The 101,031-nt window shown below is 35.8% G+C and overlaps 11 protein-coding genes and 3 long non-coding RNA genes across 22 annotated transcripts; 8 read left to right on the top strand and 6 right to left on the bottom strand.

Moving 5' to 3' along the window:
- Nucleotides 1-454: 454 nt before the first annotated feature.
- LOC138187204 (dopaminechrome tautomerase) lies at nucleotides 455-4,879 on the bottom strand. The gene has a single exon (XM_069127738.1). It carries the CDS (start codon nucleotides 4,506-4,508, stop codon nucleotides 3,219-3,221), a length of 1,290 nt encoding a protein of 429 aa, XP_068983839.1. The 5' UTR covers nucleotides 4,509-4,879; the 3' UTR covers nucleotides 455-3,218.
- Nucleotides 4,880-5,114: 235 nt separating this feature from the next.
- On the top strand, nucleotides 5,115-8,356 carry LOC138187213 (uncharacterized). Of its 4 annotated transcripts, none has more exons than XR_011175126.1 (4): nucleotides 5,115-5,240; nucleotides 5,688-7,572; nucleotides 7,698-7,823; nucleotides 7,967-8,356. It is a non-coding gene; the product is annotated as an uncharacterized LOC138187213 (long non-coding RNA). The 4 variants fall into 4 exon arrangements; XR_011175128.1 differs by having other exon boundaries at nucleotides 5,115-5,937; nucleotides 6,052-7,572; XR_011175127.1 differs by having other exon boundaries at nucleotides 5,115-6,650; nucleotides 6,813-7,572.
- A 28-nt stretch (nucleotides 8,357-8,384) lies between these two features.
- Nucleotides 8,385-11,121, top strand: LOC138187214 (uncharacterized). The gene is made up of 3 exons (XR_011175129.1): nucleotides 8,385-8,822; nucleotides 9,453-10,849; nucleotides 10,999-11,121. It is a non-coding gene; the product is annotated as an uncharacterized LOC138187214 (long non-coding RNA).
- Nucleotides 11,122-16,214: 5,093 nt separating this feature from the next.
- Nucleotides 16,215-17,678, top strand: LOC138187210 (thioredoxin, mitochondrial). 3 transcript variants are annotated; one of them, XM_069127750.1, is made up of 4 exons: nucleotides 16,215-16,233; nucleotides 16,967-17,099; nucleotides 17,172-17,295; nucleotides 17,368-17,678. In XM_069127750.1, exons 1-4 carry the CDS (start codon nucleotides 16,230-16,232, stop codon nucleotides 17,479-17,481), a joined length of 375 nt encoding a protein of 124 aa, XP_068983851.1. In that variant the 5' UTR covers nucleotides 16,215-16,229; the 3' UTR covers nucleotides 17,482-17,678. The 3 variants fall into 3 exon arrangements, with proteins under 3 accessions (XP_068983851.1, XP_068983850.1, XP_068983849.1); XM_069127749.1 differs by lacking the exon at nucleotides 16,215-16,233 and adding an exon at nucleotides 16,701-16,826 and having other exon boundaries at nucleotides 16,900-17,099; XM_069127748.1 differs by lacking the exon at nucleotides 16,215-16,233 and having other exon boundaries at nucleotides 16,781-17,099.
- On the bottom strand, nucleotides 17,569-19,135 carry LOC138187207 (cholesin). 2 transcript variants are annotated; one of them, XM_069127743.1, is made up of 4 exons: nucleotides 18,813-19,135; nucleotides 18,452-18,701; nucleotides 18,201-18,369; nucleotides 17,569-18,115 (listed from the first exon to the last, which is right to left on the bottom strand). In XM_069127743.1, the coding sequence occupies exons 1-4, from the start codon at nucleotides 18,892-18,894 to the stop codon at nucleotides 17,843-17,845; spliced, it is 774 nt and encodes a 257-aa protein (XP_068983844.1). In that variant the 5' UTR covers nucleotides 18,895-19,135; the 3' UTR covers nucleotides 17,569-17,842. The 2 variants fall into 2 exon arrangements, with proteins under 2 accessions (XP_068983844.1, XP_068983845.1); XM_069127744.1 differs by having other exon boundaries at nucleotides 18,452-18,692; nucleotides 18,813-19,132.
- An 87-nt stretch (nucleotides 19,136-19,222) lies between these two features.
- LOC138187211 (uncharacterized) lies at nucleotides 19,223-19,920 on the top strand. Its single transcript, XM_069127751.1, has 2 exons — nucleotides 19,223-19,365; nucleotides 19,488-19,920. Exons 1-2 carry the CDS (start codon nucleotides 19,298-19,300, stop codon nucleotides 19,804-19,806), a joined length of 387 nt encoding a protein of 128 aa, XP_068983852.1. The 5' UTR covers nucleotides 19,223-19,297; the 3' UTR covers nucleotides 19,807-19,920.
- On the bottom strand, nucleotides 19,832-22,041 carry PIG-Q (phosphatidylinositol glycan anchor biosynthesis class Q). Of its 2 annotated transcripts, XM_069127728.1 has the most exons (6): nucleotides 21,511-22,041; nucleotides 21,005-21,438; nucleotides 20,653-20,933; nucleotides 20,377-20,569; nucleotides 20,196-20,310; nucleotides 19,832-20,105 (listed from the first exon to the last, which is right to left on the bottom strand). In XM_069127728.1, the coding sequence occupies exons 1-6, from the start codon at nucleotides 21,797-21,799 to the stop codon at nucleotides 19,915-19,917; spliced, it is 1,503 nt and encodes a 500-aa protein (XP_068983829.1). In that variant the 5' UTR covers nucleotides 21,800-22,041; the 3' UTR covers nucleotides 19,832-19,914. The 2 variants fall into 2 exon arrangements, with proteins under 2 accessions (XP_068983829.1, XP_068983828.1); XM_069127727.1 differs by having other exon boundaries at nucleotides 21,005-22,041.
- A 272-nt stretch (nucleotides 22,042-22,313) lies between these two features.
- LOC138187197 (thioredoxin domain-containing protein 11) lies at nucleotides 22,314-26,189 on the top strand. Its single transcript, XM_069127722.1, has 10 exons — nucleotides 22,314-22,525; nucleotides 22,768-22,978; nucleotides 23,055-23,285; nucleotides 23,373-23,579; nucleotides 23,696-23,893; nucleotides 23,963-24,402; nucleotides 24,472-24,769; nucleotides 24,832-25,062; nucleotides 25,148-25,341; nucleotides 25,390-26,189. Exons 1-10 carry the CDS (start codon nucleotides 22,314-22,316, stop codon nucleotides 25,901-25,903), a joined length of 2,736 nt encoding a protein of 911 aa, XP_068983823.1. The 3' UTR covers nucleotides 25,904-26,189.
- Nucleotides 26,190-26,652: 463 nt separating this feature from the next.
- LOC138187212 (uncharacterized) lies at nucleotides 26,653-27,645 on the bottom strand. Its single transcript, XR_011175124.1, has 3 exons — nucleotides 27,350-27,645; nucleotides 26,909-27,055; nucleotides 26,653-26,804 (listed from the first exon to the last, which is right to left on the bottom strand). It is a non-coding gene; the product is annotated as an uncharacterized LOC138187212 (long non-coding RNA).
- A 424-nt stretch (nucleotides 27,646-28,069) lies between these two features.
- On the top strand, nucleotides 28,070-36,426 carry LOC138187199 (uncharacterized). Its single transcript, XM_069127726.1, has 8 exons — nucleotides 28,070-28,207; nucleotides 29,121-29,276; nucleotides 29,954-30,408; nucleotides 30,822-31,068; nucleotides 31,976-32,161; nucleotides 32,234-32,483; nucleotides 32,574-32,773; nucleotides 32,856-36,426. Exons 1-8 carry the CDS (start codon nucleotides 28,070-28,072, stop codon nucleotides 32,988-32,990), a joined length of 1,767 nt encoding a protein of 588 aa, XP_068983827.1. The 3' UTR covers nucleotides 32,991-36,426.
- Nucleotides 36,427-40,784: 4,358 nt separating this feature from the next.
- Nucleotides 40,785-45,023, top strand: SC35 (SR family splicing factor SC35). 2 transcript variants are annotated; one of them, XR_011174964.1, is made up of 5 exons: nucleotides 40,785-41,097; nucleotides 41,310-41,453; nucleotides 42,022-42,219; nucleotides 42,352-42,441; nucleotides 44,022-45,023. XR_011174964.1 is itself a non-coding variant. In XM_069126802.1 (4 exons), exons 1-4 carry the CDS (start codon nucleotides 40,916-40,918, stop codon nucleotides 42,356-42,358), a joined length of 531 nt encoding a protein of 176 aa, XP_068982903.1. In that variant the 5' UTR covers nucleotides 40,785-40,915; the 3' UTR covers nucleotides 42,359-43,224. The 2 variants fall into 2 exon arrangements, 1 of the variants encoding a protein (XP_068982903.1); XM_069126802.1 differs by lacking the exon at nucleotides 44,022-45,023 and having other exon boundaries at nucleotides 42,352-43,224.
- A 214-nt stretch (nucleotides 45,024-45,237) lies between these two features.
- On the bottom strand, nucleotides 45,238-47,922 carry frj (membrane bound O-acyltransferase domain containing farjavit). Its single transcript, XM_069126801.1, has 6 exons — nucleotides 47,462-47,922; nucleotides 46,638-46,909; nucleotides 46,409-46,560; nucleotides 46,127-46,335; nucleotides 45,735-46,056; nucleotides 45,238-45,662 (listed from the first exon to the last, which is right to left on the bottom strand). The coding sequence occupies exons 1-6, from the start codon at nucleotides 47,668-47,670 to the stop codon at nucleotides 45,444-45,446; spliced, it is 1,383 nt and encodes a 460-aa protein (XP_068982902.1). The 5' UTR covers nucleotides 47,671-47,922; the 3' UTR covers nucleotides 45,238-45,443.
- Nucleotides 47,923-48,181: 259 nt separating this feature from the next.
- Nucleotides 48,182-49,782, bottom strand: LOC138186844 (28 kDa heat- and acid-stable phosphoprotein). Its single transcript, XM_069127090.1, has 5 exons — nucleotides 49,626-49,782; nucleotides 49,376-49,473; nucleotides 48,882-49,010; nucleotides 48,665-48,795; nucleotides 48,182-48,590 (listed from the first exon to the last, which is right to left on the bottom strand). Exons 1-5 carry the CDS (start codon nucleotides 49,633-49,635, stop codon nucleotides 48,374-48,376), a joined length of 585 nt encoding a protein of 194 aa, XP_068983191.1. The 5' UTR covers nucleotides 49,636-49,782; the 3' UTR covers nucleotides 48,182-48,373.
- A 1,882-nt stretch (nucleotides 49,783-51,664) lies between these two features.
- On the top strand, nucleotides 51,665-100,773 carry Arl4 (ADP ribosylation factor-like 4). Its single transcript, XM_069127747.1, has 4 exons — nucleotides 51,665-52,008; nucleotides 93,999-94,883; nucleotides 96,450-96,665; nucleotides 98,614-100,773. Exons 2-4 carry the CDS (start codon nucleotides 94,673-94,675, stop codon nucleotides 98,808-98,810), a joined length of 624 nt encoding a protein of 207 aa, XP_068983848.1. The 5' UTR covers nucleotides 51,665-52,008; nucleotides 93,999-94,672; the 3' UTR covers nucleotides 98,811-100,773.
- The last annotated feature ends 258 nt before the right edge of the window (nucleotides 100,774-101,031 follow it).

Raw genomic sequence — 101,031 nt, 5'->3', positions numbered from 1 at the left:
TGCCGCAAAACTGGGACGCTGCGTGCTGAAAGAAGAAACAATTGTGGGAAGAGAGGTTGAAAGTGAGATTACCGCGATGCTCCTTTGCTGAACGTCTTCGACTTTCTTTTTTTCGAAAGACCATGTTGGTCTTTAAATCGATGATACTCACCGATAGATGGATATTCTCTTTTTCTCTTTTTCATTAATAAATGCACGTGAAAACGTAGATCTCAAACGCGTAATATGCCGTATGAACGATTCATTTCACACTGGCTCTGTATCTGTTTAATAGTCGGCCTCTAACTCTAGCTACTGAGCAGAAGTTCGAGGCCATCATTTGATAGATAGTGTAATTTTGCAAAATTCAGCCTTATAATATTAAAATATATACAAATTCAGCCTTTGTAAAAATTCTTCTTGAAACATTTTATAGAATGCACAAAAGCTTAAAAATATTGAATATAGACAGACATTTTCTATAGTGTCGTTTATTTTATTGTGTGTTTAAAATGTGATAATGAAGGAGATGGTCCGAGACTTGTGATCAGTAGTATATGTATACGATTCGACGGACTATTCTATTTATTCATTAACTTATAGTACACAGGTTCACGCGCTGAAGATACTCGTGCAAACGAGGAATCAATCTGAATTTTCAACAAAATACTGGAATCTATACGGCGTGAAAAGAAGCAATAATTGTAAGCAATATATGCCGTGAAATGGTGGAAAGTTGCATTCATCAGCGATTACAGACAAATGAGTCATAACGTCACATTTTCCAACGGAACGTAGTATACAGTTTCAATTCATCGTCGCAAATAAGGCCATATGTATTAAAGCTACTCGTACATGTTACATGTGTAATGTACACACTAATTATACATACATACATACATTTATATATAGTATACGTATTCACAGTTCGATTCATAAGGCGATGAGACTAAAGTACTATAATAAATTCATTGATCTTCAGCATTCTCCCATTTCCGTGATCGACTAATGAAAAAAAAAAAGAAGAAAATGATCAAAAAAATAGACATCTCTATTACATAAGATCATACGAGGATTCATCATACATAATTTTGTCGCAACTAAAACGATTATATCACGGATATAAATAACAGATATACAATTAGTAGCAGTTATCGTCGTGTTACTAACACAAGGTAATATGGTAACGGGCTGATAATCAATGGTTGTTTTCTTGAAATGAATCCTCTGTGTTCATATATATCTAAATAGGATTAATACTTTTGTATTCACAAACTGATTAAAGTAATTAGAGGATCGACAAATATTTGACTAAATATTTGACTTTCTGTATGGTCGAATGCCCTTTTTAACGATTGTACGCATTGACGATGCTCTAATTAAATCAAGCAGTATGGACTGTCAAGATGTTTAGCCTGAAAATCAAAATATGCTTCACAATTGTTTCAGCAACAATTTAGTTAAAAAAAATAGAAACTATAAATGTAATACACATCGTATTAGATCACAATTCGCTTTGAGACTTACAATCAAAACCCAAGGCGTGGAATGTTGTCGGTATCGCGTTACAGAGGATCGATTTCTCGAACTAGAAAAGATCATTCATTATCGCTGCCCTACTGTTCGTTCCCGAGTTGTCATTTCTATCTCGCTGAGCTATGATCCCATTAAACTCATGCTCGTTGATATTTCGTTCTTTTTCAAGGGACGAGTCCTCGATGGCCGGAACTTTCATCGATAATGGCTTTCATCATGGTCTTGACAAATGCCTCATCTTCCTTTCAACACTGTACACGACACCCTACAAGCGCAACGTGGCTAACTTCTTCCAATTTCCCTTTGAAGTCATGCAATCGGACTGGAAGCGTCTTAATTTCACTGGCAGATTTAATAGTCTCCATTGATGATGTTAATTCGAGGTCAATTATGTGTGAATGCGATGGTGTCGCGGCGAAAGTTTCGCTCCATATAAAAATGTAATTCTTTTTGTTCGGCTATAGCGGCCCGAGTTAACGATCAGCAATTCAATTAAATGGCCCGATTAACTACTGAATTAATGAAGGATAGAAAACGAATAATGATGAAATCATTAATATATCACGTTTGTATGTAGTGAAAGTTCTGCTACTTTGAAGTTAGAGTTTTTCATTTAATATCTTCCTTTTCTTGCAGGAGAAACATGAGTGAGTTATCCTCGTTTTGAAAAATTTAGGAAAACATTTTCTCTCTTCCTCTTTTTTTATCATTGAGTGGACTGATATAACATATTGTATAAAAGAGTAAGAATATTAAGTCGTTGCCGACGTTGGAAAAAAAATAGATTTGTTACTCTTCTTCGCAACAGAGGCCACAATACAAAATTGGTAATTGAATTGCAGGAGATCAATTTTGCTCGATGAAAATTTCAAAAATAACAATTGTAATCAAAAGTGATATTGATTTTCTCTATGGTCTTGAAAAGTATTTGCACGTAGCCTTATTTTCCAACGAGATGTTTTTTTTTATTCAATTTCGCATTTGATCTTTATAGTATCATATTATATGTAAATAAATAAATATTTTAGTAATCATATAAAAATCCTACTAAATGATGTATAATTTAATGTATTTGTATCTTAACTGATTAAAATGTACACTCTATACCAAATGGCATGTCAATACTTTCGATAGCCACTACAAAAAGGTTTTACAAGATTTTTATGCAAATAGGCAGTTTGATCCTATGATCCAATTATTCGTTGGTTAGAAGGATTCTTAAGCTTCGTTTCGACAACACCGATTTACAAGTCCCATCGCGAATAATACATAGTTGTGAATTAAAACTTTTGTTTCATCCAAAATTAATTGATCATTTAAGGCCATTTCCTTCACCATAGGTATTGTATCCATAAAAATTTAACGATCTTCTGGAATAATAACTTTTCCAGATATATTTAAAAAGAGAGATACTTCAAATACAAGTATCTATGGAATTAAAATATGAAGGTAATAAGAAAAACAAGAAAAATAAGGAAGTACTTATGGCAATCGCGAATGGTCAAGTAATCTTAGGTCTCTGTCCTTTTTATCATGACTCCAAACCACCTACGATTATTACTCTAAATGTTCAAGGTCACCAAAAACACTGGACGGGGTATCTGTGCATTACTTAACTGAAAGGATAAAACGAATGTCTTTGGTATACCCGACTGTGTTCGAAGAAAAAAGAACGAGGGAACAAGTAAGGGAGAAATATGTTACTACACTACGACGAAAGCAAGCAGAATGGTTGATACGGTAGCAACGGCGAGACTAATCCTGTTTGCAACTGAAGTGGGTATCTCCGGCTGCTCCGGTGCGGTTCCGTCCTCCAAATACTGATAACTCTTGACCGCAGTTTTCGCTCTGACTATTCGATAGTTCGGCACGCTGGTGTTTACTCGATTGGTCAGTATATTTTGCAAGGAATTGGTGACACAGTAAAAGTTACCATTCTCATCGAACGCAAATGTATCCGGCCACTGCATCCTTTCATGATCTCTAGAGATCACCCTTTGGCCAGTAGTGAACGACTGTTTAGTGTCCCACATAGCTACAGCATCGTCAGCCAGCAGTCCAAAGTACAACGCTCCCTTGGCTGACATCATCATTCCATCGGTTTGAGAAATTTTCTTTCCCAATTCCTTAACGTGTTCATCTACGTTGCTTAGGTTGCTCTTCAACACCGATGTTGGTATAGAGTACAAATGGAAGGAAGACAGTGGTGAATAGTATACCTGTCTGTCTTCAACACTTGCCGGAGACAGAGCAATCCCATCGACAGATATAGGCATATTAATGAGATTCTTAGAGACCATGAATCTTACTGCTTCGGGTTTAGCTTTCATAGAATCATGCCTGACCTTCCACGAAGTATTGTTACTGAGGGAGTAGACGATTATGCCTGGATCTTCGCGATCACTGTCTGTGATATACGCCATGCCACCATCCTCGTGATCCAAGACAATGTCATTTAGGTGGGCTGTGCCGTGACGGGCCACTTGTGGAGGGAACTCGTAGGTTCGTAAAATCTCACCGTTGTTCTCGAGATCCAGGATCACCAGCCTTGGTGGGCAGGTGATCTTCACTTCTACAGAGAGAGGTGACATCTTCCCAGAATCAAGTACCCACATACGTCCTTTTGGATCGATCTCCATACTTTGGACCAACTGGAAGGCGTTGCAGTCACCAACTTCCTGCATATCCCAGTTAGGGAAAGCTTCCAGCTTAGGGGCGGTATTGCCATTCACCACGGTTGCAGAAGTGACTCCGAGCGTCACTGGTACCCCGTTTTTCCACCTTGGTACCGTCAGATACATTTTACCCTTCCAAAATTTGATACCAGCTATGAAATTGTTAGCTGGAATGTAATCACCGTGTTCAGTCGCATAGTTTTGTTTCTCTTCTGACGGCCATATCACGTCGATCGTGTTCCATTGGAAGACCACTTGGAATGGTTCGTGACACGTGGTCATGGTAACAAGGAGCAGCAAGAATGCTGAGCTCTTCATTTTTTTTACACTTTATTCGCCCACTTTACGTTCTACAATCTATCACAGTATGCTCTCACTTTTTTTTAGTCCAATCACGTAGTAGAAAGAGACAAAGACCAGTGGACGAACCAGTTGAAAACTGATACCCGGAACAAGAGTGTTCGTGGTCCGGCAAGTGTCGCCAGAGATCCGGAAGAGCGTCTATTCTCGTCGACGGAACGGTGTGAAGAATATTCCGTGCGTACCAACTGTGTTGGCTGGCCTGCTTTTGTCAACTAACTGATTCAACACTGTCCACCGACCATTGCTACCTATTCTACTAAGCGTTCTGAACTATGGCCCATCACGCGGAGACGATCGCGGTTTGACTGACGAAGACGCGGAGCGTCGCTTAGAGAGGCGTCGTCTCCCCACCCGACGTCGTTGTATTTACACACTAAGATCATCTGTGCACGTGTACACACTACACGTGTGATCGTACGTGGATAGGGATGCATGTGGATATTGTATGTGCAACAGGAACACCCAGCAAGGTATCCCCACCATAATTTCCACGCAAAACGTAGCTCGGCTACTTAACCGTGCCGAGGATGCATTGTTAACATTCCTGGTTTGAATCAGTATTCGTCATTGCGAACGTCGTTCGTATTGTACCTTAAGTTAATTTTTTTATTGATCGAAACAATTAATTGCGTCGCACGTTTACAATGATTCACCAAAATGCTGATGACAATATTAATTTTTTGCTCAGTATCTATCTGGTTACGAGTAATAAAATCAATTTCATGTACATCATTTCTGATATAACACAAAATTATGCTTCATATTTGCAGAATCATTATTCTAATTGACCTTTGAAGCTCTATTATCTTTAAAATAGCTGAATCCAATCTACATTTGTTTACGTTATTTATCTTCATCTTGACACTGAAAACAGATCACGTGCTTTTTATACTACACTCGATGTCAATATCCAATAGAAAATATTATAAACGATTCTACTTTGAATATATCGAAAAAAATATTTCACAATTAGTTTAGGGAAAGAAAGAGAACCATTAGTCTGTTCTTAGAATCTTGTTGAAAATATTATTTCGTCTAATTTATTATTTTCTTCTTTATTTATTCATTCACAATTTATTGGCCGGTGATTTTCAATCAATTTCCAGCTGGTAATTAAGTTAATACTCTTCTTAGTATCCTACGATAGTTACTGCGTACGTTCATTGTTACGCTAAACGAAAGACGGTTGAGAATAAAATGATACTCGGCTCAGAGTTGTAAGGCCGGATCCGCTTGAAAAGGAAACGCTGAAAAGGGTGAGCTTAGAAAAGGCTGTTATGCTCTGCTTTATCTTGCCCAGGATGATCCCAAAAAATCGATTCAACGGTTATTTCTTCGAATCGCACCCTTGTACAACTGCGTTGCTCGGAATCCCGTTGGACTTGTTTTTTTTCTTGGTAAAGGTAGGTCATTTTATCAAAGGGGAACGTGATAAAAAAGAGAGGAGTTGGATAGAATTTACAATTCATCGTAAGTAAATGAAGATCAATAATAAAAGAAATTTATACTCCTGTTACAGTGTACTTCACGATCAGTGTTATCTATCTCAAACCAGACGTCAACCGGAAATATTGATCATAGTGTTAATATTTCATCGATAGTGTTGCCCAAGTAACCGCATGCAGATCAATTTCCTTGGTGCATGATCCATTGATCTCGATCAAGTGGAATATATTAATGAATGCATCGGATAACGGTTACGATCAATAACTATCCTACGGTCTAAGACACTTTATCGTCAAATCTTCCAGAGTTCCGAAAATTCCTCCGCAGTTCTTTAGGAAACAGAATCCATCAAGTTAATTATTTCAAATTGATTGAGTTTAATCTACTTCCTAATATTCCACATAAATCCAAAATTTTCTATTCAATGGTGTATTCAATGGAAAACATAATGTATTGGACATTTATATATGGTTAGATACTAATTACATTTTCTCTAATACGCTTGAGCAAGCACCATGATTAGAGCTAAAAGAAAATATTCAATCACTGGTGGCTTGATGAAATTGTTAAAAATAGTTGCCATCGGTTACTGGTGTTTGATGGACGGTTTTACGAGTCCATGAATGGGTGATGCGTATCGTATTTTTGAAGGTAAAACGGCACGTGAAAGGAGTAGAATAATAGTTTGGCAATCGTTCAAGTATTTATAAGAATTCATCAAGAACATAGAATTTGTGAACACGTGTACGGCTCGCGACAAGAATCGTCTATCACGAAGCCAATATCTTTCCAACTTATGTTTTATGTTACAAGTATGACGAAGCGGAGAATGATCGGGGAAAGAGAAACGATCGGTTAAACGTTACATCGAGCTAAAATTGTGAATTAAAGTTGCGAAGGAATTAGATTCCTGTAACTTCGGGGAAGGAAGACTCTAATCCGTAAGAGAGCAAATACATATTAGAAGAATTTCGAAGGTCATCTGTAACAATGATCCATAGAGAAGAGTTTTATTGAGCACTAGAACGATGACGAGCGAGGCATAACTGTCGACGAATGATCATGTAATGTGTATAACGTAATGTTATAACAGTAATAAAGTGCGTGTGCACTGGTAGTATATCTGTAATAGGTGTTGGCCATTTCAACATCATGGCCATCCAGATACTTCCAGACGTCCGTAGGATTATTCTTATTCATTGTTTTCATCCGTTATAGACTTGAGATGCTTACCATGTTTCTGCAATTATATAATATACTATATAATTCGTTCCTTATAATTCATTAATGCGAGTCATCACAGGAATGCTATTGATCAGACGTCAGCTGGTACCGAGGAAAGTTTCACAATCACAGAATTAAATTATTCTAAGACACTGTTTGACATAAAACGCTTCTAAGTATTTTTAATATTCCAAATCTTCCGTATAGCATATCTGATTCACGTAAACATCGTTGGAATAGGTCATCTTGGACTATTACTGTGAAATATATCACGATCTTATTTGCATTACATTCCAACATATTTTGATACCATTCACTGTACAGTTTATTTTCTAGGCAACTATCCAAGGTAAACGAAATAATCTTTCACGAGCCACCAGCGAACTAGATATTATTGGCGTGCTCGTTATTTCAACGACGTCAACATGCCCAGTGATCAGTAATTTTTTTCGTTTCATCGTCCATTGATTCCAGGTCGAAACGAGACTAATAGTACATAGCCGCTTTGACGAATATTGTAAAAGACTATTTTTACTTTGATCCTTGAAAATTTCTTCGAAATACTAGTTTAAAAATCAAAGACTAAGAACAATTTCCAAAGTATGTATTATTTACTTGTTACGTTCGCTTTCTGTTTTACGTTTCGAATTTGCATAGCTCGACTTGCTTATTAGTGCCTTAGCGATAACATTATTCTCACTCCACTAAGTATTCTAATGTACAAATATTTGCGAATATTACAGGTATAACCGAACGCAGTTTTCCGTGATACTCATTTCTCAATTGCAATATTGGAACGTTAATCAAAGGGAGAAATAATGATTGGGAAGAATCAAATGTGTCTCAGGTAACCGGACGTTACATTGGCATGCAGACAACTAGACTAAGAAGAGGGTCAGAATTACAGATTTATGCTAATTGGTAACTTATTAATATTGCTGATATCATTTACTCGTAGTTGACCAGCGGGTACTGCGCCATTTTCAGCGCTTAGAAGCATTTAACGGACGTGCAAGAATGTTATTTTAATTAACGCTCATCCCTTCCCAAGTATTACGTATAATCGAGTTCCTATTTATTAGTTAGCCATTATAATGGCACGTTCGCTGTTTACTTATCAGTTAACGGTTTCTTCGATGAGTAGAATTGTCGTTATGAATATTTAATACAGTGAGAAATTCATATCTTTTTTCAGATCGAAATTTTTCCGTTTTCCTGTTTGTGTCAATGATTAGCACATTGCGAAACGATAATTCTTCTTCAAGACATCCGAGGAATCTAAATAACAAGTGAAGACGCGCTAAGAATCGTCGTGTTATTTTCCTTCCGACGTGTTTCACAACGTCTGTCTTCATCTTAGAGTAAATATTGCATCTCTGTAACCTTCGAAAAATGCAAACCACAAAACTTTCGTAGGTCCTTCTCTCGAGATCTGTGGCCGTAGTACTTAGATCTTAATCGATGCGTCCGTGAATTTAACGCATGAACCTTTCACCAAAACGTCACGATCTCGTGACCCTTTTGCATCCGTGGTATCCACAGTTACATCAGTTTTCTTTCTTCGTGTACCGGTTCGTGCGAACGTTATAACTCGTTGAGGTAAGTAAAATCGATGTTATCATATATCGACTGGTACCAGTCATTACAGAAATATATAAAGTGAATCACTATGAGTCACTTTGTGATGCAACTTTTTCCAACGTTTTTATCGTGTCTCTGGAAGTTGTAAATTAACGTCTCGAGAATATCGATGAGCGTGTAGTTAACTTGATGATTTTTTATGTAGTGGATACGTGACGAACGTATAGTATTTTACACTGGTATACCAAGTAATAAGAACTTTCTGGAAAATTACCAGATATGATATGTTAATACGTATATCTCGATCGTTGAACAACACCGCAAATTGACTACGCTAATTATCTAGAACCGTGAAGAGATATGCTCAATAGTAAATGTCCGTGGGCTTGAAAATAATATAATCAACGTCCTTGTCGTTCTTTTATGCCGACGCAGTTTTACATCCTCTGTGAAACGTTGGTCGCGTTCGCGGTTGAAAATTCTGTGTCACGGCCCACTTTATTCCTTCATTTTTATTATCATTAACTGGCTACACTCGCTTTGTTTTTCCATTGAATCGTAGTGACACGGTGCATCCCACAATTCGTTAATTCCTCTTACTCATTGCACGTTTCATTTCCTCTTTACTCATCTCTTTGCTAATTCCAGGCACGAAATATTCACGGTCACAATCAACTGCAGCCTTCGTCGGGACGAGCTTTCACTTCAAGTTGCATCAATGAAACGATAAGTTTTTTTTGCGAGGATCATAAGAAGGAAATAATAATCACAAGAAGGGAACGTAATAAAAATTCGAACTTGATCTAGTGCATCGACAAACGGTCTTATGCAACGCGCTAGAAATAAAGTTACATGAAAGGTTCGACGCTGTAAATCGTAAACAGCGCAGATGGCTAATGTAGCGCCATGCATGCGAACAGAAGATAAATTGCTCGAGCACAATAAAGATAAATTTTGCTATACGTGATATCGACAAGAAATTATTCGAATCTGTCCATTGGTAACTTGCTGTTAGAATCGACAACCTATCATTTATTTGGACATTTCTTTTCCACCGACGCCTCCTCCTTTCGTTCATCGCAAATCGACCGATTCTTTTCCAACTCAACTTGTGACTCTTCCACTGTGTCAAAACTAAAAGTTCGATGAGCTCGAAACAGGACAATTCACCCTCGTTGAGCATCAGATTGCAGTCGTAAATCGTAGGGAAGTCTCCCTGTTAAAATCCGCTGACAGAATACCTTTTCCTGTCTATGAAATTTTTATTTCACAATCCTCTTACGCTCTTTCCATAACAATCGTTTTTAACTTGAAATGGAGGACGTTCATGATGAAACCATCATAGTCCTATCTTGTCAAGGATCGCTTTAATACTTCTCAGATCAATATCGGTTCCTCAGTCAACCTTCCTGTGCTAACTTTCCGCTGGACGAAGGCACTACTGCGCCTTATTCCATATTAGAAACACAGGAATCAGATTCCAAGGACGATGAATAATATTCCACAAGCTGTCCAGGTATTGGACCTGATTCTGCCACAGTTAGTATGCAAGCCCATAAACGGGAGAAATGAGAAGTGGCACTGGAAATAAATCAGTCCTGATTTAACGATCATAAATGTGCGAACTAGTATATCGGCAAAGGCCGCGCCCTGCGCATCCGTTTCCCAGTGGCCTACCAAACCAACGTTCTCCTTCTCTCTCTCTTTCTCTCTCTCATTCTCTTCATGTCTGTACGTCGTGGATGAAAATAACACTATCAAAGCAGGAAGGCAAGCTAGCTGATTTACGGATTAGAAACGTGAAGAGGGAGGTGAGTCGAAGGAATGATAGCGCTCCTATCAATAAGTCAGGCCAAGGGAAAGAAATATATTCGATTGAAATCGATTGAACTTTGGATGATCAGCTTTTTATCTTTACCTAATAGATATTGTGCGAGCTGTAGGCATCGCGTGCCTAGCAGTAGAAGAATTATACACGTCACGATCGTTTCCAACTCACCAATTTTAATGAAAGAATTGACTTTAATTTATAATCAGTATATATTGTAATTTTTCCTCTTTATGAAACTCAATATTAAATTTTTCACGTTAGAAGATTGAAAACGACGAAGTTAATGTACCTCATAATCATGCTATACATATAATTATCTAATCGAGTTAAAAGTTCCCTCTTTGACACAAACTTTGCTTTCAGGCTTGCACCGGATTACCTTTGATTTTAAGCAGTCAAAACCGTGAAATCGTTGGTCAGTGATTTTCACTAGGGCAACGATTCGTACTGAACTGAAAGTAATACGCTGGAATTGTGCTTCCGGAGTTTTCAAGCTGCTGAGCTTTTCAAATGTCTTCCAAGTATCGACCGGAGGCTGGCAGACCTGTTCGAGTTCACGTCGATTTTATTCTGTATCGTAGATGGGTAATTTCATTAGTTTAAAAGAGATGAAGGGACGAGGCAACAACCGCGGGTATGACTTCCGTCGCAAACATTATAGAATTTACAGCGATGAAAATATGTCAACGTGTAGCGATTCCTCAATCACGCGAGGCATATCATCAATGAAAGCTACATCTCTTATATTCTTATAATGGTTTTATAATTTATAATTACAACCTATGTCTATAATATCTTAAGATAATAAAAATATGAACATTATAGACTTTATTAGAAGAATACTTGGACTTTTCGACTAAATTGATATATATTACCACTGTTAAAGTTTTGATTCTACGGCCAGGAGAAGAGCGCTGAACATATCTCCCACATTCCCAGTGGATGCTAATTTAGGTCGTGGTGTCACACATCCCGAAAAGTGAAGCGAAGGTTTCGCAGTAATGCTGTTAGCGCGAGCGTTACGAAAAATTAGCACAATGACGATGCAGGGAACATGTGATAAAGAGTTTCATGACATTCGATTCGCAATTGTTATTCCCATGGATCGTGAAGGGTACGTCTAAACGAGATTAGAAAAGAAGAAAACAAAACTAGGACGTTGGATGCCTTCGGGTAGCATCGTTTTCACTTACAATTCAACTCATTTTGCACTCAATTAGCGATCACGAGTATTAACTCTCTGTATGGAAGTTCTTCACAGATGGTTATGTTCTAAATCATCTTTAATTTACTGTGAACAGATCAGAAGATCTCTCGGGTTTTTTCTCAGTGTCTTATAAAACTTAAAGTTATATGTAGCTTTATACAGTATTATTATTTTATCCTTGAAGGAAGTTGATTATCGAAACGTTCGTTTCTCCGTCATGTAACAAAAATACTAGTCGAGAATTACCAACCAGTTAGCCGGTGATAATACGATAAACGAGCACGTTTGCAAACATTGGACGTGTTAACTCTCCGATTGGATCATTACCGCTTCGAAGCCCAAAGCGGGAGAAATGTTTCGACGCTTCCAGAGATTTTTACGCTCCATCGGGGAACGCAGACCGTTTAATTAAATTGAGCGACGTTTCGTGGGAGACTACGTAATCCACGGGAAATATTCAATGAACTCCAATGTTGGGACAGCTCGGTGGCCCTGATTAACAGCAAACGAATAAAGAAATCTTAGTAGTTAATTTCATTTCTTCAGAATCGAATGGTGTTCCAATTTAAAATTCATCCCAGGAGAACGTATTTTGATAAACGAAATTTTCAACGAAATGAAATAAAATCTTAGTGACTGTAATAGAATATTTATCATTTGGACGACGTACATAATGAAACTTAATTGCTATTCCCTGAAATGTATTTCTATCGGACATTGTATTAACTTAAAGTTGACAGAAGGTTCAACGAAGTTGAAATCAACGTACCTATTAATCAAGATAACTTAATGAAAGAGTAGGAAATTGAAATACTTGGTACATAAGGGAGTCTACATAGTACCCAAAACATATTTTCTGGGGAGTAGTGGGTCACCTATTCTAGTCAGCATGCTGTCGGTCAGATGAAATCGTAAATCGACGGTTACCATAACGACCAACGGTTCTCCCTTTATTTTCCTACCCCAATGTCATAGTATTCTGACTAGATCCCCTGGCCCCTCTGTTCTCTGCGATTACAAACTCAGCTCCTCCATTCAAAACCCCCGGCGTTCTATTTCTTTTTTCAGAGTTTTCTATCCTGCCTACTGCTCCTGGCAATTCAGCAATAGATTTAATTTCGACCGAGTGACGAGGAAAACGTACCAACGTCGAATGAACTGGTAATAATATTTCAATCCATATTCGTAACTGATTTCATCCCCAAAAACCCATTTTCAACCCTCGATTACAGGAACAAGATGAAAGGTATGGTAGTTTATTTGAAATAATGAACTTTCAAAGAGAATCATTGACGGCTGTAATAAGTGCAGTAATTTCTTTTCTATTTATTTCAGAAGCATTGTTTTTAAACTTTCTATATATAAAAGAAATAATTGCTGAATGTATTAAAAGCCTCAGATATTTAACTTAAGATAATACTATTATTATACGTCCATATTGTCCTATTTTATAAACAGAGAATCACTCACAAAATTATGGTACTCTTCCAGGAATATCACCCGAAAGTCACCGACACAAAATTACGCATGAATATCGAGAATTCTAGATATCAAACAAAATAGAAACAAGAACGCAGAAAAATCCTCTCATAGCCTTGCTTTGCGTGAGTGCATTTTAAAGGAGGTCGCTCTACCATGATATAGTGTATTTTCGCTGCAGCAGTCGTTGCGGCGTCGTTGCTGTATAAGGGAACAGCTTGGTGCTTTTACGCAATAAGTAGACACACAAACGTGTTGTTTCTTGGCGAGATAATACGTGTGTTGTTGGTTGTAGGAAAAAATTTCTACGATTAAAAACATCAACATGGTCACGTAGAAAAATGGTCCGGTAACCAAGGTAGCCAAGACCTTGAAGACTAAAGCTGACTAGTTTGCTTCAAAGAAACCATCTGTCTTGAATGTAATGGTTCACGTCATATCTCAACGATGCTCTATCTTGCGCAACATCCTTCATTTTAAACCTACAAAGTTACATCGAGTAAATTCTAACATCTCCTCCTCCTCATTTCATTTTCATCGCTGACTTATTTGGAAATCGTATCAACAGGTTTTTATAAGGATCCAGAATTTATTAACCGTATGAAAAATCCAGTGATTTCATGCGAGAAACTTTCATTTTTATTATCATACACATCGTTGCGCTATAAAGATGTGGCTGATGAAACATCGTGTTTATTGAAATTAATAACGAGGCAATTGAAAGTGTGTCGCGACTTTGTTTCGACGTGAAAGGAGGGAACGATTGTCTGCTTCTTGTCGTGTCGTGCTGATCCATGAATAGAGGCTTTCCCATGGAGAAAATCTATTATTTTCATAAGTACGCCCTCTCAGAACGCGCGAAGAAACGGATTACGTAATGTATTTTCATTTTACGTAACGACCATTACAAAACTGTAAGCAATGAGTCATCTTCCAGTCAAAGTCAGAGATCAGTCTGATCTAGTTTCTCCTGTCGGGTATGTATCGCAAAGGAGCAAAGTACGATCTCTTGTAAATCTAAACTCTAGTAATTTTCATCAGTACTTAAGTAAAATGTCTTATAATTTAATTTACAGGTTTATGTCCTTGTTTTGTCTTTTCTATTGTTTCAAACGGCCCTTTCTATGAATCCTTATTGTTGAAATCCTTTCTTTGGTATCTCTGTACTCCTTTATCATTCCTGCAACTCCTTTTCAAGTATTCTTACTATTTCTTTATTACTGGAATTCCTGTTTTTATATCTTGCATTTTTGTATTGCTGAAACTCCTTTTCCTTGATCGTTAATATTTTATTTCTTATTCGCATTACTTATTATGATATTCCACTGGTATTTCATTATTATTCCATACTGCTTTTTTTGTTACTACAATTTCTCATTTCCTGCAACGGTTCTCTTGTTACTAAAAAATCCTCCTAGGAATTTCTCCCATCGAAGTCTTCTACGATTCTTTCCTCTTTAGCTCATTATGCAAATTTTAAGTTTCAATTTCGTCGTGGTGGAATACATATATATCACGAAGGCATCGCCAAACACTGTACTCGGAAAGAGTTAAAGAGTTCTAATCAGAACAGAGCTTCCAGAAATGTCCACAGTCCTCAAATGATCGTCATTTATAAATATTGAGAAAGCAACTCCTATTGATCACAACAAAGAAGCTCCATTTCTTTACATGGTACGCTATTTTTTTATTCTTAATAGAATAGCAAATGTTCAGACAATTTTAATGATCTTCAGTACAGAGTAATTCAAAGTGTACAATAAGGAACCGAAATCTCAATTAGAACTGTATAAAGTGTAACTTAGCCTTGATTCAATCGCTATTCAAAAACATTGAAGAATATGTTGCGAATCGACCCTGAGTGTCATGATATCAATCGGTGCCGCCACATAATGCTTTAATTTAGGACCATGCTATACAGTAGAAGCTTTTGCACCTAGCATTCATGCTCATTACATCACTCTAGGCGCGAAATTCAATAATTAAGTCAATGCTTCTTTCATCAGGTGAAAACACAGGATATCTCCTACTTTATTCGTATTGTATCATTAGTCGGGAATACAATAGTAATGAATAGAAACCATTTAATGTTATTGGGCAAGGTGAATGGTCATCAATATTGCAAACTAATTACTTTGACAATTATCATGTGTGAAAATAAGCTGGAAAAATGGATTCCTCTGATATTCGTAGAAGAATCGTAGCATTCGGGAAAGGAAACTTCGGAGGATATATTACTATTCAAATTCTATTCATAATATAAACTTCTAGGAAGTCTTCAGCGAAGGCTGTAATGATAGTCATCAGCAGTATTTTTTCAATAGATGTATTAAAATGAATTTTTAAATTCATAAACATAAAATCTAAAAAATTGTAAATAATCAGTAAAGAAGTCATGGCTGTCGACTCTGTCGATAATAGACAATACAGTAGAGTAAACTCTTCCAATTGAATAATTTTAGTCCACTTCATAGAAGGAATTTAGTCATTAGATGTTTCAGTGTCATAACGTATGCTTAAAGGATTAGGACATGACCGAGGTCCAAACGTTCGAGGCCGCAAAACGAGAGTAGGTCATTGGCAAAATGACTCGCCAGTTCAAGATACCAAGATCAACGAATTAAATGGTCAGCGGTTAAATAAAGGATCTAATAGCATGGACAATTTCTTTAGGAAAGTATTAATGAATAAAATAAAATGAAATAATATATTGACGATGGCAAAATTTATGACAAATTGATTCATTATTTATCTCGTGGCTATATCTTCTACATATTCAAAGGTGAAGAAACAATATTAGACGAAATGAAAACTCTCTCAATAAATGATTTCTAAGATAGGGTTTCCAAAGCTTTATCCTCGATCAAAGTCATAGCTACAACACAAGTATTTTACATCGCTTTTCCACATGGGTAGGTGTTTATAAAACAAATTGATCTTAATCCTTGAAAAGTTGTGATATAAAAAGCTTGAAAATTATAATTTGATTACTCCATCAAGTTCAATTATAAATAATCAGATAGAATTTAAACAATTTATACAGAGTGTTTTAACTGTATGAAAACGCTTGTTAGAACAATCTTACACTGTTTTGAAAAATGCATGTAATAAAAAGATCATCGGTATTTGTTTAAATAGGATTCTCTATTCTTTTTATACACCAATCAATTCGTTTTTTCTATTTTTTATTTTCTTTAGTGATTCTTTATAAGGATAAACATATATAAATATTATTTTCAATCGTTTAATTATGTTTGTATTTAAAAGTTATATGATTTGTATCATTATTAAATATACACAGTACTATGAAATAACAAACATGTACAGCGGAAATCTGTATTTATTGTTTACCGAATGAAAAATTCTCATAGCTGATTCGACGAAAATGAAATCTATACAAACGATACCGCGTGGAGAATTTATTTTTACGTTGTTGGTTATTTTATACCTAACCTCATTCAATCCCAATCAACAGTACGGTACAGTCTTTCGAACAAGAGTTTAGGTTAAAACTGGTCAAATCGTTATTACGTTTTAGAATTTATTCGTAGTTGCTACACATCTACTACACGTCGTAGGTTATTCTATATCAACGAAACATTAAAATGTTCCGAACTGGATTGAGAACTGTACGTATTGCTCTAGGAACAAGAGCCTTTGCAAATGCACCGGCTCAAGAACAAACGATTTCAACTGCTTTCAAAGTTCAAGATCCAAAAGATTTCAACGATCGCGTTAAAAACTCCAAAGTGCCTGTGATCGTTGATTTTTTCGCAACGTATGTAAAAATTGGACTGTCATAATGATTTTAATGATGAATTTATCATAGTAAATTTAATTTGATTTATAGATGGTGCAATCCATGTCGTATGCTCACTCCTCGTATAGAATCGGTAATCGCAGAGAAACAAGGAAAAGTTTTACTGGCAAAGGTTGATATCGATGAGAATAGCGATCTTGCCTTAGATTACGAGGTTATTTCTTATTTTTATAAATTTGTTACCTATCTTGAAATAATGAAAATAATAGAAATTTTATATATGTAGGTTGGCTCTGTTCCAGTCCTGATCGCAATGAAGGATGGAAAAGTTTTAGACAGAATTGTTGGTCTCCAGGATGTAGATAAACTTAAACAATTTGTAGATAAGTATTCAGAATAATGTAATCTAGTTTAACTGTAATTTTGTTGGAGTAACCTTATGGTTACTAAAGTACTTGTATAATATTGTATGGTAATAAGTGTATAATACAGTATAACTTTTTATTTATATATATCTGCAGAATAAACCCATTGTAAGCTTCTCATATATATATGTGAAATAAGTTGTTTTTAATATAATAAACAGATAAAATTTAATTGTTTAATTATTTACAAAAATTTGATATATCTATCTCGTGAATAAAGAAACAAATAGTTGGGATAATATATAAAAAAAAATGTAAAATAAATTTCAAAATGTAAAATAAATTTTACTAAAAGCGTGAACTAGTTGATAGGTTTTAAGTATAACTTCAGATTATTTAGGTTTCAGTAGGTAAAGCTTGTAGAAGTTTTCTTGCCCTTTGATAAGCAATAGATTCTACCTCGTCTTTATTTTCTTCATTTTCTACTTTCCTTACAACATCCAAGCCTTTCCTTAAAAGTAGTTCTCGAGCCATTCCTTTACATCCTTCAAAATATTCTAAAACTATTGGAAAAATGTCATCTGGAATATAAGTTTCATCTAGCAAATTGTCAATTAACCAAATTTGCCTTATCTTTTCAAACTTCCATTCACTTCGTGCATATTTCCACTATAAATGAAGTTATTATAGGTAGAATTAAAAATTGTTTCATTTTGAATATTACCATTTTAAAAAATAACATCATAAAAGAAACCTTTGAAACATAACTAAGTCCTTTCGTCATTGCTTCAATTCTACTGGCCATCCTTCTTTCATTCTTTCTTTGCTCAGCTTTTTGTTTTTTTAATTGTCTTTTAGAAGGCTTTCTTGGATGCTTTTTATAAATTACTTCTGTATCATTTAAACCATTTGTTGTATCTATACTATTGACAAAACAATTTTCATATATATAATTTAATATAAAAAATAATTAAAATCTAAATATGAATATATAGTAATTTTTACTGTGCTTTCTTTTTTGGTGATGATTCTTCATCGCTCTTCGTGTCTTCTACATCCTGATTCTCTTGTACCTCAGTATAAACATTCTCCTCTTTGTCATCTTTAATTATATTTTTATCAATGTTATCATTAATGTTGTTTCTTCTTTTTTCATTTTGTCTTTTACGTTTCATGTCCTGCTTATTCACGTTTTCCACTTGATTAGTATCACATGCAGAGGTATCAACATTGTTATCTATTTTATCTGTAATTTCTGTAAATGATAAATTCAAAATCTATAAACTCGCATTATACAGAATCTTGAATAAAATTCATGTCACAATTATGTATATAGGAACATAAATAAAATTTATTAAATACCCACCTCCCGATTTATAGTTTTTTTTCATTCGTTTTCCCGATTTTGAACTTATAACCTTAAATTTTGACGTACTTTCCAATCCCATCGTATAAATCACTTCAGTGTTCTATGCATGAATATAATTCTTAATCTATAAAGTTGCAACATTTAAAGTACTGATAATATTTTTGTAGCTGATACTAAATAAAAATTAAGCAACAAATATAAGAAACTAACTGTTTCTACAGTTAGTTATCGTTGAACATGTGTATGGACTGTGGACACGTCTGTTCGTAACATTAAACAATATTGAACGATAAAAGGATATCGAAAGTACAAATGTCTATAGATATCTAACTAATATTTATTATTTATGAAATAAAACGTAAAGAAAGAGAAATAATATCAAATATAATATATATGTGTATATATATACATATATATATAGTATTTGGTAAAATTAATACGTGAATTTCCAAATTAGACGTTAAGCAATTCTTATTTGTAAAATGATGCATTTAAAATTAATAAAAAATGTTTTACATCTTAAAAGTAGCAAATCATTCTTAGAGAAGAGGTAAATTTGAATACATGATACTCCCTTTTCTTGTATTAAATCTTTAAATTATTCGTATTAAAAAAGAGGTTAGGTTCTTTAAGTATTTTGAAACTATGATAAAAAGTGACATATTGTTTTAGGCAATCTTTTCTTCAAATGTGTTCCACCTTACAATATAGTATCAATTCAAAGAAAAAGGACGAAGATGACGATGATTATGACAAGCCTTATGTATACTCAACATCTAAAGCAGCAACATATCCTGCTAGACATACAATTGACGGTAGAAATCGACCAACTTTTGAAGGTCTAATTATAGGCTTAAGCATAGCTGTCTTTTTCATATACTTTGGTGTCTTGAGGGAAGAAAATGATATTGATGAAGCTATGATCAAAAATATCAACCCAGCAGTTGTTGAACAAATATATGGAAAACAAAAGGGAAACTATAAAACATGAAGTTGAATAATCTAATGGAATCTAATTTAGTTAACAATGTTTATTTTAGAATTAAATAAGGTATATACACATGTATGTTCTTTGTTAAATAAAGTTATAAATAGGAATCTATAATGGATAGAGTAATTCACCCCATATTATATTGTTTATTATCTTATTCCATTCTATGGGTGGATGACGATTAATTGTGTCTGGTATACATTTGTCCCATGTATAATGCCATGATGCTACTACCATTGTCATTATTAATATTATTGGACCTTCTGTTCTATTTGAATATACTTTAATATTAACAATACCTAGAACATACAAATCGTGTAATTTGTAAGTAATCCAATAAATTGACAGCATTTGCAATTAATTAAATTGATTAAAAGTATTTCACTTACTGCACGTGCTATAAGAATGAAATAACCACTTAAAAAATGTATATACAGGCATAACTTGAAGATAAAACTTCATTCTTGTCAATAAACCTCCAAAGCTGATTAGTGCTAATCTGAGCTGTAAAATGAACTTATGAATTTTTCAAGCATAATCATAATCACAGTTTAATTATTTATAAGGTACCATGGTAAAAACTACATAATAAACCCAAGTTGTTGGCATGAGAAACAGTAGAATAGTAAACAATAGAGTTCCTACAAACAGTTGATCAGGTTGATATTGGCAAGAATCAATTCTTTCTCTCAATGGATTCTTCTTTTTGCCCAAAAATAGTCGAAACAAAGCAGTAATGCCCTTTAATTGAATATTGAAAAGCCTGATAAAAAATTGAATTATTATTCAGTTTGCATTTTTGCAGTTTCTATAACTTATATATTTAATAACTTATATATTTAGTACCTTGCAGCATATACATAGATACAATAAGCATGAAAACTGACAAGTGCTAGAAGATCAGCTGCTATTGCTATTTGAAATGTAATACCAAGCTTTCCAAATAATACCAGTACTTCGAATGTAAAATCCATTACAGGTTTCATAAATATTAAGAATGTCCACCACATATGTATGTGGTACAGAAAAAATTTCCCAAGCATATTGTTTAAGGCATGATTTAATTTTAAACCAGCTGGTACACCCATTAGCCAGTTAATTAAGTCCTTCAAAAATGTGACAGCCTTCTGTAAAATATTTATACGTTAAAATGTTGCCATTAATTTAATATTATTTTCAATGTATATTTTAAAATTACCTCTGCATTATCCAGAAGTATCTGAGATGGAGATATGTACTCAAAGTAATACAATAATAACTGTAATATTGAAATTCCCAATAACATATCTATTATTAATGCAAAAACATAGTTACCAGTTTTCAAATTAAATTTTTTGTTCTTTATTACAGTGATTAACATCCATTTGACATTCTCCAACCATCCATTAACATGCAAACCAAGAAAAGAATATTTTAAAACTGGTAATAACTTGTTGGTTATTTTAGCAAGAAAAAGGACTGGATAAAAGTATAAGAACATATGATACACAAGCAGTGTTTCTTTTACATAAGTACATTTTCCTTTCTTCTGTATTTCTCTCTCAATTTGCTTGTTTTGTATGATTTTCATTAACTCATAAAAGTGGTCCCCAGATACTGCTTTTTGAGCAAATAATTCTGTTTCTCTAAATGCTGATTGATCATATACTATAATGGCTGTATGACAGTGTAAAGTAGAAATTTTTTTATTGTTCACAATAATACCTTTCAGACTGTAGTCATAAATATCACACTTAGAGTAAAATGTAGAATTCAAGCATATATTAATCCAGTCTAAATATTTTTTATCTACATATCCTCTTTTGTGTTCGCTGCCAGAATAATATCCAATTATACTGGCACATTTCATTGTTTCTAAATTATCTACCTTACATACACCAATGACATAAAATTTTTTTACTCCTGTATTATCATCATACACTATTTTACCAAACATGTATCCAGGTTTTTCCTTGTAAAGCCTGTTTGGTAAAAAAATTAATAAACTTTTCATTGTAATTTTTCCTGTAATTTTTCATTAGTATAAAATACAATCACATAATGAAAACATTGTATTTATATATTGCTCCTTATCTGGACATAAATTCTCGTACAAAGCATTAAACATCATAGAACACTTCTAATTTTTCAAAGCTCTATTTTCACTTTTCAAATATATTTATTTATAATATATACATATATTTAATATCAGTTAATCTTCCATAATACTTATTGCTTTCGATAGATACGAGAGAATATCGCAAACAACCCCTTCAATTTTAGTTGAAACAAACTATATGAATATTAAATCTTGTTCGTGCATTGACGATATGTTGACAAGCGCTCAGCTGTTTCCGGTTTGCAAAAATACAGATGGCTCGATAGAAATCCGTGAAAACCCCGGCTAATTAGTTTTAATTAAATAAGCGATAGTTGGACTGATAGTACTGGAGTAAACAACGAGTGTGTGATGAGGCTTTAGCGCACGATATTCTCCTCCCTTTAATTTCCTTTTGGTTTAACGGATAATGTTGAAAGAAGAAGTTGAAACAAGCACGCCGAGAAATGGTGATAACTCGCACACGACTATACCGGATTCAAAAAGTAACGACGTGGCCAAAGAGTCGCATCAGAAGGTCGTGATAAAAGAAAGACTAACCAACAAGATGTTCTCATACGCTAGAAAAATTATTCATTTTTTCCTTGCAATTATCTTGACCTTAGCTGCACTCCATAGTTCGTAAGTTTTAGGTTATAACGATTTTCTAGTTAAAAATTCATTAACTTTAGTATGATACTGTTATCTCACTTTAAACATGGTTTTATATTTTGGTACTGTGCAATAGATATTTTGTAACTTGAAAGTATGGTATCAATACTGTACGAATACAGTAGCAACAAGTCATGCTTGTTTTTATCTGATAGTATTATATGTGTTATTATTGTATATGTTGTATTATGTGGCAATTATTTTCATTGCAGTGCTCCCAAGGTATCAAAGCCTCCATTAGCTAAACCATTTTTTAATCAAAGTTCAATTGTCTTAGATTTTTATAAAGGACATTTAAGCGCTATGATAGAGAGGGTGACAGAAGCAGATTTTAGTTTTGTTATGTATTATGCTCCATGGGATGCAGAAAGCCAAGCTGTGCGTCAAGAATTTGAAATAGTTGCTCAATATTATCATTCACAGGTATCAAATATGTGTATATAATTAATTATTTTATAATCATACAATAATAAGACTAAGATATTTTTGTGATCCCCAGATATTTTTTGCTGCTATTAATTGCTGGCATCCAAGCTCGGAATGTAGAGCTCAGTATAACAAAGTACAAAGCTACCCAGTACTGATGCTTTATCCTTCAAGGGATTCTGGTATAGAATACAGAGGTATACGTACATGGTCATATATGATAAAATTTCTTAATACAGTCATGAATCCAATTGTTAGGATAACACATAAAGAACAATTAACAGATTTACGTGTGAATTATGATGTAAGTATAAATAAATAATTTACATGTTGGATCTTAGTGTACATATTTATTTATAAAACAGTAAGTTATTTGTTACTGTAATTGCAGGCTGTGGTAGTAGGTTATTTTAATTTTACTCGGTTAGATAAAACTCCTGGCTACAAAGAATTTTATAAAGCTGCTATAAGAACATTGGAAGAGGACTCTAATAGAGAATTGGCTTTTGCTGTTGTGACTAGTGCGTTATCTAGTGAAACGGAGTATAATATCTACAAATTTCCATCTGCAAATTTATTTATGTGGAGCAGGTCTCTAGTAAGTACATGAAAAAAGTTTTTATATTTGGGCAGTGATAAATACATTGGATACATAAAGTAGAAACATTTGCATATATAACACGTTTAAATAAGTTTGAGAATTCAAATGTATAGAGGTATCCAGAAGACTCTGAATGGACTTCCGAAAACATATTAAATTGGATTAGCAGTTCTATTCATCAACCAGTTCTATGGCTGCAACCTCCTGGAGTAAAAGCATTAACATTAGCACCATATTTAAAGAAAGGGCCTGTACTTTTTCTTTTCACACCTCGTAATCCTTTGCATCCTGAAAATTACAATTTCAATCTAGTACGTAGCATTGTAAACCTAATCGCGGTATTCAAAGGATATCTAATAAGAATTACATTGATCTTTTAGATCAGAGAGATTGGACTCCAGTACTATAATTGTGCAGATAATGTCTTACCTAAGGAGATAATTCAGCGTCTCAGTTTCAAGCGTCGCAATGCTATTGCGAGACATTCGGAGCGAAATACATTTTGTGCAAAACTTTTGAAGGAAACCAAAAATCAAACAAACGATTTCACTACCAGCATCTCGATTCAAAAATGGATTAACGATAGTTGCTGTGTCAATGTTGTAATGAACAAATGTTCTTTATGTAAAAAGAACATATTAAATAATGCAAAAAGAGAAATGCCTGTCTGTAAACTTCATACTAATAAATTTTATCCCGTCTGTAAAGGTGCAGATATTTTCAAAGTTTCAGCTGTACATAATCCACAGCAGACATATGAAATCTGTTGTAACGAAGATCCTACTACAATAAAATACGAAGACGACTTTAAATCCAGGAGGTATGAAAGGAATTGTTTCTGTACTTCCTTTATTAGTTAATATTTTTACTTTGTTATTAAAAAATACAGAACATCGGCGTCTTCTGCAAATGAAGAGGATGTACGATCTGCAGACGTAGTAAAACAAGCATATTTAAAATCTGAATGTAAAAGATGGATAACAGGAAACAGATATCATCAACCTGTATTTCCACGAGATAATCTTGAACATCCGAATATAAATTTAACAAAGTCAGTGTGTAAAATTAACAAAACCTTGACATTAATAGCGATCGATAGTTTACATTATTTTTACTTCGCGGAAGGTCTGGGCATAGACCTTTTAAGTAGGAAGGATAAGACCGCTGTTGTGATATTAGATGTTGCTGTAAGTATTTGAGTGTATTTTTATATTTTCACATATATTTAATTCGTAACTTTCTTTTTTAGCATGAGAGTCAATATGTCATGCAGGAGGATTTTAGTCGATATACACTTATAAAATTTATAAATAATTATACCCAAGGCTTTTTACAACGCACATTACGTTCTAATAATTCAAGACGTTTTGTGCAAAAATTTAAGACTAAAGTTAGTTGTAAAACAAAGGACGTAAAAAGTGTGTGCATACCAGAATTGACAACTGAAACTTTCTTAGATACTATTTTAGATCCAACAAAGGTAAATTGAGAAGAGTAATGAACATATTATAATGTTATAAGATAATACCATAAAGAAAATATTAAATTTAATGATCTTTTTTTAGGATGTGGTCGTGATGTACCACTCTCCTTATTGTGCATTTTGTAGCGCAATATTTTATGTGTACTTAACAGTAGCTCATTATTTACGCGAAATGGATCATCTTTTATTCGTAAAAGTAGATGGTGATAATAATGATTTACCATGGGAATATAATATGAATCGATTCCCATCTATTCTTTTTTTTCCTGCCGAAAGGTAATTATAATGGATCATTCGTGATTGTATTCTATAACAGTTCTCTAGTCTTCTTCGTTACAGAAAAGAGGATAGCACGGTGTATCCGTTTTCTCTGTCAGTTACAATACCGAATCTTGTGAATTTTATCTTAGCGAATTTGGATGGGGATTCGCATGTTGAAGCGCTTGTAAATATTTGTCAGTCTGGAGCCGGTATAGTTCCAGATGTGTGCATCGCTCGAACTCGTTGGCTGTGTCTAGATATTATTCAACAATTGCTTCGAGATTATCGAAAATTAATAAGACATATTACTCTACTAGGGAGATTAAGTGCTAAAAATAAAAGAAAAGTCATTTTACTGAAGTTGGCACACATTAAAGATATACACTTAATATTAGGTTCCACTATCGATCTCAGAGAAGATCAACACAAAGTAAAGCTTATCAGACAAAAATATAGGAGATATTATAAAAATATTAGGTCACTTGAGTTAGATAGCAAAGTAAATAGTACTCAAGTGGAAGAGTTACATCAAGAACAAAATGTTCTTGAAAGGAGAATGATTAAAAGCGAATTGTGATATCGATTTACAGATAGATATATTGCAATGAATGTTATTTTACTTAAGTCCTTTTATGAATTTGTACTAAATGTACAGTACATACCTCACAAATCATTTTATGTTATGAATGTAAAATATGTCCAACTGAATTATATATGTCGCGCGCAAATGAGTATCACAACTTATTTAAATATCTTTGCATTGTTTTTATGGATATGTTTTAGAAAAGTATTTCTTTATTACTTTGAAACAAAACATTCCCTACTGAATGTTGCAAAAAATTGTGTATACAATTTTTTTCATACACTTGTAAAAAATGTATATTCATAATTTTTTATTTAAACTTTTATAACAATTTTGCAAGAAAAGATATTTGTAACTGTCGTCCAAATGAAGATAGTAAGACATTGATAAGACTATTTTTTCCAGTACATTATAATTCTATACAGGGAGTGTACGTACATTAGAATTAGTCACCTTTGATTAATATTCATGACGTTTAATGTTAGAACAGAGAAATAAAACATACTACTGCGGGTGTGCAATAGTAAGAAAATGACATATGCAGTAAACTATAACTTTCAAAATTTGTGTTTAAAAATGTAATATGTTTAGGCAAAATTAAGTAAGCTCTAGCTCTCTAATGTGGGATATCAATTTAATTCTTCATCTGGTATTGTGTGATTTGTGCATACATTTCCTAAAAATGTGTGTAACTTGTACATTTGTGTAAATATTGTTATACATTATAAGAATAAATACTATATGTTGGTATATATAATGATATTACGATAAATTAATATATTATTTATTTATAAATAGATAAAACAAAGAGTAGGCAAATTAATTATAATTACATAATGATTACAACGAGTGATTAAAATATTAATTCATGTCGTCTTGCAAATATCGTGATCGTCTGAAAAGGTAAACAAATTTTTGTATATTTTAATCGTACAAAATTTATCAATAACACGATGAATTTATACAAAAACTAAAAATTTATGTTTATCGTATCACAACCTTATATGTACGAAGATCGGATTAAAAATGTGATAAAATAGCGTGGGCCGAAAGTGGTCGATGGGTCGCGTAATCTTGCGTTAGTCATTCTCCCCGTTTGCCTGATTTATTTATGGGTTGGGCTACTTATTCGATGTAATGAAATTCCTAGTAAAATGACGCGTGATAAGAAACTCGTTTCTTCTATCGATTTAATTGCTGATCTCTGATCAGTATATGGCATTGAGTTAAAGAATCGTTATTTTGATCATTTCCACGATCTTACGAGAATAAAATAATCTTAATAATCTTATTGTATTTAAGCATTTATACAATTCTATTAGTAATAACGTATACATTTTGTATAAGATATAAATTTTCCAATCCTTCATGTATAGGTACATAGGATAGATCGACATTTCATTTAATGAATGTATTTAAATCATTTCGCTGAATACGTACCATAGATACGCATCTGTCTTGATTTTCCGTATCCTAAATTCATAATTCACGATATGAAAGTACAGTTATGTTTTACAAGGTGCATAGACACGCGAAAGAAGTACCTGTTACGCGAATAAGATAAACGTCGTAACCTAAAAATTAGAACATGCATCTCTTTCTCAGTTGCCAAGACGAAAAGGCTTGAAAAATTTACAAAGGAGTGACAAGACTATCGAATCGTATAATTCAAATAACAAACTTTTGAACTCGAATTATACATTCGGAAGTATTAACTATGTTTCTTACTATTCGTAAGATCTATTAATTACTTAATAAACGATACATAAAAAAGATGACGCGATGGAGAAAGACCGAAGAAGCCTGAAGATGGCGTAGCATTTGATAGGTCGAGTCCGATGATTCCAGTGAAACTCAGTAACTTCAAAGATGGAAGTAATCGTCAGCGCCTCCCAGCGAGCAGGATCATAAAAAGGAAGTCGGAGAAACATTCTGTTTCTTCGTGGTCTCCTCTCTATGTGGTAGCATAACTGTATGACCGTGTGTACTGTGCCGCTGACAATGAGCCGCGGCGGTGACTGTGATAAGTGATCGTGTACCCTTCCTCGTCGCTAAACGCGTAGTGGCAGTGGAGAAAGATAGTACGTCGGCCAAGGAAAGAGTCTACCTCTTGATGACTCGCGCTTTACGCAAGGCGCAACGTAGCCGGAGCTCACAATTATGTTCGATGTACCGCCCAAGTTCTACGAGCTGTGTCGCCTTTGTTTATCGTCGGACGGTGTCAAATTGTCCATATTCGAAGAGGAAGGTGCCCAGCGGAACTTCGCCGATAAGATACTGACGTGCCTCTCGATTACGGTGAGTTTCATCAAGAGTTTTCACCGGGTCCTCGTGCCGAGACGAAGATAAATCAGACGCGACCATCTGTGGTTCTCGCACTCGTCATCGTGTCTCCCTCTCTCTTACGCGCGCTCCTATCGCTCTTACCTCGTCTCGATCACGCCTGCTCTCTCTCCACCGTCGTCTTCTATCTCTATTCACCTTACTATCTCAAGGGTGCGTGTGTGTGTGTGCGCGTGCCACGGGAGAAAGTTTGGCAAGAGATGTGTCCGCGAGATAAGCCGACTCACGGGGGATTTAAAATGGCAGTGATAAGCTCTGTGCTCCTCGCTTCTGCGGACCTCACGGAGAGGGGAGCAGCTCCTTATTTAGACGGCCTGTTATCAGGTTTCACACGCGGATTCCACGAGTCGCTGTCACATTTCACTCTATTCTATATTTCTCCTTTATCTTCGTTATTCGTGATTCGCACTCGTATATATGAACACTCTCTTCTTCTGGAGAAAAGCTCTGCTTTCGTTCAACCTACTTAGAAGAAAATCGCTCGTTTTTATATTTATATTCCTCTTTGACATTTATCTTAAATTTTTGCCTGAAATTAGGACACATTCTGCGATTCTGTATTTTCGATTCTGTATTTTCGATTCTGTATTTTCGATTTTGTATTTTACGCATTTGTATTAAACAAAATTACTTCCATTGTTTTTATATTGAAAGTTGTGTTTATATGATTAAGATTAAGGAGATTTGATTTAAGATGTAGTAATTATTAGCATTGCATTCCATACTGGCTTTAATGTGTAACTGTTACTTGATCTTCTATAGGAAATATTATAGAAATGAATTAGTTATTCTAATAAGATTATTATCACAAGTACTGAGTATGTATTGGTTGATCAGAAAAGCAATGATGTAATTGCATTTTATTCAGGTAAAAGATGGAGATTCTTTGCCACCAATCATTTGTCACCGGTGCGTGTACAAGTTGGATGTACTGCACAACTTCCGTGAAGTGTCACACAAATCTGATGTCATACTCAAACAGTACCTGGATTATGCCAAGCAGTTATCATCACACGATGATCAGGTAGTCAACAAATATTTTTTTTAAATGCCATGGATAGAGGAATATTAGTACATAGGGACATGGGTCATTAAATGATATGAATCATATTATTTTCTGGTTAGAAGAGTAAGACTTAATTTAACACAGTAGCATCAGTGAGCAGTCATTCCATTCTAAGTAATGATGCAACTGGAAATGTGCAATATGTGATTGTAGATAAGGATGTGCTTTAGCACATGTATGTTCCATATATTGTAAACACACATTTAACACATACAACCTGCTGTTTATTTGCTTCTCTGCCCTGATATATCAGTAATTATGTAAGACACTTCAAGGTTTCCTTTAATGCAGTCTACTTTAACCTTATCAATTTGATAATAATTGCAGAACAGAAAAATATATGTGCGTAACTAATTATTTTCTTATAAATGTATTGTAATTAAGTATAATTAAGTACAAAGTGCAAATGTTAAAATAGTATTTCTAATTTGTTCTGATAGATGAGAATTTATGCAGAAATCAATAAAATATTTGCTTACTAGAATTTTAATAAAAGTGATGCATTGAATGAAATAAATGTGATAATTTAAGATTAAATTGTTATTTTTCTGTCCTCTTTTATATGTGGTTTTAAGTATTTCATATGTTTTAGTTAAATAAACCTGTAGTGTAAATAGTAATTTGCTTTTTTTCAGAAAAAATCTTTCTCCACTGCCAAAGTAGCAGGCTTAAGTCCTCTACAGTCATTTCTCCAATTGAACAAAACATTGTTCAATGAGGAGCCTAACTCTCCGGCCAGCATTAATCAAAACATTATACCTCAGACTCAAACACATCATTTGGAGTTGTGCACCAATGACATGCCTGAGCATGATAACATTAAGTGTGAACCAGAAGATGATACGTGTTCAAATAGTTCTGATCCAGACAGACTAGAAATAGAAGATCGAGATGAGCAGGATACTGAGGGGGAAGAAAATGGTTATGATATGACCATTAACAAAAGAATGAAAATAGAAACAAATTACGAAGAATCAAAAACGAGTACCCCTAATCGCAGTCCAGTAAATAGAATGGATACACCAGAAAGTAATTGTTCAGATACAAATATTGATCAAGAAACAACAAAGTTGTGGCAAGCATTAGCAAAGTAAGTACAGAATTTAAAATTTGGTAGCAGGGTTGTTTATGTCATACAGTATTGATAAGACCATAAAGCTAAATTGTAGTGTATAAATGTAGTTTCTGTTTATATGTTCTTGTTTATTTAATAAAACTATATGTATACAGTTTCAAAGTTCAAACATAGATTTTTATTGACAGATTATATTATCTTTTGTTAAGACTATCCAAATATAATCTTGTGTGCTTAATACATATTTACCTTAGGATTATCAATGTAACTACTGTTTGTAACAGGTTGTTCCTCTAGAGATAAGAGTTCCTTTAAAGATAAAACTTAATTAATTACAGATTTCATATTGCACCTGAATTCTTATTATTACATTATTAGACTTTTTTAGAATTGGAAGAATATATTCTTTGTTTTTACTTTTCATATAGCAACAGGAGTTTAGAGATTACTAGGACGAATGGTGACAAATTAAATAATGGATTTACTGGTGAAGCAACTAATTTACTGCGTTCCTTGATCAACAACAGACAAATCGGTATTACTGCTGTTGATTCGGACAGAATATCTCCGCAAATAAGGTTTTACAGAGACACCCAGGGGACAACGATCGAACGTACTGTACCCGACTGTTCTGTACTCGGCAATCGTACTAACGTTTCGTGTATAGAAAACAAGGTTTGTACACTTTAAGATATGATATTTTAATTCAATAATATAAATCTTTGTTTATTACTGTATTTGAATCGTGGGTATTTTAAAGTGTCATTAGGAATTTTTCTCAATTTACCTTTAGGATTTTCTAAATATATGTATTTACGAACTATAAATTGCGATCGGGTATTAGTAAAATATACGATGTTATTATAGAAGCAGTAAAAGATAACTGTTTTTCTAAAATTATACCTTAAAGAAATGAAAATTATACCTTAAGAAAATCCAGAGATTTATGGAAACACGGAAAATCTTTATTTTCTTTTATGTTCATACTTTTTTGACCCTGATCTTCGTGCAAATAAAGGTTCTTCCATGTGAAGTCCTTGCAGTTTGTTCAATGCAAATATCAGAAAAGAACTGCAGGTATAGAAAAGAGGACAGGTCAGGTGACCCTTGGGTGTCAAGGGGGATCCCTTTAGGATTATTCAGGTCCCATCTGCTCGCAGGTAAGAAACGTGGTAGGCCTTGTAGATAATAGATAACTGAGAAGCCCTTTGTGATAGGCCATAAGCGCTAAGTCCACCATGTCAACTCACTGTTAACAGATGTTCAGATAAGTTGGGTTTCCATAGATTTTTAAACGCGTTTTGTTCCGCATGAGAAATTCTTCAATTTATTCTATAATAAGAAACAGGATTGTAATACTATTTTCCGTTCTATTGCCTTTTTATCTTGATAACGGGTACCTGCAAGAAATTACTTTTAGCCTTCGGGAGGTTACGTATATTCAGGAAATTTCGAATTATAAATTTTCTCTGCGTTTCGATTTATCACGATTATGAACTAATGTTTCAATAATTACCGAATGGTTTTAAATGTAACAATAATAAATATCCAATGGTTTTCTAAAATATCTGTTAATCTGTAGGGTACATCCGTGGACAGTAATCCGTCGAGCCCTGCCAGTATCGGTCGGAAGGAGACCAAGTGTCGTAGAAAACAAAGTTATCCTAGTAAAGCTCCAATGAGTCCAGACGTCGTTAATTATCAACACGAATCTAATGAAGAGCAAGCACAAGACTTTACAGCGTGGTCAAATAAAATAAAGGGAAAGGTACGACAGGAATGATGACGAAATATATTATGGTAGAACGAAATGTTACATTCGTTTTTCTTTTTTCTTTAGGTGGAGGACCAAAAACAACAATTTGATCAACACAGTGGTAACATGGCGAAAAAGGTAGATATGTCCTGTACAAATTGCGGCACCATGACCACAACCATTTGGAGAAGGAATATGAAGGGGGAAATGGTTTGTAACGCTTGTGGACTCTATTACAAACTGCATGGAGTAAATCGTCCAGTTACCATGAGAAGGGACACGATACATACACGTAGACGCAGACCCAAAGGCGAGAAACCGACAAGGCATAGAAGTAGGCATTAGATACACTTGATAATTTAATAGGTTTTGCCAATATTATGTTCCTTTTTATATATATATATTTTCTTTTTTTTTTATTCAGAAAAAGGTGACTCAATTTTGGCACCACAATCAGAGCAAATGGATGCAGAAAGTGCGGACATGTTGGCAGCTCTTCGGCGACAAATTCAACCCCATTTGATGATGGCTGCATTAACGCCACCACGTATACCTGGTGCCCATCCACCAGCCCCTACCGCTCAACTTAATTACTCTCTTCCCTTACCTAGTTATATGATGCATGTAAGTATCATAAAACAATTCGATGATCGTTAATTTATGGGCTAATAGGTTTAAACTTTTTAATATCTATATATCATAATAGCATGTAAAGGCAGAAGGGCGAGAACAATGTCATTTATCCACGGAGGCAGAGGAAACTGAAGTAGGAGATGAAGAGAATGTCTCGGACGTACCATTGAATTTGGTTGCGACGTCGTTATCCGAAGAAGCACACTGAAAACACTTCGACCAGCTTCAGAACGACTTCGCTATAGGTATACATATACATACATATATATACATATATATAAATATATATACATACATATATATGTATATTATATATATATATACATACATATATATATATATAACAAAGAATCTCTAGACAGAATAGTCTGTCCGGTGATACACAGGGTGTAAAAGACGAGATTGTTCTCCTTCTCCTTTCTGTCACTGATTCTCGTCCATGATTCTCTTTTTTGGACTCTCCTTTTCTCTCTTTTCCTCTTTTCCTCTTTTCCACGGTCTCGAGAAATTTGAAGTGGTAGAATATTGGGATGTGTATTTATCCCTTGAGCTACCAAGCCCGTGGTGCAGAGCGCACGAAGGAACGATGATATTAAATACGCAGTATTAATTACGTGGTTATTCAAAATATGTACATATATATACACGATATATACGAATACGAAGAATATTTTTATACAAAATTTTCTACGCTTGCAGCTATAGAGAGCGACGGGCGATCGTTGTACATACACGCGCAAATTGTTCTTTCGGTGTCGCACGTATTTTACGCGTTAAAAAGGAATGGTGGTCGTTGTCTGTTTTCTTAGTGACGTAAGAAATTCAGTCACCAGTGAAAGTTTTAGAACGGTGCTAGATTACTGTTCGAGAAGACTTAGAAATAAAGAAGAAGAAGCAAAAAAATGAAGATTTGTCACTAAAAGATTAGTGAACAAAATTTAACCGTTTTGTTCCACGGGCTTTTAGCTGTCAGTGATGTTACAATCATAATTGTCTCGTTGTTTTGCGTAATATTCAAGCTAAAAAACGAACGTCCCTCAACTAAACTCAACTAGTAAACAAAATCTATTTTTAATTGGATTTAATAACGAGTGAAGTCTTATTAATCCAAACTGAAGAAATGGAAGGAAATCAATGGAACAGAAAAACGGTTGCAATGTGGCAAATATTTACAAAAGAAACAAATATTCGATACATATTTTGTAACTTGAGCTTTGCCACATTACAGTTTTGCCAGTATCATTTTTAAAGATTATATTCTAGTGGCCTTTCAACGATTCATCTCTTTTCTCTTCCCCTTTTTAGCTCTTATTGCAGTAAATGCAGATAATTTAATTACAGATACGATCTTAATTTAGATGATGTAGATACTTTTTTACATGAGCACGAGACTGCCGGTGTAAACACATTTAAATACTCTTTCTACCATTTACGTATTTTTCCCCCTCCCTTCTTCTCTACGTATTGAAAAAGCTTGTCGACTGTTCATGCAGTCGCCGATGATTTGTACTTAATAGACAAGGCAGCACACCACCATATAAGCTAAGACTCCGAAAGCAATAAAAACGCGATGGTACGTAGAATAGATTGTCGTCATACAATACTCGTTTGCGTGCTCTCTCGACGGCATACATAAATTTCAGGAACTAATACTTAGATAACATTCATTTATATGCCAGACGTTAAAAATAACAAATTTTATTGCTCCACAATTGCTGTAAGTATGTTTTACATATTCCACAGTCTCCTTTTAAATTTCTTCCTTAACTCTGTTTAATTTTATTTTCATATTGTAAAAAAGTCAAGAAAACAATGGATATCTTGATGTAGATAAACAAAATTGTTCGTTTTTCTAAGGGTTATCACTGATCTATATTTTCCAGAATGTACAGATCACACATTAATAAACAGGTATTAAGCAACCCTAAATACCACTTAATACGATGGCCAGTGCATCTACTCATGTATCGTTATATCTAACATTGTATACCTAAACAACTTTGCCAAAAATAGATTTAGTCTATGTAACATAGAGTATAGTTAAGGGCATATGATAAAAATTAACGTTTTATCTTTCTCTTTTACAACCTCATACACAGCATTTACATATTTCTCCTTTATTTTTCTCCCTCTTCTTACAGCTCTTCTTATCAGTGATACCTCTTGGCATACACTGCTTTACAGAGCTTTTAAATTCACTTACAGTGATTAGTGGAGCAACTTAGTTTTAGTCGTTATCAAAGGAGCCTTATGGATACAGTCGTATAAATATATATATACAGACACAAATGATACATGCATATTACACAACACTCATACAAGTATTACATACATAGATACAGTGTTCTATGTTATTATACGAGTATGAATGATACCACAAATCAGTGCTATTGCTTTCCTTTTTTAAACTTTTAAGTCTTTAAGCTTTTAACTTATACTAAGATTATGAAAATAAATAATACATTCGTATTTTATTTCATATTTTCTAGAATTTTCAATCAAATCTCCGAACGATTACGGTTTAATGCATAACAAAAGCTAATTTATATACTTTATATTTTTAATATATATAATATTCTTTTATACATATTTTTTAAATATGAATGGCATTGAAGATGTGGTATCTTTACATTGATAACACAAGTATTGGAGGAAGAGGCATAAACTATGATGAGGTTTCACAATAGTTGCGATCCAAATAACAGATTGCTAAACTTTTCTCTCGTACGTCGAAATGATCCTTCCATTTAGTACGTATTCGATACACTTCCTGTTTTATAAGCAGGTTGAGAGGTAACATATCTTTTAAATAAGTCTTAACAAGTGTATATTCTACATATTTTATTTACTTTTATTGTAAAACGAATTTGTAAATATCTTTCAAAATTTCAGTGTCTTTTTTACAGACATCAGTTGTATGAACTGTGAATTTCGTATAGGTAAAAAACTTTTCTATTTTTAAGCGGTATATACTACTTATTTAAAAGATACGTGATACACATTTAGGCTTAAACATCTTACTAAGGGACGAAAGTAATCAGTTACTAAAGTACGTAGGGCCTTGACTTCTCTTGGTCAAGCTATAGATCGCCAGTTTTTTTTTTAAATTCTGTTGATAGAACATTTTAGAATACCATTTTTTTAAGTGTACCATACGTGAAGAGAATGAACTTATTTATGAAATAACATTGATAGAAAGAAGTGAAAGCAATGGACAGTTATTTTGTTAGGCATTTTTTTTCTCTCAGTTATGAATATTTGGCTCGACGTAGCTTGTTAAATAACAAAAAAAGCATAACTATTATTATCCTTATATTTTTTTTAATTACTATTATTATTATTATTATTATTATTATTATTATTATTATTATTATTATTATTATTATTATTACCATTGTAGATGCGTAAGTAGAATTAGATTTGAGCTCTCTACTAATTCTGAAACTAGAGGATATTTTTTATAATTATTAGAATCGAGAAATCGAGTATTACTATTATATATATATATATATATAAATATATTAATATTATTGATATATCGATTTCATTAAACGTTAAGGACATTACGATCCTTTTTAAATAAGGTTTAGTTGCAAGACCGCCACTCGTCACGGCTCGTTTCTTTTCTTTTTTTTTTTTCTTTTTTTTTTAACAATAATGAACGAAATGAAAAAATAGCTGAGGCTTCTTATAGAATTTTTTTTATGTATCAGTATTCTACGCGTTTGACTTTAGCTGTTAAGAGTTTTAACCAACACTACTTAAAGGAATCCCCGATGGCGAGATTTGTCTTACTTAATTATTAAATTATTTAGTTATTTTCCCTCTTGAGTCCTTCCCGTGTCCTTCTACTCCTATTTTTCCCCCATCCTTTTCCTTCGTCCTTGTTTTGTACGTCTATTTTTACATAAGTGACCCTCCCCTGAATAATTATTTAAACTATAATTTATTGTATTCACCGTTTTTTGCACCGACGTTAACGTAAGACATTTTCTTTTTTTTTTTTTTTTTTTTTTTTTTTTTGGCAATGACTGGCTTAATTTATTGTTTCTACATTGTACTTTATACGAGTTTCGCTCTCTCTTTTTTCTTCTTCCTTCCTTTCTTTCTTTCTCTTTTCTTTCCTTTGCATTCTTTCTTTTATCTTTTGTAAAATGAGAAACAGAACAATTACATGCGTTAGCTAGTAATGATCAGGCATTGCGCGTGTGGTCATTCCCACCTTTTCTGCGAGACACACTCGGTTTTATGCGGTACGAGATGCGGACGGTCAATGCTTTAGGTGCCTTCACCTGGAGATTTCGTTGAATACAGATGCTCACGTGCACGTTACTAACGCGTCAAAAACGCCACTTATTGTAATGATTTCTACTCTCGATCCATCCGCTTCTCTTCTCACCCTCGCGAAACACGTGTGCCTCTACGAACTATTAATATTTCTTCAAATTCGAGTCGCTTATTAACGGGTACGAGAAAAAAGAAAAAAAAAACGAAAAAAGGAAGAAAGGAAGAGAAAAATAGTCAATGACTGTCTGATTATATACGGTATGTGTATGTAATTAATTACCGAAATGGTGAGCTGGAGTGAGATCAAAGCGATGGATCGAGAGTAGGCGAGATCACTCCGAGGTGCTTCGTCACCACGTGCACATCTTTGTTGTTAATCTTCGATGATCATAGGAGGCCGTTTTTTTAGAAAGAAAATCGCGGCTACGGAGCATCTCGTGTCCACGATGAACAAATGTATACGAAAGTCTCGAGGATAAGAAACAAAAATGATATGAGACAAAGAAATGCATAATTGTACATGACAAATAGAGAGAGAGAGAGAGTGAGAGAGTGAAAGAGAGAGAGAGAGAGAGAAAGAGAAAGAGAAGGGGTTTTCGCGGAAAGATGGAAAATGTAAAATAAATAAGGGGTGAATCGTCGATACCTCTCTGCGGCTTGCGTTGAAAAATAATTAATTATTAACTCGCAGCACTGTTCCGTCCGTCTGCGCGACCGTGAATCTTTTGATTTCACCGAGATTTCCTTGGTCGAAGTCCTAAGTCACACATAAATACACGTATTACACACACACGTACACACACGTATATATATATATATATATATATATACACGTTACACGCGTAGAGGCGCGCATTAAACATACACAATTTACATTAATGCATAAGAGAAACTTACGTACACACGATAAGTATATACACGGTGAAGAGAAGAAGCGATAATAGAGGCGTAAATCGTAAAACATTGTGAAAAAGGTTTAAAAAAAAAAAAAAGAATAAAAATACACACTGTAAGAAACTGGAAGCGCTAAGACCCCTTCCCCAGTTCTTACACCGAGTATTAAATCTGTACTAATCGACTGAGTATTATTTTTATATCGAGCGTAATAATATTAATAAACGGATATAAATTAAAACGTGAGACAGAGAATGATGGATTAAATCGTACGTGAAGCCGAGAGAGAACTATTGTAAAGGCAGCGGATGAGAGATGCGTTCTCTTTTTCTTCTTTCCTTTTCCGAATTTCGATTTAGAGTTGAAAGTGTATGACATCTGAACGCGGCAAGCGAAGGAACGAAATTAAGAAAGCGAAGGAAAAGAGGAAAAGGAGAAGGCATGCGACTGATGATTGTGAATGCCCTGATTACAATATTTTGTATACAACCACAATGCGAACTGAGCGGAGAAAGAAACAATTACGAACGAGAGAAATGACAAAGAAATGGAGGGAGAGAGATAATTAATTAACGACGGAAGATTGTAAAGCAAGATCTGATGAACCAGCGTCTTTTTTTTTTCGTAAGAGCGTTGCGGAGCTTTGATCGGCCAGAAACTAACTTATAACAAAAAGAGAAAAGGAAAACTCGATATGTAATATCGTATTGTACGTTTATTACATATGCGACGTAGCAATAGATAAATGACGATAAAGAGAAATATGAACAGAGAAAATGAATTACTTTTGTATTCACGGTTATCTATGATAATAAGTTAGTTCGGGCTAAGGCCAGCAGCTGTTGAGATTATTCATGGTTGTGTGTATCATTATAAGTATTTTGAATTGTTGAATAGTAATTAGTGTAAGCGGTGGCTTGAACGGGGCGACGTCCCACGCCCACGGAATGCACGAAGAGACGTCGCGTCGTCCAAGTTCGGTCTCAAGTATTTCAACAATTGTCAGATATACATTTTTTCCCTCCGTCATCCAAGATATTTGAAAGTTTCGCCCCGTACAGATCGATTTTACTGACATTACTTCGCCTGTGTTTTATATAATATACATATACATATATGTTATATATATATATTTTTTAATAATCTTAATTGTAACAAGTCGTGTATCCCACGTATGGAATCGTTGGACCCTTTTTTAATTTATAATTATCGCGAAGCACATCTATTACATATGACGAGTGATAACATAATAATCTTCGATTAACTTACGGGTCTAATTTTTCAACCCTCATCTCTTTCATTATACGCTCTCTATGTAATGTCTCTGTCTGATTTCAAAATCATCTCATTTCCATTTCTCTTGCAAATCAGAATCTCTTCTTCGAATCTCCTTTTTTTCTTTCTCTCTTTTTTCCTCGTTTGTATTTTGTAATAATAAGATACCTGTTAAACATTTCTAAGCTATTTATTGAATCGAATATCGCTATGTGGTTTGTTAGAAATTCTTTCGACGACCTTTATCCTGCACGTATTACTTCCTTTTATTTCGAGACCACGCTTCGCATACATACTCGTGGCTCTGCCAATGGTTCACGAATCTTCAGAGAAAAAGGAAGATAGAAAAGTAAAAAAAGAATAGAGCGAGAATTACGATCACTCGACGTCTCTTATTTTTGCGCCTACCGCCTAGCTAAGTCAAAGAAGTATTGTGAGTACTGTGTTTGTTGTTAACACGTTTGCCCTTCGGTTCTTTTTTTCAAATTCTCTTTTCACTCGATCTTTTTTAAAATATGTTAAAAATTAACGTTTTGTTTTCTGCCTATATTTCCTTAATCAAACGAAAGATCGTCTCGTAACATGCAAACATGTCGATGCAACAGACACAGGAGATCGGCGGGTAAAGGACCAAAATGTACAACAATTGCGTTTGCCCTTTCTTACGGTTGGTATGATTCGTTTTCGTAAACGTGCAAAATGGAGATCGAAGCTGTAATTGTATCGGTGGATTTTTAAGCGATGTTGACAGATTATTTTGTGGGGCATCTTATTGCAAGGGCATTGTTGTGATACCACAGATGCAGCTTCATTGAAACTTAAATAAAAAATAATGCGTTAACGATTTGTTGCGATCAATGTTTACCATCATTGACCGCGTGTGTCTGATATTGTACGTGGAATTTAATTTTTTTATATAAAAACCTGTTTAGAAATGAAACATAAAAGACGAGTCGATATTTCCTTCACCGAAGTTATCTATGTCATTCTACGTTAGTTCCCATGATATTTTCTTATGTAGAGCAACGTTGTTCCATTAAAACCTTTGTGTACTTTCTTTTGCTTTCGATAAAACAAGAGCAAATTCAAACGTTTTCATTTATTTTTCGGTAAAAATTGCTGCCCGTTTAAATTTGAAATTGGCCGGAAGTGAGCAACGTAAGTCATTTCACTCCTATGTAGTATTAAAAAGAATATGAAAATACATTTTACATTTTCATAAATTATATGCAGGAATTAAAGAAAATTATTTGTGTACTTAATTTATATGAAATATTGGAGCATATTTAATAAATGGGATAGTTCTTATATATAATTTTCACTTCCATCGAAAACAATTGTTTGTGCTTTCTTTCTAATTTTTACTGCAACTCATTTCAATAAAGAAATCATAATTTTTTTGCCAAAATATCCTTGTTTTATCAGTACATTAATAAAATCAATTTATTTTACGAATGAAAGAAAAATATGTGTATTTCGTACAAAAAAGAATTTGACGCACGTAGTACGATATTTTATTTACGTCATTTCCGACCATATTGCGCGTAGAATTCATTCTTCCGCTACTCGCCATCTTGTGTTGAACGTACATGCACCTGTGGTGCTTGTTCCGAAACTGATTTCGTCGACTGTAGTATTGTTTTTATTCAATTCGAAGTCCTCCAGGAATTGAAAAACATGAGTTACGGTAGGCCACCACCTCGAATTGATGGGATGGTGTCCTTAAAAGTGGACAATCTTACGTACAGAACGACGCCGGAAGATCTGAGACGCGTGTTCGAAAGATGTGGCGAGGTCGGCGACATTTACATACCCAGGGACCGATTTACTCGAGAAAGTCGCGGATTTGCGTTTGTTAGGTATATAAAGATCTATTTTTCTTAGTGGTTATCGATTTTTGTGCACATTCTGTTGATTACGATTTATCAATGTGACGTCATTGTAGTATTCAGATAACGAAGCTTATATATAGCAACAAATATTATGGCCAAATAATTTGTATTGTCTAATAATATATATATATTATATATGTCTAAAATAACATTTTTATTATCGTGAGTCATTGTTTTAGATTCTATGATAAGCGTGATGCGGAAGATGCATTAGATGCTATGGATGGAAGACTGTTAGATGGTAGGGAACTTAGAGTTCAAATGGCCCGATATGGACGACCAACTTCACCACACCGAAGTCGTGGTAGCCGACGACGAGGAAGGTAATTGTTATTAAAACATTTTTATTGTATAGAAAATGTGTATACTTTTATGTTGGGATATTTATACCATAGTCCAACACTTATATGTATACTCACTGTGTGATTTGAATTTAGTCTACATATTGTTAAAATTTTTTTCTCATTGTGAAGATCACCAATAATAATATTGTGGCTTACGAAAGTATTTGAATGTTTATTATAAAAAGTTGCTATATCCATATTGTATATATCGTATAAAACATTTTGAAATTGTACATATTTATTACAAACATATACTTTGTACAAATTGTCAAAGTATTCATGAAAAATGTCTATACGTGCTTGAATGCTTTTTTGTACCCCATTGTATATACTAGTAATAATAATATATAGTATATAATAATATAATTTTGTTCCCTAAATTAAAGTACAGCCAATGAAAAGGATGCGAACAATTTGTATCTTTTTTATATAAAATTAAAACTTTTCAAAAATAATTGAAGCAATTAATTGAGCGACATAAAGGTTAGGTAAAATACTTAACATGTAATACTATGTAGCTTTGTATCAATAGCCTGTTTGTTTGTAGATCACGTAGTAGAAGCAGGGATCGAAGACGCTCGCGTTCTAGATCTCGCAGTAGATCAAGGAGCCGAGATAGAGATCGCAGGCGTTCATATAGTCGAAGCCGCAGCCGCTCACGTTCTGATAGTAAGAGCTCGCGTGGAAAGTCCCGTTCTCGCAGCAAGTCTCCAGATAGGCAAAAAGACAGTCGCTCCAAATCAAGGTAAGTTTTATGATAATAGATGAAACTTAATTTATTCTTATCACTATACATTCGCTCTACAAAAATCAGTTATAATGTTAAGTGCATCATTGATAATATATATTCATATAACATGATCTTTTTTCCATGCAGGGACTGAAGTAATTGAACCATATACGAGTACAACTGTGAACTGATGCACGTGCTGCGAGTGCAGAATAATCGTTTCTTGAGAACAAAAAGGTATTCTATTACCCTCTATATCTAGAGCAACACTGTCGCACGTTCACATTTCTTCTGTCACTTACATATTAATTATGACGACGCACTACTTGGGTTACCAAAAGAAAAGAAAAATGAACCCAATACTAATTTTAATGTAATGTATTTAGATTGTGAGTTTAATAGACTCGCGACGATTTTCATTTGCAAGTTTTCATAATAATTCTTACTCTGTTAAGTGATATATTGTCTCAATGCTTATTTCTGATCAGAAGAAAGTAAATGTGTTATTCTGGTTTCGCGTGTATGGACATTGTTGTAGCGAAACAGCTTGTTTTGATCAGTAAATTAACATTCATTATTATCCTATTAAGAGCTTCGAAATAACGTGCTGTAGCATCTACATGAATGATCTTTTATTCTGTTCTGGAATAATGGCAGGAATTTCACATCTTGACGATGGAGCGGATAATATTCAAGTTTACACTCTATAAATAATTAAATAAAAGAAATTGTTATTAGTTCGATCACAAAATGTTTTCATCTTATGTTAAAATGTAGTGTGCACAATTCTCAGTACATCTCGATATAAGTGAGTTATAAATGATGATTACAGTTTATTCTTTTTCTTTCGTTTCTGAGTCATTATGAATATTTTAATCTCTATATAATACATATAAGTAATAAGAAGAAATCAACTGTTTCGATAAAATTGTGAAATTGTTTTTCAATATTAAAAATTATTTGAACCAAGCAAGGTGGATTAAATATTCCTGGAAATACATGAGGGTGTTAATATGGTAATTAGCAGGTAATGTAAACTGTATGTGGTCGACTTGAGTCCAATTTTTGTACAAAGTTTAAGCTAATTTCCTAAGTCGTAATAACTTGGAATAATTTTTCATTGTTTGTGATTACAATTCGATCGACAAAATATGATTACGACTCGATTAGTCAGAAAAAGTAAAGAAATAAATAAGAAAAATTAAAAGTCGTAATCTATATAGATTATAGACATAAGTTCTGCGTTTCTGTAACAATATACAGGTTTATTTATGTAAGATTGCCATTTATAATAAAGTGTAATAAAATGCAGAAGACGGAACTATTCACATAGTTTTAGACAGTGTTTAAAAACTACATATATAGATGTAGGTAATGCTGTCAGAAAAATAAGTTACTCGAAAATTTTATATCATTTATATTCGTCTACGAAAAAATTTCGATATCGTAATTATGGATTTTCTTGTATCGAGTACAATGAGACTAAAACAAAATGTCCCAATTAAGATCATAAGCTTAAGAAATTAACAGTGGTACAATCTTTCATATTTACTTATTACTTACATACTGCCGTTCACTTCTGAATGTTATTAACTTCCTCGAATCTTGTATAAAACAACGCTGTCATTAATCTTAGATAGATCAAATTCTAGAATTTAAGATAATTTAACATTTAACCATTGGTCTTATCTTTAATATTATAATTGATCGATCGTTAAACATCTTTCAACAAAAGAAAAAAAAAAGATAAAATTCCTCACACACGGATGTAACACGTTTATTCCTTATAACTAAGTTGTAATTTTATGGTGCCACAGGCGGTGGAAAGGAGTGGCGTGGCGAGTGTAGCTGATGATGGGGTAGCTGAGAGTAAGCAGTAAGCCGAGTAGCAGGGCTGTAAGCAGTTTGCAGTAGCGAGCGGTTGGTGGTCTGGTGAAAGCAGGTTCGCGCTAGTCGATCAGGGCGAGAAAAAGAGAGAAAGTGTGTGAGCGAAAGCTGTTTCTCTCTCTGTGGGGGGTCGGCGTGCAGAAATCGCAGAGGGTACGGTCTCGAGAGTGCAGAGAAATATGCAGAGAGCACGACGAAAAGCCACACGCGGTTGCTGGTCTCGACCATCGTCCGGTTTGCAGGTAGCACGTGAGCATCACCAGACCTCGCAAGCAGCAACTCGACATTTCAACTATTATATCTACCAATTGCTTTGCGTGTTTCTTGAAACAAATCATTTCTCCAGCAATGGTCCGTTCGAAATCAACTATGTACTATCTTATTTCCAGCTGTGTAGGTTTGATTCGTAAGTTGAACGAGTTTAAATGTCGATTTTCTAAGTACGAATATCCTTTTCACAAATTTCTTAACGTCGGCGTATCAAGATGTATTTCATTTCGCTTCAATGGTTCATTTTATACAATTTTCAAATTAGTTTCTTCCAAGGTACTAATCTACGCCCAATTTTAAAAACAGATCTTTCAATTTTGACTTTCACTTTTTTTTAAATAGTTAATGAAATTGAAAACGTATCTACCGTTAATATCGTTTTCGATATAACCTATAACGATTCCAATTTTTATATGATCATCGCTTGAAACACTTGCCGCCACATTACAAATAATTGGGAAAGTTTCGGGGGTGGGCAGTGGGATCCTTTCGTTTTTCCTGTGTTCTTTTTTCAGGTGTCACCGAACGTCGATAGAGTAGTAAGTATTTTAGAGGTAAGGCAATGTTGCAGTAAATAAAAGATTTTTTAAGGGGAAGAATATAAATCTTTGTAGAGATGTGAAGGGTTTGATCAATAAAGAATTCTTGTCGAAGAAATAGAACTTTTTATTCCTCACTTGTATCAATGGAAAATTTAAAACCTTCTAATTATCCAAAGATAATTTTTCGTTCTTTTTTTCTAAATAGTGTAAATCTAAAATCTTCGTTATCCTACAAGTCGCATAATTTAACAACAGTAACAAAAAATATATTACATTTTTTTGATAAGCATTTCAATTGTAATCATACATGATCATTCTTAATTATGATCATCAATAAATTTTTCTATCATTTACATTAAAGGGAAAAGATGTAATATTCTAAAAAATATTTTAATATTACACTATGCTAATGATCTTTAAATGGCTTGATGCGTATAGTTATGCGAAGCGTATTATAATACACGTGTCATTTAGATATTTCTATACCAACTCGAGCATGAAAGACACGAAAATTTATATATAATGCAAAAGATTTACAGACTATTTATCTTTATCCTTATCTCCTGTAGGCTTGAAAATATACAATTTGCAGTAAAGAGCTGCAATGTATAACGTAAGTGCTATGATATGACCAGAGAAATATACAAGTTTGTAGTAAACTAGGGTTTCTTTGAAATCTAATACTAAGAATGATATTCCCAAATACGCCATGCAAGTTGTTTTCTCATACCATCCTAGCAAATACCACAATTTTCTGGCCTAAAAAACGGAAGTTACATAAATTAAAATTTCAATTAATAGTTATGAATAGATATCGAAAATAGAACTTACGATACTGTTTTCAGCGGCTTGCTGATAAAATTTGTAAAATATGTCCTCTGATAACAGAAAAAGAGGAATCTGACAGAAGCAAACAGCATAGCCAGCTGACCAACCATGCCAAATAGCAGAAAGTAATAGGGTTAAGAGAGCTCGCATATTTTTCATTGGCAGTCGTTTATAGATATAAACACCAAACCAATATTGAACACAATTGTTCCATGTTTTCATAGCTGTTCTTGTTGAATTGCATTTTTCTAATTTCCAAACATTCATATTATATACAGTTTCAAAATCCAATTCCTCGTTCTCCAGTTTCTCAGGTGTTTTAGCTCTGTAACGTTTAGTTGCTATATTTTTGTTCCAAATAATGAATATTATTACGGGGGAAAGGATGCTCTTACAATGTTTCTGTTGTTTTATAATCTTTGGGACCTAGTCCTTGTATAGGCTTACATCTAGTAGGATATGCTCCTAGTCCAGCCATTTGACATCCACATTCTGCTAAACCCATTCCAATGTACATTCTTACTCGAAAAAGGATAAATGTAGGATACATATAAAAGTGTCTATAAAGGAAAGATCTTTCTGCATATTCTTCTGTTAAAATATACTGAAATACAAAGTGAAACTTAATCATTTATAATTCTGCCTATATTTGTTGGTAAAATGAAAACTGATATTACTCTGACAGGATAGCAGTAATTCATTATGAAGAATAGCACAACAAAGAATGTAGTTTGTTTCAGTTTGTATAGCGTGACAGGCCATGGATCTACTACTTTAGAGAATGGCCTATATAGATGGTCCCAATATGTTCTATATCGATAGTATGGTCCTGTAGAGAGAAATATTAAATTTAATATAATATCAAAATTAGATTAATCATAGTTACTTAAAGTATCATAGAATTACCAGTCAAAAGTCCCATATAGCCAAAACCATAATGAAAAACATCTAAAAATCCAACATTTTTTATTGCTTCATTATCTACTCCTTCTGGATCATCAGCTGGAGGATTAATAGCTGCATTTAGTTCAAACGCTAGTCCAGATAATTTTAGTGTTAATATCATCAGTATGAGATTTGTATGAGTTGATGGTACTGGTAAACCAATATAATCCCCTAATCGAGATATAACAAGTAGAAAGAAGAATGAAAAAATAAAGCTGACAATATGAGATTTCCTGCAAATAACAACAAATTGGGAAATGACATTAAATAGTTTTATAAAAGAATGGAATATGAATAGAAAATGTATAAGGAGCGTTTATTATTAAAATAATTTCTATGTTTTATGTTACATAATATTATGTAGAAAGTAATAATAAATTTTTGCATCTTACATAAAATAAAATGATAAACACCAGTTCAAAGAACGGGGATTTTCATTATATTAATATTCCCATTCGGCAATCAAGTTACAATTGGTGGTAATTTGATACTTAACAAGTGCTAATTATGTCTTTTAAGAATAGTGCATTATTGAGATATATATATCTAAAAATGACACAGTTAATTTGATCTGTACATTTATAATTTTAGATAAGATCAAAATATAAGAAAATCATATTGTACAAAGTAAGTAGATACAATGACATTATCAAAAATAATCTTAAAAATATTTCATTTAAAATTGAGTTAATAATTTTGACACATTATGACACACAATTGATAAGCTAAAACGCTCCTTGCTTAAATCGACAAATAAATATAATTAACGAATTAATATATCATACTTTGGTGAGATGTTGGTTATAATAATAGCGTTAATCAGAGAAAAAACCAAAGGGAAAAGTATATAACTTCCTGAGACAACTCCTGTTAATAGGATGCCAATAAACGTGCCGGTCCATTTCTTCACCTCTGGATCTTCTATTTTTCGATAATAAAACCCGACGAATACACAAAACAACAACAGTGTGACGTAAACTACATCCGTCCACATTGTATCAGCTCAGTTGTAGAAACTTTACTGTGTCTTCTTTCTATCTTATCCCATTTCCTCCGTCCCACCGACTGCAGTTAAATTGTACGTAATCAAATCGGTGAACTTTGTACGTTAATAAATCGGATATTATTACTATACAATTACTAGAAAATTTTGGTGATTTACATTTATTCACAAGCTTCTTTTTTTATTTAAATTTCGATAATTTGTAATTTAAATGGTAGAAACATTCGACTGTATATTTTTGCTTCTCTTGTAAATTACAGACAAATGCAATATGTATATCATTGATTTTTTGCTGAGTCAATAATTTAGTAGAGCGAAGTTATATTTACCAAAGTAATGTAAATAATAATTATACATAATTTAAAATCTAAATATTAGGAACATCTTTCTTTGCAAATTGCAAGTAAACATAATATTTTATTGATTATTTTGTTGAATTGCCAACTTAGTAAAATAAGATTATATGTCAGGTAGGAGATATTGAATAATAATACAGGTATAGTTTAGTTATTATAATAATTATATTTATGTATAATTAAACAAGGATATTTCCATCAAACGCATTCTGTAAATGCGCGAATTGATTCATTCAATTAGTATCAATATGAAAGTAGATTTTTTAACTGTTCATCATTGTTAATGTAATAATAGCTGTGACATCAAATATCTTTTAATTGACTCAAGTTAAAACGTTCTAGGATTTTTTGCCAAGAGCTTTTTGCCTAAGTTCCGTTTTCCTCTGAAGAGCGAGTTCTTTTTGTTTCTTTTCAGCTTCTCGTTTTTTAGCCGCTTCCTCCCGTTGTTGTTTAACTATAGCTAATCGTGCTAGATCCGCACGTGCTTCTTCCGTTTTACCTGCCGCGTGTAATTTCTGATAGTTTGCATATGCTCTCTGTCTTTCTAGTTGTTCCCTAAAAAAGAAGAGAAAAGTGAGTTCTCCAATCTTTACATGTTACGAATTTCTGTATATTTTATTGATTTTTACCGTTCTCTACGAGATAAATCTGGTTTCGCTGTGTCTAAAGATTGATTTAATTGAGATAATTTTTTTGCTTTCTTTTGTACCCTATTTGGATTTTCAACTTGAATTAAATTTTCTACACCCTTTGTCTTTCCCTGCAAATTAAAAGAAGAAAGGAAAATTATCATTTATCGATTATTATTATATAATAAAATTTATAAATCTCTATCAATTAATTTACCTCAGTTTCCGATTCTGATTCTGAGTCGCTGTTGGTATCTGTCCCCGAGGAACTATTATTTTTTACTGAATCACCGTGTGCTTTGGGTTCATCTTCCTCATCACTTGAACTATCCTTTCCTTTGTTCTTCTAAAAAAAACAATATCATTATAACTTTTAAATATGAAGGGTTTCGTTTACATTAATGAATTTTTATTTACCAGCCCCCTAAGTAAAATTTATGTAACATTTTTCGAAAGAACAAATGCAAGTGGAAAGAACAGATGAAACAAATCATCTAAGGATCTATCCATCGCTTTTGAGTCTTAAGAATTTTCTGAAGGTTTGTGCCCGGTTCTCTCAAACGGTTGCACCAACATGGAGTATCGTGCTCCATGAAAAATCACAGTAATGGTGCGCACAATCACGCTCAACCGTCAAAGGATAATTCGACCTTACGTACTTAATAATAATATCTAAGCCGTCGTGCTGTTGGTTAACTTAAAAATACTGACTCTCCACTGGAGCTTTTTTTCCTCCTGGCGTCGTTGCTCCTCCAGTTCCTCGGGGTTAGTGAAGTGACGACTCCGGCCTTTGTAACTGACATATTTACCTAAAGGAAAACCGTCTTTTTAGATCCAAATTCGTTCGTCGAGGTCATAACATACGAAATTGCGTTTTTCTCGCCAAGAAATGTGGTGGGGAAGAAATGATGATAACTGTGTGTGTCGAGTGTGAAATAAATAATAATTTGTCCGTGCTTACCGCGTGGCATTTTTTCGAACCAATTGATCACGTCAATTTAATGATTATTGTACGGAAATTTGAAGGAAAATACCTCTTCTCCGCTGTGAGAGAGAGGAATTACGTTTAATGTCAGATTAATACTGCACTGCTGCTTATTTGGTCGTCAACCACGAGCTCTAGCGGCATGAACCATTGCATAGAATATTTGCCTGCATGGTTGGTAACGTTCGTAGGTTTATTGAAACAATTCAAGGGCAGAAATAAAAAATTTTTATTTTACAATTTGCGTGTTACAAATATGCTGATAAGTTGATCTTTATATCGTAGCAACACGCAAACTCGATTAAATATTTAATGACTTGGTTAGAATTGAATGCTCGTCTCTACGTACGAATGTAAGTTTCATAGTTATTTATTCATTTACTATAAATATTAATATTTATATTTCAATGTTATTCCGATTACAATTTTCAATTTAAAATATGTAAATTTGATTATATAATCTTTGCGAAACAATAATTAACGTGTTGAAAACTTGAGCTCTGTCGTGTTTTCCGCTCTTGAACAACGTAGTTCATGCTTTAATGGCTGATATATGTATGTAACATGTTAACGTATCAATTGCCAGATAACTTGAGCAAACTAAATTTATTTTCTCAAAAATCTTATAAAATTATTGAGTTTATCTCGTTTTTCATGCTCCAGCTAATTTCATTTTTTTGTAACAGTTATAGATAGTAAAGTTATCGCGAGAGATACATTTTTCAAACTAATCTCATTTCGCGGTATAAAATAACATGTGTTCATAGGATATTTATGAATTTTTTAGTTTGTCTACAAACACGAAATCGTGAAGTAATTGGATGCATCTGACACGGTTGTATTGGGTGCCAATTGGCTACTAATCGGTCAGTATTGAGTAGCAAGTGCAAGTCACTCCGTGCATGAAATTTCTCATCAAAACACCTAACGCAGAATTTATCATGCATCTGTCTGCAATTCCAACTTACAGGTAGTGAAATTTTTTATTTTCAATTTAACCGTTTCAATTCCTTATTGAAAAAATGTTATAGTTATAATTATAGTTAATTATTTAGTATCAGATCGTTATTGAAGTTTGAACCGAAACGTTTGTTGGATTTTTACCATTGAATTTAAATTGTAAAATTCTGACTATTATTATTTTGAATTATGGGGTATGCATTTCTTTTTTGCATGTTTTCTTTAAATTGGAAAACAAAATATGATTATTGAGTAAAAAATGTTGAGAATATCAGGGCTTAAGTCTCACTACTTCGACAAGAATAGTCTCGTAGAAGCGTAAGAATTTATTTAACGACTGGTACTGGTGATTCACACTGTTCTTTTTTCTCTCGTTTATCATGTTATGCGTAAGTGGCGGTTGCTTGTTCGTGCTTGGTCACTATTGGCCACGTTCTTTTAGTCTTCAATTTATATTATTTAAGAACAATTGACTTGGTCGGTTGGTTGCTTTTTAGGGGGACCAATCTGAGTTCCGACCGTCCATAATATTAAAAGAGTCATATATATAATACTTTATGTAACTTGCAATAAATTTCTGTCCCAGTATAAATTGTTCATTCTATCCATAGTTATTCATAGAATGCTAGTTTAGTCCTAGAATATAATATTGGTATCGCATAATTTTAGAGATTCGAATTGTTACAAATATCAGTTATTTTGTATTAAATTTTCCTTATTATTTTTAAAAGATTGTTATTTTGTTGATTAGAAAATTTATGGGTTGTTGGATAACATTATAAGATAAAAGCCATTTTTTAAATAAATATTAATCAATGAAGCAACAATCTTCATGAAATAACAATGAAAATCTTATTAAAATTCCTTTTGCGATGTTTATAAAGTTTCCAATAATATTTCAAGATTAAATCAACTTTTTAAATAAATATTAATTGCTTTGTTTTGATCCAAATAGCGTTCGAACGAAAGCGCTTTTATTGACGGTTCAATATGGCGGGCTTTTGTATCCTACTGCCACCTAACGGCGCTTTCCAAAAGTAGATTACGATTCGAAAAGGAAGCAGCCAGTCTGTTTCGGGTATTTGGACTGGTTGGATGTATACGGATCGTGCTCTTAAATGTTAGCCGGTGACTGACTGTTTTGATGTGCTCTAATGTCATTCACTTGAACAAGTCGTGAAATCGAACTCTATTTGTTCGCGAGTGCTCGCTGTTCTGTAATCGTGTAATACATCATTCGAACTTCTGTCGCTTTCGAAACCGATAATTCGATTGCTCTTTCGAGATTCGCGAGAAGTGTGTCAAAGTCGATGTAACGTGTTTCTGTGCGTCCATAGTCAACCGTAGCTGTAAGTGTCCCCGGGCTTCGGATACGGTTCCCATATTTCAATAAAAAATGGTAAGTCACCGAAAGTATCATTTCATAATATTGACGTTACAAATTATGTAATCGCGAGGAAAGTAACTTGATAGAGGAAATCATTGTGATTGTCGTTCTGATTATATCTTCATCAGCGCTGTCAAAATATTTGGGTGTCGATAAAATCTCGATTAACCGCTTGCCTTGTGGTATGGAATCAGTAAAGCATTTTTGAGATATTTAAGGCTTCAAAAATCTACAGAATGCATATAACATGCAAAAATATATGTTTAAAATATTCAAAGTAGATCAATTATTATGATGTTTAGTAGATAAGACAAATGTTTATTCAGATTCCATTTTTTTTAATTAAAAAATCAAAGAAATATAATATCGTATTCATTATGTTATTCGTTATGTGGAATGAAGTTAAATATAATAGATTCAATTTTAATTCTGATTTTAATTCAATATTACAAGATTATCGAATGGATTATCGAATACGAATTACGTAAATACAATATTTCAATGTTTCGTCTTAGACGATATATGGATGGACCAATCACACGATATATTGTTTAAAAAGGACCAATTACAACGATTCTACTTGACATATGTAGGTATTAAAGTAATATTTCAGTTCAACAAGGACCAATCACGAGATATATTGTTTGAGAAGAACCAATCACATTGTTCGAAGGATATTTTACTGGTATTAAAAAATATAATTTTGATTTTAACTTCACTTCAAAATTAAAAGATTATAAATAAGTTAACTAGTTACTTATAGTTTATCCTTTACCTTCAGTTTACGAATCATTGATATAAATTGAGTATAACATATATGTAAATGTTTCACATTAGATCGAAGAAGTAAATAGCTAACGTTGACGTATATGGTTAGGGAAAAATTGATATGGCAAGAGGTTAATTCGATCGAATCGTCGCAGAGCTCGTATCGCGTGTGAATGAATCTTGGACGGAGCTGTGCATCGATGATGACAGCTTCGTAGAGCAGTCAAGGTTATTTCATTTCTCTCACTGTGCCTCATGAATGGATACCTGTTCTCTTTGCCCTTTAATCACCGTAAAAAATCCTAGAAATACCATCAGATGGTATACTCGATGGAAAATCTCACTTGTACACACTTTTATACTAATCTAAACGTTATTTTATGGGCATCTCTATAAATGAAGCAGCCTCGTAGATGGAATATTCCATAATTGAGAACTTAAAATGAATATAAGAAACGAACGAAGACTGATTTTTTAAATTGAAGAGGGTATAAACTTTATGACGGATAGAGACTCAAGTGTCAGAACATTTTATCTTATTTAATCTTATATCTTTCCATTTACAAAATTGTACTTTAGGTGAATTATTGCTTTTACCAATATTATATTTAAGATTAAATGTTCCATTGTGACTACAGAAAGTATCGCACGTAACCTTATTTAAGCACTTTTTTTATCACCTCCTTTCCTTGTATCATTTTCATAGTATTACATTTTTGTAGTTATATGCAAGTACTACTAAATGATATGAAACTTGATATACCAAGGTATACATATAATATAACAAGGTATATTATAATAATACAACGGTGTAAAAGTACCCTTTTCAGCCACTATATTTCTCAATTTTATCGAACACGCTTTTAAACCTATAATACATACGTCATATACTCAAAGACTATGTTTTTTCCAAGTATTCTACGCAAGATCTCGTCGAAAATACAAATTCTTAAAAACGAATAACTCTGTACAACGACAGTTCAGTTTGTAAGCAGTAAGAGCATCCCCTGGCGTATTTACGGGAGAGATGCACTTACGTGGATACTTTTAACATTCGGTTGGAGTCATTGCCACGCTTTATAAATATTCAACCGTTCTATAAACGCGTCGGCTAAGCGTCGTATCACGTGCACCGCTTCTCGTCGCGTTTTCTTACCACCGACACATATGATGCATTCTCGTCGTCGATACGGCGTTTCCTCTCGCGCCGGTGCGTGTCTCGCCACTGCTACGATGTTTTGATCGTTGCGTTGCATCTGCATACGCGTCGCACTAATTGCTTCACGTTCCTGCCTGCCCTTAATTGTTCTCATAAATGTAACGAGCGCATCGTCTTCGTGTTACGGTGACGAATGGTCAGTATCACGATACACTGAATATCTTATGAGCACCGGTATCGCACATTGGTCTTATTTTATTGCTTATGAAATTATACAGGGTGGTTGGTAACTGGTGGTACAAGCGGAAAGGGGGTGATTCTACGCGAAAAAAGAAGTCGAAAATATAGAATAAAAATTCTTTTTTTTTTTTTAAATTTTTCCATCGAGACAACGATCTACAGTGAGATCCGTTATAACGAGACGTGATAAAGTGCACGCGTACCGGGCGAAAATTCAAAGTCGATTTTCTCGGAAACAAAGCCTCAAACGAAAAATTTTTATTCCATATTTTCGACTTCTTTTTTCGCGTAGAATCACCCCCTTTCCGCTTGTACCACCAGTTACCAACCACCCTGTATATACTATGCTCGAGAATGTTTAACATTACAAGAGACGCAAATGGCGTCACGCTTGTATTTTTTGCATTTTAAATTAGAATATTAAAATATCGCTGCGTAGATTAGAATATCCTTAAAATTTGCTGCCTTGTTAATTTTTTATGTTTCAGGTCAGAGTTTCTTTAGCAGTTTAGGAAATTCGTATACGAACACGATTATTTATGCAGCGTTAAATCCACGAGTTTTCAAAATGTACAGTTTATTTATCGTAAAATCATAGAACGGTAATTTCAGTAGTTTATCTTGCAGGCATTTGATTTGGCGAAAGGCTTGCCACCAAATCATCGTAGAAATGCGATCAATTTTGCAGCAGGGGTTCACCATTGTAGTGGAAGATCATACGTCTCTGGGAAAATTGGTATCATCCGTAAGCAATTCTCCCTTTCTTCTTCCTGAAACGTGCTGGCTCTCGAATCCTCACAATTTCTTACGTGTGTTCGCTTCTTGAAAATTCCAGGTTCCCAATTCTTCGTTTTCCAGCGATCGCTTTCATGAAATTCCTCAAGGTTTATTTCACAAGAAGAGATTCAAGTCTCTAATGACAAAGCGGTTAATGGAAAGACACGATTGTGTTAAGAATTTCATCGTGACGAAACACGCAGTGATCTCGTCGAAAATAAATATATTATATACTCGTCGGTTCGGCATTATCGGCTAAGGCAAGACACGGGCACGAGGGCTCGTGCAAGTCTTTTCATTCAGAAGTAATAAATTTCCAATAATTTACGCTCACAACTAAAACCACCAGTCAAAGAGTATCGCATACATGCACGAGCACAGGGTTAAGAGTCGGGTAGCTCGGACATTTTTTCTTTTTTCCACCTTGACGATATTGAAGGCCCGTAGATTGACAGATGACGCGTTAAACGTTAACTTTGATCCCTTTATCGTCCAAGGGCTTTTGCTTTATTCCTCGTATCCTTAATTTATGCTCAGTTTATGCTCGATTCTCTGTCGTATCTTTAATACCTCAGAATTAGAATTTTCCATTCAACTTTGAAGCGTAAGAGAAAGAAAAAGTTATTCGCGTTATCGGCTAAGTAGCTTCTTAACGTCAGTTTGGTTGCTCTTACGGAACAGACTTGTAGAAGATTTTATACTTATTTAGAATTCCCTCCACTGTTTGTATTTTATTGTAAAAATTGTATTTATGGTGTTGTATGTTTAGTAATTGTAACATAGCGTTGAAGTTATTCTCTTCACAAGTTCCTCCTCTGTTATGTACTAAATCATACTACATCGATTATTCTCGTAATGTTAGCGTAATGTTAAATTTATATAGAGTCGTATGTAACGTTATATTTGCAATGTGCGTTGAAAATGATATTCATGGTGTTAGATCCGTTCTACCTACGATTGGAATTTTTCCAAAACGGAGATAAGTACAGGAAACAATGTGTAAAATCTGCATTTATCTGGAGAATACGTTTGTCAATTTATGCAAGAATTTACGAGTACGTACAACAATATTTGAAAGTAGAGATTTTTCTACTAAAATTGAACTATACATTCAGTTTCCTTAAATTACAAACTTTGCCACTTGGTCATTAATCTCTGCGAAGCTTCTCCGACTCGTTAATCATAATAACCGTTCTATACCAAAAATTCATCCCATACCAAAGAATCATTTTTCTTTGTTTCTTTGTTTGAATTAATTTTTCTCTCTCGAATTCGTACGAAACAATCATTTCTTCCCATCTTGAATTCGCAGTCCAAAGATTTTGCCACTTTCCCGCTAAACTTTCCGAAGCTCCTCCGATTTTCATTCATCGTAACCGTTTAATACAAAAAATTCGTTCCTCCTCTTCCTGATTTTATCCCAAGCGATCGTGCTCCTTCTTGCTTCCAACGTACGTCGAACACTCGTTCCTCTCTCTCGATTCTGTACCAGAGAATCGTTCTTCGTCTAGATCTTCCACGAAATATCCGTTACTTGTCAAACGTATGAAAAACCTTGCAACGAAAAAAGGTGGAAGAAGAAACGAACGAATGGCAAAAACACGGAGGAACGTAACGGGCTCGGAAGATCGCGCGTGAAATCACTTTCGTTGTGAAAATCGGTACGCTGGCGCATCGATGGCGCGATTATAATCGGCACGTGCAGCTAGTAACGGCATTCCTGGTTGCCGTTCCCTCGCGAAAGCGGCTTGTTTCGACGCTCTGTCCCGAGAACTAGGCGAATCCGACTCGTGTTCAACACGAGTCGCTCGATTTCATCTGGAAAATAGACGACGACCGAATGCAGAAGGCGGTGTTTTCACAGCTGCGACGATGCGTTCTGTGTTTCGCCGCTTTATGATCGTTTGTTTCTGTTGAACAATCTCGACACGACGACGTTAGCACGTGACGAGGAACTCGCAAACGCCACCGGTGTTTCATTTCCGTCTCTACTTTCGAGAAATATTCCGCGTATCGTTGATATTAATGAAAATAAAGTGTTACGTTTTGTTGATCAGATTTACCTTGTAATTATACAAAATGAAATAATTATTTAGTTAAGTAGTAATGAGATGATTATAAATGACTCGAATTATCGCCTTCTGCATGAAACTAGCATAAGACTAAAACTATGTTCACGCTTTTGCTCGTTACTGTACATTTTCTATTCCACTTTCGTGAAAATACTCGGAAAATCGTCGGTATTGATGGTGTTTGGATAATCAGCGAATTTATCGTAGATTCTTCGGAGGTGGAATTCGAAGTTGAGATTCAGATCTTCCACGTAACAGGAGGATACGAGTTTCGGACGAGTTTCATTTACAGGCAAATTATACAGCGAAGGTTGTAAGAAATGTGACGCTTATCGAGTTTCTTCAGGATTTGGTTGCTTGGTTCCTTCCTAGCTTCATAACGCAGCTAATTATTTTCTTTAGTATAGTATCGATTTTCATTTTTGTTAAATTTCTAATTTTATTCATAGGATCTTGAACGAAATTGCTGCAGATTGTCCTCTTAAAATGGAGAAATGTTTTCTTTTTTTTTACGTACAAAAGATTCGATTTTCCATTTGGAAAAATCGATTTTTACCTCATCACTGGCTCACTCTGAGTTATCCATTTTCTGTGCAATAGAAGCCGAACGGATAATTTCCAACATTCGTCACGCTCGAAAGTGCAGGCAGCGATCCCAGGGATTGGTTTTTCGTTTATGAGCGAGAGAGACGTTGAATGTAAATCGACGATAAATCGTGCGGAGGGTAACCATCGCGGAATACGATGCCGATGTGTTTGATTAGATTAACTGCGATAAGACTGTGGGTTATTTATTTCGAAGCAGTCTTTCTCGAAACTCTCCACGAGCAAAACGACATACATATTCAAACAAGTGCTCAGCGTTTCTCACTCGACTGCTTCTTTGTCGAGTTAATTTAATTACACCGTGTATCGATGTATTTCGTTACCGATCACGTTACCGATTGTGATAGCAATCCTGCGATTCTATTTAAAATTCGTCGCATAGATTATTGCGAGAACTAGTTCTTAACTGCTTTGCATCTACGGCTCTTCAGGACGATGTATTTCGCATTTTCTTGGCTGAAACACGGCTCGTGAGCCTGGTACACTTTATTCGAGGCAGCTGAACTTCCATATTTTAAAATTCAACTTTGAAGTTCGTTTGGAGAATACATCGTTCCATTTTTTGATCGCTGTACGTTATACATTGATCGGTCAGCTGTTGTGACTTCTTTGAAAAGCGTGGCGGAAAGTAAGCGATGACGAGTATACTCGTCAAACACAGAGTGTGTCTGAATATTACAATAACAGAATCGAGGCGTAACGAAACGACTGTTTTAATTTTTAACTTTGCGCAATTCCTTTGTGACGAGTATACTCGTCAGAAACAGCTGACTGGTTGAAGACCAATAACCTCTCGTCGATAAAACGCGAATTTGTACAACGTAAGTTTAGTATTCTTAAAATAAAATCCTATTTATTCTTCTTTTGATAGCAAGCAGTTGTACATATTGAAGAATTAAACACGTGAATGTACATTTAGAGGCCAAATTTCAACTTTCTGAACAGTGGAGAGATAAATAACGAAGTAAGCGTTGTATATTTTCCGAGTCGTCTTCGTTAGCGAGTGATTGTTTAATTATTATTTGAGAACCCCGCATGGGTTAAGGTCAGGGCAAGTGTGAAGAAAGTGAAGAAAGCAAGTTGTCTTTGACGCGAGCGTGAGAACCAAGAGGGTGCTCAAAGGTTTATTTAGCTCTCTGCTACGAGTGTTAGTTTTTTGTTGTTTGAGATAAATCCAGGGATACTCTCCCTTTTCCGAAATCTTCTCTTTTTCTCTTCTTAGGTATACCATTCCTATTTTAGAATTTTCTTCCTGACTCTGAGATTCGTACTTTGGGAATTTCTACTATGAAATTTTATTTCTACGGTATTTTTCTCTTCGAACGTGTATACACAAGTAAAGCGTTTAGTAATATTCTGCTTTCGTAGGATTTTTAAAACACGAGCGAAGACGAAGAGAATGAGAGATCGAGAAGGAGGAACGTTCTTCTGCCTGATAAAACAGATTTGTGAAATCATGGCACGTACTTTTTCTCTTTTTCGTTGGTCGACTAGATTTTTGCCCGAGTATCATCCGGAGCGAGCAATTGAGCATAATCGAGTGACCAATTAAAGCCAGGATTCTTTTTGTAAGGGAATTTAAAGCGACACGACTACGTCGTCCCGTTAAACAAATAGGACAATCAAAGGGACACCCTTTAGATTGCAGGGAAGCGATGCGGATGAGTCGAATAATTCAATAAAAGAGGGTCCCTGCCTGTGGATGTCGTGGACTGAAGGTCATCCAGAAAATCAGACAGTCAAATCGTAGAGTTTACTTTCTGAAGTATCATTAGCTTCGAACGAAAGCTGATCTTGACATTAATTTGTAGATAGATAAGGCAATTAAGAAAATTCTCGCGGAATTTATGTAATAAATTGCAAGTTAATGATCGCTTTAAATTGAAAGAATCTATGTCGAAAATTGTGTACAGGGTGGTTGGTAACTGGTGGTACAAGCGGAAAGGGGGTGATTCTACGCGAAAAAAGAAGTCGAAAATATAGAATAAAAATTTTTCGTTTGAGGCTTTGTTTTCGAGAAAATCGACTTTGAATTTTTGCCCGGTACGCGTGCGGTACGTTATAACGGATCTCACTGTAGATCGTTGTCTCGATGGAAAAATTAAAAAAAAAAATTAAAGAATTTTTATTCTATATTTTCGACTTCTTTTTTCGCGTAGAATCACCCCCTTTCCGCTTGTACCACCAGTTACCAACCACCCTGTATATACCTTGTAAAATTTTCATCAAGGAATACTACGAGCTAATATTCTTGCAAGTCTCAGAATATCGTGAAACATTGTTCGAAAAATATCGGAAGGTAACATTTTTCCAAGCCTTAGATATTGCGAAGTATCCACCAAAGTCACTAGGTAAAACAACGAACTAGAGAGTTTTCGTTTAACCAGTTGGCTGTCTTTGACGAGTATACTCATCACGAAGAAATGGAAATAGTCCGTGTTACGACGAGTATACTCGTCGTCGCTTACTTTTAACAAATTCTAGGCACGCACTTCTCAAAGTTTTTAAACAGGTCGCAACAGCTAACTGGTTAAGAGTTTTATGAATTCTTATGAAAGAGAAGATGCAGGAAGGAAACGTTTGGCCTATTTCGATTCTTTTCTTTTATTTACTCAAAGATTATTGGTAGAAACTTACCAAGCACGTTCTCCTCGTCGTCATAGATCTTTCGCTATAGATAGCAATTTTATAAAACGGTCTAACGAATAAAGCTTTAAGAAACAAGATAAACGGCGGTATTTTCACGGAACTCAAAGAACATAATAAGCTTCGCTTCCACAAAGAATATTATCAGAAATCGTTTTGTGGATAGCTCTGCAACGATCGAACCCCTTTCTGGTCGCGACACAGCGAACGAGCAGCGGAAAGGGAGAGGCGGATTATTCGCTGGCTCGGCGTCTCTGCTTGCATGGTCGACAGAACCCAGTGCGGAGTTGCGATTCTCGATTACGAACTCTCGTTGACCGGGTAAAGAGTTTCCAGACTGCTTTTCCTCTGTAAACACGACCGCCATCCGGCCATCGATCCGCTGCAAGTTTCATGATTCGCGCGTTTCTTGATCACCACCGCGCTCGTTCGATTCTTGGAATTTCAAATTGCTAATCGTAAATCCGAATGACTGTAAATACGTCTAACTTGTGTATAAGATATTCCTCGGAATCGATGATATCTGTCCGAGTATTTATGGTTTTCGAAGCGTGCCGAAGATATACTTTCGCATATACAGAAATATACAGAAGCGTAGAACAAAGAACAAAGCACGACGAAAGAGAGTGCGTCATCTACGAATCGAAGAGGCTCTCGCGTGTGCAGGACGATCGATCTTTGCAAACGTATCGCATTTGCAATCGCGGACTATCCGAGCGTGTTGGCGCGAGTAAAGCGATTTTTCTACTTTCCACGGTTGTTCGTACTTTGAATCTCAGCGAAGAAGTTTCAGCTCTGCCCCGAAGAAGCGAATTGTAACGTTGACGAAACACGTTGGCGCAAAAGTGCAACGCGTAACGCGATTGAATGAAACCAAGTTGCTTCCGCGTCGATAAGACGAATTTAGCACGACTTCTGTTGATTTATACGTCGATCTAGATTGGTTAAACACGTACGAAGGTCTCTTGTCGCGTTCCGGAACAACTGATAAATCTGTTTGATCAGTTTATCAGCCCCGAGGAAGATTTTCAGACGGTGGAAGGTGGAGAACGTGGCTCGAGGCACGTCTTACTTACACGATGCTCTATTTACGGAGAACGTCTCGACGTTATGTTAATCAGAAAAATAATTTATGCGAAGACAAACACGTGCGACTTTACATGAGAAAATTTCTTATCTTCAGGATCCTCGTCGAATAACCAAGTATATACATATATGTAGAAAATCATGGGTGAAACTTCATTTTCGAGCGCACCGATTTTTCTGACCTATCCACTTAGCTATTTTCGACGAGTATACTCGTCACGAAGGAATGGCGATATTCTGTGTTACGACGAGTATACTCGTCACGAAGGAATGGCGATATTCTGTGTTACGACGAGTATACTCGTCACGAAGGAATGGCGATATTCTGTGTTACGACGAGTATACTCGCCATGCGTAAGAACTAGTTACAATTTGCTGTTTAAGTTTGAATTTTAGTGAGAACTAAAATATATTCGTAAATTTTAAGATGTTTTGAATATTTGAATACCATTGTAATTGAATAATCGAATACTAATTTTATTGCACGGAGATCATTATTTCGAAACTTTCGCGTATCGAAACTTGTACATGAAAACGAAGTTTCACCAAAATCATTCGAGCCAAGGAAGATGGAACACAGAGGAACGTCAGTTGGAGCGTATACAGATACTTGCAGCGTTTATTCCAATTTTCACGGCGCGAATGTATAGGAAATCAATATTTTCAGGCGACGAGCTGCGTTACGACAGCACCGATGCAGCCAGCAATAAATGCAATCTGATCAGATAATTGCTCGAGCTTATTCAATGGGCGTTTCAGCCTATTTGAGGCTGATTCTTTCGTCAATAAAGATCATCAGCCGGAAGACGTTATCCACGGTCGTTCCTTCTTCGTTGGTCCTGTGAATGCTCATCGGAAAAAAGAAGACGCTCGTGAGACGAGGCAGCTCGAGGAACGAGCTTAACTTCACGCCTCTAATCGAGAACAAGGTCGACGATGACAGAGTGTTGCGAAAGGAAGAGCGTTAAGAAGATGGTACGATAGTGTCAGGATGTGGAAGGATTCGGATACCATTTGTTTAGACTGTTCGGTCTCCTAGAAACGACCACGTCCTCGTCGATGTGCCGTTGTAAGGACGGGGGCTGGTTGGCACGCATGCGCCCCTTTGCCAGTCGATAACACCACCGATACGACATAGCAGCACCGAGGCAACCAGCCGCGTTGCCAGCTGCAACATTGACACAGCGATCCACTTTGCTAATCTCGGTGTCATCCTGTTAACTCTTGGCCAACGACCACTTCGATATGCTTAGAAACAGCTGTGGCCTCTCTCCCTCTCCCTCTCTCTCTTTCTCTCTCTCTCTATTTCTCTGGATTTATGAGCTACTTAGGAATCTTTGACTGGTAGCGGTGGCTCAAGATTTGTCTTCCTACAGTTCTTTTGTTTTTGCCTTTTTAGCTATTTGATAGTTAGAGGAGTTTTAAAACAGGGGTGTGTTTTGAAACCTTCAGGAATAACTTAGGAATCTTTGTTTGGTAACTTCCTACTACAATTTTCATTGAATCGTTTGACTGTTAACTGTTTGATAGTTAGGCGAGTTTTAGGCACGGCGCATTGTGGAATGTCTGTTGGGATAACTCAGGAATCTTTGGTTGAGAGCAGTGGTTCGAGATTTTTCTTGCTACAACTTTCTCTTAATTGTTTGATAGTTAGGGAAGTTTTAAACAGAGGCGTATTTTCGAATTTTTACTTTGTAGGGACAACAGAGGTTTCGATATCTTTCTTCAACCATTTGATACTTTAGCTAATGTGACCTTCGGTAGAGATGCATTTTGGTGTCTTCTATTGGTAGGGGTGGCTTCTTGTCTCAGTTCAAGTTGTTTTAACCGTATATTCGATGTTAGGCAGATCTTTAAATAGCGCTGCTATTTTCGAATCTTTGGTTGATAAAGTGAGAATTGGTGACTGAGGGTTGGTCTTGGGGGGATGATGGAGGATCGATGACTAAGGGTTCAGTTTCGTTTCGCTATTTGGCCCTAGAGATAATTTTAGGCAGCCGTAGTATTTTGGAATCTTTAGGAGCTAAGGGTGGCTGAGCATTCGTTTTACCACAGTTTCTTTCAATAGTTTGATGTTTAAGGAAATCTTAAATAAGACTGGTATCTTGGAATCCTCGGTTACTAGTTTACTTTTTTAGCTATTTATATTTATTTCTTCTTTTTTTGTTTTTGTTCTAACGTATCTTGTCAATCTGAAGTTCGATCGACAAAGAATCAGAATATCAAACTCCTTTTTCCACAGTAAAGGAATGTTTCTCTTTAGACATTTTTCTCTAACATGTGCATTCGATAAATTATCCATGCAAGGGATTCTAATTCCGGTGAAGCTTATTCGGTTGAAGCGTAGTGCCGTGCACATTTCAGGGACACTGTCAGGCGCCAGTGGTGCAATTTCCCCGTGAGTCGATCAGAATTGCTCGAATTAGACCGGCGGTGTCGTCGAACTTTGAACACACTGAATCACAGGAAACGCTGCCGTTTTTAACTTTACCAATCCGGCTCAAAGCGTTTTTCAGAGTTCCACGGTTGCTTTATATTTCAAAATTCTCACTCAGTCGTTGATCCTTTTTTCTAACAGAAGTAAATTATATTAGTGCGATGAAAGTGGTATAAATATAAACAGTTGTCGTATATTATTATCCCTTATTTTTATAGCATCATAGTTTTAGAATCCATCGAACAGTAAGAATATTCTCAGCTCGCCAATGAAATAAAAATAAAATTGTAGATCTCTCCTGTCAAATTCTTGTCAAAGAAAAATATCGGAATTAATGAAAAATTGCATAAAATGCACAAATATTGGAAAATGCTTGTCTGCTTCTCCGATTATGTTTTCAAAGAAACAAATTTGCATAAAAAATTCGCGGACTAATAATCAATCTCAGTCTCGCATTAATATTAATATTAATAAAGAGAATACAACAGGAAAAAATTACTAAACAAATTCGAATGTTCTAATGCTTCGGTAAGGCGGTGCGAATGCTTCGAGCGCGTGAAATGTGAGGAAAACAAATTAACACGTCGTACGTAGTATACTTTCGTTCGACAAGTTGCATTAACCAGTTAGCTGTTGCGAGCTCTTTGAAAAGTGTGTACCTAAAATACGTCGCAACAACTAAGCGATGACGAGTATACTCGTCAAACACAGAGTAAGTGAGAAATGACTGTTCTATCTTTTAACTTTATTACTGCAATTTACTGCAATTGCTAAATTGCAATTCAAACAGCAAATTGTAACTACTTTTCACGCATGACGTAAGATAGAATATTGCCATTTCTTCGTGACGAGCATACTCGTCAAAAACAATTGACTGGTTAAGTAGGTCGAGCAAGATCGATTTTTGATCGGAAACAAGCGTTCCTAGCGGATGAAGGATCGAGGATCACGACGAGAGTTTTGGATGGTCTCGTCAAACAGGCACCTGTTTCGTTTCTGACATATCCGAAACGAGGTGGAAATCGGGCTAACGGTCCTTTCGGAGAAAGGACAACTCGTTTCTCTCGTTCGTTACCTAGATTAAGCTCAACAAGGTAAACGCCGATACACGGTGTGTGATCGAGCCACGTGTGCCTAAAATTTACCGCCAGGAGGACCCTTTCTCTTCTTCTAGATTTATTAAACGCCTTCGACGAGACCTCGTCGGGCGTCGTCTTCATCCTCTCGACCATTCCCTTTCACAAATCGCTGTGCTATTAGTAGTCTCCGGATATTTATGTAATTTCACAATGTTACGAGATTAATCGAAGAGTCAGTGTAAAAAACGCTGTAATCGCCAAAAAATTGAAAAATCATAATTTTCTTATTGGGAAATGTTTTACGTGGCAATGAGAATGCTATAGTATAGAATTTAAGTGTAATTTCCCTTTCTAAATAGTTATTAACCAGTTAGCTGTCTTTGACGAGTATACTCGTCACGAGAAAGTGGCAATATTTTGTGTTACGACGAACCCTGTCAATAGTGAAATTAAAAAATAAAACTGTCTCTAACTCTATGTTATAACAGCCATACATACCCTGTGTTTGACGAGTATACTCGTCATCGTTTGCTTTTTGCGACACGTTTTACGTACACGCTTTTCAGAGAGCGTGCTCTGCAGCTAACTGGTTAATAACGTTGGAAAATTGTGTTACAACGTCGTCTCTGTAGAGAAAAATATAGGTGCGAATAAACGTTGGATAATCGTTTCTTGGCTTTTGTCTGTGCCATCTGTCTAAACGAATGAAACATCGAGTTTTCTTTACAACTAAGAGGCGGCACGCGCAGACTTTTCTATGGATACACTTTCCTTTTTCACGAATTTTGATTATGTTAATGCGTAAAGTTCCTTTTCCCTTCTGAAAAACTTGTTTCTTACTGGCACTTATAGCGCTTTCCACAAACACTCTTCGATTCAAGATTTCCACTAAATGTTATTATGACAACTTTATCTTTGGTTACTTTTCTCTATTTTCGAATATTGCATGCATTTCGCGTGTTCCGTTCATTTGACCGATTATTTGGAAAATAATTTTCCAAATAAGATATTAATCAGTGAAAATCGAATATCTATACGTTCTCATGTCTTCGTTGATAAAAGGACGAAAAGAAAAAAGGAAGGATGAAAAGAAGAAACGCAAAGAAGTTCAGTATCAAGAAGAAATTATTCGGATATAAGAAATTTTCTAACGTGACAGCTTCCATAATTTACACATCGCCATTGATCTAACTTTCATTTCCAGGACGGATTAGTCCAAAAATATCTAAAGAGAAATTGTACTATTCCTCAGCGAAGGAACGTGATACTTTTCACCAAGAACCGTGGCATCTTTCACCAAGAATCACAACAATTATTCTCGATTAGGACGAGTGGAACGTAGAAGATTAAAAAGATTATAATCACATTGGATCTCGCGATAAAGACTTATACGAAGCAACAGATTGCGAGACAACGGTGTCCTTTGCATATGCGTTGATTGCCTGCGTTGACAATTCATCTGCTGGCAAGCTTAATTCGTTATTAGCATTTCTTGCCGGTGAATTGAGCTCGTTAAGCTCTTCTATGCGTTAAAGGTAACCTCTAACGACTAACAATGGGTCCCCTTTTTACCTCTTATTTAGAGCTCCATGTTTTTCCATTACACCATATTAACATTCAAGTAGCAACTGGGTAGATTATAGTTAGGCTTTGTCCCGTTTATGCGGGACATTGATAAGGAAACGCGGGTAAAGGAAGACTGAGATCATTGGTGTATTGTTTTAACGTGATATCCGGTGCTAGACATAATAGAGATAAAATTTAAGAATCATTAAAATTGAGAGAGTTGTATCGAGGTTTTTATTAATACAAAGTTTTATTGATTTTCTGCAAATTTTTTTCTATAAAATCACATTAAATTTCTGGCACATTTTATATTAAAACCGGTCAAAAGCAATTAAAATTAAGGGTCACTTATTTTAGAATGCGCCATAAATTCATAGACAATTGACGAACATGTAATTTGAATATAAAGTCTATGCCTTTCACTCGTATCAATTATTTTATTAATTTTCGCCGATTGTTAGACACTTTTTTTATAATAGCAAGTTGTTGTATTCTCCGTTTAGGAATCATTAAGAAAATCCTGCAAATTTATACATTTTCTTCATCTTTTTAGGAAACTATCGTACTTTGATTTCCTGTTTAATCTCATTAAGGATCGATAAAGTTGAGAATCCTAGAAATAAAATTTTCTAAATTTTAAAAAAGGCTTTTATTAGTTTTCTCCAATTTTTCGATTTTTTACAAAGACAAATTATTGTATTATTGTTAATAATCTTTAAGACGAAAAATCCTTCGAATCTCATTAATTTTCTCTATTATCTGCATAGTTTTTCTACATCAAACATCCATGGTATTTTCATTCCTCTTTAGAGTTTCATTAACCAGTTTACTGTTGCGACCTCTTTGAACAATGTTTACCTAAAATATGTCGCAGAGGACAAAGGAGAGAAAAATTACTTTGTTCAATTATGTACATTTTTTTTTATAACAATTATTTATATCTTTTTATTTATTCGTTTTATTTCGTCTTAGCCTGCAAATATTTAAAACATGTGAAAATTTACAAACATATTTCAGTTTTCACTAGATTGCAATTTAAACAGCAAATTGTGACTACCTTTTAAGCACGACGAGTATACTCGTCGTAACACGAAATATCGCCATTTCTTCATGACTAGTATAATCGTCAAAGACAGCTAACTGGTTAAAGATCGATAAAACTGAGAAATCTGCAAATAAAACGTTGATTCGCAGTCGTATCGAGAATTCTTGTCAAATTTCTCCCATTTCCGAGTACCTGTTCGATAAGAACAAATTACAGTATCTTGGTTTCTTCCTGTATAACGTTAGGTAACAAGTGGAGAATAGATCCGGAACAGAGCTCGTAGAAAACACATAGGATGAATGACCGTGTGTCACGTGTGAATTTTTCAGCAAGTGTAACCACGTATACGCATCAATAAACTGATACAGGGGAAGAAGTGAAAGCGAGGTAACGCGTTGGAAACGAGACTCCTTTATTATATAAACCCGGCGTCGAACGATAAATCGCGATTGTTGATTCGAACAGCAGGGATTCACAGTCACGATGGATTTTGAAACTGAGATGTATGTATTCAGTATCTTCGTTCTTCGATCGATTCAACTTGCTCGAAAAATATTTCCACCGGCTTTCACGACATCGTTCGACACTCGTCCGCAAGCGGCTGAACGTGAAACTTTTCAAGCTAATTCGCGAGTTTTACGATCGATAATAAATCCTTCGTTATGTCTTCTTTCTCTTTTTTGGGAAAGAAATTGGCACTGGACTTCTGGGTGAAACTTTGAGGTTCGAAAAAACGTGTACCATTCGGTTAATAAAGAAAGAGCAAGCCTCTATACAGTACAGGCTAATGAAGTTGTAAACCGAAGTGTAAAAAGAGGAGTAAAATTTGTCTCGATTTCTTTCGGTTACATTAATTTGAATAGAAATTTCCGACTAATAAGAATTTTATGGATGTTTCTACTCGTTGTTGTTCTATCATAAATAAACATAAAGTTCTATTCGAAAGTAAAATTGTAAAATTTAATCTTTGGGGAAAACAAAAAAAAAAGAAAAAAAAAGAGAAAAGAAAGAACACTTAATGTGAATATCACAAATCCTCCCACGTGATGTTCGCCACGAGGAAAAACATATAATCTCAGCTGTCAGTTGGAGCAATAAAACGAGCAAAAGTTAACAATTATCCCAGCAGGAAATAGTAAAGTATCTTGGTGTATATTTAGACAGGCTATGGAAAATGTATACTGTCGAAAAGAGAGAACATTTGGACGAAAAATACCAAGAGATCTTTGGTATCTGATCGGCCCAAAATACCAATTGTCAAACATAAACAAATTATGAATATACAAGACAATACGAAAGCCAATTTGGCCACACGCCATCCAACCATGCGCTACAGCCTCTGGCTCTAACTTAAAAATTATAGGAAGATGGCGAGATAAAAAGCTAAGAGCCATTACGAATGTAGATTGTATATTCCGAACCGCTAAATCAACAAGAAAACCGGCATTCCGACAGTAAGGGAAGTAATCATCCAATTTAGCAAAGGGTACCAATCGCGACTACACACTCGTCCCGACAGTCTTGCAGCGAATCTCCTGAACACATCCGAGCAACGCAAGCTAATGACAAAATAAATGACAACGTGGTACACCAGTGTGAGTGTACCACCACTTATTCACTTTCATCGAGGCATATATAAACTGCCATAAATAAAAAAATAAATCTCATAAATAAAAATTCGAACGAAGATCGTAGGCTCGATCGGAGCCTTTGATATTTGGAGAGCCTGGAGAAATTTGTAATAAAGCGAATAATTTTTACATTGAAATTGATCGACGATGATCAATTAGCTTTTCAGTTATCGTGTGCGTCACGTTTAAACACGTTAAATCACGCTTGGAGAAACACGCGTTTAGAAGCAACGTACGTGCTCCCGTCAATGATTCTTAAACCGTGACGCATCTGACAAAACAGGCGGCAGAATTCCTTGGAATTCGGCTTTTAAAGTTTGGAAGTATATTTTTGAAATGTTTCACCTTTGATTCACGTGGAAGATATTTTCTCCATTTTTCTTCTTAACTGGTTACGCGAGAAACTACCCTTAAGAAAAGGAAAGGGGAGAGCGCGTAAGGACGATTACAGCGGATTTAACAATTTTCTGGAACGTTTGGAATTTCCTGGACTAAAACCAGGCAACAATATCGGACACGGTCCCATTGATAAGCCGATCACTCAATTGATAAGGAAGCAACCGACCCGCTTTCCTCAGACGTGTTCGTGTTAGAAGCGATACGTCTTCGGCTCGTGGCCCATTTACCCAGTTCATTATGCGCATGGATGCGTGAAAAGCTGAGCCGAGCGATTTCACGTAATTTTCTCGCATTGGACAGCATCCGCGTCGAAGAATAAAACCTCCATAACTTCAACAGTTGCATATGACGAGCTGCATGCCCAACAGCGTTATTAATAATAATGAACGTCGTTAGGAAACTGCACGGGACTGGTGGATTCTTAAATTAAAGCCCCGCTGTAGTTCAGAGTATGCGCGATGGTTATTTTCCGGAGAACGAGATTCCTGGGTACGTTTGATAAATCGTGCAAAATTAAACAGTTAGATAAATTGTTTGGTCTTTCTCTGTTTTCAAGATCTTAATAGGTTTTGTTATCTGTGTGTACAGTGATCCGCCACAGTATTTGAATACTACACGTGGAAAAGTTTTACGAGCTTATTAAAGCTGGTTGGCTAGTATTACAGTTATTAGTCTTGCGTGCTATAGAAAATATTTTGAGATTCGATTAGCAGTGTAAACGAGACTGTCATAGTTATAGCGATGGAATTTCCAAACGAATTTTAAACATCTGCAAATATATGTTATAGAAGTAACAAGATGCTTAAGGCAAGTGTGTATTTATTAAAAGATTGATAAGCCACATCGATAATCTCGGCGAAGAATGCAAAGTCACAGACCAGTAGCCGTGAAATTAAACGTGGAAGATAATTTTCGTTATAATTCCCATCATGGTTTGGACAAATTCCTGTTAATAAAGCTAAAGTTTAATTGAAAACTAATAAAAATCAGTGGAAATCAGATCACTTCTTCGACAAAGAAGTTCCAAGAGAATCAAACATTATCTGCTTAATAAATATCTTCTCTATTAACCGAACTGAAATTTTTCCTATCAACCGCTCTTTCACCGAATTCGATATTTTCTTATTATTTCGTACAAATTTCGAATAAATAATTATTTACCAATCTTGAAAACGAATCTGAAGGATCCAACGTAATTTAGATATTGCAGCTGCGTCTTCTCGTTGCTGCAAATCCTTCGGCCGCTATGGATATCGTTCAGGCAAGGTATTTATAGTTTTCTACAGTAATCTGGATAGTTAGAAACTTAGAAGTGTGAAAAAAGAGTTCTTCGACGGGTTTAATTGGCGAAGATCGGTGATCCTTGAAGTAACGATCATCTGGTCTCCGCGATCTTCAAGGCTGTACCTTCTTTTTCTCCGTGTATTTGTACGCAAGAGTAAGTTTACGGGCCGACAGGTCTGTTACATCAGTGTAACGGTATGTTATCGAGCATCATCCCGGTTCACTGCGTCATGAGTTCTCCGGGTGAACAACTTGTACTGATACAGAACTCCACTCTGATCCTCCACTTTTTTCCCCTTCTGGTATTAATTTCAATCGAGTCGATCGTTTTTATTCGCGGAAGATGATGGAACAGCGACACGATAGGTGGCGGGCATCCAATTGCTGAAATCGTAGTTTTGTTGTACAGTCGTGCTGCGACGTTCACGGTTGAATCGTGAAGGAATAAATTCTGGTTGGATAGGCGATATTTTAGAAATTTAAACATGAAATATTTCTTGGTCGATTTAAATTTACATTTTCATACGAGTATACTTTGATCTTGGCTCAAGTTCGAACATCTTTTAGACTTATCATCGACTCAATGTTAGCCTTAAATTCGAGTTTCGCTTTAAACTTAACTTCACACTTGCTCTCTATTTAATCCTAGACTTCTTTTGACCAAACCTTTGGTCTAAATTAACTTAGTTTAACTTCAATGAACGTAACGAGTTGAATCGAACGTATTGAACTTTGCCCTGGATTTATACTTTTCATTTAGTTTTAGATTTATTCTTACTCGTCTTTCACTTGATTTTGACGACTCATCGTTTCGGTTGATTATGAACTTCTTTAACTTAAATTTTAACTTATCATTGACTTAACTATAAACTTGCCGTTAATTTAATCTGATATTCAGTCTCCAATTCAACTTCGCATTCTTTTTTCATTCATCGCCAGTCTTAGATATACTTTTGAAAGAACTTTAAACTTGAACCTGCGTTTATCTTCGTGCAAATCCTAAGCGTGTGTTCGAAAATTATGCTATATCTAGTTTTAATCGTCGAATGTTAAAGACGCGTGTTATTCTTTTAAGGTGATATTTAATTCGCGGATTCGATTAATTGGAGTTTAATTAACGTTCCTTAAATAGTAACCACTACTACGTTGGCTTTTCTTCAGATTCCAGAGGTCATTAAAACGGCACATGCCACGGAATCGAAACGAAAAGTCCTCGAGACGGTTCCGTCTGCTCATCGGGCGTGAAGTGAAAGCCTCCTTCGGTATTTTTTCCTTCCTGTTTTTGTTTTTTTTTTCTTTTTGCCACCGCTGAAACATGGCGCGGCGTTGTGTGCATCGTGATTGCAGCACAGCTGCATTGTATAGGTGCATTGAATAATCTCCGGCTGAAATGTTCGCAAATTTCACACCACCGCCAGCATCTCCAAACATTTTCATACTTTTCACAAGCTCGCGCGTCCTCTTTTGTTCCGTTTTGCTTGTCAAGCTTGTTGACGGAATATCTTAAAAAACGTTATAATGCGGTCCATTCGCAATTTATTTTGGATAATCTGACGCTTCTCTTCGTTATTTCTGACTAGAAATTAAAATGAAATGTTAGGTGTCCCAAAGAATTACGACGTCTATGGTTTTTTTCTTTAGGAATGCCTTCATTTATCTTAGACAATCTGATGCTCCTGTTAGTCATAATATAATGGCTAGAGATCATTGAATGTCTCGAGTGTTCCGGACGATTGTAATATCTTTGATTTATTTTAAACGATCCGACGGTTCTCTTAGTTATTACGTCTCGAAATTATTGAAACTTGAAGCATTCCGAGCTATTACGACGTCTACAGCTTTGGTCATTTTTTGATTTATTTTCATCTGACGTTTCTCTGACTTAGTATTAACTAGAAATTATTGAAATTTCAAATGTTATGAGAGATCACGACATTTATGGCTGTGGTAATTCTTTGATTCATTTTAAACCATCCGACGTTTCTCTGAGTTATTACGACTAAAAATTATCGAATGTTTCAACTGTTCCGAGCGATGAGCACGTTTATGGTTGCAGCAATTTTTCCACGTATTTTAAACCATCCAACACTTCTCTTAATTATCCTGACAAGAAATTATTGAATTTTCCAAGCGTTCCCAACGATCGCGAGATTCATTTGTTCGCTTTCAGCGAATGTTTGGTCCATTGATTAAAAAAATTGTTATAAAATCATTGTCTGAGAAAAATATAGAGAGGGTAACGGGAATGAGCTCAGTTTACCGGAAAAATCATAATTACAAATGCGTAAAACGCACGCGGGAAGCGTAATTATTACGGACTGTGCGTACAGATTGCAGTCAGAGACATAAAGTGCAATAGCCTGAGTTCGCTCGTTGCCCGTTATTCGTCCAACGAAAACTCGGAACACTTATTATCTATCCTGACTACCTTCGTGGAAATTATTTAACATATTTTCGTATAGCGTATGCAATTCGCTGCTGTGAATCGCTGGAATTTTTTCTTTTGTTTTCTCCTTTAAAAAACGTTGCGTGCAACACTATTCGTCACGTGCAAATTGCACGGAAGTTAGTTCAATCTTTCGCATTTTTGCGATGAAACTATTGTTAGAGAAATCAGCCAAGCCTTTTTCGTTGTTCTCTTCCTCTTTCGTTGATATTTTTGTGTTCGTTCCTTCGAACTTTCCACAAACTTTTTAGAATTTTCTATCAGGATTCCTTCGTAGCATTTTGTATCAGGCTCATGCATACGAAACGTCCTTTTTTAAAATAAAATTTTGACTGCACGTATCTTGTAAACTGTCACGTGTTTAGTCGAAGTAATTTCCATATGATACAATGCAATCTTCCTATCGTAGCTAATTAGTTTAATCGTTTCAAATTTGTAAGAACTGCAGGTTCTGCGATCGGAACATTTTTTAGAACCAAGTTGTCACAAGTTCTTCGTTCGCAGTTTCTAAATCGTTTTCTAAATGGATTTGTAAATTTCTTCTTTTTCGATATAATCGATAATTTCCAATAGAAGAAAATTTGACGGACGATATTGGGCCGCAAAATTCAAACATCGAGAACAGAATTACGCTTCACATGCACCGATTTAATACATTTTCGTTTCTAATTGTCCCCAAAAGAGTTAGAAAGCTTTAGATGAGATGTTTGTCGTATTTAGCCAGCGGCTAGATGACGAAGTGGGTCGTGAACGTGGGCTGGTAATCGTCGAACGTTCTTTCACGCAAGAACGTTATTACAAACTTGTTACAGATTACGCCACGTTTCAGCAAAGATGCCGGGCATTTTTCGCGCGCGTATTTACTCCCCTTTTTTTTCTTTTATCGCGAATAGAACCAGGACACCGACAGGTCTGTCCCTTCTGTCGAAATCGTTCAAACGATGAAAACTCACGGTTGTTTTCTTTTTACCGCGCTCGGCTGATCGGATCATTTTTGCCTTTTGTATGTCAAGAGAGAGAAAGAGAAAGAGAAAGAGAGAGAGAGAGAGAGAGAGAGAAAATATTGCTCGATGATGAAAGCTGGCTACGTCTTTGGTTTTATCTCGAAAGAATAGACTTCGATGTATACAGAATTATGTGAATTTACGTATTTTGTTCCGAATTTTCAATGGTACAATATGAAGATAAGACTTATCTTATCTTAATATTATAAGATTATAAATATTAATAAGCTTGCATACCTTTTGCATTCGTAAGTCTAAGCTTATAAATATCGTATCTAGAACTTTTCTTTGCAATTTGCTGTCACTACTCCATTTTTCAAGGATAAATAAAATTATAGAAAAAAATCATTTACTTTGAGAAGCTCCATACGAATAACGTATCGCATGTGGACGATAAACTTGAGAAATTATTAAGGATTGAAGTTAAGTCTAGCTAGCGATAGTTGATCGGATCCTACTATCGAATATTAATAATCTGGATTAGTATCACGTACATAGCGATGCATACGTTTGCATCAGTGAATATTATCGAAATTAATCCTCTTTGAACGTAGAAACGCGTGACCATAGCATGACTCTTTGTGAACAGACCTGGCGATATACATCGATAAATTACATTAATTATGAGGGTATTAATTATTATCTATATGGTCTGTGCTAAAACAGATCCTAGATAAGGCTATTTATTTTATGAAGGACGCGTCAACTGATATCATATCAAAAATCTGATCAAAAACATGAATTAGTCGTACGTTCTGTAAATCAAAAGTTCCACGAAGTGATTTATTTTATGAAGGAAATGTAAATTTCAACGAATCCGATATCACATCACGTCCTAAACCTTATCAAAAACACGAATTAGTAATATTAATACGTGTCCCCAAATTTAACCGTCATCGAAGTCTGTCTTTTCTAAATACAAAAAGCTTTTAGTTTAACGAATCTCCTTATGGCGAAATCTACTTAGCGATATAAACCAATAAATTACAGTAATTAGAAATCCGTTAATTCCATGTGTTATCCGCTTAAAACGGTCCTACAAATTCGGCTAATTAGCATGCAATTGACTTATTAAACCGTAGCTTGAGAATCATAGAAGAGGAACTGTTAATCTGATTTGCCAAGACACAGCACACTCCGAATGACGTTACACGAGGAATTTAAATTCAATCGCGGTGAAACTGAATGGCGGATCTACTTTCATGGTACGAAAGTGAACACACAATCTTTCCCATGGATAAACGCCGCTAATTCAGTCATTCGTTTAATTAACACCCAGTTTCTCACGTATGGCAGCGGTTTCACCACATACTTGCGTGCCACACACGAACGTTTCCGTGGAGCAGTCCATGTACGATCAATAACGTTCACGATAATATTGTCAATGCAGATTCGAAGATTTTTTGGCGGTTTGATCTTTTAGAGACTGCACGTAATCGATATTCATAAATATACACCGTGTATTATATAGTAGAAAACTTTGAACACTTTTTTTCATAAATCAGAAGAAGAAACGCACACGTGAAATAAGCTGTGATAGCGAGAACAGAGCAGATTCAAACAATTCAGACTCATCTTATCATATTCTCATCTTATCAGAAAACGGAACTACTTAGATGCTGCAGCAAATTCGAAGACACAAGACGCAGCTTTAAAGATAACTAACGTTACACGATCGTTTTTAACTAATGGAACATGTAATGAAATGTAAAAAATTGAGGTGTAAAAATGCTCTAAGCATCTGTTATTTCCTTATGAAACGACAGAAACTTTTGGGACAACCTAATATATCATAAAGAATATAATCTAACAAACACGAAGATGGTACCCCGCTGGGGGTAGCCACCCACATGATAATCAAACAGCTAAAAAATTTTACCAAATGTCCAAATTGGACAAACTGTGAATGTGAAATATTAAATAAAAAAAAAAACCTAATATATGTACATTTTCAGATTTACCTTTAGTACTACATTTTTTAATGCAATTTACGATACATACACTTTGCAATACAATTTTATGAATGTAATCACGACAGTCGGCACTCACAGCATTTCTAACGAAATTTCAAAACGTTTTGCATAACGTACATGATACATTCGTATACCTGCAAAATATTCCAATTTTTTCGTCAGCAATCGTATCGTATCGTTTTGCCGTTTTTGACAACATTTAGTGATCACGCGTCAGCCTCTTTAGATCTACACAGCTGTTCACGATTCACTCCCTCACCCATTTTCTATTATTAAATGCTATTAGCCTTGACACCATATGGAATTGTTCCCCGATCGCCGCGAATGTTGCCAAATCGCCGGTTTAATTTCGTTCTGACCGACAATTTTCAGCCGATCGTTGGGCTATTAATATTCGTGCTCGATTCCCAGAGATGGATCGGCCATTTTCCTTGGTTTCATGGGTTTCACAGAGGTTTATGCTTTCCATAAAGTAACAGAAAGTAGAGGTACATAAATATTCCACGGCACAGTTTGGAAAACTGCGTCTGGCCCAAATGGGATCGACTCTGAAATTCCGCTTCTTCTTTTGCTATCGTTGCGCAGCTTTTGGTTCCAGACGTTTTCATTCGTATCTTATCGCGCGGTTTGAATAAACAAATCAATTTTCTACGTGACACGGCATATTTCTGTTGCCAGGGAATTTTTTATTTCAATCGTATCGGTTCCGGTTCTTTCGTTCTGCGATAAATACATTTTTTTATGTGTTAGCAGTGTCCGACCATGAAGGAAAGCGGTATCTGTTAAATAAATAATCTCTGGAAAGTTTATGTGAGACTTTACAAGCTACTAGGCAATAAGGATATTACATATTGACTCTATGTAATAGATTATTACATATATATTTGTTGGAACGTTGGGTTGGGCTGCATACTGCAGTTCCATCGTTATAAAATATAAAACAAAGCAATAAAATATTTAATATTGAATTATGGAATCACGATAATTCTTATTTCTTTCTTCCATTCTCAAATGTCTCTCCAAAATTTTCTACGAAGCACGTAGAATTCTTTTCCTTTCTTTCGTGTCATTCTCTTCTGTTTCTTGAGCGATTATCAACTCGCGCTTCATCCTCATTTGTATCTTATGCGTATTGCCAGTGGTATTTACCAATAATTCCTAATCAAATCGTACTTCTAAAGATACTACAACGATACACATTTTTGTTACGTTCAATCAAATTTCCACCTCACATACCACGTCTCTCGTTCTTTGAATCTTGAATCATACCTAAACCATGGTCGATACTCTCGCATAAACATTCAATTCTCAATCTCTTATCACCCGTATGTTTAACTACTCTTGTTGCATGGAAACAAGACTTACGATATTAAAAGCTATTGGAAGATACAAAGGGGTTTGTCTTACGTAATTACTTTTTTCTCATAATTACCGTCGTTTTCCACAGTTAGCTGCATCAACATTGTTTCCTTCGTGTCTTTGAGGATCGCAGATGCGCAAGCCGGTATTTTTCAAGTACGTTGCACCGCGTGATTTATCTAGAAATCGCAAGGTTTGACCGTGTAGCACCATTATTAGCATCTCGATAAGGGGACAAGCAACGATGTCGGCGGATCGTTAAGCGAGGGTTATCAGCAGAGATCGTGAGTTACGAGGCCCACTTGCTCGATAGACTGATTCCCCTTCGCGCAGTCCCGCGTTCTAGATACTACACCGACGCCTAATGCAGAGGAATAACTTTTAACTAGTCGATGTAACCAGCTTCCTACTGTTACAGGAGCGTCCACGATATAGCGCGCCTTTAAATTGAAGCATCACGTAGTGCCATCAATTCGTGCAATGACACCCAGGGCTACACGTAGCGTTACACATTTTTTAATGGAAACTAGACTAGAGTCAAGGTACAGTTAGTGGAAGAAATATGCCGTTCGACCGGCGAAAGTCATTTGGATCGAACTATGGTTGCAGGGAATGCGTTTCCTGGCGGACCAACGTTATTACGTATACGTCAGGATAATTAAATACACAGAGTAACGCGTAAAAGCGGGTGCCACGGTATTTTTCGTGAAAAAATAAGAAAAAGCTATAGGATACAATTTTCTTGTTCACGGCTTAGTTTTCGAGAAAATCAAGCTTGAAAATTTGGTCGGGTATACTCGAACATGTCCTATTCTGAACTGTACAGAACTAAATAATCTGCAAGAGCTCGTTGCGCGTGTGAAAATAAATCGGAAATGTGGAGGAAAATTTGTTCGTAAGACGCTTTGCTCCCGAGGAAAATAAATTTGAAAATACAATAAGCATAGTGTTGTTGATTTTTTGACTTTTATGCCATTTCGTTGCTAAAAATATGTAGTTTAGTACAACATTGTATAGTTAAGAAGAGCTGGTTTGAGATAAAATGTGTCGACTACTTGAACGACAATTTTGTTCTACTTGATCATGTACGTTAGGGATTTCATTTTCGCTTGATTAAGCAATTTAAAGGTCGTAAAATGGGTCAAGAGCTAAAGTACATGCGTTTCGAGGGTTGAAAGAAGCAATCTGCGCCAGTTTCGGGACACAAGGACTTGGAGATTCGTTTATAACAGCGTAGTTATCTTGGAACTGTGTCTTTCTGTCTCTTCCAAAAGTACGCGTGTAACGTCGATTTTTCACTCTTTCGAGAATCGTTATTATATGTTTTTGTGTCGCGTTTGAAGCAGCGTAAGGATACCAAGAAAGGAGTTGCAGCAATAAAGAGGCAGCAACGTAGGGATATAAAAGAGAAATTTTGAGTGATAAAAAAGAGCAATGCGAGAAAAAAAAGAGGAATTACAATAATAAAACGAGCGAAACAACAACACAGAAGCATCGAGGAAGAGAATCCATGGCTATGAAAAACGGAGTGCAATGCTATTAAAAATGCAGCTGCAGTAATAAAAAAGGCAAATGAGAAGAATAAAAAAGCTATACGAGGAAGTAGAAAAAGCAATGTCCAGTAATAAAAAAATCGCACGAAGTGCCAGAAGACTCACCTGCAGTAAAGACAACAAATAGCGTTACCAAGAGGATAAAAGAACACGTACTTGTGCGCGGAAAGGATTTCTAAATATTTAGGACGCCTTCTATGGATATGTAGGATAATTGTATATTAGAAATCTGAAAATCGCAGGTTCTGCTTGGGTGGAGTTGAACTCCAAAGTTCTCCATGTGAGGATACGAAGCCTCGTACATAAACTGTAGACGATCGACTATAGACCCGGTAGAGTCTATTATTAGTTTCGATTGCCTACATGTGCTACATCCAGCTCATAGTTGTTGCAACAGGAAGAATTTATTCGTTCAGCCCTTCTCTCACTTGATTTATCGGCTATATAAATCTGTTAGACGCGAAGAGTACAGGAAGAGGACACGATGAGTGTATTTCTTTTTATCTCTGATTTTAATATAAAAGGGTAACTTAAGGGGAAATAGCTGATAGGGGGAAAAAACCTGGTCTAGCCAAAGTTATCATTATTGTATTGTATCTTTCCTTTTTCTCTTTTTTTTTTTCCTTTTTCGTATTTTTATCGTCTCTTGTCTTTCGGCTTCGAGGAGCTTCCGGTCTTACGCATGACTCTTCACAAGTTTTCTACAACTGTTTTCCTTACATTTACATTTAGTCCAGTCTTACTCTTTACTTATCACCATTTGAGCTATATATAATTATATATTTAATTACTGTGACAATTAATTTTATCTGTTCTGATCTGTTGGCAGTCTTCTAACAATTATACTTTAGTCTGACTCATTGCAATTTATATATAGTATATACAATATAGATATATACATATATACATTAAACAATATGATACCATACAATATACAGGGTGGTTGGTAACTGGTGGTACAAGCGGAAAGGGGGTGATTCTACGCGAAAAAAGAAGTCGAAAATATAGAATAAAAAATTTCTTTTAATTATTTTTTTTTTAATTTTTCCATCGAAACAACGATCTACAGTGAGATCCGTTATAACGTACCGCACGTGTACCAAGCGAAAATTCAAAGTCGATTTTCTCGAAAACAAAGCCTCAAACGAAAAATTTTTATTGTATATTTTCGACTTCTTTTTTCGCGTAAAATCACCCCCTCTCCGCTTGTACCACCAGTTACCAACCACCCTGTATAAATATACTAAACATTAAGGTGTCTCGGTATGTTTGTAGTTAATATTCTTAACATTTTTATGTTTTCCAATAGTTTAATGTTACGATCAGCAATATAATAATAAATAAAATACACGTTTAGCTTCAAAGTCAAGTGAGAGAGCAGTTTTGATAACGACATAGTCAATTTGAAAACTATTGTCTCATAAAGGACAGAGAATGTGACTTAAGATATCCTTCCCTCCAATCTTCGCGTTCCATTTTCTATCGTTATGTAGGTCGCAAAAAGTTGGAAATAAACACGTTTAACATGTAACTGTAGCCCGAGGCCCATGATACAACGAAAGCTCCCTTCGTTGCCAAGAATTTTCCAAGCGTGTAGATCAAGTCGGGGAACCATTTCAGAGTACTTAATTTATCTGACATATCGCTGCGACAAGTTAATGAAAAAGGTCACAAACTTAAACTACGATTTCCATTTTAGACGAACCAATTAACAATATCGTTTGGTGAAATTCCTATGTTATGGAGTTCTTCTTGTACGTCTGCGTACATCGGTATCCAAGGCGTTCTACGCGAATCACTGAAACGATCGAGCAGCAAATCTTAATTACCTCGCCTTTGCTGCAAATTACAGACCGATTCTTGGGCTCACGTAACGTCACGGCACGCGAACGATTCGAGCGGCATTCCGTGCCGCCGAAATAAGAACCTCAGGCCGCGTTTTCGTTCGTCTCTAGCGCGATAATGCCACGATTCGTATCCGTGACACCTTCTAAGAAAATTATTCCTGTCGACCTAACTCGCGAGGTTCCTACGATTTTTACAACTTTTTCCTTCTAATCTTTAACGAACGTATTATGCGTGTTACGCGAATCTTTTTGAAACTTCATTAACGCTGTTACGGGACTCGACTATCGTCATCATATTGGTGAAGTTTATATACGGCCGAATAACGCGTAAAAGCGTGCACGACGCGATTCCTTATGGGAAGACGAGAAAATAACGTAGAACAAAATTTTCTCATTTTCTTGCTTAGCTTCCGAGAAAATCGAGCTCGAAAATTTATCAAGTATACTTGAACATGGATAGTTATCGATTGGATACGAGTAAACGATCAATAGGATGTTATCGTAGAAGAGAAAGTAGGCAACAAATATGGAGTAAAATTTGTACGTCTAAGGCTTCATTTTCAAGGAAACAGAGTAGAAAGAAAGGAGACGAATCGTTGAAAGAATTTTCGAAGAGAAGAAAAAAGAAAATTCTATCGTTTTCATGATCTCTATCGCATCTGATTTACGGCATCGAACAAATCACACAATTAGTTGTCACGGCGTATGATGTCGTTCCGTATGATGGAAAAAGGAAAATTGCAAGTATAATTGTCACTTCGCGCTATCACGTGCAATCATTTTATCCATAGAGTGACCGCCTTAAAACTCGCGGTACGTTTAGTCGGATCGGTGATCGGTGTTTCGCGTAACGCCGATCGAATTTATTTACCATAAACTTCACCATAAATAGAATCTCGACATTTCCATTTACCGTTTGCCACGTCCATAAATGCCGAAAGATTTGGAATGCACGATCCTGTTATCGATCCTGTTCACTCGGCTATCGCGATTGAATAACGCTCTCCATTTTCCTTAATGGTTTCCCCATTCTGCTGGAATTATTACTCGTTTCCTAACGATGTACATCGTTCGTGGAATTTGAGGATTATTCAAGATGTTAATTTTACGAAAAATTTCCTCTCTTTCTCTTTTTTTTTTTTTTTTTCGTGAATCCTAATTTTAAAAACGTACGAATTTCACTATACTCGAAATATCTAAAATTTTTGCAAAGAATCGTCGATCTTTCTTATATCCGAAAATTATGATAATCTTATCTTCTGAGATTATCTCTGCTGTAATTCTTTGGAACGAGGTAATTTCACAGAAAAGCAATGACCGCGATTCCTTGATTTATGTCGTGTATTCGTGGAATTTGAGTAATACCCAAGGTACTAATTTTAAAGGATCATCGATCTGAAATTTATATCTTCCTCGATCTATGATCGAAGTATCATAACCTGAATATATCAAAATTCGACGAATCGATATACCACAGATTTTTCTGACATTCGGAGAGTAGCTAAAGCGCGTTAACTTTGCTGGAACTTACTCGTCTTCTTTGTATCTCAGAAAAACGATAAAAAGATCAAACTTTCTCCCACTACCTGTAAAATAAAATTATCTATAACATAAAATTTACATTCTACTCGAATTTCTCTAGGGGTCATAATTTGAAAAGCGTAAAAATTCCACGAGCTTTCGTGAAATTCGTGCAACATTTAAAACGATAATTTTTCGTCGCTCTCCCTCGTATAGCAGAAGCACGATAAACAATCGTATCCTCTAAAATTCATATCTGCTCCAATTTCCCCGCGTGTTATAATTTTAAAACGCATAAAAATTCGATGAGGTGATACGTGGTTGTTTTCCCCTGCAATTTATATATCTGCCCCAATTTTCTGTCGCGCGATAATTTCACAGAGACATAAAAATACAACTCGAGCGAGTGATAGTCTCTCGGCGAGATATTTACCGGCACGAAATTGAACGAGATTAAACATGAAATCGACGATTGTTTCTATAGTTGAACACGCGTCGTTTTTCGTTTTCACGTGACACGACGGTTACGACGATGAATGTTATTTAACGATTATGCAAGATCGTGCAGGCTATGGGAACGCGTGATGTTTTCTATAAATATTCAGGAGGTGTACGTGTTACGGACGATAATTTATGTGACCTCGAATGCACTGGCGGGCCAAGAAGACAGGTATACAGGTTAGCATGCACGTGCAAAAGTAGGTAAATCAAATTTAAACCGGGAGAGACGAGAGGAAATATATACAGAGCGCCAGAGAAATCTGGTGTTCTGGGTCATCGTTCAGCTTCTATCTGCGACGCTCGTTTTAGTTTCGATCCCTTAACCCTGTACTTGAAACCGATAACCTTTATAATCGAACGTAATTTACATATTCCTGTAAATTCATATTTCTGTGCATACAAACAAATCGAATCTGCATAGAAATTTATTTCGTCTGCTACATAGACATTGTGTAAGGTGTATTTTGTACTCGAATAGTTGTACTTGAAATCAACATTCCTTGAGTATGTAGTTAGATATAAATTGTATGTTTGCGTGAATTCATATTTTTATGGTCGTAATTAGTCAGATAGCTGTTGCAACGTCTTTGAAAATTGTCTGCTTAAAATGTGTCGCGAAAAGTAAACGGCGACGAGTATACTCGTCAAAGACGGAGTACGTGTAGCTGTTGTAATATAGAATTAAGTTGTAACGGGATGACTGTTTTATTTTTTAATTTTATTACTGCTGTTTACTGCAATTAGTAAATTGCGATTCGAACAACAAATTGTAACTACTTTCTACGCGTGACGAGTATACTCGTCGTAACACAAAGCAGTGTCTGGTTGAACAAATTGAAATTATAGAAATTTATTTCATCCGCTATATAGACATGTATATTATGACATGTATCTTTTTTACTTGAAACCAACATCGCTAGCAATTAGATATAAATTGCGTGTTTGCGTAAATTTGTATTTTTATGGTCGTAATTAAACAAATTAAATTTAAATAGAAATTTATTTGTTCCAATATGATGTATACTTTGCTCTAGATTTTCTATATATTTCTATATACAGGGTGGTTTAAAATACAAATGTATTCATTTCTGGACAAACAGGAGATAGTCTTAATATTAACAAAACTTATTTTGCATTTTAAACTTTCACGATGATCAGATGACATATCTGTGATTCTCCGGGGGTTTCAAACGTGTCATTAGCACGTCGTGTTCGTTCATTTCGAAAGATTTTCTACGGTACAACTATCAACTTGCAATATACTGTACAGTACACCTAGACAATTATAATTAAAATGCTTTAGCAACTAATAGAAGCGACCTCATTTGGTAAACATCTATTTTGTTAATATCAATTTGGTAAAAAATACACACGTGTTTTTGACAATCATTGTCGAAGCAAAAAAATCAGAAGCCCCTAAATCTAATAATAATAATTAAACAAAGAATCGACAAGATTTCAATTTCTCAAAAGTATCAAGAAAAAAAATCAAGGGAAACACCAGTAATTATAAAGGAACCTCCGCTGTTTTTAGAAAAAGAAAAAAGAAAAAAGGAAAGAATCACAACGTTCTCGTTTTCTGGAACATCTCTCTCCCTCTCTCTCTCTCTCTCTCTCTCTCTCTCTATGCGTTTCCCTTCAAACAGCGAGATAAAAATACACGATTGCAAAATAACACGCGTGTCGAGTCGTATCTCTCTTCAGGAATCGGAAGAATCGCGTCGATCTATCGCGCTTTCAGGCCGTGTTTTCCTGCGTGCTCGAGATTCAAACTATGAAACCCTAGAGTAGAGGAAGGAAAGGCGCAAACAAAAAAAAAAAGAAAGGAACAAAAGATGGAAAAAGGAAATAGGCGAGAGGAGGAAGGAGAGAAAAAGGAAGAGAAAGTAGGGGGCGACTGGAAATTAGTGGCGGTTCGCCAAGGGTGTGTTTGTGCTCTTTCAACCCCTCTTTTGAATCGTCGCTGTTTACACGTGTAAACGTTTCGCTGAAAGAGAAAAAGAGAGCACGGCGTCTCGTTAATGTTACATTGAACCCCGTGTACAGCTTTTCCCGGAGCGTTGCCTTGTAATTATATTGAACGTTCGTTAACGACGTTGCTCATAATTGAGGATCAAAGTTTCGGCCGAGCTACGTCTGTCTGTACACGATGAATACAAATTGGAAGGCTCGACACCGGAATTTTCGGTGAGTCCCGACGATCGTTTTTGGAATCGTGGAACTCGCGGAAATTTATGCTCGCAAACCGCGTGAATTATTCATGGCTCGATCATGCGTTTAATGCACGCCACGATATATTATTCGGGAATTTATGTCGCTTGTGGTGTTAGGAAATAGAAATTAAATATCATTAAGTAGCATTAAATTTAATTACGCCAGGACGTAGAAATTAAATACCACTTCGTATCGCGATCTGCTTAATTGGAGAACAGATTTCGCTGATTGTGCGGTTTTAGCGATTTTCACTATGCGATTTGAGTTTCTTCTTTTGTGAAATAAGGAAACATTTAACAAATTTAATGGATTTGCAGTTTGATCCGTGTAACGATCAATATCGAAGACAAACATTCAAAATTGAGAAATTCATTAATTCGCGTTGTAATTATCTAGAGATACGATCATATGGTTTCAGAACTAGGGAAAGTAAATTTTTCAGAAAATATTCGCTCGAAAGAGAATGTATAATATAGAAAATAACTAGAATATGTAGCGATGGAAATTTTCTGTTGCTTTGAATTACGATCATCGATCTATGTTCTAACATTCCAGGATTTTCGACAAAATTTAACGGAACTAGAATCCTGCGATAAAATTGAGCCTTTTTTATAGAAAAAGCATTTTCAGGATATAAAAATGGAAACGCTTAATACTTCAAGCTTCATTGTCGAACCTATAAAACTTAAAGCCGTAGTAGTTTCGATAAATTAATAATCGTGTTCCAAAAAATCGTACAGCGAGCTGTAGAGAGTATTCCATCGGGATTACAACCGGCACTTTTATCGTAAATTCCGTTCCATGAATTTTTACAGGAATTTTTAATCTCGTATTTTCGTTATTCTCATTGTATATCTTTTTGCTGTTCCTCCCCCTGTTCCAATATTTCGTCCTCTCACTAATACCACGAAATATATTCCACACTCTTTTGTCATATAATTTTGTCAAGATTTTTTAAATATATTTTTATCGTAAAACTCTGATCGCTATCGCGCGTTATACACGAAAAATTGGAATCGCTTTCTCAGTTTTTCCATTGAACGTTCTCCTAACGTTTGATTGGAAATTGACGCAGCAGATATCAATGATAATTTTCGTTGCCTCCAATACATAATGACAAAAGAATTTTCTAACTCCTAACAAAATTCCTACTGACTTTTCTTTAGATTTTTATATTCCTCGAGACACATAGCGATTCCAAATTTTTGGTATTTTTGTGTACTCGTCGTATTCCTTGTTATTTTAACCATACGCGATAAACCTTCTGAAACGTACGAGCCGAACAGCGAGAGAAAGTTAATCGCCACTATGGTGTCGATAAATGAATGTTTTATTCGATGGAAAGCTGGAAAGCTAAACAGGGGAAATACAGATGAAAAAAAAAGAAAAAAACGCGAGCAAAAGTATTGGCAGCAATATCTGTAAACTGCATCTGGTGCATGTGCATCTGCATTGGCTTGCATCCCGGCCCACTTTTATCTCCTTTTTTCTGGACCAGTCGGCCGCACCTGCCAGCAGGAACATTTTTGAACACACGTTCTCTACGTCCTTTCATATTTTTTCCTTTTCGAAAACAGAGTGTTCCTCTCCATCGACGCGAAACTCGTTAGCACTCGTCGCCTTCCTTTTACGCCTCTATTATTCTTTCCTTTTTCACCCGTTTCTTTTTCTTTTTTATTTTTTGAACTTGCTCTTTTGCTACCGAATCCTCTTTCGTATAACACGACGCTATTAGACGCTGCACGCAATAAAAACTTTTTACTGATTCATCTTTGCACGATGAAAACACGTGCTAAGAAATTTGGTATTTTTGTAGAATGTACGTTTTAAGATATATTTAACTCGCGAAGGACTAACGTTTCGTATATTCCCCTTTTCCTTTTTCCTTTTTTTCCGACCAATTTACGAGTTAATGAATTTTATTTCTAAACATCTTGGCTGTGAAAGAGAAATCCTGGCATTCACCTGGTATCTTTCCCCGTTGTTGTTTCTTTCATTTACATTCTACGATTTGATGAAATTTAAAGAAATTCTAATATTTGTGTGTACTCTTTACCATATAATTCAGGATATCTTCCATCACGATTTGCCACTTACACGTACGCTGGAAAGTCGAACGCTTTACATTTGTTTCTCTCCTCCTCCTATTTGCTCATTTATGTTCTAAAAATATTCTACTTAGTTTTATAAGGAAACATATACATTTGTATCTTAATTAACTTTTATTTATATTTAATTTTACCTAATGTTCTTATATCTAGCTTTATCAGCCTGTATTACTACACTTACTGCTACGCCTATTTGCTGTACTATTCGAGTGTTTAGGAGGAGATGCGTGCAATGAGATCTTGAATCTCCGAGTTCGTTTTATTTGTTCCTGCGAAATGACCGTAACTTAGCTTCATTGCCTCTTGCATATGCATTCTAATTATATGGTAGAATAATTTTCGTGCTTCATTTTCAATTCTCCTTATCAGCGATTCCTCCGCTGTTTCTTTTTCTTCAGGTCCTTAACTGTCTCGTACAAAGGAAATTCTGACAATAATACGCGTTTTACGTACTCCTCTTTGTGCCTGTCGCACAATTTGCATAATTTCTCCAAATTTTCCTATTTATAACACAATTACGATGGGCGTAAGTATCGACTTTCAAAGTATAAGATATTTTTGCAAATAATTTCTTTTCTCTCTCGACGGGACGAATATGCAAATGATAGACGATGGTTGTTGCGTAATTCGGTAGAAACACCAGTTGTTAAACAAGTGTGCTAACGCGAAACGATAGTTCAGGTTGAAAACGAAGCAAAGACGATCGAAGTTACAAGCAAACAGACAAAACGAGTATCAAGTGTTTGCTTTGCGGTTTACTGGCTTAGTTATCTGTGACTCGTGTTCTTTAAGGCCTCACCTCTTACCGAGAAGCCTTAAATTCACTTCAGCACGTTCGGATTACGAGTTTCGTCTAGCCTGGACTTGACCACGCGCAGAATTTAAGAGCTGCTGGTGAGAGTATCGACTGATACGAGCGTCGTTTACGTCTTTCGTGCCACTTGAAAAAGGAAACAAGAAGCAGAAAAGAACAACTCGAAGCTTTGATTCGCGAGAGATGGAAAAAAAAAGAAAAATATTGAAATAACTATTTCTAGGTCTGCAATCGAGATCAATTTAAGCAGCGAATTTTTATTCTGCCGACTTTGTTCTACCGATAGGTAACGTGAACATCATTTCTTGTATCGTTTTAAAAATACACAATAAATAATCAAACAAAAATCGTCCTATACTTAAAAAAAAAAAAAAAAGAAAAGAAAATAGAAGAAATTGGAATATCTCAAAGAAAGAATTTATAGGGGAAGCCTTTCTAAAAATGAAAAATATCCGAGTTAAAATGAAATTAGCATATATTCGGTAGCAACTATTTATGTCACAGGAAATCATTTCAATCAGTCACGCACACGATACTCTTCTCAACGATTTACGAGGATCATCCTCGCATAAACTCGCGCTTTTTATCAGAACGATCTCTCGGCTGTTATTATAGGAAGCGTGTACTCAGCTGCAAAATTACACGTCTCGGAGTCGCGTACAATTAAATAGGTAAATAACCGAGGAAGGAGATCGTGATTGCGGCGGACTCGTTAAAAAATGGGCGAGAACAAAAGTAACCAGTTGCGTGATTAGAGAAAATGGTGAATCTGGGAAACAATAATAATCGCTAGGATGAACGAAAGGAGAGGAGAAAGGGAGGAAAAGGAAAGAGAAGTGGAAAATGATTCATAGAACGTTCTCAATGATCGCGCCTATTATAAGGCGGGATCAGCTATCGACAAATATTTTTATTCGCCTGCAGTCGACGGTTCTATTGTCCACGCGTATATGCACGGAAATCGAACGATCGAATCGTGGTGAACACGGAAGTCGAGCCGTGGATTCGATCGTGACGGAAATAAGAATAAAGGATTCACCTAACTTGACGAAAAAAGCCATACTAGGCACCGGAAGACCGGAACAATAGACCGGAAGAGACTGACAGAACGAGCAGCGATTCACGTATAGCTTATTATTTCTCCGTTTTCAACGATCGAATATAATTGCAAGTTTCAACCTATCTAATAGAAAAATTAATTCTTTGAAGATTATTAAATATCTATGGGAGTATGAGTATTGTTAATTATACATAGAGGATGTCCTAGATCTTCTTATTTGAATCTTGCATTTTTATTTAATTCTACAACATTGCGAACAAAATCGAGGAGAAAATATTACGTAAATGTAATGTGATAAATATTTTATGGGAAAGTTGTAACAGAAATAGTAAGGTTTTATAGAACAGCAATAAATTATTCTACGATAATAAAATTTCTACGATATAATTCTCTCATCTAGACACCATTGAGAAATTTGAATTGCATCAAGAAGAAAACTCAGACGGGTAATGTAAAAAGACTCATCTTGCGGAACCAACGAATATGTAGCAAGAAAAGAATCGATAAAACGAGTGACAAAATTGAGCGTTGATCTAAGGAAGACTCTATTATTATTAATTTTGTTACATATACGATTGATGAGATTTTTATTACAACATTGAATACGTAGATCGCTCACAGTTCAAGATCTTCTCTTCGATAATTCTTTCAATAATTTCTAATAATTACCTTCCTAATTGTATCTTAATAATTCTAGCCAGCGATTCTTTCAATAATTTTCCGACAATTTTCCAAACTTATCTCTTCTCTATAACCAATGGAGATTAATCCTAATACTTATAATAGCATTATTATATTATACGTATGTCGCAGCGAGTTTCATATTAAATTTCCAACGAGCGTGAAGAACTTGATACACAGGGTGTTCCGATAAATCGTGGACGACGCTGTTTCGACGTTGTATCGAGTCGATCCAGAGCAGAGCGCAGCGTCGACGAAACGGTGCCGAGAATAATGGTAATCGTAAATTACGGTAATAGAAACAATCAAAAGGGAGGATCACGGCACGAGCCTGTTCTCCATGTTCGCCCACCATGGAATCACGGAGGCTAGCGATGATGTTCTCGTTTTATCTGCTGCTTAAACAGCCGAGCAGCACAGGCTATTTTTAAGCGGAATAAAGCGTGCAATAACCGGCGTCCGACGAGAATTAAAACTCTAAGTTGCCTCGCCGTCTCGTTTCCCCTGTTTCTGCTTCGGCCAAAAAGAATTTAACGAGGTTACAGTCGCCTGGCTCGATAAAGGGACGAGTTCTCCCGCACGAGACTATGAACAGCGTGGTGTGTTGCAATTTTTGGCGGGAAATTGCGCCTCACAGCGAAGCTACTAGGTTGTTGGAAAAATTTGCGATGAAAGTTAAGGAAGATTTAATTGTTAAATGAAACGTTTCGTCTTTTTTCGGTAATAAATTCCTTCAACTGAAAGGAAAAACGTGAAAAGCTAATAGTCTTTACTGAGCTAATTTGTGAAAAGTATTTGAGAAAAAAACAAAAGAAATGCTTTTTGCCACGATTAACGTGCATTTTCAAACTTCATATTCGTTCTTTGTTTCCTTTCATAATGGAAATAATTGTTGATTTATGTTATGCAAAATTTTATCTTCTACTGTTTAAAAAAAAAGGAATGCTATTAAAACGACAGATAATAGGTACTGTTATGTGCACTGAAGCATCAAACCAAATTTGTGGAAGTAATTTAACGTGTGGCTAATGCATCTTCGCATCTGTTAGCAAAAATTGCATGGCAAAAAGAACTTTGTACAGCGCTAGCGTTCTTCTCCGAGAAAATTATTTTGCCCATAGGAAATGAAGGCTTTTCGGAATTGCGTAAGCAAGCATCGTTAAAAACTTACACTTCTATCATAAAAAAAAGAAATACCCTTCGATGAAATATACATACACGTATTTTTCAAACCTAATATTTCCAAATTTTGTATCATCCTAAACTTAAACTTCTACTATTTAAAAAGAAAGAAGTACTCTTCGCTTATAATCTGTATAATTTAGAATTATACAATTATTTTGTAATACATATATGTATTTCCAAACATAATATTTTCAAATATATTTCTGCAGGTATTGCCATCCATTTTTCTATTAGCAACACCGTTTTCTATATTAAGAGTGGTAACTTGAAATAACTGGATCCCCACATTCTTTTCTTTTTATTACGCGTTTAACCTTCGTATCAACTACAGGATCATTAGCGACGATATTAGACTTAGACCTATTAGATTTTAGTGTACACATTTATTTCTTTGAGGAAGCTTAATGCGTTCGATATGTAGTTTCGCGATGTTAGGGCTGTATCAGGTTCTATTCCGTGTCTCTGTGTTCGTCTATTTCTCTATATCTACATTCGCAGAGTATGTGGACGTTAATTGCTGGTTACGGCATATATTACAGTAAGTCTGCTATGCTCTTTTAATTAGCCAGGTAATTATTCGTGGGTTATTTTGGTGCGCGCAGTCCTTAGGCGAGACATTACGTTCCTTTCCTTTCTGCTCATATTATTACACACGGTTATTACATCAACACGTATTATTAACATCTGTTGATACAAGCACATATCGAATTTTCTCGCGGATTTTTCTGCTTCTGATCGAAGCGCTGATTTTCTTCCATTCTTATTTTACGGTCCTCTTTAAACGGTTAATTTGATCTTCGGACACGGAATCGGAAGAAGCCGATCGGTAGGTTTAACCAATTAGCTGTTTCTGACGAGTATACTCGTCATGAAGAAATGGTAATAAAATGAAAGAATAAAACAGTCGTTTCATTACGACTTAATTCTATATTGCAACAGCCGCGCATACTATGCGTTTGACGAGTATACTCGTCACGAAGAAATGGCAATATTCTGTCTTATGCCGAGTATACTCGTCACTCGCGAAAAGTAGTTACAATTTGTTGTTCGAATTGCAATTTACTAATTGCAGTAAATTGCGATAATAAAATGAAAAAATAAAAAACAGTCGTCTCGTTACAACTGAATTCTATATTACAATATACTATGTATTTGACGAGTATACTCGTCGTCGCTTACTTTTCGCCACACATTCTAGATACACGCTTTTCTTTGAGGTAGCAACAGCTAACCAGTTAAGGGCTAAGCTAAATAAAGTTTAGTACGGTTAGCCGACACTTTACAAGCATCGAGAAGGCGCGTCTTCGGGTTTTAGAGCGTCGCGCCGCCATGGCGAAATTTCTGCTGTGTGTCACAAGGCGCGCAATATGCACATTACACGTTTAATGGCTTGGCCCCAGAATTCTCTGTAGCCTGCAACCGTAACCGTAGTGTTATCCATAAAGTTTGCCGCCTAGTGGAAGGAGATTAATCACGCCTCGTGGAACAGGAATATTCAGCCGGCGGATTTGCATGTCGAGTGGTTAGATTTGTATTCCTTATTGCCAAGGTTAGTCGCGTTCTCGCGATCCTTTTTTCTTTTTTCTTCTTTCTTTTTCTTTTTCTTTTGCCAACAGCGTACTGCCAGTGAACGGCGCCCTTCTTAAATCGCGCTATTAATTGACTCTTATCTCGCGTAGTTAGTCCGTGCTATACTCCGCAATTATGCCAATCATTTAACAATTTGATCGATCGTTGCGAGGAATAGCGCGAATCGTGTCTCGATCCTTCTTCGTCTCTCGCTCGTTAACCTTCGTTCCATGCTTACGGCAATTTGACATGGTGCGATTAGCGTGGAAAAGAAAAATTAGCGCGCAAAGCTGACGACCACAGGCAGAAATCACGATAAGTAACTTCGAAACGCGGTCCACCCTATGTTATCGAGATTGTCCTCTTAATTGATTGTGAAATTTATTTCTATTAATTGTGATATTTCGAACACGATTCTTTATTTGATCGTTTGTGAAGCTTCATAGATTTATCTTCTGTCTTCAAGAAACTTATATTCGCGAACCTAATCCGGCTTGTTGCAAATCGAGAGATCGAGAAGAATGGGTTTGTCACGTTCTGCTCGTGTCTTCTTCCGGGAATTTCATTCTCTTTACTATATCGATGTTTCCGCAGCAAGAGACAGATTAGGTTGGGAAATCGAAGGCTTGCAGAATTTGCATAGATCCCATCGTCTTTTAATTGCACGTATGTGTATATATTTATTTATTTCAAAAATTGCACTTGGTTTCACATGAATTACGAACATAAATATCTTCTGCTCGTGTTAAATTTGTTTAATTGTATCGATTCGACATCAATTTGATATCAGTTCCACGTAAATTCTCATATCATATGATTAATCAATTTCTCGATTTTTGTTAATAGAATAATAAGACGAACAAAAGAAACCTCAATGACTGTACATATTTTAATGAAATTTGAAAACCGGTCATTCGACCGAGCCTGATAAGATTAGTGTTAAGTTTCCCTATGGAGATAAGCTCGAGCGTGCAGAGATCGAGCTGCTTGTAAAGCGACGCGCTTAAGCGCGTGACGAATAAATCGAGACAAAGCGGGCCTGGCATCTCGATTTATAGAGGTTTTCACAGCGGATCCAAAGAAAACGAACGAAATCTCGATACATGTGGAGGTTCTCGAGGTTTCCAAATTATTGAGGTTCCACCGTACAAACAGGAGTACGGTCTAATCGACGATAATTCCGCTGTTAAAATTCCTGTATCTCCGTAGTCGAACAAAATACCTGGGGCATACTCGAGATCTATCGAGACAGGGCAATGAAAAAAAGCAAGAAAAAGAAAAAAAAGAAAAAACGGGCAAAAAGACGAGATGTGAAAAGCGCGGCCGATGTAGCCAGCAGGCATCGCTAACACGTTTCTCCTTTCATTTTCAGCCGGTGCGGTAGTGATCGTGGCCTCGAAGCGAGTCCTTTTACGGCGGGGACGAGCATCGAAAGCGGAGGAGAGCCTCCCTCTCTCTGTCTTTCTCTTTCTCTCCCCGATCGTCCACGTTGGCCCAGAGACGCGAGTCAAACCAGCATCATCCACACGAGGGATATAAGGGACGAAGAAGGCAGGAACGAGAAGAACCGGGTTGGTTCAAGAGAGATAAAACGAAAGGCTGGAAACTAGACGGCCAGATTACCGAGCTAGCATGGAATAAAGGCGGTGCAGCTACGCGGTGGATCGTGCACAAGGGGGAAAGGGAGAGAGAGAAATTCGGGGGAAGAAAAAGCAGTTGCCGGACAAGGGAACACTGGTGGTCCTCCTGAGTGCCAGTTAAATCCAGCATGAAGTAGAAGAAGAGAATTTTCAAGAGGAAGAACGCGGTCGTTGAGACGAAGGACGGAGGATTATTGATCCGAGATATCGAAGAGAAAGTGGTGGATAGAATAGAGCGAGCGGCAGAGGTGCGAGAGGAGACCGATCGGATATCGAGGATTGATTTTGAAGGAAAAAGACGGAGAAATCTAAATGATAGATAAAAGAAAAGGGAAGAAGGCGGAGAAGGAGGGTTAGAGGGGAGGAAACGGTGGTCGAGTTAGGAGGAAGCTGGTGAAGGAGAGGAATGGGTGCCGGCATGGGCAGGAGCGGCACGAGCGGCGGCTTCCTCGAGGCACTTCCCACGGGAACGCCGCTCCACGTGGCCATGCTCGGTCTCGACAGTGCTGGGAAAACCACCGCGTTGTATCGACTCAAGTTCGACCAGTACCTAAACACCGTGCCCACCATTGGCTTCAATTGCGAGAGAATCCGTGGTGGCATCGGAAAAGCGAAAGGTAAAGTCGAATCATTCTTAATGTTTCTTAGTATACTATACTTGCGACGACGATCAACGTTGAGACACGAGTTTACCGCGGTTTTAGCTTACGCTTTTCAACGCGGCATACACCAATTCACGGGTTATCTTCTTAGTTAATTTCCGGCTGTAGTAGGTCATAAATTGAGAAACGCGGAAAAGCGACGATGTTACTAGCGATGATATTCTGTAAAATTTTCTAGAGTTACTTCCGTCATCTTCTTGTAGCAAACCGAAACAAGTCACGCGGTAAACACCGATTTGCAATCGGCGATGATTTTTCTCAATGCAGCGTCTATAGCTGGAACGCGCAACTATCGTAACTGAACACGTAACCATTACGTGGTCAGGATAACGCTTAACGCGGACATTTATTACAGTTACCGCGTGCGTGGCAACGTAATAAGTCAATGTCGATGTCGATGTTTCTTCGTACGACTAGGTCTCGTTGTCCCAGAAACCTGGTAGCAACGATCGCGCCGAGAGATGGAAATCGCGTTAAAGAACCTCTTCCTCTTTTGTCCCTTTGCACTTCGTATGGCGGCGTGTCTGCTTTAGAGAAAGTACAGTTCACAGTGAAAAGAAATCACGATCGTTTCCTAAGCATTAGAGAAGCGTCCTACGAGTTCCATTTCTTTGAATTAAAACAGGATGTGAAAGCAACTAAAATGCGCATGCCGTGGGCTATACTCGAGATAATAACGTCAGGATAAAAAATATTACCTTCCACGTTCTGCCAATTATTTTACATAGCATTTTCATAGCGTTTTCCATGGGCAAAGAAAGGTTAAACGCTGTGCAGGGAAAATTTTCACATTCCCCTTGGTAGGCTTTTTAATATCTTTAGAAAGCAAATCGTGAAAAGATCGATCATTTCCGTGATAGAAACACGAAAAGTTTCTGGAATAAATGGTTCTTTTGTATTAATTAGTACAGATTTTGCATAGGACAACTTATTGATAAATTGAAATCTAATACCAAAGTTCCACAAGCTGATTCTATAGATTTTTAGATTTTATCGTTATTAGATCCTTTATATTAGATTATAAAAATAAAATGTAGAGTATATATTATTTCATATTAGATTTATGTAAAATTCAAAGGTGCAAAAATTTGCAGAATTACGTTCGAAATTATTGTTCGAGACATACGTAAAATATGCAAAGCAAGCCCATTCACATTCAGTCGGTGAAACAAAATTTCTACTTAGCTTCCACCTTTTTAAATTACCTTCACAAAGCCAATCATTTGTGTAACCATCCGCAGTCTAATTATTATTAAATCCGATACTTGTTCCATTCCGATATAAAATTGTAAACGAAAAATTTATAAGCTGCCAGTTGTAATTTATCGATTCATTAATATTATTTATTTTCATAAATTTATTATGCAAAAGCCCAAATCCAACAATGTAGTCGCATCTTTCCACCCTAAACGATAGTTTCACCAGTTTCATCCCCTTTAGAGCTTTTGTTCAAGGAAAAAGAAAATGCTATAGAAAAAGAAGAAGGCAAGTAAAATGGGTTGCTATGGTGGTTTGTCGCAGGTGTGAATTTTCTCGTATGGGACGTGGGAGGGCAAGAGAAATTGCGACCATTATGGAAGTCTTATACCCGGTGCACAGACGGTATTATCTTCGTGGTTGACTCTTGCGACGCGGAACGGCTCGAGGAGGCAAAAATGGAGCTGACCAGAACAGCCAGGAGCCCGGATAACGCTGGTGTTCCCATTCTGATCCTGGCCAACAAGCAGGATCTGCCAGGTAACACGGTACTCGTGCATGTATGCATGTGCTAAGTTGGCGTTTCGCCTCGATTATAAGAGGAACCGTGGCCTCTTTTGTAAATTAAACTGCTCACGGTGACGCAGAGTATTAAAAACGCGTTCTCCTGCTTGTCCTATCTATCGTCTTTTACAAGGATATACTGGAAAGCGTTTCCGTGCCTCATTCGTTTGTTTCAGTATATGTCTAACGATAACAGGAGATATAATTGGAATGGAAAACGAAAGAAATTTAATTGAAACTCGGACTAAGCGTTTAATTATTTCCGAGACTTTGCTTAATTGCTTGAGAGAACGTAGTATTAAACATCTCTTCGTGTCTATTCTGTAAGCTGTCTTTTATAAGCAAGTGTTAGTGAAAATGCCAAGGTTTCTGTCTCCCTCGTTTATTTCAATGTTTGTTTAGTAATAACGTAGAGATAACAAGAAAAGAAAGCGAAGGAAGACGATCTTAAGCTTGATGTTATGTGTTTAATTATTCGCGTGGGACTTTGCTCGATCGCTAAATTGATATATGTAGTATTTAGATGTGTTCTCTTGTTCGTCTAAGATATATTCCTTTGTAAGGAGATATTAGAAAACGCAGACGTTTTTATATCTTCTTCGTGTAATAATAATTAAAAAGAATGAGAACCATTTTATATTCCCAACGCTTGCTCAGTATTATTAATACACTGTTATATAAAAGTAGATTTTTCTTTTATTCTAAATTAAAAGTTTCGTTATCCACGAGGCTTCATTTGGATGTTAGCTGTAGCAAATGGTTTCCGTGTTCAAAAACAAGATCAAATTGCTTTCGAAGACTTTAAGAGTATGAACAAGTGGCTGAGAAGACAGCCACGTATCGGTTTAAGCTTATGGCTTCGCTACGAGGACTATAAATGCACTTGACCGCAATCTATATTGGAGCATGATTAGATTATAGATTGTATATCTATGAGGCAGCAGCACTTGATTTCACAAACACATTGCTTTTAATGGTCTTGAAAAAAAATTTGATAGAAGACAGTTGCGTCATTCGTAAGATTATCGTTTTCAACTTCTATATATTATGCTTTTATGCCTTTTATTATGTAACTGAATGTAAACCATTGAATAACACTTGCCATTCGTGAAGTTCAACGTCTACAGACTATTGATTCGGCAAGGATAATTGTTTAGAAACAAAGAGTATGTAATCTGTCCTCTTAAATTAACTAGACACATACCATATAGTCTTTTATCGAACTTGATTCAATTTCTAGAATCCTAAAAGTATTCCTCTACGACTTTACTAATTCAATCAGAGACCCAAATATAATCAAAAGACTCGAACTATATCCCTATTCAACTACAATCCTAAATTACAAGATCCAATGATCCTGAACTACTTACCAAAAAAGAAAATCGTCACCGTAACAAGAACTCGAATTCCACCACAAGACCTGAGTTATCTTCGTCCTTTTAAATTCCAAATAGGAAATATTCCTCATGATCCTGAATTATTAAGAAAAGAAAATGTTCCTTAAATCCGAAATCCATCGCAAGACCTAAACTACCTTCATCGTTGACTAAAACTCTAGATGAAAAAATTCTACAATACCGAAGATATATTTCATCACAAGAATTCCATCGCAAGATCAAAACTGCGTCTCTTCATTTTTGATAAAAAAAAAGTCTAAATTAAGATTTTACGCGATCCTAAACTACCAGAAAAAGATGATCGTGGAACGCTACAGAGATGCAAGTTCCATCGCACAAGACTTAAACAACCTTCATCCTCGATTCATCATTAACACATACCATCAACGAAAAAGTATTTATTTTTCACGATCCTGAGCAACCAGAAAAGGAAATCCTCTTTTTGAACAAAACACCTCATCCTGTTACCGCTCTTTGCTCTCAATACACCCAATAACTGACCAAACCGTTCCGCCTGATGTCCACAGGTGCCAAAGAGGTGGGCGAGTTGGAAAAGCACTTAGGCGTCCTGGAACTAGCTGGAATGCCAGGCAGTGCGTGCATCAGAGTGCAGCCAGCCTGCGCGATCACCGGCGAAGGCCTCCACGAGGGGTTGGACACGTTATATCAGCTGATATTGAAGCGACGTAAGCTCGCGAAACTGAACAGGAAGCGGGCCAGGTAGGCCAGGGCCTCGGAGGACTGCACGTGCGTCTTCTGATTTTGTAAGTCGCGGACAGTCTCTCCTTTGGATACAGCCACGCCTTCCACGGTGTCTTCTTCCTCGTCCTCTTCGTCATGCTGCAATGACGACGTCCACGAGGTGCTCGAGTGAATGCACGTGTACACAAACCTACCGTTCACGCGGACAATTGTTCTCGTCGTAGAACACCCTCGATTTTTTGTTCCCGACGATTGTTTCACGGACCAGTGTTGCTCTCGAGACGCTGACCGACCGGATGTGTGTTCTTAATGGTGCAAGCTGAACGGTGGATTCGTGCAACAGAGATCGAAACAGATCTCGTGGTATCGTGCACGGGGTCGTGGTTCTACGTTCTTCGATGGAGATGCTTAATTTTTCTGATACAAGAAAACTGGACAGCCTCTTACGAAGCAAAGAGGTCAGAGCTATACTTGGACGTATTCCTTTGTCGATTGATTCGTTTTAATTTAGTTTAACAATGCGTATTTAACGAACGAGGGATATACGAGACTATGAAAACTGCCACTAAAGCTGCGTGGCTGACGCAACATACTCTAGAGAAGAACACGAAGAGAGGACAACGGTCCTTGTAAGAAGCTAAACGATTATGACAGACGATGACGTCGGTCTGAATATTTTTCCGATCGGATGCTCTGACTGGGGTTGTTTCACTCACCGATCACCGGCTATTTTTGCCGATCCTAATGGTGCACAGACGTGTTTTCGCTTTTTCGAGAGAAGATCGGGAGGACGTAGGAAATTTTCGAGGCAATGGTGAATCACTCGCCGATATTTTAGGTGAATCGTGAATGTCCGTGATGACAACGAAACAAGTGCTTCTCCGCCGTAACACAGAAGCTCTATTTTGCCAAATTTTGCATCGTTCCTTGGGAAACTTTTCAACGATCCCTGCCGATTGCCTCCGCTTGTTATCGATAACGAGCTCGGCAGCCGCTTAAAGTCGTACATTTCGCTGATAAAAATGGAATTGAGAAGGCAAAAATATTTCGCTCGGAAGAAGAGGTCAGGACTTTCGCTATAACGAGGCTTCATCGACGACTTCGTTGCTGATAAAGATGACGTCGAATCGTATTAATAATGCTGACGTGGGCCCGGTTCAAGAAGGCCAAGATAAAACCTGTATATTAATAACTATGACTGTAAGCTCGCGAAATGATCGGGATTAATTAAAAGAAATCGATCGCGATGGAGGAAGGGAACATCTGGCTACGATTTTCGATCAGAATGGAATATAGCACCGGAGATTTGTTACTTGGTCAATGGATACGCTAGATGAGTTGCCATTGCAACGAGTAGAAGAAAATTTTGCTAGATGATCTTTCGCTACGTGGAAGATCCTCGAGCTCTTGAGTTATCCTTTGTCGTGAATTCGTCGTGTTAGTCGAGTCGTAGTACGCGTTTGTAGAGCTCCAGGTGAATCGTCGACCTTAGGTATTCAGACGATGATCGTGCCTCTCCAATTTTTTGCACCTTTATACCATGTAACGAGAGAAAAAGAGATAAAACGATCAGACGTAATAGAATATCGTTGCTTCTTCCCGACGAGTGGAATTTTTGTAAAACGATGTGATAACAACCATCCTCAATCCTTTATCTTTCATCTTTATTGTTCAATTAGCCTGTATCGTACGTATGTACACGTGAATCAAATATTGTATTCGTTGTATCGTGCTCTGTAGGGGAGTAGGAAAGCAAACCGATCGTTTTGAGCTTAATTGAAATCGATACATATCGCGCCCCCTCCTTCTAACTCTGATTCAGCGTGTTATTCCTTTTATTCAAATCGGAATTGAGAGATTTTCTGGAAAAAAGAGAGTCCATTAGCATTAGCATGGCGAGTCGAATAAATTGCGTTGGAAGCTTTCCATTTCTTTCTTATTTAATATTAACTGTGTTTCAACTTTGTTCCTTTTTCCCCTTTTTTCATGTTTTTATAAAACGAACAAAAATTTCAAAAACAGACCTACATTTTTCAGAAAGCTGCTCGATTATTCCTGAATATGATTCGTTGGATCATGACCGATTACACGTTACGTATTCCGCGAGTTTATACGTTGAACGTTTACAGCGAAAATTATGAAAGTTTGAGAGTCAGCTTTTATGAATGGTTCATTAGGAAATTGATCGATTTCCGTGCGAACATTTTGAGCGATGGTTAGAGCTCAAAACGGTGGGTGCTCGT

This window comes from Bombus flavifrons, chromosome 14, assembly GCF_040668555.2.
Source record: "Bombus flavifrons isolate JBK064 chromosome 14, iyBomFlav1_principal, whole genome shotgun sequence".
NCBI classification, from domain to species: domain Eukaryota; kingdom Metazoa; phylum Arthropoda; class Insecta; order Hymenoptera; family Apidae; genus Bombus; species Bombus flavifrons.
The sequence above is the reverse complement of the archived record's forward strand: the minus strand, read 5'-3'. Positions and strand labels throughout refer to the sequence as shown.

What these genes read in the sequence shown, in the direction of transcription:
- SC35 (XM_069126802.1), top strand. Translation starts at nt 40,916, where the DNA reads ATGAGTTACGGTAGGCCACCACCTCGAATTGATGGGATGGTGTCCTTA. An exon ending in CGCGGATTTGCGTTTGTTAG is followed by an intron (nt 41,098 to 41,309) that starts GTATATAAAGAT and finishes TCATTGTTTTAG; the next exon opens with ATTCTATGATAAGCGTGATG. An exon ending in GGTAGCCGACGACGAGGAAG is followed by an intron (nt 41,454 to 42,021) that starts GTAATTGTTATT and finishes GTTTGTTTGTAG; the next exon opens with ATCACGTAGTAGAAGCAGGG.
- LOC138187204 (XM_069127738.1), bottom strand. Translation starts at nt 4,508, where the DNA reads ATGAAGAGCTCAGCATTCTTGCTGCTCCTTGTTACCATGACCACGTGT.
- LOC138187197 (XM_069127722.1), top strand. Translation starts at nt 22,314, where the DNA reads ATGTTGAAAGAAGAAGTTGAAACAAGCACGCCGAGAAATGGTGATAAC. An exon ending in CTCAATATTATCATTCACAG is followed by an intron (nt 22,979 to 23,054) that starts GTATCAAATATG and finishes TGTGATCCCCAG; the next exon opens with ATATTTTTTGCTGCTATTAA. An exon ending in ATTTACGTGTGAATTATGAT is followed by an intron (nt 23,286 to 23,372) that starts GTAAGTATAAAT and finishes CTGTAATTGCAG; the next exon opens with GCTGTGGTAGTAGGTTATTT.
- LOC138187207 (XM_069127743.1), bottom strand. Translation starts at nt 18,894, where the DNA reads ATGGGATTGGAAAGTACGTCAAAATTTAAGGTTATAAGTTCAAAATCG. An exon ending in TCACCAAAAAAGAAAGCACA is followed by an intron (nt 18,370 to 18,451) that starts GTAAAAATTACT and finishes TTTTGTCAATAG; the next exon opens with TATAGATACAACAAATGGTT. An exon ending in GACTTAGTTATGTTTCAAAG is followed by an intron (nt 18,116 to 18,200) that starts GTTTCTTTTATG and finishes CTTCATTTATAG; the next exon opens with TGGAAATATGCACGAAGTGA.
- LOC138187210 (XM_069127749.1), top strand. Translation starts at nt 16,927, where the DNA reads ATGTTCCGAACTGGATTGAGAACTGTACGTATTGCTCTAGGAACAAGA. An exon ending in ATCGTTGATTTTTTCGCAAC is followed by an intron (nt 17,100 to 17,171) that starts GTATGTAAAAAT and finishes TTTGATTTATAG; the next exon opens with ATGGTGCAATCCATGTCGTA. An exon ending in ATCTTGCCTTAGATTACGAG is followed by an intron (nt 17,296 to 17,367) that starts GTTATTTCTTAT and finishes TTATATATGTAG; the next exon opens with GTTGGCTCTGTTCCAGTCCT.
- PIG-Q (XM_069127727.1), bottom strand. Translation starts at nt 21,799, where the DNA reads ATGAAAAGTTTATTAATTTTTTTACCAAACAGGCTTTACAAGGAAAAA. An exon ending in TACTTCTGGATAATGCAGAG is followed by an intron (nt 20,934 to 21,004) that starts GTAATTTTAAAA and finishes AATATTTTACAG; the next exon opens with AAGGCTGTCACATTTTTGAA. An exon ending in ATCTATGTATATGCTGCAAG is followed by an intron (nt 20,570 to 20,652) that starts GTACTAAATATA and finishes ATTTTTTATCAG; the next exon opens with GCTTTTCAATATTCAATTAA.
- LOC138187211 (XM_069127751.1), top strand. Translation starts at nt 19,298, where the DNA reads ATGATGCATTTAAAATTAATAAAAAATGTTTTACATCTTAAAAGTAGC. An exon ending in AAATCATTCTTAGAGAAGAG is followed by an intron (nt 19,366 to 19,487) that starts GTAAATTTGAAT and finishes ATATTGTTTTAG; the next exon opens with GCAATCTTTTCTTCAAATGT.
- LOC138187199 (XM_069127726.1), top strand. Translation starts at nt 28,070, where the DNA reads ATGTTCGATGTACCGCCCAAGTTCTACGAGCTGTGTCGCCTTTGTTTA. An exon ending in TTGTGGCAAGCATTAGCAAA is followed by an intron (nt 30,409 to 30,821) that starts GTAAGTACAGAA and finishes CTTTTCATATAG; the next exon opens with CAACAGGAGTTTAGAGATTA. An exon ending in TTTCGTGTATAGAAAACAAG is followed by an intron (nt 31,069 to 31,975) that starts GTTTGTACACTT and finishes GTTAATCTGTAG; the next exon opens with GGTACATCCGTGGACAGTAA.
- Arl4 (XM_069127747.1), top strand. Translation starts at nt 94,673, where the DNA reads ATGGGTGCCGGCATGGGCAGGAGCGGCACGAGCGGCGGCTTCCTCGAG. An exon ending in TGGCATCGGAAAAGCGAAAG is followed by an intron (nt 94,884 to 96,449) that starts GTAAAGTCGAAT and finishes GGTTTGTCGCAG; the next exon opens with GTGTGAATTTTCTCGTATGG. An exon ending in CAACAAGCAGGATCTGCCAG is followed by an intron (nt 96,666 to 98,613) that starts GTAACACGGTAC and finishes TGATGTCCACAG; the next exon opens with GTGCCAAAGAGGTGGGCGAG.
- frj (XM_069126801.1), bottom strand. Translation starts at nt 47,670, where the DNA reads ATGTGGACGGATGTAGTTTACGTCACACTGTTGTTGTTTTGTGTATTC. An exon ending in CTATATGGGACTTTTGACTG is followed by an intron (nt 46,561 to 46,637) that starts GTAATTCTATGA and finishes TTCTCTCTACAG; the next exon opens with GACCATACTATCGATATAGA. An exon ending in TATAAAACAACAGAAACATT is followed by an intron (nt 46,057 to 46,126) that starts GTAAGAGCATCC and finishes TAAACGTTACAG; the next exon opens with AGCTAAAACACCTGAGAAAC.
- LOC138186844 (XM_069127090.1), bottom strand. An exon ending in AATCAGAATCGGAAACTGAG is followed by an intron (nt 48,796 to 48,881) that starts GTAAATTAATTG and finishes TTTAATTTGCAG; the next exon opens with GGAAAGACAAAGGGTGTAGA. An exon ending in GATTTATCTCGTAGAGAACG is followed by an intron (nt 48,591 to 48,664) that starts GTAAAAATCAAT and finishes CTTCTTTTTTAG; the next exon opens with GGAACAACTAGAAAGACAGA.